At 54.4% G+C, this 121,896-nt stretch overlaps 5 protein-coding genes across 8 annotated transcripts; 2 read left to right on the top strand and 3 right to left on the bottom strand.

Annotated features, from left to right (window-relative positions):
- Positions 1 to 212: 212 nt before the first annotated feature.
- LOC116491758 (phosphatidylinositol 3-kinase regulatory subunit gamma) lies at positions 213 to 52,103 on the bottom strand. 2 transcript variants are annotated; one of them, XM_032192008.1, is made up of 15 exons: positions 51,538 to 52,103; positions 49,381 to 49,476; positions 49,068 to 49,145; positions 43,906 to 44,037; positions 42,574 to 42,775; positions 42,314 to 42,399; positions 10,820 to 10,931; positions 8,431 to 8,529; positions 6,798 to 6,978; positions 5,877 to 6,002; positions 4,958 to 5,100; positions 3,621 to 3,797; positions 3,201 to 3,275; positions 2,651 to 2,821; positions 213 to 1,229 (listed from the first exon to the last, which is right to left on the bottom strand). In XM_032192008.1, exons 1-15 carry the CDS (start codon positions 51,863 to 51,865, stop codon positions 1,028 to 1,030), a joined length of 2,208 nt encoding a protein of 735 aa, XP_032047899.1. In that variant the 5' UTR covers positions 51,866 to 52,103; the 3' UTR covers positions 213 to 1,027. The 2 variants fall into 2 exon arrangements, with proteins under 2 accessions (XP_032047899.1, XP_032047900.1); XM_032192009.1 differs by lacking the exons at positions 42,314 to 42,399; positions 42,574 to 42,775; positions 43,906 to 44,037; ... (1 more) ...; positions 49,381 to 49,476; positions 51,538 to 52,103 and adding an exon at positions 26,745 to 27,111.
- Positions 52,104 to 56,074: 3,971 nt separating this feature from the next.
- On the top strand, positions 56,075 to 59,342 carry TSPAN1 (tetraspanin 1). Its single transcript, XM_032191817.1, has 7 exons — positions 56,075 to 56,131; positions 56,696 to 56,902; positions 57,219 to 57,293; positions 57,986 to 58,084; positions 58,386 to 58,523; positions 58,989 to 59,072; positions 59,289 to 59,342. The coding sequence occupies exons 1-7, from the start codon at positions 56,075 to 56,077 to the stop codon at positions 59,340 to 59,342; spliced, it is 714 nt and encodes a 237-aa protein (XP_032047708.1).
- Positions 59,343 to 64,160: 4,818 nt separating this feature from the next.
- On the bottom strand, positions 64,161 to 80,721 carry POMGNT1 (protein O-linked mannose N-acetylglucosaminyltransferase 1 (beta 1,2-)). Of its 3 annotated transcripts, none has more exons than XM_032191931.1 (22): positions 79,250 to 79,313; positions 75,716 to 75,900; positions 74,579 to 74,687; positions 74,153 to 74,268; positions 73,903 to 73,968; positions 73,331 to 73,444; positions 72,628 to 72,745; positions 72,237 to 72,335; positions 71,649 to 71,776; positions 71,329 to 71,399; positions 71,006 to 71,081; positions 69,988 to 70,071; positions 69,799 to 69,840; positions 69,526 to 69,584; positions 69,030 to 69,102; positions 68,617 to 68,745; positions 68,162 to 68,287; positions 67,945 to 68,009; positions 67,286 to 67,330; positions 66,979 to 67,114; positions 66,633 to 66,742; positions 64,161 to 66,497 (listed from the first exon to the last, which is right to left on the bottom strand). In XM_032191931.1, exons 2-22 carry the CDS (start codon positions 75,824 to 75,826, stop codon positions 66,395 to 66,397), a joined length of 1,980 nt encoding a protein of 659 aa, XP_032047822.1. In that variant the 5' UTR covers positions 75,827 to 75,900; positions 79,250 to 79,313; the 3' UTR covers positions 64,161 to 66,394. The 3 variants fall into 3 exon arrangements, with proteins under 3 accessions (XP_032047822.1, XP_032047821.1, XP_032047824.1); XM_032191930.1 differs by lacking the exon at positions 79,250 to 79,313 and adding an exon at positions 76,233 to 76,253; XM_032191933.1 differs by lacking the exons at positions 75,716 to 75,900; positions 79,250 to 79,313 and adding an exon at positions 80,671 to 80,721.
- LURAP1 (leucine rich adaptor protein 1) lies at positions 76,632 to 80,931 on the top strand. The gene is made up of 2 exons (XM_032191934.1): positions 76,632 to 76,838; positions 79,244 to 80,931. The coding sequence occupies exons 1-2, from the start codon at positions 76,632 to 76,634 to the stop codon at positions 79,889 to 79,891; spliced, it is 855 nt and encodes a 284-aa protein (XP_032047825.1). The 3' UTR covers positions 79,892 to 80,931.
- A 293-nt stretch (positions 80,932 to 81,224) lies between these two features.
- Positions 81,225 to 92,426, bottom strand: LOC116491730. The gene is made up of 2 exons (XM_032191935.1): positions 91,206 to 92,426; positions 81,225 to 84,613 (listed from the first exon to the last, which is right to left on the bottom strand). The coding sequence occupies exons 1-2, from the start codon at positions 91,681 to 91,683 to the stop codon at positions 84,438 to 84,440; spliced, it is 654 nt and encodes a 217-aa protein (XP_032047826.1). The 5' UTR covers positions 91,684 to 92,426; the 3' UTR covers positions 81,225 to 84,437.
- Positions 92,427 to 121,896: the final 29,470 nt, after the last annotated feature.

The following is a 121,896-nucleotide window of genomic DNA, read 5'->3' as shown; positions in this document are numbered from 1 at the left end:
TACATCAAAATCAAGCATTAGGAGAGTCTGTCGTTGTTCAGCAAGAGAACAGCAACACGAGTGCAAGCTTCGTTCTAGTTTACATTCTGAAGCATCTTTAAAAACTGGAAACAGAATCCCAAGCTGAGGAACGGGAGGAAGGGAGGGGAGGAGGAAAAGAGGAGAGTGAGCAGTTACATCAGATCAGACAAATTTAGTGTTTTGAAGCCACACAATGTTTTAGCTTTTCCTTTTATTTGTTTCAAGTTTTGGTGTAGAAAGTATGTGCGGATGCTAACGCAACCTTCCCCGTAAGTGCTCAATCTAGCAACAAACAAAGTTTTGGTGTGTTCAATTTGGTTATAAACGTTTCCTTTAAGTGAAGACCTGTAGTGCCATTGAAACCAAAACTTTGTCACTGTTGGCAAAAAAATAAAGCGACTTTTCTTTACAAGCATTTTTCCATTTAAATAAAAACCTGAAGCTTTCCCGTAATTCCTTTGGTCTTCTCTCACCAAATTCCACGCTACCTCAAGACAAGCCCTCTTTTGGAAGTTCGGCTGAATCGCAGTGAAGCTGCTAAAATTAACAGAGAAGAATTGCTGTGGTAGAGTTTCCCCCCTAGTTTCTTGGGAGTTTAAGACTGAAAGACGTTACTGATGCCTCGAGCAGAGGCTTCGAATCGCCTCTGCTAGAACAAGAGAAAACAAAATCCAATTAGAAGTTCCACTGAAGGTGCCTGGCAAAAAATTATCTCCAGAAAACAATGTTTTGCTTCCAGTATTTTTGTATGCATTTTGTTGAGTTTATTCCCCTCATAAGGAAACACAAGTATCAGTGTAAAAGCACAGCTGAGCTTTTAAGGTAGCACCAGGACACCTACACCCAAGTTGTCGTCTTGTTGCTGCTAGGCCTCTTTTTGATTCACATTCACAGAATCACTTCTTGTGCAAAACAAGCAGTCTAAGGAGAAAGAATGCCCTCCAAGTTCTAATAAAAATCGTAGAAAAGAATCCAAGATAGCCAACACTTTCCTCCTCCCCAAAATTTATCTGCAAAGAGAGGGGGGCATCTGTGCGTAGACAGGGTAGGCAAGCCTGACATTTAGGGAATCGTTGTGTTGGACGAGGGACGTCTGCTGGTAGTGAAGAACCAAATCCTTAAGCGTGCTGTACAGGTTATATGGTTCTGCAAACCCGTAACCTCTTGGAGTGCTGTAGATCACACAGTGTTTCACTTCTCCATCAGCTCTGCAAGGAAAGAAAACAGGGGAGTTTGACATCAAAGAACAAACCCAAAGTGACAGTCTATTAACAATTAACTAAAGCAGCAACCTGCCAGTCACTAAATTACATAATGGAGGACCCAGTAGATGTGAGCGGAGGAGATTAACAGTCTGCGAAGAAACAGTGCTTCAGGGCGTGTGATTAAACACTCTTGCATAATAATCCACATAAGGAGGCTCTTCTATCCCAGCAGTACAATTCCCTGCTGCATTGTTCTCCAAACGTTTCTTGGAAAAAAAAAGTCAAGAGCTTAACCGTGAAGATAAGCACCTGAAGTCAGCAGCAGACCTTGTGCTCAGCTTCTTTGGAAACCTTTCCACTAAGTGCAGAAGCCAAAACCCACACGCTCTTCTACACAGTATTTCGTGAAATCCAGCACTAACCTTCAGTGTTCATTTTCTAATGTTGAGCATGGCATGGGTTCAAGCTGGTTCATTATCTGAAGTCATAGCGACTGAGTCCCTAACTTGGCAAAGCCTTTACTGGAACACAGTATTTCCAAAGCTGCTAGAATAACTTATCTGCCAAAAAGATCAAGTATTATGTAATCCCTGTGCTGGAGCCTTTTACAATCCAAGTCACATGTAGGAACAGGTTACGTTATGCCATCCCTTCACTATCTTGTAGCCTGATACCAACCAGGTGAACGTGCCTGGTGAACCTGTCACTCCAGTGACCGTGACAAACAGGTATCCTGACCCCAGCAGATCCTGCAGTTTTCGGTTACCTTGAGGTGACAGACCCTCACAGATTCCTTTCCCGGACTTGCTTTCAGATGCAATTAACCTCATGTGAAATACATCAGTGAAAGCCATTTTGCACTCAAGAACAGGCTTGAAGGATTTTTAGATAATGGAATCAGAGTATTTCTGACCTCCATTACAGCAGCATAAAACAAAGTGAAACACAAGAAATCAATGCAAGGCTGTGTGAATGTCAAAAACTACTGCTCACGAATTATGTCTCCTCTGAAGCATCACTGTTATCTTAAACACAGAAAACACCTGGAGTTTGGCATGTCTATAAATGAGAGCAGAAGACATTACAGCTTACAGCCCCTTTTTAATTCTTCCCATGTGCTCCTTTGGCACAGAACATGGGAGAATTTGGCCTTAATTTGCTTGTGACTGTAGAGCTTCAAGTGGGGATACTTCAGAATTTTGTACTGGTAATTGTGGTGTCCAAAGAGACTGCTTGGACTACAGGTACTGCACTTTCAAGGCAGATTTCTGCATCAACATTTCTACTGCGCTAGACATCCTGCAAACAAGCCACACATTTCAGTGGTAGGGCTAGAGTAAGCCTTGCTTTTGTTCTCTGGAATAAAGAGCTGTGGTAGAGATTCATGAATTGAACAGTTATAACAAAAGGGAAAATAGACTTACACCACAGAACAAGCATAACATCCTTTCTTGCTACTCTCTCGAATTAAAAATGCTCCATCAGGTTTCCCGCAGAGCAAGTCTTCTGCTTGGATGCGGTTGAGATCCCCAACAAACCAAGTTTTCTCGTCGTGATGTGGCAGGTTCTCATCTTCTTCATTCACAAAGTATGTGCTGAGAGAGGGAAAATTAGTTAACTTAGCCAGTGCATAGTAAAGAGTTAATAAACTGAGTGATTTATTTCTGTGGAAATCATTCAAAGGAATATAAAGCCACCCAAGCTGGGAGTCCAGGCTCCTAACAATCGTTTGGTATCTGCTGACAGCCTTTCATACTACAGGCTTCAACTCAGTACTTCATTGTTCCAACTTAGTTGTGATCCTAAACACTTCAGCAGAGCTGCTGCCTCACATGACATGCAGTTCCCCTACAGAATGCCTCCTTTGTCTGCAGTCCTTTACTGAGAAATCGGTGCTTCGCGTTACCAACCTCCACAAAAGATACCATTTATTAATGGAACAGTGCTCAGTGAAATCATATGTATGACACTTACTCATCAATGTTTTCATTTTTGATCCCCAGCCAGTCGTTTATTCGCTTCTGTCTCACCCCTTTGTGATTGAGCCATCTGCCAGAAGAAGAGAGCACTAGCATGTTACTTCAGAGTACGCATGGGGGTTTTCATATTGAGCAAGCTAAAGTTCAGACAAAAGATCCCACATAGAAACAGTCTGGAGCTTAGTTTGTTCTCCAGTAGCAAGAGCCACAGAAAGACCATAGATTCTATAAGAGAACTTCTGCTTCCTTCCGTACTCTTCTGTGATGACCCCTTTATTGGCACAGTAAAATACCTTAAGCACTGACAGAACTTTGGATATGAAAAGAAAATTGAATCCCCACTACCCTGATGGAAACAGTGATTAGTCAGGTTCCTCAGAGACACTATTTAGAGGTACAGGTCAGTCTTACTTACACAAGATACTGATCTCTGATTTTGCGGAGCTGAATTAGGTCAGGCTTGATACTGTTCATTTTCTTATCAGTCTCCCTGTTGTCCAGAGCTTGCTTCTTCAAATCCTGTTCCAGACGCATTTTACTGTCATGGATCTCGCCCAGGCGTGATTTTAATTTTTCATAGTTCATCATTATCCTGCAAATAAGCGTAGTATTCGAGCCATGAGGACAACCCAGCCTACAAGGGACTGAACCTTACCAGTAGCACTGCATGTAAGAGCCGTACTGTAACAGCACCTCCTCCCTTTGACTGCCACATCTTAACACGAACATTACTGGGAGAATGCCAGAAAAGTGCGAGACCACTTGCCAGAAGGCCTACCACCCCTTTGCAAAGTTTGAGCTTTCAGTTTACTTTCAACTATTTGGCAGAGCCACAGGAACAAATTATCTCAAGAAGTGTAAGCTAGAACAGATTCCTTCTTCTCCACCCTCAGGTTTACTTTCTGGTCTATCAGTTATGCAATCCCTCCACAGGTATTACTGCTAGCAAGTTTACAAATGCAGACTCCAATTACTGATTAAGAGCTACCAGGAAGTAAAGCTGCATGTCTCCTCATCCAGGATTAATTTGCAGGTTTCTACACTTCAGGAAAATAACATATTTCCCCTGCTAATTGATCCTTAGTCAGAATGAAGCAGCACCGTGGCACAATACGATTGTTACAGGTAACTGTTTTCAGCCTAAAAATCTCCCCAAGGCCACCCCACCATGATTCATAAAGCACTGTGTCTAGTTAGGCGTTATACTTGGCATTTCTTCAAAGTCCAGGTACAACCTTTTTTTGCTACTAACTTCAGAGAACGGCAAACTCAAACAAGGTCCTTACTGAATTTCTTGTAGGTGATTAATATCTACTGTCAAGTAATGGCAATTAAATATGAAGCTCCTTCAAAAGTGACTAAAACCGATTATGGACTATCAGATTTACCAGATCTATGTTCATTTTAATGCTGCACAGTTTACAAGTAAAGAGTTTTCTGAATTATATTCTGAGCATATCCAAATAAAACTGGGATAAGCAAATGAAATTATTTTCTGGTCCTGATCACAGTATCTTTATTAATGTGAAGTTAGAGGCAGAATAATCCAGAGATCTCTCACATCTCCTGCCTGCAATTTCCAGCAGAAGAGGAAGGAACCTTTACTGGAGGTTCAGAAACCTTGGGGAAATGTCTCAGTGACAATACTCAGTTTACATAGAGTTTTATATGATGCAATGTAGATAAACTTCATAGGAGTGCCAGTGTGGACACTAACTCTTCGTGGTAAGCAAACATGACTTGAGAGCCTACCGTTCAATTTCTTTGTCGTTCCCCTCTCTGCGAAATCGCTCAATGTATTCTTTGCTGTATCGCTCTTGGGAGTGGCACTGTTCCTCAAATATCTTAATAGTTTCATTAAACGCCTCAATTGCGGTCCTCTTCATCTGGATTTCCTATGTGAGGAAAAAGTCCTTCATCATTTGTTCATGAAACAGGCAACACAAGACTCCATTATGTTCCCTAAACTGACTGGGTGGATGAACCAGTCAGCCCCGAGTCAAAAGGTGATTAATCAGTTTAAAATTTAGACAAATGCCTGAGCAGCATCACAGAAGTACAGGGAAGACTTGCTCCTTGCATGTCTGGTGCCTCCTTCCCTCCAGATGATGCTCTCTGTTAGGCTGCAAACCCCTCAGAAATATTTTAGTCATATTTTCCATCTTAGCATGCAGGAAGACTGCCAGCAAACCTCCTGATGTATGAACTATCTTATGTTACAAGAATCAGTCCAAATACTGTATTCACACTTCCTTAATGCACAATATCTGGAATCTTATTTAAACTTGACTTCTCCCAGAACCTGGACAAACCCTTCTAAAATGCTCACTGCAGCATGGAGCAGCTGGAAATATTCAGCAGCCAAGGAAGAAGTCTGCAGTGTAAGGCTTGTAGGTGATGGCTTTCTCCATTCTCTACCTTACCTTAGGCAGCTCAGCTCCTATTCCTACCTTGTCCCACACCACAGCTCTCTGGCTATCAGCAACAAGTCATATTCACTGTGCTTCTGTCAACCTTCAAACCACCTTACAAATTTCCACAATTTACAAAGTTTCTTCTCTGTATTTTCAGATCTTGGATTGACTTTGCTAGCCACAGCAGGATAAAACCATTTTCTTTACTTTTTAGGTAACAAGAAACAGACTGTACAGATAGCTGAAGTGGAACTAACCTGTGATGTTCTGGTATATTCTTCGTACAATTTGTCGTACTCTTTACTCTTTTCCTGATACTGAGCGTGGTATTCTTGAAGCTTTTTACCTACTGCGTCTATGTTATCTTCTTTCACCAACTGATCCTGTACATACAAAAATCTATTAAGTCTTCAAACAAGCAGCTTTTCCTTAAGAATTTTCATTTGTCCACTTGTGTGTATTTGCATTTTACAGCTATTGCAGCATTTTTATCATCATGTTTCTATGGAACACACAAACATCACATGTAAATCCCTTTCTCCACACACTAAGTTCCACAGTTTACAGACAATGCAACTGGAACTATGAGAAACCAAGGACTATACCAAAATACTAAGCCTCTGAAAATACACTACAGCTTGGCTAGCATTCCTGTCCACTGTTAGAGAAAGAAGGAATTGAATTGCTTGGAATCTGAGGTTAAAGATTACAATTTTTTAAAAACACAGTCCTTTTTCCTTAGAGCAGGACAGTGTCTCAGGCTATGGAATAAAATATATGAAAATATTTTTGAAATATCTAGATGGCCATACATAGAACAAGCAGCTGCATGTGCTCATATGTGCTTCAAGAGCAACACTGTCTAGAGCAGTACCCTTTGGGTCCACAAGGGCTCAAAAAAAAGCCCAATAAAAAACTTCTCAGAGACTGAAGTCTGCTGCATGCTTGGGTTTCACTTCACTGTTGGACTGCTTGATAAAATGAAGCAGCAGCTTAAATGGAAGAACCATGACGATGAGCAAAGTGAGGTCAAATATGAAAACTCACTTTTTGCAAGTTTTCAAAAAAAGAACCTTTTACGAAAAAAAATGTTTACATAGAGAAAACAGAATAACATACTAGTTGCACTTATTTTCTTGTCTGCACTAATAGTTACTTGTGTCCTGTGAAGACCTTACCTGTTGGTACCGGGACACTGGATACATCAACTTCACATCAAGCTTCGGGTTATACTGAGCAAGAGACTCATTGCGGTAGTGGTTAATCAGTTCCACAACTGAATTAAATGTCAGTGGATCAGAAAAGCCGTATTTTCCATCCCGATGATAGATCTTTATCAGTTTATTGTTGCCACCCTTCCTGTAAAGCAGCACAGTCATTTAGAGGTTTTACTGCAAACCTCCCATCCCCTCCAACACTGGGGCTGCTAACAATGACACCAGTGAAGCTCCTGGGCAAGTCTTTGAAGCTGGACAGTTTAACATGCCCACCTTTATATGGTTCTCTATATGCTAGCAGGTATTAGGCACCTTAAGAGTCAATGCACACAGAATTATCAACAGCTATTATTTGAACGGGAGCAAAGCCCAAAGTAATTCTCTCCTTTTTTTTTTTTTTTTTTTTTTGCACTCACTCTGGAGCCAGCTTGCAATATTTACGACATGCCTTAGCCAGACTTTTTGAAAAGGAAAGGATGGATGCTGAAGGTTGAGTAAAGGAGCCATATTGAAACCAAATCAAAATTTCCTGCAATTCGGGGTCACTAACAGTATACATCTGAGCACACAGTCATGCGGTGATTAACAAGTTTTTTGAGTTATGGATGTTAGTACAGGATACATGAAACTAAACAAAATCTCCTGAAGATTACAACATGGTTGTAAGTTCAGGACTTTACATTATCCAGACTTATACATCCCAGCAGTTCCCACAAATACTGCTCATTTCTTCATTTTTTTTCCCCAACAGACTGTTTGGACAATATTCTGTCCTTGTACTCTCAGTTTTTGTTCCCAAAGACACCTGCATTCAGCAAAATAACCAACTCATGCCAGATCCTAGCATACAAGTCTTGAATGTCAAAACAGAAGTCAGAGCAGAATTTAAACTACACCCTTAGTAGGGGGTCACACTTGCCGTAAATCAACTGAATTTCAAGGCAAGAACAAATATCTGCCATATCACAGCAACTCCCCAAGGCGTGCTGCAGCAGCAGCAGCTTGTGTGTCTCAATTGTTTGCCTCTAACAGCCAGGCTTGAGAGCCTGGCAGAGGCAAGTGGCTGTACCGGCTGGGCAAGGCCCCAGCAGCTGGTCACATGAGGTCTGCTGCCTCACTGCTGTAGACGAGTTTAATGAAGAAAGGAGCATGGATCCAATTCAATATTTCCCAAACTTTAGATCAGAAAGCACGAGATACTCTTTTAACAAAGGCACTGTGTTCGGATCTCCAGAGCTGCATGCTGATGAGATATTCAACTCACTCCCATAAATTAAAGCCCCAGTTTATAAATACTTTATGCCTTAACAGTTCTGAAACTGTGAAGGTTTACTGAGGGGCTCCCTTCCCCAAGTCCTACTTCATCTATGGAGAGATCCTTACAGTACTGCTCAGCGAGAGGCAAGATTCGGTGCACAGAGCAGAACAGGCTATCAGACTGGCTGTTCATGGGCTCATTCTATGCTTACAACACCAGGCAAACATCTCTCAACTTGAGCCATGTCAGCTTTATATAGGCACTGCTGTCACTGGTCTAGCAACTAGTTAGTTGCTCAGGGTTTTACTGCCTGGATGACAACTGACCAGTGCTTACCGTAACGTCAGAGTGTAGTCTCCCTGCATCTTGGTCGATGCATCGCGCACCAGGAATGTTCCATCTGGCATGTCTCGTAATTTGTCATTTACTTCTTCCCTGGGGAGTGGAAAGGAAAACAAAAAGCGTTAGGGACGTGATCATCTTCACCAGAGTTACCGATACTGGGGCCAGTAACACCAGCATGCATAAGGAGTTCAGTCTTCAAAATATCATGCAGTCTTTCTTCACTCTCAGGCTCTCCAGTCTTCTAGGTCATCTAAAAGAAGTTTGAACTTGGGTAGTTACAGTAAAAAATAGCAGCTGCAGTCAACTGCAGCTTAGGAAGGAGTCTGTTTTTAAGCAACAGTAGCAGCTGTGTCTCAGAGTTCACAACCTTTCACTGTAATCTGCTCAGGTTTTAAAGTCCACACTGGAAACAGGTGCCCTTTGAGAAGCCAGCCCTGACCTCTTAAGAAATGGGCTCTAGCACCATCTCTCAAAGGTGCCCAGAGTTTAGCACAGTTCTACTCTCAAGAGACTCATTATTGGCTTAACCTTGATCTTATTTACAGCAGTTTGAAACCACTACAACCTCGCTAGCTTCGGTGCAACTTTTACTTATTTACAACTGAAGCAAAAGGAATACTCAGCCCAGAGCTTTACGCTAAATCCAGAAACTTGTTAGTGAAAGCCAGTGCCTACAAGCACTAAGAAAATGCTTTCAGTTGAAGAGTTAAGTGTCTTGACAGGTTTGAACATTTCACCCAGATTACATATCACGCTTTGTAAAGGCTCCCTCACAGGTTCTTAAGAGCACTAAGCGCTTTTTAATACAATCATTTGGAAACTAGAGTTTATCAGGTAGCCTCAGCATTATCTAAGTGAGGTAGGAAGCCTATTGGAATTTCACAAAGAAAAGCCAACAGTGGTTTTTTTGTTCAAATACTAAGGAACAAAAGTATTCTTACCAAATAGCCTCAGTTTTGACTTGGCTACCTGAAGAAAACCACTCTGTTAGTAAGACTGACTCCTAATGATTGGTGTGTGGATCAGCTTCCTTCTTGCGGAACGTTTTACAGATTAGGCCTGACTCTTTGAACAGATAAATGCAGTCCAAGGGCTTGGACTGCCTGCAACTTGCATCCTGGAGCTCAGGGCATGATTTTCAAGGCAGTGCTGGACTGAAGAACGTGGTTCCTGACCTGACAGCCCAATGCGATCTGTAGCTGGTGGCTGCCAAATTCAGGCCACGAACAATACCAGCTTTATGCGTGTGTGTATCACATTTTAATCTAATAGAGCCACTGCAAATGATTTGTGCTGCCTTCGCTCCTGCCATCACGTGCACTGGTAAACAAGGACCAAACCCACAGTCAATGAATTACCAGTACTGAGGTGTTGTAAACAAACCCTGCCGAGTGGGCTTTGTGATCAGGTTTCGCCACTCTGCTTTGATTTCATCTTAACAGAAAAATATCATTGCTCAGGCCCTTCAAAAACAAGATCTATGCAGGTTGGCTTTATAGAGATAAGGGTGGTACAATAAAGATATGAAAACTTTATTTCCCTTCTCAGAACCTCATTGAACTACTGCGGCAAACAGGCTGTTCTGGCCTTTATCTGACAGCGTTTCAAAGTATTATGTGCACAAGTTGGAGCAATTTCTGATCACAATCCCAGCTTGCTTGTGTCTTCCCTTACTGTTCCGAATCCTAAACTTTTCAGAAGCGTCTTAAGAGGGACAGAGTTGGATACTGCAGTTCTTTTATGCAATTAATTACATAAAAACCTGCACTTCGTTTTCTGAGCCTAACCCAAGCCATCTATTTTCCCGAGCACACAGAAAGGTGTTTCCTTAAGGGGCAAAACCTGATTTATTTGGTACATGTCTGTGCCATCTGCTATGGCTAGCTGGTGACAGTTAGCACTTTTAAGAACTATTTTTATACTACCGTGTAATAGAAATTAATACAGATGCAATTTTAACCAAATGTTCAAGAAACCCCAAATAAAAATGCTAGTCCTGTTATCCTGAACAAGCCTCCTACTGAAGGTTTGCTGAACTCCATGCACCCCAGCACCACAGGCTTAGAAAACCTTATTAGCCAGCACACTCTGAAGCACTTTTTTCTTTTTTTTTTTTTTTTTTTTTCCTTTTTAAAGAGTTTGTGTATCTGGAGAAAGTTAAAAACCCAAAATAACTGTCACCAGGACCGACAATATCCGTACCAGAACAGTAATTTAAACGCAAGTCTTGAGTCCAGTTGAATGCTCTAGCATTTAGGTGCTCTGCCAAGCATAGTCCTGAAGCACTTCCATCCTGCAAAACGCTGTCTAAAATAGGCACGTTCTTTTTCTCCCGAAGCCTAACAGGTTCATTCTATTTTTAGTAGTAAATATTGCTTACCTGGAGATGTCCCCCCAGTACCACTCTGCTTCCTGCAGAGAGAAACTGGAATTGTCCTTTATTCCATTTGTATTGACCGGAGTCATTGGCTTGGGGGGCTTTGGAGGAAGAGCTGAAAAGGAAGAACAGATTAAAGACAGGTAAGCAGGGGGAAACAATCACTGCAACGTTAGGAAATATGACAGTGAAAAAGTGACACATTCTTAATTAAGTGGAATTCTTAATTTTTAAGGAGTTTTGAAATCATTTGCTGCAGTGTGATCCGAGATTTCCCAGCACTCAAACCAAACGTGTTTGAGGAATATGGGGAAGGCGTAAGGGGAAGCACAAGTTTTTGTGAAAAGGAAGGCTGGCTCAGGCATGACTACAAGCGCAATCCCTGCCTAAACCTCCAAAACCAAGTCACAAAGGCGTATTGTGTTTGACAGCCACAGCCTGCAGGGCTATGGAAAAGCTGCAGTTGCTAAGGCATCACCAATCCTTATGGCAACCCGGGAGAGCAAACAGGTGAGCTCTCCATCAGAGGGCAAAATGCTGCTGGCGAGAGAAGTGCTGGCTGGGCATCAGCATGTCCATCTCAGGCCCGAGGTTCGTATTCCCTGCGGGATTTGTTCAGGCTCCCCGTTAGGAACAGAAGCTGTGACTCTCTGGATAGGTACTCATGGGAAAAGGGACATCAGCCCATTGTTAGTGGCAGCACCTCCTTACACAGTGGAAATGTTTGACGCAGGAAAGAGGGTGCTACACATCCCCCGGTGTAGGCCCAGTGCATTCCTGCCTGGAATTCCCCTATCTGAGACCCATGCAACCAAGCTTTTACTTTTGTTCTTAAAATACGTTACACAACGTAAGGGCATAAAACCCACTCCGGCTTTTTCCACCTGGTCAATTTTTGCAGCTATGCAAACAACTTTATCACGATCCTAAGTCCTGCAGCAGGATTATTTCAGCAGCCAGAGGCACGCTGCTGTGTCTGGCAGCACAAAGGCATTACGCTCTTTTCTTCAGGGAAGGTATCTCGAGTGCCCTCCTCTGCTGAAGTTCTCTTCCCGATGCCACTGCTGAAACTAAGCGTTTTTGAGGCATTTCAGGGGATAAGCGAGTGTTTTGCAGGGACAGGTAGCATCTGAATTCAGAGGCAGCAAGCAACTACTCAGAGATCTGCCGACACGTTCCACGTGAGATGCTGAGCGTCTGTGCCCCAGCCCCACAGCCACCAGCGGGGCCGATGTGCGCTGACAAGAGCCACCCTTCAGGTGCACGCAACCCCGGCGTACGAGCAGAAACACAAATAAAATGAGCAGAAAGAAGAGTTTCATCCCCAGCCCCAGTGCTTAGCACCGAGAGGTGTGCTGCTTGGCACCAGCCATCTGCTCACCTCCCGGCCACACCTCCCACATTAAAGAAGAGAAAACACCGCTTCAACTGCAGCTCCAAACGCCATTTCATCTTGAATATCCAGCACAGTAACTTCACTGTTCTCAGACAAACCAGGAGATACTTTAATCGAGCCAATCTAAACTAAATCTGAACCTTGACCCAGACATTTGCACCCTGGGGCTGCTGACCAAACACCTGATTCAGATAGCAGCATTCATGCTGCGGTGCGGGGCAGTGCGGCCCAGCATACAGGTTCCTTTTATGGGGCGAGCTGGGAGCTTTCAGGTGTGCACAGATCTAGTGAGGCAATAACTGGGCTTGTTATAAAAGGAAGGTGAAAACCTTCGGATCCAGTGAAGTCGCTTCCTGGTCGGGAGGCTTCGTTTACTCCCAGCTCAACCACTGCAGCTGTTTGTGCAGCACGGAGCACTCGGATAAAGTGCCATTGAGAGCAGGGGACGGGTCTCACCCTCCTTTGCTTGAAGATCTCAGCCTGGACCTGCAGTTTTACTTACGGAGCCCTGCGTTGCTCCATCTCCCCCACTCACAGCTCCTGAATCCAAAGGGTCTTCAAGTCCTTCCTCCTCCCCACCTCGCTTTTGGGGGTTGCTGCTCTACACCCTCTAAGCAAGCAGTAAGACAAGCAGTCATTGCGAGTATCACCACTATCTGCACACTAATAAATCTGAGTTACGAAACCTTCAGATGTTTATTTACTCCAGACTCTTTTGTAGATTCTGAATCATCAGCAAGTCCATGAAAAACTATGTAAAAAAAAAAAAAAAAAAAAGCACACAACCATGTAGAGAGTTCTTTAAAACAACACCAGAACCAGCAATGATTTCACTGGGTCTTGCAAATTAAGGCTTGGACCAAAAATCTCAAGGTATTTTACTGTGTAAGAGCCTGTTTTACGCTGGTAATAGGAGCTTTCCAGAAGAGGCTTTCAAGTATTCTCTAAGGTACTTGAATACTTCTCTAGCCCTTCTTGTAAGATTAAGTCTTGCTCCTTTATACACTGTGGAATTATTTAGCAGCTTTGTTAGAGCTCGCTCCAAAGCACCGGGCACAGAGACGCAAACTAACAAGGACCAGGAAGGTAAGGAACAAGAGCTTGGTGTATGGACACAGAGCACTAGACATCTCGCCAAGTGTCCTTACTACAGGCGGGTCTTCTTTTCCTGAATAGGTGGGTATCAGTTCTCGATACCACAGCTGCCTGCAGAACCCTATTCTGCAGAGGAAACTGGAAGGAAATTCTTCAGGGAGAAGAACAAGGCTTGGACCAGTTCCTGTAAAACCTGACTCATGGAAGCCAGTCTTCTTTTCACAATAGACTTTTAAAAAATGCTTTTAATAGCTTGCACATTTTAAAAATACAAAAGGTGGATACTCAGTTTCCAGAGAGCCGTGGATATCATTCTTTACTTTCAGTACTTTGAGCTCTTAGAATAGCAATAGGTTTTTTCCTCTCCTGGCTACAGAGGCAGGCCCTTTATTGCTCTGCCCAGTAAGCTAACGTGCCCATTCGTTTCAGTGTTTCTGACACGTGCACATCCCTGCTAGGAGAAACCCCAACATGTTTCTGTGAGAAATGACGAAGAGCCTTAAAGAGTCTTCCATATTTTGATTTAAATTTAAAAAATGCAGTTTGATGTACTTTGCGTGATGCACATCAGAGAGCTAAAAATCCTACCATAAAGAAGGCTGGCCTGAAGTCAACAGAAACGCTTCTGAGAGCAGCCCTGTTCCTTTCCCTGTCGCCGGGTCCAACTGTGATCTAGTCGCAGGCACAATCCCAACACATCTCCAAAGGAGCCGCGATCACAGCCAGCTCTCCTGGTGGTTCTCCTTTCTCTTGGGAGAGAAAGAAGGCTGACCTGAAGTGCTTACCAGCACAATGGGGCTATTTGTTCCATTAAAGAACTGACTGTGAGCTCCAGAAACACAAACATCCCGCCCTCACCCATGTCTTCGGGACTGCTTTACCACAGGGACCTTCCCAAACCCCAAAGGCCACAGGGACACCTGCAGCGCCTCGGGGCGATCCCAAGGGCTGGTGCTGTGACAGGGCCTCTGTGTGCGAGCCACCACCTCTGGGCTTGCTTTCTTTAGCCCTCTCCAGCTTCCCCGAGCAGCCTAGCTTGAGCTAAATCCCAATCCCACATCAGTGTGACTGAAAAGGGGGAAAGGAGCAAGCTGGCTGGAGGCAGGGCCTGCTCCTCAGGCAGCTTCAGCCCTGCGGCTCCTCAGGGAGCCAGGCCGAGCCACTGGGCCTTGCTCAGGGAACGTTTGTCATGTTTCCTTGGCTGTACAGAATTGCTTTTTTTAAAAAAGGCCACTCAAGGTTTAACAGACACGACTCCCTGATATGTAAACCACCTCCAACACCGAGGCAACAAAGGGAGCTGGCAAGCACCTGAAGTTTAGCGCTGGTGGATTTTTATTTTTTAAATGAAGGCTACACCAACAGGCTGCACCGATCCCGAATTTAACTTCAGTGAAGTACACTGTGACTTCCACAATATACGGACTTTTCCCAGTTAGGCTTTTAATCAAAAACCTCACAAGCGTGCATGATTGAAGAGCCACCGAGCCCTGTGTGTGCGTTTTCAATGGCACTAATTCAGGAGGAATGAAAAACAAGAATGCCTGGGGTCTCCAAGTGCTACATCCCAAAGAGCAGCGAGTCAGGCAGTATTTGTGTACGAGATAAACCTGCCAGTTAATTAAACTCTCATCTGCAGTTTTAAGACAGATGCCACTTAGTCTAAGCACGTCTCCGTAACTTAACTCTTTTCTTCTAGTATTTTCCAAGGGCTGCGGGCCAGATAAGTAAAAGCTCAGCAGGTTTAAACGCAGGATTAACTCCATCTCAGCGTTACAAATAACCGCAACCATCAAACACTGTGATACAGTCAATTTTAAGTCACTCAGCACTTCCACCAGATTGTTTAGTAACCTTCTTTCTGAAGTGTTCAATCTGCTCTCCCTCCACATTGTGACAAGCAGGTAACAGATCAGAGCATTTTTAAGACAGGTACCCGGTTGCAGAAAGGCTGACATACAGTAAATACCCTACAGACCGTAATATAAAGCTCTGGAAAGTGTCATTACTATGGAAACGTGCAAGTAATCCATGGTTAGACCAGCTAACATTTTAATGACACAGTCCTCAAGGACAAAGATTTCCCTTTGGAGGGATAGATGAGGACTTGGAGTGAAATGAAGGCCGGCTTTTTAATGCATTTATTATTTTTTAAGTAAAAATCCCCCCAATCTTTAACCTTTCTCTTTAGTCTTACTCAATTTCTCCAACACTTCCAAGGCAAAGACTCAAAATGTTCCTCTCCCCCAGCAGTCCTGTACTCGCCGCTGTTACACAAGGTCCCCTCAAGCCAGTTACAACTCGAGAATAAAAGGCAACGCTGAACAAAGGTGCTTTTTGCACCTCACTTCAGTGAAATTGTGTACTCTGAGCGCAAGCAAGAGGACGGCACTGGGCTTTTGTTGAGATTTCCAGCTGACAAAGAGGAGAACCACGCGCACCTGCTGACAGCAGCTCAGCCTCCACCGCTGACAGGTACCTTATCTCGGCAGCTGCACATCCCCGCCTGTCAGTTCTCCTGCCAAGACCCCTTTTTTTCCAAGCCCGGTGTCCTTCCAAGCTGCCCTTCCCCAAAGGGCAGCAAACACGCACTGGAAACTCCTCAAGGGATGGAGAAGGAAGCTACTCGATCACATTACTGCTGGCCACAGAACCTCATGCACGCTCGCATTTTTTGCTCTACTCCCCCAAAACAGGCAGGACGCCAGAGACTAAAACATATTCAGAGAACTGAAGTCTTTCAATATCTCATTACAGAAAACAGCAGACAAGTTGGCAGAAAGCCAGGCAGGTTTCCAACAAAAACACTCCCATTATAGCTTTGCTTGTGTTTCTGTGAACTTTCATAAAAACCAACACCTTTAAGAAATATTTCAGTTTTGATTAATTGGCTTTTTTGATAAAGATCTGTTTTGTTTGAAAACTCCCCAGCTATCCAGTTCTCTCCCACACCTCCCAACCACGGTTTCTCCTCCACGCAGCCTGCCAAACTTCTGGTGCTCTTGGTTCTTCGTGAGGATCCGCAGCTACTGCACAGGTTAAAGATTACCCGGTACGGGACACCTGCAGAAGGGGGTGTGAAGGAAAGGAGGCTGGCTCAAGCTCAGAATTATCTCCTGGCATTTTATAAGCACCTATCATTGCTCACATGGAAGAAATGGAGGATGCTCACTGTCAGATGAATGATTTTGGGATCTTTGGCTTCTCTATTATAAAGTAGCACAGCGTTTCCTTTTTGTTCAACCCTTTGCATGAAGTTGCAATGCCAAAAACGCCCCAATTTCCCGATTATTTTCACTGCTCAATGAAAAAATGGATTAGTTTTCAACCCAAACCATTGTGTAACAGCTGCAAAGCTCCAGCAGTGGCAGGACTTCCACAACCAACAGGGCTGAGACGACTGTCCCAAAGTCGACATGAGGAGGATGAAAAGGACAAGCCTTCTTTACCTTAGCAAGCATAGTTAGCACTACAAATCTGCAATGTTTGATAGAAACAACTGTACTTTATAGTATCCCATGTCAGATCTCGAAGACCACAGTAGGAAAGTGGATAGAAAATGAAGCAGCAAGTAAATCCTCCTCATTGCTTCTGAACTAAAGCAGTTCCTCATCCGTCTTCACAGACGAAGCACCACGGCATGTTTTCTATCCCTCCACGGGTAGGGCCTTCAAATAACTGTTAAAATACTCTTTGGTCACTCTATCCAGATAGATTTTGGGTAAGAATAAGGAAAGGAGAGCATTTTTGCATAAGCATAGACCTACAGGGACAGAGAACGAAGACCTAGCCTTTCGTGGTGGATGATGGACAATGAGGTTGCCCTGTGTTGACACACTACAGCTAGGAGGCCTACCAAAGCCCACAGAAAACGTCACCTCACATGAAAGAGAAGGCTGGGGCTGTTATCCCCAGCGACTTCAAAGACCAACCATCTATCCAGATGGCAGCACCAAGGGGAGAAATTGGTTCTCACTGGAGAACAGAAATGATTTGGTGCTAGTGAGAAGTTAGCCGCACATGAGCCTTCTTAAAATAATAATAATACAGCTGTAAATACATGTGACTCTTGCTGCTCTAAGCAGCATTTTTTTTTTCACTTTACCACTAGCTTAGATCTTTGACAGCAGTATGTAAAAATGTTTCTCATTCAGTACCTGTCCTTGCCATCTGTCAAACTGTTTTCTATAGTTACCAAAACAGAGAGGTTTCAACACCACCATCATTTTTATTTTTTTTCCAAGAACCTTGTTCCCTAAGGAACTTGCATCAAGGCAGAAGTCCCAGCCCATGGACTGCTGTGCAGGGCCCTCAGCAGAAGCTGAGCCTCAGCGAAGGCACGGAGCTGCCACCCCTGCCCAGCAGGGCTCAGATCTCAGTCACTGCTCACACTTGATTCAACCACCTCATACAACTGCACTGTGATCTTCAAAGTATTTTAATGAAATCCCTTCCACAGCAGCAGTCTGACTTCTTGCCTTCTCCCCAAACTGATCAATGAGCCTGTACCACACCCTTCTCAACAGAAAGGTTGAAGCATTCGTCTCATGGATTCACTCTTCCTTAAATCCTTCAAGAGACTCTGAGGAGACAGGAGGTGAATCAGTGAAGATGACACAAAATGCAGCCTACTAATTTGACGCCTGGGAGTAGTTCCCCAGAGGGCCAACAATCTACCTTCCTATAACTCCACGGGATGATGCAGCACCAGCACTGACAACCTTGGAAATTTAATTGCAATGTATGGATTCCTGCCGCAACAGACAACGGAATTTACATACACAGTACGTCAATGAACTTCTCCTCATCTCACCTTTAAAATATTTTCCTAGGGCAGGTGACGGAGTCTAAGCCTTATTGCCCACACTCAAGGCCTGTGTTTCTTTGTTATAACAATTTTCTCCAGAGCAGCAGCTCTTTTTATTTATTTTTTTTAAGGGTTGGATGAAAGGAAGGAAAAAATTCCTCCAAAAGCAAAGATGATCAGATGTAACATTGGATTTTAGTGACTACAGAGGCTAAAACTTGAGGTAAGGTTAGGGAAAGAAAAAAAAATTAAAAAAAAATAAAGGCTCCTGTGGATTTTTCCTTTCATGGGGAAGATGTGGAAAGTAACAGAGAGCGAGTGGTAGCTAGCAGGAGGAAACAGGAAGTTTATGCTTTGAAGGAGAAACCTGACCTGAAGTACTAGAGCCCCAAAGTGATGCCAACCCAAAGCTGAAGTTACTCCGTAGTGAAAAGAACAAACAGACGAAGGGAATACAGATTGATGGCTTTGATTTGTCCAAACCCACAAGTTTCTGTGCTGAGAAACACGGCGTTTTTCAAGCCTTTCCTAAATAACCATGTGTCAGCTAGAGAGGTATCTGATTTTAGAAGCAATAACATACACACGAACTATCATTAAAATAACATTTTTCCAGTTCATGAAAACCGGGCGAACGCTGGAAGCAGTCACAGGTTGAAGTATTTGAAGTATTTCGGCTCCTCTTTCAAAAGGAGCGCCGGATGGAAGGTGGCCAGCTCGGTGTGCTGCTGGACTCGAAGCCAGAGAAGAACCGGGATCCTGATCAGCCACAGCAAAGCTTGGGAGCACACAGGGCTCTGGCACCAGGACTGCCCAGGCAGCTGCTGGATGCCCAGCAGGGCAGCTGGGGTCCCCCTGGAAAGGGCTACAAGAGGAATGGCTCAGTCTTTGCTTCTTTTGAACGGTGTGGATTTTTCTAAGCTCCCTGTATGCAGCCACTTCTCGGCAGAAGTGCACTGGAGGAGCTTAAAGCACTGGAAGATATGCACTAAAGCACTGCAAAACCTTTGGCTGTGGAGTGGAGGGCACAGCAAAACTGAAGGACAATCGGAAGGGTCTCTTTAGAAGAGGTAACATCCGCTCACATTGTTTGGGGACCTGGCACCGGCTCCTGCGCTGTAGTTTAGATTATGTGGAGAAAGGAGTTCTTGCTTACTTGGCTATTGTGCAGATTTTAACCTGTCAGAAGAAATGAGATAAAAAGCAGAAGAAAAAAGAAAATCTGACTCATTTCCATAGGGGCACTTAGAACACAAGCAGAGCCCGCTCTTTAAGCATTACTCAGCAACCTACTTTACACAAACGAGTTTCCAAAAAATGCAGCTGGAGCACACCGATTGCCTTCACAGACCCCGAGTTGTAGGGCGACCTGTTCCAACACAGACACGGCCTTTTTGACAGCAACAAAACCTAACCTTTAACGTTTACGGGGAGATGCTGAGAGAAGTTTTCTTTATGCTGCTGCCTCCAGCACTCTCCAGCTCTCTGCCCAAGAGGTGCCTCAGCAAGCAGCCAGCACGCGGTGCTGTGAGGCACTCCACTGCTTCCAGTAAGGGCGCAGATGTGCACGACCAACTATCCCGCTCCGTTTTCCCAAGCTGTAGAGCAAAGACAAGCCTGAATGGCTTCGTTCTGGAATAAGATACCACGCAGGCAATGGGAAGACAGAATTCGACTCTGCTGCTTGGGAAAATGATATTCCCCGAAGGAAACTCCAAGAAGAGCCTTCTCCTTTTAAGCTCGAAGGAAGCACCACGGCGATTAACTCTTGTCAGGCTTCGTAATGAGATACAGGATTGTTCAGAACAATGCAGAAATAACATTTGCTGGGACTAGAGCAGGTCTGGCTTTCAAACAAGTGGTGAAAAGCTTGGTTTCTTCTCAGAACATTGTTCCATTTTTTAGTTTGCATCAATCTACAACTTTCCAGAAGACGCACTCAAACAACCCCCTTCAGTAACCTTCCCCTCTACAAACATTCCTATATCATCCGAAAGCCAACTGATAAACAAAATGTCAGCCTTTACAGGCAGGCTCTCTACCATCTCAAGCAAGGAATCATTTCATTTTTATTAATGACGTTATTTTTTGCATTTTTATATTTAACTGAAAGCTGATGAGTGATATTCTTTAACAGGTAGAGCCATCAATATGAAAAGAAAAGAATGTAAAAGCAAGCCTGAAAATGCAATCAGAAATTAAATATGGTTATGGCAGTCATTAAATGAAAGGGCCAGCAGAGAAGTTTAGGTATAACAAAAATGGGATCTGTGCATTTCATGTCACTTTCCCTACAGGAGCTGAGGCTCTCTTTCAAACCATTTCCCAGGATCTCCAGAATGTGACTGAACTTTATTTGTTCCTTCTGCTACCCCAAAACAGTCACCACAGACTCCATTTTCTGCAAAAAGGCAACTCATCCTCCAGCATCCATGCTCTCGGAAGCCTGACCTTCAGCAGGACTTCAGCTTGCAGCGAAGGCAGCTGCTGCTGGGGCGCTGCGGTGTCGATGGCACGCCTCGCAGAACTACTCCCATTTTCAAGATGTGTGAGAGCAGAACTTCTCTTTGATAAGCTTCTGGAGTCAGCTCAGATAAGCTGAAGGACAATACTGACAACGCTATTAAAATCTGCATCTGTTCTCCCACTGGAGAACCAGCGAGGCGTAGATGTGCTGCATTACCTGCAGCTGGCTGCTGCCTGCCACCAGCCCGAGCCGAGAAGCCACGTTTGGTTTCTGCTCTGACATCGATAATGACACAGCACCACTCAGAGCCACGCTAACACTGCCCCTCAGGTCAGAGCCCTGTGTTTTCCAAATTACCATTACAGTATCGGGCCCCTAAAACAAGGGTTGTCAAATTATATAGGAGAAGAAAATAGGAACTCTGAGGAATAAATACTTGCTCTCCCTTGAATACTCGTCTCACTCATACAATGGCAGTGCTGCTTTTGCAAAGCAGATGAACCTAAGCAGCCTGGAGATTATTCTTGCCCTCTCCCCACCTTGATTATTAAAAGATTTTGTAATAGCAGCATTGTTACAGCTGTAACAGGAGACAGGGAAGAGTGATACTCTTGAAAAAGCCAGCTGAGTCAAGTTATAAACGCAGTCAGCCACGCTTGGCCCAAGAGCCCTCAGCAAGGCAGTTCTCCTACAGCTTCAGGACAAACACTTCTCTTACCTGCTCGCAGACAGACAGAGCCCATGCGGCATTAGTGAGCCTACTCTGAACTTGTGGTTCTCTCCATAATCCACACAAACGAAACTAACCTCTAATTTGTAGTTGAGCCAAGTATCCTTGCCGACATCTCTATCTGAAATCCCTGCGGAACACTCGCACTGATTTTCATCCAACTGTGACAAAATGTATTCAGTGATTACACATTTTGTCATCAACGCAACTGATAACACACCCCGGATCTACAGAGGGAAAGGGAAAGGCATGATTTAGTCCTGCTAATTAGGTAGCGATGCTTTAGGTACTCTGGTAGCTTTGGCAGTCAATTCTCTGCTCCAAACTTAACTTCTGGCAGCAACAACTTTTTGCAGACCTGAACAGATGTCGTAACAAGAAAATAAACTCAATCCAATAACCTATTTCCTTGTCTTTTCAGATAACAAGTCCCACAGCAAGAGCAAACATGGGAATGAACCACTGTCAGTTTCCTAATGCCAGCCTGTGATGCTGTTCTGGCCACAATATTTTAAAGGAATCCTGATGAGAAAGTTCAGCAGCTATGTTAGCTACCTGCAAGCTGTGGATCTCATTTTTATTGTGGACACAGGAAATTATTTAGCTGCCTATGTGTAGATCCTACCTACTATCAGTGATGCTTTTTATTACACCAGAAGAAGCACAAGTAGAAGTATTAGGTACTCCTAAGGACACCTGATTGCCCCTGCTGGTTGTCGGTGCTCTCCTCACTAAGGCACGTTTTGCAGGGCTGACAGACGTGGCTCTGCAGTCCCACTCCTCTTTGTAGGAAACGGCCCCGCTGCTGTGTTTAGGATGGGTTGAAAGCTAACAGCCTGCAGAGCTTTTGGCCGGGACAGAGTTAATTTTCTTCCCAGTAGCTCCTCTGGTGCTATGTTTTGAGCTCGTGATGAAAACCAGTGCTGATTAACGCCCCGATGTGCTGGCTGCTGCTGACCAGCCCTCGCATGGTGTCAAGGTCTCTTCCTCTTCTCACGCCGCCCTGCCGGGAGGAGGCCGGGGTGTGCAGGAAGCCGGGAGGGGACGCAGCGGAAAGCTGGCCCCGGCTGACCACAGGGATGTTCCACGGGACGCCGTGCTCAGCAATAAAGCTGGGGGACGTTGGCTTACGGTGTTTGTCTTCCCTGGGAACTGCTCCTCGTGCTCCATCAGCTCTGCCTTCCTGGAAGCGGCCGGACATCTGCCTGCTGATGGGAAGCTGAGGCTGAACGCACGACCTGATCGCCGAGGGGGCCCCAAGCCGTGTGGTTTCACAGAGCATGAGACAATGCTCCGAGATGTGTGGTTTAACTCTCAGGTTGCCCTCCGTGGAGTCAGGAGTTGGGTTAGATAATCCTCACAGGTGCTTTCCAACTCAAGGTATTCTCTGATTGTGCACGCTCCCTATTTTTCTTTGCTCACATGCACGGCTTTTGCTTCCCCTCTTAAACCGCCTTTATCTCAACCCACGAGTTTCCTAACCTTCTGGATTCGCTCCCCCATCCCACCCTGGCAGAGCGCGAGCGAATCCTTCTTGGCACCCAACGTAGGGCTCGAAGGGTTTGAGATAATGACAGGTTCAATTGGAGTGCACTAGACGGAGTTTATAGATGTTATCTCTGTTTAGCTATTAATTGGCAGGCTCTTGTGCTTGCCGCAGGGCTCGCTTCCTTACTGCATCCGAGAGCCCAGTGCTTGTTAGGAGCTGCTTTCTGCTTCTGCTGTAGTCTTTATCATCTCCCCCTGCTGTGCTGGGAACGCTTTGATAACAGCGATGGCCAGGCACCTGGGCTGACAGCTGGCCAGGCTGGAAAGCCAGCGTGACCCCGAGTCAGAGAGACTGTGGGTAAGTCCCTGTTGGTGCACGAACGTCCCAAAAAGTCTGTGACCACGGCCCAGGATGCATGTTACAGGAATTGCTACAGCAGGAACCACTCACACCAGAGGCTGAGCCTCGCAAGAAGCAGTGCTAGTGCAGCAGTGACTTAACATGAGCTGGCTCTGGCACCTGGTAACTCCACGCACAGACAGAGCCTCAGTCACAGAATAAGTGAACTCAGGGGACTTTTAATGTGCATTTTATGTGGGTGACCCTTGGACGAAGGGAATGAGTCTGTGTATAAGTCAGAGGGTGGGAAGGCTGGCAGCTAGCAAGGGCCTCATGCATGATGTGAACAGTTGGGAGTAAGGGGTGGGTACCGCACTGTTTTGGGCTGGGATTGTCAATTTTCTTCACAGTAGCTCGTGCAGTGCTGTGCTTTGGATTTGTGCTGAAGAACAGTGTTAAGAGCACACCGATGTGGTAGCTGCTGCTTGCACAGAGCCAAGACGGTTCCTGCTTTTATTGTGTTGCTCTGCCACTAGGCTGGGGGTGCACATGGGCTGGGAGGGGACACAGCCAGGACAGCTGACCCCAGGGATGTCCCCCACTACGTGACACCGTGCCCAGCAATAAAACTGAGACACTTGGAGTGATGGTGGCTGTCTTCCCAAGGAGCTGTCACTTGAGATAGAGCCCTGCCTTCCTGGAAATGCCTGAACATCTGCCTGCCAATGAGAAAGTGAAATAATCCTTTATTTTGCTTTGCTTGCACGCACAGCTTTTGCATTACCCGGTAAACCCTCTGGATCTCAACCCACGAGCTTCCCCCCTCTTGCTGACCTGACTTTCTCCCCCATCCTACAGGGGGGGAGCGAGCTGGGGGCTGCGTGGTGCCGAGCTGCCTGCCGGGACCAGCCCACACCGCTATCACTCGCTGCCTGACCTTGCATCTGCTGGAGAAAACTCCCGAGTGGGAGAGGCACCGATTTGATTGTTAGCTTTAAACTTCAGAGCAAGTTTAGCTTTTTAGCTTCTAGCAGGTGTGCTTCAGGAGCTGCCCTGAGCATCCATTCACATCTACAGTATCTGAGTGAGAGCCGGAGCACGCCGAAAAGCTGCTGCAGATGCACTGAGGCCTGAAGGAAGCACTCCAGCCTGCCTGCTATCCCGGGGCTTCATTCCTGCGTTATTATTGTGCAACACCAAGGTGTATTCAGACAGCCTGCCAAGCCAAATTAAAGCTCTGCTGGCTCCTAACAAGAAGCAGTACCCACACCCTTGCCTTGGAGGTTACAGGTGACACCGTGCATTACGCTCACCTCGCTTTTGCCTTCTGCCTGAAGTTCAGCCACTAAAATAACCACGAGCAGCCACGCGTGAGCCATTTGGCTCCCAGCGCCCGGTGCTGCAGCATCAAGACCGAGCGGGGAACTCTCCACGCAAGTCCTGGGAACAAAAGAGCGCGCTGCCTTCCTCCGGCAGCGGGGACGCTCGCCGCGTATTGTCAGTCAGTGCGGGAACGTATCGCCACCGTCCAGCTGCTCAGGAACTCCAGTCCCCACGCAGGGGAATTCTGAACCGAAAAACCTTCACCAATTTTCCTTGGAAGCAGGCCAGGCAGGGCTGCGCCTGTTACCGGGAGCAAAGGCAGTGAGTTTATCCCAAGGCATGCGGCGTCTGAGCCCTCCAAATTCCTCCACGCTCCCCTTGGGGATGACCTATCATCCCGCACCAGAAAACGCTCTTCCACCCTGTCAAGAGGGAAAAAAAGCCCACCTGGGTCCCTGCAGTTTAGAAGTTACAGCTCTGCCAAAGCAGGACATGCACATGGGGACCATCCCATGCATCATTTCCACCTCTGGCTTTTCTCCTTTAGGAAAATCAAGGATGAAGTTGCCAAACACTTTGGGGGATCTGCGTGCAACATTAAGTCCTTTTACTAGCTGGTGTTTGGGACATGCAGAGCCTTGATCCCTGACAATAATGCTCCCATGATGGAAATATTGATGTTATTAGTGACAGAAGCACCGCTCCTTAATGTAAACTTCCAGAAGCTATAGGGCACTTTCTGCAGCAATACTGAGATTTGTTTCCTGACCAGCCCAGCTAGGCCAGTCCCCTTCCAGCAGCCTCCTCACACCAACTCCTGGCTTTCAATTTTTTTTAATTGAAAAAGCCCAATGCCAATTGTTTAAAGTCACCTACAGTGCAGCTCTATTTTGTTTGCTCAATACAAGTTGAAACAAATATTAACTGTGCAAATAGTTAAAAAAAAAATAATAAAAAAATCAAAAGCATTTACAGAGAAGATACTCTTTGAAATTCAGAGAGGCGAGCAAACAGATTTGACTGAACTTCACGCTTTCAGGAGAAGCTTCTAAAAATAGGCAGTGTCAGCTATGCAAGAATTTAACGAGCAGTGGCCAGGACTGAGTATCCCAGAGACCTGTCCAACTCTGAAAGCATCACAGTTACCGCAGGAAGTGACTACAGGTCCTTGGGATCCAAGAAAATCGTATGACGATCCCCTTTCCCCTTTTTTAATTAGAAGTGCCCACATAAGAGCTCGCCGGGCTGAAACAAAGAGACTAAACCCCACTTTGAGACACAAGCCACAATTCAAGCACGGACTGAAACGCTTTTTGAAGCTCCAGCAGCACACACTACGCAGGAGACACCACCTGCAAGTGCTCATTTGCTATCAGTTTCTCAACAGGCTGGGATTTTGGGTGCATATTTCGCTGTACACCCTGAACACACAGATGAGACCCGAGCACATAAAGGTCCTTCACTGCCTTACTGCTCACAGCCATTTACGCTCTCAGAGGCACAGATACGGTTTCACCACCTTTTATATAGGCATTTTTTAATTCATTACCAAAGAAAGAATCAAACTCTTCTCCTTGCACTCGCGAGCCTCCCCTTGCTCTGACTCCAAGCAAACTTTCTATCCCAGCTGAAAACTTCAGGCAGGCAACACACAATGCGTTTCTCCCTTTCCAGCACCGGCAATCAAGGAAAAAGAAACAACCTTGCATCAAAACCTCTTGGAGGAGGTTATAAAAGGCTATGCATGAGGGAAGTATCCCAGCCTCTTCCCCAGCAAGAACAAAACCCGGAGACGACACACACTGAACGTGCTGGAGAGAAAGGGGGTCTCAGGAGCTGGGGAAACTGTTAAACCAAACCTGAACGGAGCCAGGCAAACCACTGCCATCAAGGCGTTACGGGCACATAAAGGCATGCAGGTGAAGAGGCTGATAAAACCGCTGCTCCAGAGATGAATACAGCTGGAATGAACGCTTTAAACAGAAGGCAGTTGGGTTTTTTTTTGGCCAAAAAGATGCTGAGAGAGGAGCTGGGCGCAGCCCTCCTCCTGCCGCGCTCCTCCACCTCCCCAACCGCTGCTGCCCCCCGAAACCCCGGCGTTAAAATTCAAGCGCTTCTGCTCCAAAACCAGCAGGTTTGGGTCACCCAGGAGTCCAAGCAGGCTTCGTAGATGGCTTAACCCCCCTGGTCGTCCTCTCCCCCTGCAGACCACCCCTCCGCCGGGCACGGGGAAGGGACGGCAGCGGCGGGGGGACGCGCACAGCCAGCCCCGGGCTCCCTACCTGGGGGGTCCATCTCTATATAAAATATCAGCTCGGTGGAGTAGGGCATCATCACCTCCCTCCAGTCCGGGTCATCGCGCTCCATAGCCCACACCGTGTTGTACATCGCGGCGCCAAGGGCTGCAGCCTGGCGCGGGGAGTCGGAGAATTTAAAATAAAAAAAAAATAAAAATAAAAAAAAAATAAAAATAAAAATAAGAAAAGGGGGGGAGCCTTCCGAGGATATCACACCCCCTTGGGAAAAAAAAATCGCAAAATTTCACTTCAAAAAAAAAAATTGCCACAGAGAAGCTGCCCTGCAGGAACTGAAGTAGGTAGTGCTATATATATATAATATATAGGTAGATATATATATATATATAATAGAGTGCTTCTTTTTTGTTGTTTAAAACGCGTTTTTTTCTCCTGTTTAAAAAGCTTTTCCTCTTTAAAAAGCCACCTTTCCACACAGCAGCCACTTCCCCGGCCCCCCACCCCTCGCCATTTTTCGGGGGGATTTTCAAAAAACCGCCGGCCGGCGAGCCAAAAACACCCCAAAAAAACACCCAAAACGACGAGGAAACGGCCAAAACGGATCGGGGGGGAGCCCCTAACGGCGGCAGCTTCGCCTCAGAGCCCTTCGCGGGGCCGGCGGCTGCGGGCGGGTGTCGCGGGCGGCGGCCCCGGGCTGTGCGCGCCGCCGCCGGCCCCGCTCGGCGTCATTTTAAGGCGGCTCTGAGGGGCCCGGCCGCCGCCTGCCGCCTCTTGGCCGCCGCCAGGCCACGCCCCCTCCTCCCCTCAGCGCGCTCGGCGGGGCGGGGCGGGGCGGGTCCATTACGCGAAAAAGGGGTGGGCTTTTCTCTCCCCTCCTTATCTGCGTGAAATACACCCTTAAAAATAAAAAGCCATTCGATAAATCTGTCTCTCTACATATATATCCCTTTATCGTCTTTTATATTTTTTCCCGCTGTTCGCTCTTCTCTCCCCCTCCCCCCCCACGCTCTGAGGTGGTACGACCCGCTCCCCCTCCCCTCCCCGCTGGCCCGGCGCCAAGGGGCCGCCGCCGCGGAGCACGCGCGAGGGGCGGGAAGAGGAGGGGGGAGGGAGGGGAGGGAGGGGAGGGAGGGGGGAGCAGAGCCCCGTTGCCAGAGCTGCTGCCTTTGTCTGAGCGAGCGGCGAGCGCGCCGATTGGCGGAGGGCTCAGGGCCGGCTGGCCAATCGGCTGGCGGAGAAGCCGGCCGGCTCGGTGCTGATTGGCCGGCAGCCCCGGTTACTAAGCGGGACAAAGGGAGAAGGGCGCTGAGGGGGAGCGGGGGGACAAAGGGGGCGCGGGCGGGCTCGGGGCAAGGACGGGGCCCGGCTGCGCTCCGCGGCACCGGCGGGCGGGGGGCTCGGAACCGGCACCGGGGCTGCCCGCTGCTACCCCGTGCTGCGGGGGGAGTCTTGGGGTCCCAGGGTCTTGGGATCTTGGGATCTTGGGCCCTGAGTCCTGAGGTCTTGGGGTCTTGGGCCCTGAGGTCCTGGAGTCTTGGGGTTCTGGGGTCTTGGGTCTTGGGGTCCTGGGTCCTGGAGCCTGTGCCCTGCAGAGCAGCCCCAGAGGACGGCCAAAGGGGCAAAAATGAGGGAAAAACCCTTCGGCAAGGCCAGGCACACTTGGGTCCTTCGTGGATGGGCGCAGGCTGTGTCAGAAGCCCAGCACCTTTACGTTTTAAAGCACTGAGGGTTCATTATTGGGAATTCCTCACACACTGGCCCATGGTGGAGGGCTCCTGGCAGGGTTCTCCTCACACAAGTAAACCAGGGGAGACCCAAACGCTGCCCTCTTTTTAAGGGGTATGGGGCTGGGGGCTGCCAAGCCCTCCCAGAGACCTTCCCCAGCCAGCCCCACTCCGGTAACAGCTCCTGGAGGGACTGGTGCTGGGGCACGGGGCTGAGGTTCAGGCAGCCCGCCGCCAAGAAATTAATTTCACATCCTCATCTACAAGCCCTGATTAATCCGCGATCGCCAGATAGGGTTCCTCTGTCTTATTTTTTTTAAATTAAATTTCTCGTGCTAATAACGCTGTGCCGCCTCCAGCCCGCTCGAGACCCTGCGGATGGTGCAGGGGGACCCGAGGGTGCCGGCGGGGATGGGGCCGAGGCACTGCCGACCCCACTGAGCTGAGAAAAACGGGGTCTGCTGGCCCCATCGCCACCCCAAAACTTCATGAGCAGCTCTGGAGGAGGAGGGAGGCTAGGGCTGAAACTCATTTCCCCCCTTCCTGCACCTCGTTACAAGTTCCACCCACATAAGACCTAATTATTTGGCTTTTATGCTGGCAAAGTGGATTTCACTCTTGCTGTTTCCCATGATGGTTGCCTTCATTTTCATGGCGGCGCTGATGGCTGCAGCTTATTGATGTTTTCACTTTAGTGATTTAAAGCAGAATGCATTTTGTTATTAGCCCTGGTTTCTCTCATTGCTGCTTTAATCAAAGACGCAATTTAAGGCAGAGGATTGCGTCTAATGGTAAACAGTAGGATAATGCCTTGAGAGAACGGAATATTAATGTGTTTTTATTCCTCAAAACTGAGCTTATAATGTGCCCAGGATTACTCGGCTCCCAGCACACACGCACGGGGCTCTCCCTTTCCCAGCACGCCGACTGCCTTACACAGCCCTCTGCTTGTGCAAAGCGTGCAAGAAACACGTCACGGCTCTCCGGAGAAGAGAAACGAAACCGGGAGGACACCAAGAGCTTGGGGGTGGTCTGGGTCTGGCTGGACACCAGCTCGTGGCAGAGCCACTTTCCAGCACCACCGCCAAACGAACGGCACCGGCCCTCGCCGCCAGCCCTGCTGCAAATTGAGACCAAAAGGCGAGCGCTGCTTGTGTGCTGTCCCTCCAACACATCTGCCCCGGTGCCAACAGCCCCAAGTGGACCCCCTTCCATGTACCCCGACCCGACAGGTCGTGTCCCGAGTCCGCAGTGCCGCCAGCCAAATGTGCTAAGGCAATGAGAGGTTTTGGGGACAACCTGGAGACCCCTGGCTGCTCCCGAGAATGTGACCGCTGCTGTCAGAGCACAAGCTCAGGGCCTGCTGGTGGGGATCTGGCACAAGGCAGGGCGATTTTCCAGCTGGAAAGGGTGACCCCAAATGGCAGAAAACACCCCATGGCATTGATTGCACTGCACAGGCACCAGGGATTGGGAAGTGTTTGCCCTAACCCATGGCCTGCCTCTAGCAAGTGATGGAGGATGCTGCAAGCTCCATCTTCCCCTGGGATTAGACAAACCTGTCCCCAAAAATACCCAAGGGACCACGGAGCATTTGCCATCAGATTAAGAGCATCAACCCCTGCACTGCAATAAGGTGACGGGGTGAGGTGACAGCAGGTCCCCTCCCCGTGTCCCCCCGCAGCTCCGCGGGAAGCGGGACTGGAGGGAGCCACCCGCTTATAACGGGGACCGGGCTTCCTCCCCTGTGATTTACGGGGTCGGTTTGTGTCCTCATAGGCTGTGAAAGCGTTGCCTTGCTCCACCCCAGCTGTGGCCGCATTTCTGTGGTGAGGAAAAGCTCGGCGAGCGTGCCCGAGTAGGGCGCTTTGGTTTGGAAATTACATACTGCCTTAAAAACCTGCATTAAGGAATAATATGCGGTCTGCAAAAACCTGAAAACGGAACACTTCTGTGCTAGGAAGTGTCTTATTTATGGCTGCCTGAGCAGCTCGTGTCCTTGCTGTCCACGTTGGGGTGGACGAGGCCGAAGTAAGGGAGGGCGCACGTGGGGGTCGTGGCATGGTGCACGCGCGCGGAGCTGAGCTTGCAAGGAATCATACAGCAGGCATTTCCTAGCTTAAAAGCACTTGGCTTCGCGTTGTAAACAACATTCTTTTCACATAGGAAATAGCAGTTAAAAGAAAAAAATAGGATCTTTTAAATAAACCTCCACAACGTCGGTTATTGCCGCTGGACCTCGTGCATCCCTGGGCAAAACCTGACCCAGCCTTTCCCCGCTGCTCCGGGGGGGTTTTGCCCCAAAAGCCACAGGAGTAACGGGGCAGGATGGGTGCTGAGCACTGCTCTCCTGCACGGGGAGAGGACCCGAGCCTTGCTTGCCCCGCCGGGCTCTGCCTCCTGCTGCCTGGAGCGGGCACGTCCGCACCCAAGGGTGCCCGGGATGGGTGCTCGAGGGGTGGGCACGGGGAGGGAAGGGGGGTGAGGGAAAGGACACGCCGCGCCGGCTCGCTGCTTTGGCAGGGCCAGCTCTTCAGAAAGTTCACGTTCAGTTATTGTTCTGACAGGCTGCCAAAGCCTTCCTGAGGAATGCAGGCAGCAGAAGGGAAATGGCGATTTTCAAACTTTTTTTTTTTTTTTTTTTTGCTATAACTCAGCCAAACCGGAGTGGAATTTCATGGGAAAAGCGAAAGGTACATCTCTAGCCTCGGGGCATCGGCGCTGCCAAAATTTCCGAGGCTGCCTGCAGACAATGGAGGTGTCCGAGCATCTCCAAAGCAGCGCCCGCGCCGCGTCCCCTCCGCCGGCGAGTGCTCCCACCCAGACGCCCCGCGCCCCCGGCAGGCTGACATTAACCCACAGTGCTTTAAAAAAAAAAACAAACCTCCGGGCTGTAAAAGCAAAATACAGAGCTGTTTTGCAGCCCAAGAAAGGTTTGGGACTCGGCCTCGCCAGGACACTGAGGTCTTCCCCAGCCTGGAGCCACGCATGGTGCTCCAGGACCCCCCAGCCCGATGTGCGGACCCCATATTTTTCCCCACAGGCTCGTTTTAGTGCTGGAGCTGCTGTTTTTTTTTGCAGGCGAGCTCCCCTCCTCCTCTGTCGGGGCCGCAGAGCTGCCTGCAAGCCGGCTCTGGCACCGCGGCACCCCGGGGACGGCGGGGCCGTGGAAGCGGGCCGGGGAGCTGCCATTCACCTTCTATTTTCCAGCACACTAATTCCTCTTGTCATCTCGCCAGTGACAAACAGAGAGAGTTAAACGGAGCAATCCATTAAAGAAGAGCCCTGGTGGAGCGATTGTGAAGGGTTTCAGCGATCCCCATTTAGGCTGGCTCGAAAAAAAAAAAAAAAAAAAAAAAAGAAAAAAAAAATTTCGCCTCGAGCGGCTCCAATTACAGAATTATCGGCCCACACTCGGCTCCCTTTTGTGCACTTCGCATCTCTGTCGGCGTGCCAGGCCTCCCTTTCTCTAGCCGCTTGGAAACGGTGAGCAAAATGGAAGGAGACTTGTAACAAGTTCAGAGAAATTAGGGGGATAAAAAAAAAAAAAAGAGAGAGAGAGAAAAAAGCCACCCCTTCCTAATTCTGAAAGCAGGACGGTTTTGAAATGTAACCCTGTATAGGAATTCAAAATATTTTTCACTTCCTCTGCTCGTCGCTTTAGTGCACTGGCACTACTCGCTCAGATTTGATTTTATTTTATTTTTCCAAGGAATGCACAATAACCACTCTGTAAATTCCTCAGGTCCGATTTTAAGAGGAGCTGTGCAACGTTACTCGCGGAGGAGCGGGATGATCCCGAGCCCTTCCCACAGTAACTCAGTACCTCTTCCTCCTTCACACACGGAGCGGCGCCTGCGTTAAAATCGCCGCCAGCGGTGCCCGCACCGGGAAATCGGTGGCAAATGTGGGAAAACGGAGGTCTCGCCCTCACCCTGCTGCCATCCCCTGCCTGATTTCACTCTGGGGAGAAGAGCAGAGCCACCTCCCGTTGCTTCAGCCTTTTACCACCACGCACGGTCCTTTATTGGACCTGTCCTTTATTACCATCCTCGCCCTGCTGAGTATTTCCAGACCTGACATGGGGTTGGTGAACGATGCTGGGTTCCCAGGAGCTGAATGCCCACCTCACAGAGAACGGTTTGGGTGGAAGGGACCTCGAAGGCCACCCGGTCCCAACCCCGTGCCATGGGCAGGGATGCCTGCCACCAGCCCCGTGACAAACAGACATCAAAAGGGCTCCTCCAGCACGGGTTATTTCCACATCAAATGCCTACCTCCAGTCCCGAGCCATCTGGGAGAGAGAGCACTTCATAAAGGGAGAGGGAAGATTAATATCATTTTTCAGAAGCGTAATGGGAGGTTTCCACTTCCAAAGCACTTCAGAGCCATTTTTTTTTTCTTTTTTCGCACAAAGCCAGAATAATTCCATCCCCAGAGGAGAGAGAAGAGGAAAAACACATTAGAGGGAGTTACGGGTGCTTGAAGGAGCCGTCGGTCAGGAGAGAAACTCGCCCGGCACCGGCGCCTTGGGGCTGCTCTCGCCCACGCCGCGGGGCGATGCTGCTGGGGTCCCGGCACCGGGACGTGTCCGTGCTGGGAAAGGGTCCGGGTGTGCTTTGCTACAACCAGCGGCCGGCCATCTCCAGCCCTGCTCACCCCACTGGGGAAAAATCATTTCCCAGAGGCTACTGCTAGATTTTTTGGGGGAATTTGCTGAAATTTGATGGTTTTCTCAGTAGAAAGGCCGCAGGAGGGGAATAAACAGCAAAGTGCCGGTGTGCTTGCCCCCTCCCAGCCTCCCAATGTGGCTTTTTGCCCTGATCCGAGCATTTGGAGCCTTTGGGTGGGGATGGGGATGTGGGCACGGGCTGCTGCTGCTCCCCAAGGAGCTTGCTGTGCCTCTAGCCCAGACCCACAGCGCATCCATGTCATGGGGACCTCACCCACCTGGGCACTGGGGACCAGTCCTCCCAGTTGGCACCAGCTGGGGCAGGCAGGGCCCTGAGCCCCCTCACTGACCTCCCAGACATATTTTATCTCCCTTTTGGCTCAGCTAACCCTGCAGGTTTCAGCTCCCCTGCCACCACGGTGCACCCCAACCAGCTCCACCTGCACGGACATCGCCAGGCTGGTGCCCACGGGGACACCACCAGGGTGCCAGCACCAACCCCAAACCCGTTGGGAACAATTGAGGGAACAATTTACCCTCAGCATCGCTGAACCATTTGCCAACCCATAAACCTGGAGCAAAATCACAGGGAAATCGTGCAAAGTGGCTGCTCCTGCGGGATTTCCTCCTCGGGTGGGCGCCGGGCGCATCGGTGGCAAAAACCGGGTTCAAAGCCTCCCGGTTAAATACGGGAAGGAGTTAGCAAGTCTTTGTGGCAGGCGGATTAGAGGCAGAGGTAAATGCTCCTGCTAAGTGTAATCTGCCTGGTTAAAAGCTCAGCTCAGCCGCTATCCCAGCATCTTCTTTGCTTCTTATAAATATAGGAGACGCGGCTGCAAACAGCACTTTTTTTTGGTCCGTGTGCCCATTTCCAGCCCCCAGAGGTGGTGCTGAGCCTCTCGCCCTCCTCCTCTTCCTCCTCCTCCTCCTCCCATTTGGGTTCCCCCATCCCAAGCCCTCTTCCCTCGGGGCTGGGGTTGGTGGTGGTGTAGGACGGAGCCCATCCTGCCCAGCTCCCCCGCAGGGGCTGGCACCGCGCGTCCCTCGTCCCACAGCCACCGGCCCCGGTGGTGGCCTCAGCTCACCCGGCTGGGACCAGCTGCTGAGATAACCCGGCCGCGTCCTGCAGGTGCAGCAGGAGGGGGATTACGGCTCCCGGGTCAGCGCAGGTGAAGGCAGAGTGGAAATAGGGCTGGGGATGGGGACGGGGCGCTCTGGCACCCCGCACGCCGGGGAGGATCTGTTCCCGTGCCCCCCGCGTGGGTGAGCTGCTGCGGGGGGGATACGGGGCAGGGGATGGGGGCTACACTCAGCTTAATGCATATAGAAATCCCAAATAAAGCTAAGAAAATAGCACTAGAAATACGCCACCTCTTCTAAAAGCCCTGTTCCCTATGGGGCTGGCACAGGAGGGCGGCAGCTCTGCCCGGACCATCCCGTCCCATGGCAGCGGCACCCCTGGGACCCTGTCCCCCAGTGCTGGTCCCAGCACCGTGTGGGGGTCCCAGAGAGGGTCCCCAGCCCCCTGGCTGCATCCCCGCAGGGATTATGGCTCTGGTGGGCAGCATGGGGCAGGGATCAGGGGATTAAGACATTTTCCGTGTGTGCAAACCCGCTGCCAGGAGCCCAGAGCTATCTAGGAACGGGAGCCCTGGGGCTGAGCAGCCAGGGGATGGGGGGAGGAGGGTGGAGAGGCCAAGATCCCCCACCCCCCTCCATCCCCATCCCCTGGGCTTGTAGGTGGTGGGGGGAGATGCTCAGGGAGGTTTTGGAGCCCCAAACCCTCAGGGATGGCAGTGGGAACTGATATGGGGCAAGGTGAACGTGTGCCATGCTAAGGGTGAGGTGTGTGCTGGGGGAGGAGAGGTTGGGGGATATGGGGTGGGGGGATTTGGGGGCCATCAGGCAGCTCCCTGGGGACAGCAGGGCGCCGTGCCCTCCTCGGGACCGGGGCAGAGTGGTCTGCCCAGGCAGGCACGAGGGCTGGGCGGCTCCAGGAGCTTGTTAACCTTAATCCTCCCCTGGATTAATGCTGGGGGGAGCTGGGGACAGCGGGTAAACCCGCAGGAGCGCAGCAGCGGAGCGCAGCAGCCCAGCGGGGTGAGGAGGGGACAGAGGGCGCAGGAGAAGGGCAAGGAGAGGGGCAGGCGGTCCCACAGCCTAATCGGACATGTGGCCACGGATTTTGTGGGCATGTTTCTGCGTCCCTGCCCTCGCTGGGCGCAAAGGGATGGGCGGCGTGATGGCTGGGGGCACGGCTGGTGATGGGGCGGTGCTTCAAGGGATGTCCCTGCGGGGCCACCACGGGTGAGCCCTTGGGATCGGAGCGGCCCAGAGGTGTGGGAAATGCCTGTTCTCAAAAGGATGCTTTTTGGGGAAATGCCTGCCTGGGCTGAAATCCCTTTCCCTGGAGCTGAGCTGAGCCCAGCTAGGAGGAGCAGCACATTTACAGCTCCCCTTTGGGCATCCCCAGCCCGGAGCTGTTTCACCATACATCTACCCACGGGGCTCAGCACCACCCAAAGAGGGGCTGAACCCACTGTGCATCCCAGGAAGACGCCACGGGACGTTGTCGCCCACCCCAGCGCAGCCAGGGTCACCTTGGGCTGGTCCCCAGCGGGGCCACGTGCGTGTCCCCCGGGGCAGGGCAGCGAGGCAGGACGGGATGTGCTGTCCTAAGTGGCATCTTCACCAGATCTGATCCAGCCTCGCAAAGCCACAGCGCCTTCAATTCCCTTAGCACTCCAAATCTGCTACTGTGCATCTAAGCGGCTTATTTTAAATACCCCATGATGGACTGCTCCTTTGTAATGTAATCCAGCCTCGTGTGTCCCGTTCCCCTCCTATTCGCGGTGATTTAGCTGCAGCTGTGACAGCTGAAAAAAAAAAAACACAACAAAAACCCTCCCCGCTTCCCCCTGCTTCCCAGGAAACTTCCCTCGCACCAGCCCTGACCCCAAATCCCTCTCTGCCCCATGCTGGGGGATCCTAAAGATGCTCCCGCTGCCTCCCCCATGCCCGTAATGTGCATCCAGGGCCAGATCCTGAGCCCTGCGCTGCCTCGGCTGCTTGCCCCTAGGGAAGAACCATGCAGGAGCCTTTTTGGGGAGGTTTCACCCAGTTTCAGGCTCAAACAGCCCAGAAGTGAGACCATCCCGCATTTCGGGGCAGGGGTGGGAAGGGGGGAGCCAAGCCCCCAAAGCCCCGCTCACGGAGATGGCGGAGAGCCTGCCGCTTCCCCCAGCGCTCCCCTTTGGGGCTTGTCTGATTAATGAGGGCTTGTTATTTCCAAACTGTTTGAAACCGTGTTTATTTTATCCGCCGCCGGATTCCTGCGACTCGGGGCTCGTCGCGAACTGCCAAAGATGAGTGACAGAGCCCGCTAATTACAGCTAATGATGGCCTTAAAGGATTCTCCGCGTGCGCACGTGCGTCTGTGTGCACACACGCCGAGGGCCATTTATAATTTAAAGTGGGGAGCCTCGTTAGCAGGAAGCGCGCCCGGATTAATTGCCGAAAGGAGGCGGCCTCCGCTCTCGGGGAGCCGCGGGGAGCCCGAGCGGAGGCCACGAGAGGGGAGGAGGCACCCGAAAAGAAACCCGAAGCTGTTCCAGATGGCGAAATCCCTTATCTGTGTCTGCAAAGCGCATCCACCCTTCTCGGAAAAAGGAACCCGAGCCTCGTCCCCTTGAGCTAGCGAGGGACAGGCTCCCCGGGAAGGGAAGTGCCGTGCATGCACCACCGTTTCCTATCATTTTTTTTGTGGGGAAAAAGCTGAAATTGGATGGGATCAGGAGTAGCCAGCACGGAGGGATTTTGGGGCTGGCTATGTGGGATGGGATGGCTTGGATGAGGGCTTCTTGCTGGAAGCAACAGCTTCAGGTCAAGCCTGATGGCTCGTGAATTTGTCTTGGATCATCTGGATCATTCTGGACCCCAAAACGCTTGGGTTTCTCTGGCTGAAACGTTCCAGATGTTTCGGTTTAGTGCTTTTACGCAGCTGTCGGAGGCCAGGAGCAGAGCTCCTCCGATAGGCGCGCAGCGGCCAGAACAGTGGGGCAAGGCCATCCAGGTAGGGCCAGTGCCTGCTTTTGCTTTCTGCGCTACCAAAATAACCCCAAAACTCAAGCCTCTGCTTCAGTCCCAACAGATTTCTTGCCAAAGTTTCTTCAAACCAAACCAATGAGCCAGGGGAGCAGGAGCTGAGTGGCCAGGACAGGGGGAGCGCAGTGGGTGGCAGCCGCCTCCGCTGGGCCAAAATGCCACGGGGACATTTGGGTGCTCGGGGCTGCCCTGAGCCACACCTCCAGCTTTGGTTGAGATCCAAAATCCCCCCCAGTTTGTCCCCAGCTGATCCATAACAGCATGGTTAAGGCATTTTGTTCAGCTTCTCCCCTAGTTCTTCTTTTTTCTTTCACTTTTTTCTTTTTCTTTCTCTCTCCTTTCTTTCTTTTTCTTTTTTTTTTTCCTTTTCCTTTTCCTTTTGCTTTTCCTTTTCCTTATTTTCTTTTTCTCTTTCCCTTTTTCTTTCTCTTTCTTTCTCTTTTTCTTTTTCTTTCTCTTTCTTTCTTTTTCTTTCTCTTTCCCTTTTTCTCTCTTTCTTTCTCTTTTGCTTTCTCTTTCTTTCTTTTTCTTTCTCTTTCCCCTTTTCTTTCTCTTTCTTTCTCTTTTTTGTTCTTTCTCTTTTGCTTTCTCTTTCTTTCTTTTTCTTTCTCTTTCTCCTTTTCTTTCCTTTTTTCTTTCTCTTTTTCTTTTTCTTTCTCTTTCTTTCTCTTTTTCTTTCTCTTTCTTTCTTTTTCTTTCTCTTTCCCATTTTCTTTTTCTTTCTTTCTTTCTTTCTTTCTTTCTTTCTTTCTTTCTTTCTTTCTTTCTTTCTTTCTTTCTTTCTTTCTTTCTTTCTTTCTTTCTTTCTTTCTTTCTTTCTTTCTTTCTTTCTTTCTTTCTTTCTCTTTTTTCTTTCTTTCTCTTTTTCTTTCTCTTTTTATCTTTCTCTTCCTCTTTTTCTTTTATCTTTTGCTTTTTCTTTCTCTTTTTATCTTTCTCTTCCTCTTTTTCTTTTCTTTTTTGATGTTGGAAATTCTTCACAAGCTCCACTCCGGTTTGGGATGGCCGGCTCCCTCATCAGCACATGGAGCCCCCCTGACATCCCTGCTACCACCAGGAGCTGGATGGCAGAGAAAACACCGAGGGGCACGGCCAGGAGGGGATCTGGGATGGAGCCAAAGCGCAGCCATCCCCAGGGCACGAAGGCTGGGCGCAGGACGAAGGGGTGATGCTGATGGGATGGCACTGGGGGTGGGCAGTCCCGTGCTGGGGATGGCAGCCAGGGCAACATCTCCATTTCCACGCCTGGCACCTTCCCCCTTCGCTGCCCCCTGGGAAGGTGGATTTCTTCCCCAAGGAGTGCAGGGAAAGCGTTTTCCACCACGCCAGCTGAAAATGGATTCGCAATCCAATTTTACCCTAGTGCCACTCCAGTGATTTTGATGGAGCCGTGGTCGCTGTGTGCGGGTTGGAGCCAGCGGACAGCTGCCGTGGTTTCACAGAGCAGAGGTTTCTTATCTGTGTCACCTTTGATTACTGTAATTGAAATCCTGCTCTGATCTGATCTGTGCCCGAGCGTTTCTGCTGCCCGCGCGGCTCCCGGCTCGAGCAGCGAGATGACGTTAATAGATTGTAAAGGCAGCAGGCTGCGAGGAGCTCTGCTGCCCTCTCACCAGCAGCCACCAGCTGCCTGGTCCCCAGCTCCATCACTGCCACCCCGGCGGTGCTGATGGCATCACAGAGGCTCAGCCACCCTCTTCCCGACGTCTCCTACAGAGCCGATGTGCTCCTGCCCCTCTGCTGCCACCCAGGAGAGGATGCTCCTGGTTCTGGTGCCCAGACCATCCCAAAACATCAGCCAAAAGGAAAGGAATAAGGCCCAGAAACACGGTGTGCACCGAGGGGCTCAATCCTCACCCCAGCCCCCGGGCAGCCGCTTCCTCCCCGGCCGGTCATTGTTTGGTGGCACAATGCTGCGGGTCCGAGCGGCCCTTTATCAGCCCCGGCCATGCAGGCTGGGGAGGAAAAGGGTTTCAATCCGAGCTGAGCGATGTTTCCGCCAGCAGAAGGTCCCCAGAGCGGGGCCGGATCCCTCCAGGCTGTGTGTGTGTGCGTGCGGCCCCATCCTGCATCCCTGCCGGGGTCCCCTGCTCCTCCAAGGTGCCCGCTGCCTTCCCTGCTCCACCATTAATTAAATACAGACTAAAATTAGCTGTGAAGGCAGCACCGCCGGGGTCTTCCACCGAAATCTGCCTGTGGGATGCAGCAGCATCTGCCCCCCAGCTGGGTGCCCGGGGTGCTGGGGGTTCCCCATCCTCTGCTGCACCACGGGGCTGGTTTCCAGCGGGCAGCATCGCTCCCTGGTCCACGGCACAGACCCGCACCTCTCGCCCCAGTGCTGCCCTGCGTGGCCTCGTGGAGGTTCAACCACCTCGTGGGCACCCCGGAGGCTTTCCCCACTGCTTTCACCCCGCTCGGCTGCGCTTGGGCCGGAGCAGCTGGAGAGGCACGAGGCTCCTTCTGGGATCGCAAGAGCTCGCATCCTCGGCGTGTTCCTCCCCATGCCTTGGGGGAGCTGTTATTTTTAGCCGCTCTCCCCATCTCACGTCACTAGCTAGGCTCTTGATCTCTCTTTTTTTTTTTTTTTTTTCCCTCCCCAGCATTAATTTGCTCTGTGTTATCTTCAGGTTAGGGCAGCCAGAACCAAGGATCTTTGCAGCAGACCGCTCGCCTCTCCTCACCCTCTACCCAGGGGGTTTTGGATGGGCTTTTCCTCTTTTTAACCCGTCCTGGGGGCTCCCCCCTGACATCCCCATGGGATGAAACATAGGCTGAGAGACAAAACAACCTGGAGGTGCTCTGGCAAGGCTCATCCCTTTCCTTTTGGCCTCCTTGGGCTGTTTCGTGTCTCCCTGTGGCCGATTTCCCAAGCCAAGAGCCACTCGTGGCCGCATCCCAAAATCCCAATTGCGAGGAAAGTGCCCCGGTGCCATCTGCCCCCTGCCCGGCTCCGCCACGCTCTCAGGGACAGCAGGAGATGCCCTGGTGGTATTTATAACTCCAAATCCCTTTTCCTGCTAGTCATGCTCCCATCCCCTTCCTGGCACGCTCACCGGCCCGTCGCGACGAGGGGACGGACGCGGAGCAGAGACGGAGAGAGTGATGCGGGGGTGGCTGCCACGCCGGGTGTCCTGCAGAGGGACAGCTGGCCCTGTCCCCTGCCAGCCCGCCCTGTCCCCTGCCAGCAGCACGGCCCCCTGGGGAAGACCTGGGCTTGGAAACCGCCAGGCTGTTCTCCGCTTAAACCCTCCTCTGAAGGAGCTCATCCCCAAACGGAGCTGAAATCCGCGCATTTTCTCCCCAAATCCGCACCGGAGGACAGTGATGCTCCCGTCCCCTCAGCGCTCTGCTTGCTTTCCCTGCCTCTGCTTTTGACTTTCTTTTTTTTTTTTTTTTTTTTTTTTTTTTTTGGGTGGTGGCATTATATATTTTTTTTTCCACCAGACTTTGCTGCATGGTGAATAAAGGCATCCTGCTGTCTGAGGGCTAACGGCTTGCCGGAGAGATAATAAAGCAAAGGGGAGTAAATTAAAGTGCCTATAAATAGCAGCAGGAGAGGAAAAGGAGATGAAGTCATCTTCCTTCAGCTGAGCCGGTATTTACATCACTGCTTCCCTTCGCCTTCCCTCCCCCTCGCCCAGCTCTGCAAACAGCCCCGGGGGATCGGGGGCTCTGTGCGCCCCCCGTCCCCTTCTACCCCCCGCGATGTCCCCGTGTCCCTGGGGTGCTTTTGGGCACCTGCTGCAGTCCCTGCTGATGGTACGGGTCCTGATGGGAGCCTCCCGGGGCCACCATCCCAAACACGACCCCATACCCGCCGTCCATACCCCCGTGGTGCCCCGCGCCCCGGGTACGTCTGTGCCTGACTCAGCCTGAGGTCACAGCGCGGTTTCCTCCGTGTCAGCTCCTGGATCCTATTCCCGGGCTGTTTGCACACCCCCGCCGTGTTCTTGCGGGGTATTTATAGCTCCCCGACACGGGGAATGACAGAGCCACCGCTCCACACACCCAAATAATGTCGGTGCCAGGTCGCGGGGGGCCGGGCCGGGCCGGAGGCGCGCGGCCCCTGCCTAATAATAATTCCTCGCGCTTTATATAGGGCGCCTTTCATCCGCTGCTCCCCCGAGTGCTTTACAGGCATTTAATTAAGCTTCCCGACATCCGAACGTGATGACAGCCGAGTAATCACATCCTCGCTTCTGGATGCGAAGGGAGCAGCCGGACCCGGCTGGGGGCACGCAGCCATCCTGGCTCGCACCCCTAGAGGAGATCGGAACCCAAAAAGGGGAGGGAGACCCCCAAAATCCTGCCCAGCCCTGCTGTGGTGGGTGTGACCGGTGCCACCATAAGATCTGGGGACATCGGTGAGAATGTCACTGTCACGCAGAGCCTGGGGACGGCTGGGCCACAGCTGCCCGACATCTGGATCGGCAGGGGAAGAGACGCCCCGGTCTCGGGGACGGGAGCCATAAATCAGCCGCTGGGACTGAAAGGCTGATTTATGGGGGATATTAGGAGTTGTAATCCTGCCCGGCCACCCCCCAGTGCCGCAGGGCGATGACAGGGACCCAGATATATTACAGGGAGGGAGCGCACGGAGCCTGGAGTCCCCGGGGCCAGCGCCAACAGATCTCCGAGTGGGGGGTCTGGGAGCTGCTGCGGCTCCTGGGTGGCTCGGTGCGGGGACAGGGACGTGGCTGGGGCTTGGCTGGGGACGGGATCCCGCAGGGATGGACCTCCACGATTCTTGGGGGCTGTGGTTTGTGCCACCAGCACCCTTCCTCCCTGCCGTGTCCGTCCTTTGGGATATGCCACATCCCATCCAGAGGGCACAGAGGCACGTCCTGGGGCTGGGGACAAGCACGGGGCACAAACTGCCACCAAACAGGAGGGGCAGAGTCCAAATCATAAACCCAGATTTGCTTCTGATTCACGATCCCTCACCATATTATCATTGTGTTGCTATCTTTTCCCTCCCAAACCCCAGCCAGATCTCACCGAGCCCTCACCTTGCCGAGACCCCCCCGGTGGCTGTCCCCGAGCCGTGCCACCAGCTCTGCCCCCCGCCACCACCCCTCCGGCCGCGTGTCCCTTACCGGGGGCTGCCGGCAGCTCCGCCGCCTCGCTGGCCACGATGAGGGACTCGAGGATCCTCGCACAGAGCTCGGGGCTCGCCTCGGCGCTGTGGGGACAACAGGGTGGCCGTCAGGGTGCCAGCAGCTGGATGTCCCCGGGGGTCCCCGAGCCGACCACCCCAAGGCTCCCCGGTGGATGTAAGGAGGTGGCACACGACAAAACTCCTCCCGACCCCAAATGATGCAAAATGGATGGGCGAGGGGGAATGTGGGCAGCTCACCTGGAGGGAGCGGGGCGGAGGAGCAGCTCCCCGAAAAGCTCCCCGAGGAGCCGAGCCGACAGCCGGTTCTTGCGGGAGCCCTGGCAGAGGCGGCCGAGGTGCTGGGCCAGCTCCTGCAGCAGCAGCGCCTGGGGCTGCGGCAGGGCCGGGGGGGCCAGCAGGGCTCGGGCTCGCTGGCCACACTCCTCCAGGCCCGGGGTCTCTGCCAACGAGGGGAGAAATCGGGTTGAGGGGGGTCTCTGATCCCCACGGAGCCTTGGTTTGCCACCATACATCCCCTCCCCAAATCCCTGTTTCTTTTCACCCCATCCCATATGCAGATGTCGGGGTCTTCTGTCAGAAAAAGCAAGCTGGGAGGTAAAGGATTTGCCAGGAGAAATGTGGGAGAGCCTTTTTGGGTGTCACCCTTTTTCTTTTGGTGCCATGGCACTGCCATTGCCACAGGAGGACATTGGATATGGCAAGGCACAGGGACGTGCCCGTGGGCACCTCGAGCTTCCAGCATCGCTCCTCGGGACCTGGAGCTGGATCCTGGCAGGTCCGGGACTCCTCTCCCCACAGATTTGCTTTTTTTGGGGGTGTTTTCTAAAATTATTTTTATTTTTATTGAAAGCCCCGGTGGTTCTGCCTCTGTTCATCACAGCAGCGAGCGGCCTGGGCTGCAGGGGGAAGGCACTTCCCTTTGAAGCTGCTTAACGAGGCAACCCGGCTAATTGCTTCCTAATTGCGTTTTTATCCTTGGAAGGGAGGCAGCCTTTGATTTCTCCTCTCCGACGGGGAAGGGGAAGGCGGTGGCCTGGTGCCCCCAGCCCAGGGGGATTTCTGCTGCGGTGTCCCTCCTCTTCCTCACCCAGAGCTGTCTCCGTGGCCCTCTCCAAGGGGACGGCAGGCACAGCGACCAGGGAGAGCTGGTGTCAGAGGGGGAAATCTGATTTCAAAGGCAATCGGGGGGAAGGAGAGGGTCTGACCAGCTGGGAGACCTCGTGGCAATGCGCCTTATTCCCTTTGGGCAGGCCGGGGACCCTGTCTGCTGCTGGCCGTGAGCCCCAGGTGTGCCACCTCGCCGACAAAATTCAGCTAAAGCCATGAACTTGGCAGTCCCATCTGTCTGCACGAGAGGCTGAAAAGCTTGTGAGGCCCTAAAGGCACTTCCAGCATCCCGAGCTGCAAAAGCAATGAATTTTCCCTGCCCATACAAAGCCAAAAGCTACCCCTAGGGCAGCATCCCCAGGGGATTGGGACAGGAGCTGGAGATATTGGGATTTTTCCTCACAGGGGCTTCCCAAAACTCCTCCACCTCACAAAACACAGGGAGACCCCGTCCGTGCTTACCTTGAGCCATGTGGAGCAGGTCGGTGCAGACGGCAGGGGGGATGAGTGGGGCTGGCAGCTCCTGCAGGTACCACCTCAGGGCCTCGGCCAGCGTCTGGGCATCGAGCAGGTCCATGTCCACGGCTGAGGGGTCTGCAAGAAGCCCAGAGAGAGCCCTGAGCCTGCTGCACGTCCCCTTGCTTTCCATCCTTCCTCAAGACGTGGGGGGATTTCCCTGCCCGCACCCTGCTGCCCTACGTGCTCCTGGTGCCACCATTCCTGTGCCATCGCCACCAGTTTTGGGGTTGGGGTGCCCAGGGTCACTGTATGGACAGCGCCTGGCACTGGCATCCTCCAACACTCATCCTCCAGCACTCATCCTCCAGCACTCATCCTCCCTTCTACCACGACCCCAAAGAAATACGCCCCACCAGAAGGCCACAAACACAACACCCCAGCGATCCCAAAACACCACAAATGAACCCAAAGCGCCATCGCCTCCCCCAGCCCCAAATCGCAGATGCCCAGCTGTGGGGTTGAGCAACGGGGCAAAGCACGTGAGGAGGGCTGAGATCATCCCAAAACGGGGCCAGCACTCGGAGGAATGTGTCCCGTGGTCCCGCCGAGCCCCGTGGCCAGCTCGGCATGGGGACGTGACTTCAGCCGAAGCGTTGCCTCATGAATTTCTCTTGGAGGTCCCAGCCCAGGGGACGCACACACACACACACACGTCCCCTTTTGCAAAGATCTCGAGGTTTCAAAATCTGGCTCTGGTGCGAGCTGGAGCCAGAAGTGAGTGTTTTGAAATTTTCCTCGCAGGAGAAATCTCGGAGGGGGTGTGCTGGGGGGGGAAATCCCAAGGTATTCGAGGCCGATTGAAATGGTTCGTTTATAGAAGCGGAATTTCTCAGTGAGGATATTGAAATGAAAGAGCAGAGTTTGCAGGGTTTCAGGGATGATGTTTCAGGTCCCACGTGGCCGGGTATGATGTGATCTAGGAGCAAGGCGGTGGCTGTGCCCAGCTCTGCACCGCCTGCCTCTCCCTTCTCTGCGTTTTTATCCCCAAGTGCAGCTTTCCCCAAATCGGAGGCATTCGGGGGCACGCTCCGTCTCCAAAGGAGCAGCATTTTCCAGCAGAAAACGCCCCGAGCCTCCAACCATTTCGACTGGCAGTGGGGTTATGAGCCCAACGTGGTGAAAAACCCCATTTCCTAGGGTCAGGCTGGGCTCCCATCGCAGGCTGGGTTTGGACACCCCGAGCTGGGTCCCCCCTTCCAGACCTTGGTGGGCTTTTGGAGAGCATCTCCCTGAGATGTCCCCACCGTGGCTGGGCAGACGAGGCCCGTGCCCATCTCCCCCTGCTCTGGGACAAGAAATTGTGGCGGTTCCCTTACCGGCAGGACCTCGCTGCCTTCCCTTCAGTGCCCGGCCCTTGGCTGGCTGACGGGAAAGCAAACAGATTGAACAATCCCCGGGGCGAAGCCTTTAACCCAGCGGCTGGAGACGCTACCTCATGGTCAGGAGCAGGCACCCGGGCCGGCCACAAACCCGCCGTGACAAAAGGCACCGCGCCGCCAGCGTGGCCGAAGGCGACCCGGGGCAAAGGCAGCGCCGCGGGGCTGGGAGAGGAGAAAGAAAAATCCAAAAAAAAAAAAAGAAGAAATGGAAAAGTGCCCGTGGGAAGGGTTCGCCTGACATGTTCCCAGCACCCAGCTGCGCTGCTGGACCCCTCAACTGGCCATCGATGGCCCAGGAGATGCTCCAGACCCTGGTTTTGGCTAAAACCCTGGGATGATGCCGGGTGGGCGCCTGGGGCAGCCCCCACGGCCACGTCCTGGTGTCCTTGTGCCCAGGAGGGGCTCACGGGGCTGAGGGAGCCACGGGGTGGCTCCTGTCCCCGTACGGAGCCTGGTGCTCGAGGTTTCAAGCGTGGGGATGAGCGAGGAGGACGCCTGCTTCCCCTTAGGCCGGGCAGTAGGGGACGAGCCCAAAATCCTCCTGTACCCACCCCAGCTCGGTGCAGCCCCTGCCCGCCGCGGGGGTCTCGCTGCGGAGCTGTCAGACGGTGCCGGCACGGATTGGGGAGAGCAGCCGCAGCCTGTTGGGTGCTGGAAGGGGATGCCAATGAGTGCTGGCCCCAGGCAATCAGCCCGGGGCTCCACATGGCCTAATTAGCTCATTTGCATAGGCTCGGAGGCTCGTTCAAAGGGAAGGCGCAGCCGATTTCAAAGCAAGGCTCCAAAACATCCTTGCAGCACCCCGAGAGTGCCGCGATGGGGACACTGGAGAGGGGTTGCTGCTTCCTGCCAGCAATTAATTTCGGATGGGGCTGCTCCCCTGAGGTCTCCTCGGTTTGTTGGACAGAAACAGCCTCTGCTCTGCTGTCCCCAACCTCCGGGACACGCGGTCACATCCCCCTGCCCAGCTCCCCTCCTCAGTGCTCCCCGGGGTGCTCCCCAACGTGAGGCTGGGCTGGTGGCCTGGGGAGGGTTAAATTAACCCCGAGGCAGGGCTCTGCCCCCGCTCGGGTACCGGAGGGAGATGATAACCCCTGCGAGAAGCTAATGATGCTGCAGGATGAGTCACGGCTCCCCCAGGCTCTCCAAATCTTTCTGCCCCTTCCTAGAGGTCTCCGTGTCCCCTCCCTGGCTGCAGGGCAGGGACAGAGGGACCACAAAGAAGGAAAACACCCCAAAAAACGTGGTCACCCATGGCCGTGGGTCACCTGGAGCACCCCAGAGAGGGAAAGTGGACCAGGACCTCAGACCCCACACTGCAGCATGGGCAGAGCCCCCCAGGAGCAGGGACCTGCACAACCCCCAGACCTGACCCCATCGGGTGTAGGAGCCTGCCGGACATCCTGCTGCGGGGATTTCCCTGGGGAATTTCCCTGGCTTTGCCTCAGCACCGCCGCAATGTCCCTGTGCCAGCCCAGTGATCACCCTGTGCCGGGGACTGCGCCCTGCCCCGAGCCCCAGCAGCCCCATATCTCCCCCCAGCTGGGTTTCATCCTGGGGCTGGGACCCCTCCCAGGGGTTCCTGGAGCTGAATTTGGGAAGGCGTGGGTCCCAGCCCCGCGGCGTGAGTCACAGGAGACCACTAATTTACCCTCCCTCCATCCCCACCAAATATAACAGATGAGCTCATGCCCCTTCCCAGCCTCTGGCCACCGCAGGTTTATTTCCAGGTACAAGCTCAGAGCGGAGCAGGCACCGGGGCGCCTCGCCTTGGGGACTGAAGTCACAGTTAATGGCTTGGCTAAGGGAAAAATGAGCTCTTGGGGACCCCAAATCCCTCCTGACATCCTATGGGTGAGGATGGGGGAGCACAGCCACCCCGCTCGGAGCGCTCCCTCCCTGGGCACCCACACACCAGGCACCCCGGGGTGCTCCCCGCTCCGACCCGGTGCTTTCTGCCCAGCAGCAGCTCGTGGAGCCCACCGCCTCCTGCTAATCCCCACCGAGCCCTGACCTAATTCCCGGGCACGTGAGCATGTCTCCAGGCAGACTGCGCCGCGCCAGGGCCGGAGATCAAAGCGGGGAGGACGGCAAGACGGCACGGCACGGCTCGGCACGCCTGGAGACAGCGGCTCCAATCCACCTCCGCCTGCTGCGTGTCACCAGGAGGGGACATGGGACAGGAGCACGTGGGACCCCGAGCAGCACAGGGCCCCCCCAGCACCCCGGGAGCAGCTCTGAGATAAATGCTGAGTCCCAAGAGAAGTCACCCCCCCCCCCGTCCCCATCCTGCTCCTGTGGGCACAGCACCCGGCCTAGCTGGGACACCCCAAATTTCAAGGCGTTGGAGAAATGGGGCAGCTCCAGGGGTGGGGGACATGTGCCTGCCCCCACCCGCACGTTAAGATTTGGGGGGTTGAAAACCAACATGCGAACTTTTTTAGCCCCTTCCCCTTTCTCAGTTTCCCTCCACGACTGCCAGACCCTGGCGTAAATGGGGCATTCACCGGGAAGCCGACACCCCCGGAGGGACCCCAGCGTCTCTCCCACAGACCTGCTTCCCCCCCCGAGCCGAGACAGGGTTTGTTTCCCAGCCTCTGTCAACCCCAGATCCTATTTCTCCCCGTTCCCCAAAATCCAGCTTGGCTCCTCTTTTGGAGGAGAGGAGTTCATGGGGATGGACCACGGGGCAAACGAGCCCCCTGCAACCTTGCGCACAGTCCTGAGCGGCTGCGGGCACCCCCCTTATTTTCATTTTTTTTTGTTTCCAGGGTTATTTTACAGCCCAAACACTACAAAAACCTGCAGGAGGCTGCAGGGAGGAGGGGGGCAACGTCTGCATCCCGCTGAGCATCACCCCCCAGCTGGAAGCTGGCACCCACAGTGTGTCCCCGGGGCTGGGGGACCCCCGCGCCTCCCCCCCTGTGCCAACGCCGCCTCTCGGGGAGCGCCGGGGGCTCGCCGCAGCCCGTTCCCCCCGCCCGGCAGGGACTCTGCAGCGGGGAAGCGATGAAGTCATGGTGCTTAATATAGCGATTTCATCACGGCCCTTCTCCCCAGCAACACGGCTCGGGAGCTGGCGGGGCTGCGGGGCCGTGCCCGGAGCCGTAGTGCCGCCCGCCGGGCTCTGGGTGCCTCGGGGCACCCCGCTTCCAGCAGCATTCCCCCCTCCCCCTTTCCCCCTCTCCTCAAAAAGGAGATTTTTTTCCCCCCGTTTCCTTCTTCCCCATCGCACCCACGTGCTGCCTGCCCCATTTCTCAAACGGAGACGTGAGAGGTTTGCAAAGTGATTATTTTTTTTTTCCCTCTCCCTAAAAAAAAAGGCAGCTTCTAGTGAAGGGCTCCAGCCAAAAATAATAACCGGCTTTTCCTTTCCTCTGCTGCTCCCTCTGCCCTGCAGCCCCCAGACCCCCCCCGAGCTGCCCCCATTGCAGGCAACAGCACCCAGGGCAGGCTCAGGGTTCCCCCACAGCAGCCCCAACCCCACACCGGGTGCCAGCACCCCAAAACCCATCCCGACCCCACACCTGTATCCAGCAGCACCCCACCGGGGTCAGATGAGCTTGGAGGGGGGGGGTCCCATGCAGGCAGTGCCCTACAGAGCTGTAATTAGGGCCCTAACGAGGTCAGAGCCATAACCCAGCCCTGGCACAACCCTAGTCAGTGGAAGCATCGCCTCCAAGCCGGGCACTGGGGGATTTGTGGGGGATGTGGCACGGGACTTACCCGCCAGCAGGGCCTGCTTCAGCTCAGCATCACCCAGGGCGCCAGGGGCCGATGTGTAGAGCACCTCACTGTCGAGCCCTGAGGAGCAGCCAGGAGATTTGGGGTCAGTCCCTGAGCCCCAAATCCCCCCTCCAACACGGGAATGACGGAAGCAAGCAGGGATGGACACTGGGGGTTCCCTCGCCCCGTGCACCCCAGCTCTGTGGGTCCCGGGGTGCACGGCTTGGCCCTAGCGATGCTCGGGGGAATTGGTGGCTGTGGGTAGGGCAGGGTGGTCTCACACGTGCCCTACAAGCACCTTGGCTGCCCCTACCTTGCTTTTCCAGCGCCTCGATGAGCCTGGCCACGGTCGACAGCGCCTGCTCGGGGAGCGCCGGCTGCTCGCTGTGCTCTGCCTGCCCGGGGAGCCCTGCTGAGGAGAGACAGGGAGAGGGGCTCGGAGTGCGTTCCCCAAATCCTGGTCTGCTGTGTGCATGTATTTCCCTCCAGAGCATTTATTTCCTTCCTTCCTTCCTTCCTTCCTTCCTTCCTTCCTTCCTTCCTTCCTTCCTTCCTTCCTTCCTTCCTTCAAGGCAATTAAAATGACTTTTTCCACTTGGTACAAAAAGATTTTGGAGATGTCTGAGTGTGCTTTGGGCAGCAAGGTTTGGTTCTTTGGTAACTGCTAGAGGAATTGAGTCCTTAGGTGGTACAAGAGCAGCCCTGGCACCCACAGCATCTGGGAAGGCTGGTGTGTCAAGGGCTGCTCTGCCTGTTTCATGTGACTATCTGATCTGTTTTGGTGCAATTCTATTAAAAAATAATAATAATGGTAAATTCGATGATGAGTCTGGGTGCCTTTTTCCCACAGAAGCCAGCTGCAGCCCAGCCAGCTCGCTCCCTGCGATCGGTTTTTCTTCCTGCCTGGCCAGAGGGCAGGGAGCTCGCCCGTGAAGCCAATAAATCCTGAACAATTTTAAGGAAGGAAAAAGAAAAAAAAAAAAAAAAAAGGACTTTGGGCAGGAAGGTAATGTGGAGGTGAGAAGAGATGGTGCTGGCCCAGAAATGAGAGCCCTGCAGCGGGGTTTGAAGCAAAGCACATGGATGGGAGCCCGTGGAAAACTCTCCCACGGCACTGATGGGTTAAGGAAAATGGGGTTTTGGCCTCAAAGCTGGCAGCTGGGGGAGCAGGGTGCCAAGTGCAGAGGATAACTGCCTGTCCTTCGCTGGAGATGGCCCCGGGCAGGGAGCTGGGTGTCCCGATGGGGTGCTGGAGGGAGGCGATGCTGTGGGACAGCCAGGCAGGGGCTGAGCAGCCACCGAGCTCCTGGGAAGTCCCCGTGCAGCAGTGGCACTCGGCTCCATCCCAGAGCCATTTTTAGGAAGTCGTCTAATTAAAAAAAGACCATTCCTCCCCGCAGAGCCAGCCCTGGCTCTGGGGCACGGCTTGGAAAGGCAGCGTTTCCCTCCTGCCAGCCAAACCCTTCCTCTGGCTGGAGAAAGCCCAGGGCACCGTGGGCAGAGCCCTGCTCCGGGCTCCAACCCTGCTTGGGGTCCCCGGGGTCCCCCAGCAGCACCAGGGCTCAGGGGGCACTGAGGGCACCCAGGGCAGCACGCAGGTATTGCAGAAAAATCAGGATTTGAGCCAGCCAGAACAAGCATGAACCTCAAAAGCTCTGCCTGGAGATGGAAACAGCAAGGGAAGATTTAAAAAAAAAAAAAAAAAAAGAAAAAGAAAAAAAAAAAAAAAGTGGTTCTCTTCCAAAAAAACTTTGGAGGTTTTCGTTATAAGGAAACCCCATGGGGGGCACCCCGGGCACAGGGACACAGCTGGGGGGTGCCTGGCAGGTGGCAGCACCCCCTGCCCCCAGGCCCCGCTTTTTGTGGGGTTTCCTCTATAAAAAATGATCCCTGGGCTGGGGGCTCGACCCAGGGGCTGGCTGGTCTCTGTCCTCCCAGCCCCGGCAGCCTCGCCGTGTCCCCGAAGTGACCGTCCCAGCCTCCTTGCTGCTGCCCTGAATCATTTTTGGGGCACGAACCCCTTGCCAGCGGGTGCTGCCTCCCCAGCCCCACACCAGCAGTGATTTCTCCTCTGTCACATCCCGGAGGAAGAGAAGATCACGGTTTTGTGCAGGGCTGCTGGGTCGTGTTTGCCTCCCCAGCTGGAAGGGGTTTTTCTCGCCTTTCCTTTTTCGCTTGGATGCATTATGCAACCGCAGTGCGATCCCAAGCCCAAACGCGCTTGGCCACCATATAAGTGATGAGGGCAGAGGGGGCTCAGCACCCCTAGCAGAGCACAGGCACCCCGACACCTCACCAAAAACACCCCCCCAGCACCACGCCACAGCCCCCAAGGAAATAAACCCCCCTGCGTGTTGGGGGTCCCCACCAAACCATGCCAAACGCTCGCACCCATCCTTGCGGTGTCCCTGTCCCCACACTCCACCCGGGCTCTGTGCCACCCTCGGGGTGTCCCCGTCCCCACACTCACCCCAGGGCTGTCCGGCGGGCACGGGGGTCCCGGCGGGCGGCGGGGGCAAGGGTCGTGGCTTGGCCTTGGCGGTGGCGGCGGCGATGCGCACGGGGCCCAGGTACTGCACGTAGGTGCCGGGGAAGTCTCCGCGCTCCTTGGTGCGCTCGTTGAGGCCGTGCAGCCAGCCCTGGGGGCTTCGCTCGTCCCCGTCCTTGTAGTCGGGGGCAGCCAGCAGCGAGGCCCTGCTGACCGTCAGCACGTCCCCAGGGCTCAGTGCCAGGTCCTCCTCCCGGTCCTTCTGGTACTCGTAGAGCGCCCGGTACTGCAGCCCCTCCGGGGAGGCCATGGCGATGGGATCAGGGGATGCTGCCCCAAGCTTGATGGGCAGGAAAAGGTCCTTCTGCCTCCGAGAAGCGGCTCCTGACCCCTCCGGTCCCAAATTCACCAGTGGGGTTTGCTCAGGCGTCGTGGAGGGGAGCAGGTGATGCTGACCCGCGTGCCGGCCCCAAAAAGACGCCGTCCCCTTCTCAGCCCGCTCCCTCTCTGCCCTTCATCCTGCCGGGGTTGGGGACCAGCCTCCCCGGGCTCTGTGAGAGCAAAACGCAGCACATCAGCCCCCTGCCCCCACCGGGACCCCAACCAGCCCCGTGTCCCCCACCCCGGGCACCCACGGCCGGGGACAGTGGCAGCCAGGGGAGCCAGCAGGGACCGGGCGCTGCGCACCGGGACAGTGCCGGCAAGTCGGGAAAGTAGGGCGAGGGATGGAGGGATGGAGCCCCGAGCTTACAGCACAGGCACCCGGGCTGGGCAGCCTCCCCAGAGCCCCGAAACGGCATGGGGGTGAGCGAGAATATAGGATTTTAGTGGTTTTGGATTTATTTTATTTATTTTATATATATATATATATATTTTAATATCCCTAGGAGAGATGACAGCAGGGAATGGTGTCGTGTGCCCCCCTCCCACTTTCCCCCTACACCCCGGGTGCAGGATTTTAGTTCAATCTCGCCTTCCTTTCTTCATTTACGGCTTTCTCGATTTATTTCCAAGCCTTTGAAACACCCCTCGGAGACGGCACAGCGCGGAAAGCCCCCCCTTTTTCCCCCCCCCTCCCTTCCAACCCCCCATCTCCCCTCGGTCGGGAGATGGATGGGGACGGCCTCCCGGCCCTCCCGGCCCTCCTGTCCGTCTGTCCATCCGTCCTCCTGCCCCCCCCGGCCCCCCTTTGCCCCCCCCCTGCCCCAGCCTTACCGGAGCGGAGCGGAGCGGAGCCGGCCCCGGCAGCAGCGGGGCGGTGATGTCAGCCTCGCTCCTCCCGCCCCTGGGCACCGCAGCGCGGCGGGGGCGGGGGGGGGGGGGACGGGATGGGATGGGAAAGGGGGGGCTGCCTCCTGTCTGCACCCCAGGGAGAGGGGACGGGGTGCCCGAGGGGTTGGGGGGAGAGGGGGGCGTCAGATACGCGCGGAGAGTCAGGTTATAGGGGAGCGGTGCCCCCCCTACCTGGCTCACTGAGGGGTGGGGGGGGGAGGAGGTGTTGGGGGTGTGTAGGGGGGGTGTGGGGGGGTTCAGGCTCTGGCACCCATCCTTGGGCACCCATTCCCGGGGCGCCCCTCATTTGGGCGCCCATCCCGTGGACGTCCATCCCTTGGGAATTTGTCTCTTTGGCACCCGTTCCCAGGGCACCCTTCATTTCAGCACCCATCCCCAGGGCACCCGTCCTTTGGGGACCTTGAGCACCCACCCCCTGGGCACCCACCCCAGGGCACCCACCCCAGGACACCCACCCCCTGGGCACCCACCCCCATGCCCATCACCACCCCATGGCCACGGCGTGGTTGTTGCATGCAACAAGAGCACCGGGGCTCAGCCCGCTTCCAGCTGCTTTGTCTCTTATTTTATTATTATTTTATTTTATTTTATTTTATTTTATTTTATTTTATTTTATTTTATTTTATTTTATTTTATTTTATTTTATTTTATTTTATTTTACTTTATTTTACTTTTTTATTTTATTTTATTTTATTTTATTTTATTTTATTTTATTTTATTTTATTTTATTTTATTTTATTTTATTTTATTTTATTTTATTTTATTTTTATTTTTTAAATCCCCACTTCTCACGCTGACCTCTCCGAACCAACGGCTGCTCCTTGCCTCTGCTGCAGGTCGGGCACCCTAAAAGCAGCTGGGATGGCACCTAAAACATCCCCTCTGGCTGGATCCAGGAGCAGTGCGGGGTGGGGACACGGGAATTCCCAACCCTAGGGGCTGGGAAAGATGGGGAAGATGCAGCGCGGCAGCATCCCGGGGGGATTTCACTGCAGCTGCCTTCACCCCGCTCCCCAGAGGCTGGGCTTCCAGCACTAAAAGGGATTTTTCTGTCCCGCTGCCCCTGGTGCTGGCACCCTGCTGCTGCTGGAGCTGTGGGGTCGGTCCTTGCCCTCCCCTCGAGCCCTGCTCCCCGTGGGGCTGCCTGGTGGGCACCTCCCCAGCGATTTCTGCCCCTCCTGCTCCAGGAGCACGGCTATGGGGCTGGAATTGGCACTAAGAGAGACCCCAGCTCACGGGGAGCATCCTACACGGCCCCCAGCACCTCCCCGAGCAGGGGATCGGTGATTCCCCCAGATTTCTTTTTATTTCCACCCTGTTGCAGCAGGAGGGGAAGAAGCGAGGTTTCGAGGTTTTCATCACAGATTCCTAAAGTTTGGTAACTTCAACCTGCAAACCTAAAGCCGTGCCCAGCTCATTTTGAAGGCTCATCCCCAACGTGTTGCAGCTCCTCCACCCCACAATCGACCCTGGGGCCAGCTGGAGAGCTGGACGGGTGCTCCCAACCCCAAATTGGGGCTCACCTGGATGGGGCTACCCCAAAAACTCATCAAGACCACCCTGAGTCCCTCTGCTCTGGTCCCCTGTGGCCCTGCATGGGGTTTTCCACCTTGTGCTTTCCAGGAAGGAAACCCGAGGCACAGCGGGGTGTCCCCATGCCCAGCTCCGTCCCCATCAAGCCCCACAAGCCCCACAAGCCCCATGGGCTGGGAAGGACACAGGAATGCCATCGGGCTTGTCCTGCTGAGGTCAAGCCAGAAAATCCAGCCCCAAGTCCCCAGTGGGGTTGGGATGGGTGACACGGGAAGCGCCCAAACCCCAGAGTATGTGGTTAGGGCAGCGGGGTGCAGCCACAGCACTGCCCTGCAATTTCCTTGGGGCTGGGAGTGAGCCTCCTTCCACACAAGTATTTATGGGTTCTGCCGAAATTATTTGTGGGGTGGGGGGTTGTGTGCAACGAGCAGGGGATGGGGAGGTTTTGGGGAGAGGGGCGATACGATGGAGGTCTTCTTTTGCATTTAGGGGCAGCAGGTCCCAGGTGGGAGAGGGCAGGAGGGCTGACGGGCAGCTGCTGTGGGACGGGCTGAGGCTGCAGGCAGCGAGGGGAACGGGTTAGGGCACCCGGATCTGGGTGAACACCCTGGGAGGGTTTAGGGCTCCCCCACATGCCACACGTCCCAAAGGGGATGACTCCATCCCACTGAAATGTACCCTTGTGGGGAGGGACGTGACGAGCACCCGGTGCCTCTGCTGGGGAGGACCCCAAAAGGGGACACAGCATCCCCCTGTGCTCTGCTCGGCTCCCTGCTTTCTGGGCAAAAGGGATTTTCTGGGGAAACCACCCCTGTTTCCAAGCATCTTCCCCCCAAAAAAACCCCAAACATTATTTTTTTGGCAGCCTTTAGGCTATGGCCGGTCTCTGCTCACATCTAGCACTGGCACCCGCTCTGGTCGTCACCATCCTCTCCTGCCATGTCCCCACCAGCAAAAAAACACTGCAACAGTGGGAAACACCCCAAATTTTGGCTTTTCATTTACAGACCGGCTCCGGTGGCCATATCCCGGTGCCCTCCTCTCCCTGCTTCTGTTTCGGGCCAGGAGACCGCAGATTTGGGGCTTTCACATCCCTGCGCCCTGCTCCTCTGGGGGCTCCGCCGCCTGCCCCAGACATTGGCAGAAGAGCCCCAGACCGTCAGTGGCCACTTTGGGGTGCGATGCTTGTCCATACAAAGCAATTTTAGGGTGTTCTGACCCCAAATCCCTTCCCCACCCCCTCTCCTCCCCAGCAGCACCCAGAGGCCGTGGTGATGGGCTCTGGCTGCTGCCTCTCCGGTCGGGGTGGCTTGGGCAGCAGAGGGCAGCAAGCCACCGAGCACCCAAGGGACCTGGTGGCTCTGCCACCCCCAGGGGGTGGCCCCAAAGGGTTGGGCTGCTGCTTGGGCGGCCCCGGGGCCGCTCCCGTTTAAAGGGTGTTGGGGGCGGCACGGGGGCGGCAGAGCAGTGGCGTTGGGTTGGGGCTGCTGGAGCTGCTCGCTGCAGAGGTAGGCTGGGTGTTTTGGGGGAAAGCACGGCTGGGAGGTGTCCCAGGACTTGGAGGAGCCCGGTGAGGGCTCCCTGTGTGTCCTCCCTACCCCAAAAAAAAGCCTGAAGGAAAGGGGGTTGCGACTGGTTCTGCTGGTAACGTCTCTCTGCTCGCCTCCCCCTCCTGCTCTCTCCAGGTGCCAAGATGGGGTTCTTCACGTTCATCAAGGTCATGATGATCCTCTTCAACCTGGCCATATTTGTAAGTGCTGGGGCTGTCCCCACCTGGGGACACCCGCTCTCGGTGGTCCCTCCAGGCTGGGCTGTGGGGCTGGGGAGCACCCTGAGCCTGGGGGCTGTGGGGTCTCTTGCTCCTGTGGTGTGCCCAAAGCCCTTGGTGGGGGGAAACGGGGGACAGTGGCTGTTGTATCGACCCCACAGGTCCCTTCCCTGTGCCTGGCGGGGTGCTGGGTGCCCCAGGGTCCCACCCGCTGGGCTCCCCCTGTCTGTGAGGGGAACAGCAGCGACCTGGGGTTTGGGTGTGGGGGTCTCTAGGGCTGGGGGAGAGGCTGAGCGTGGTGGATGGCATGGTGGCAGCTTCCCCAGGGGCTGGTGGCCTCCATCCACCTCCCCTTGCTGCCTTTTGGGGTTGGGTTGGGAGCTCAAGGGCACACGGGGTGGGCTAGGGCTGAAGCTGCCTGAGAAACACCTGGATGAAGAGAATCAAGATGCTGAGATCCTTCAGAAACCATTTTTTTGTCATTTTTTTGTTATTTTACCCCTGCTCTTCCCCGAGCACCCTATTTACCCATCTCTCTCCTCCCAGCTCGGTGGCGGAGCCCTCCTGGGCGTCGGCATCTGGGTGACGGTGGACGGGCAGTCCTTTGTGAAGATATTTGGGGGGATTTCGTCCACCGTCCTGCAGGTCGTGAACATCGGCTACTTCCTCATCGTCATCGGTGCCATCTTGTTGATCATCGGCTTCCTTGGGTGCTACGGTGCCCAGAAGGAGAGCAAATGTCTCCTGATGATGGTAAGGACGGGCCCGTGATGAGCCAGGCTTTATCCAGTGGGGTCTCTGGTGGGGGAAGCCTGAGGGATGGGTATCTCCATGGAGGTGTCCTCCTTAGGTGTCCCTGTATTGTGGAGGGCTGGGTGGACCTTGGAAAAACAGATGTGGGGATGGTGGGGCCCCAAAATTGTTCTGCCTCTGCCTTGGAGCAGGGCTGGTGGCAACTAGACATGGATTGAAGCAGGGTGAGGGTCCTTGACCTTTGGGGAGTGGGTGGGTTTTGGGGTGCTGTGGCACTGGCTGTCGTTTTGACCTCCCTCCCCTCGCTGCCTCCCAGTTCTTCTCTGTGGTGTTGATCATCTTCATCGCCGAAGTCGCGGCTGCCGTGGTGGTTCTGGTCTACACGAGTCTTGTGAGTGGCTTAGCAGGGTGCTGGGCTGGGGTATTTTGGGACACGTGGGATCCCTTTAGGAAAACAGGGGAGCCTGGGGGTGCTGCCTGCGGGCTGGGAGGATGGGACACCAAACCGGTGCCAGCTCTGTGGGACAGCCTGGCTGGGTGGTGGGGCTGCCCGAGGTGCAGGCAACAAGGCGGAGATCCCATTACCCTAAAGATCCCATTACCCTAAAGAAACGAGCATAGTCACACAGGTTTTGCCCACTGCTTGCTCTTGAACACCTTAGTGAGGAACCAGCCAAGGCTGGACACCTCTGGTGGCAGCAGCCACGCAGGAGAGGCAGTCCCGAGAGAACCCAAGCGCTTATTATACACCAGGGAGCTCCCCTGGGGAGGAAGGCCACGACATCGCCTGGTTGGAGGCAGGAGAAGTCAACCACAGGGCAGGCACCATTCCTGGCCGCCCCGGCCGGGCTGCTTGTTGACTGAGTCACCGCCAACAGCGGCCTCGGGGCCAAAACGCCGCGGTTGGTGAGGCTGCCAGGCTGCCTCGGGTCAAAGGGACACGGCGTGACATGTTCCTGGCCCTGCTCGGCCTGCGTGGCCTCTTCCCCGTGGGTTTGGGACCGGTATGGGCACTGCAGGCCCTCGACTCCGTGACGCTCCCCGGGATGGTCTCTGATGGGTTTTCTCGGCCTCTCCCCGCAGGCAGAGACGTTCCTGACAGCCGTGGTGACTCCCATCCTGAAGGAGAAGTACGGGGATGACCACGAATTCACACACATATGGAACGTCACCATGGCGGAGGTGCGCTGGGCTCCCCCCTGGTTTGGGGTCAGGATGCTCTCGGCAAGGGCTTGGTGGTGCCCACGCGGGTGTGGGTGTGGGGTGGGGATGTGGCCCAAGGTGTGTGTGACTACCTCACGGGTTTCCAGAGGGATCCAGAGGTCCTGAGGTGGGGTGAGAAAGGTCCTGGGCTGAGCCGGGTGACCTCCTCCACGGGGCAAGGAGGCTCCAGACCATGTTTCCTGCAGGAGGGAGTGAGCGGCGGGGACATGGGCACAGGGAGACCTGTAGGGTGCTCTCACCACCCCTCTCTCTCCCTTAGTTCAACTGCTGTGGCCTGAATAACTACACAGACTTTGAAGGCTCCCCGTGGTATGAGCAGAACAAAAACTTCCCTCCGCCCTGCTGCGAGGGCCTTTCCCCGTGCAGTGCATCACTCGTGGCAACAAATGTTGTCCAGGTATGAACACACACGCGGCTCCTGCCTTCCAGCAGCACCCGATTTTGGGGTGCGCCCAATTTTGGGGTGCATCCTGGCACGGGGAGGAGGGCCCAGCCTTTACCCCCAGCCTGAGCGCTGGGCACAGCGATCCCCTGGGGGCTGAGTCCCTGGGGGGGGGGCTTTGTGGCTTTGACTTGTCCCCAGTGGCCTGCTGGGGAGGAACAAAGCTCCTTCCATTGCCCGGTCCCAAATTCCCTCATTTCCCCACCCCGTGGAGATGTGGGGCTTTGGGGCTGAGGGGTTGATGAGTTGTGTCCCCCCTCTCCGACCATCTCCATGACCGTGAAGCTCTGGGCTGGAGCCATGATGCTCCTCCTGGGGGAAATGCCCCCTGGGTGGGAGATGTTCCTCCTGGGGGAAATGCCCTCTGGCTTTGGGATCGCAGCTCCATGCCCGTCCTCATCTGCCTTGCTGCTCCCGCAGGGTTGTTTTGACCAGATTTTGGAAGACATCAAGACGAACGCAGACGTGGCGGGCGGTGTGGCTGCCGGCATCGCTGCCTTGGAGGTGAGTGCCCCAAGCAGCGGGGTTGGGGTCTTCTGGAGGTGTCGAGGGGCTGGTGCAGCCCCCATGGGCCACCACCTGCCGTGGAGTGGCTATGAGCCTTCCTCCCCAGGCACACCCTCCTCTTCCTCCCTGCGTGTGCCAGGCAGGGGCTGTCACTGGGCTGCCTCTGTGCCAGGGGAGGACACCCGTGGGTCTGACTCTCTTCTTTTCCCCCAGATCGCATCCATGGCCGTCTCCATGTACCTGTACTGCCGCCTGGACCAGAAGTGACCCCCGGCAGCAGCGGGAAGCTGTGCCCACCCCACCGTGTGCCGGGGTGCTCCTGACGGCCGCACCACTCTCTGGGCCCGATGCCGGCCGGTGCACTGTGACCTTAGAGCTCTTTTGATCTACTGAGCTGGGATCTGTAGAATTTGTATGTATATTTTTGTACTGATATGGCGTAATGCATCTGTACATAGAGATTTTTTTTTTTTTTTTTTTTGAGGCAGGGAAGGGGAGGGGGAAGCCACCCGGTCTGTTTTGCTGATGCCAGCAGGAGATAGGGCCCAGGCAAAGATCAGGGCTGTTGAGCAGGCAGCGGCCCTGCCCTGACCAACCCTTGTGGTGCCTCCCCCGTCCTGCCACCTCCCCGTCCCTGGCCTTACTTTGCTGGCCGGGGACTGGGCTGGGTCCCCAACCAGCACGGTGGTGGCTGCACCCCCAAACTGGGGTCCCTCCGCTGGTCCCATGGGGTCGCTGCCCCTGGCGTGGAGCTCAGCCCTGTAGGTCCCCACTGTGATTTCAGTGTGAGAACCCTCTCCCTAATGTAAAGAAAAATACAATTATTATTATTTTTTGTCTTGGATGTAAGCTGTTTTCTGCTGTCTTCAATAAAGCCGTGTACCCGCAGCCCCTGCTGTGCACGGGGGGCTGCCCACACCTCGCTTCCCTCCGTGGCTCCTCTGCACCTTGCCCTGCCCTTTGCCAGAGCCTTTTCCTGCTCTGACCAGCACCTTGCTGGGGAAGCAGGATGGGAGCTGCTGGGATTTTACCCGTCTCTGTGTCCCAGCCCCGTTCCCGTCAGAGCCCATGGGGGAGGAGGGCTCTGGTGGCCCCAAAAGAGGGGCAGCTCTGCCTCTTCCAAACCAGGGCCCTGCCTGGGGCTGCTGCAAGGAAAGCACAGCCCCAGAGCTGTTTTTATTCCATTTTCCACCTTCATCCCGTGGGACTTTGACCCCGTCCCCAGGCTGTGTGTGCCATCAACAAGCCCGGCCGTGGGAGCAGGCACGTGGCAGCGGGGCAGGCACGGGACCCGCTCCCCACCCTGGGTGACTCAGCTGGGGAAAGGCTGCCAGGAACACACTGCTGCCAGGTGGGTGCTGGTCCCAGCCTCGCCGCAAACCAGTGACCCCAGGGGTGACGTCAGGGGGTTTTTATTCCCTGTTTTTCCTTCCCAAAGGTGTGGGAGCCGCCCAGCCCTTGGCGCTGCCCCAGCCCTTCGAGAGGTGCCGGCATCGCCCATCGGCGCGGGTTCCTGCGGGCGATGCTGGTGGTGTTGGTGGCTCTGGGTGGTGTGGTCATGCTGCTTGCAGACACTTGAGCTTTGCAGACGTCACCCCACAAACAGAAGAGCCCCCGTTTCCCTTTGCTTTGTTCCCTCTTTCAGCCGTACCCATTTAAACCAGCTTTGCCCACCCTGTGCAGGCACCCACAGGGGTGCTTGGGGTGCCTGTTCCTCAAGGCAGCTTGGGGACCCCATCCCCAGCTGGAGGTCTGGGCCCCTTCATTTGGGGTTTTCTGGCAGGAATGAGGCCAGGCCAGCCAAAAGGGCTGGGGGATGCCAAAACCCTGGGCACCTCTTGGTGCCTTTCCCTGCTGCATGGAGGGAAACTGAGGCACGGAGCGAAACCTGAGGTTGCAAGCCCTGGCACTGCCCTTGCAGGGATTGAGGTGCAGGTCCCACCAAAGGCGTGTCCTGCCCTAAATCCTGCCCCAAGTTCCTGGAAAATGTGGGGCAGGGAGACGTGTGGGATTTCTGCCAGCGTCCCTTCTCCTGCTGCCTGCTGGCACCACCAGAAGTCCCCGCAGCACTAGACTTGCCTGCTCCCATAAATACTCGGCAGCTCCACCAGCAGCACCCAGCTGTGACATCAGTGACCGAGGCCAAAATCCCCACACACACATAACAGGGGGCAGAAACTTCCTTATTGCCCTGCTTCGGTGTCCTTGGGCTCGAGGTCCTGCGACTGGTGGGGTAAACAAGCGTGCCCGGGCTGCTCCCTGCTTGGGAAGGGGGCCGGAGCTCACCGGGGCTGGGGTTGGGTTATTTTCACCCCCAGGGCACCCCGAGGTGCTTAAAATCCTGGGAGCTTCCCCACCAGCACCACGTGCCCCGGGATGGAGCTGCCGAGTCGAAACCCAGCCCGGCCGCAGGGAAACGAGCTCTCCTCGCCCTCTTTTTAATTGCGTTCCGTGGGGGACAGTGACCGTCACCAGAAGGCTGAATTGCTGCTGTTACAGTTCCTGCTGATAAAGGGTGTGAACGGCAAACAAAGCGAACACATCCAGCATCACCTGCACCAGGAGTGCCTGCCACAAGGAAGTTCCCTCCCGCTGCGCCGCAACAGCTCGGCCAGGAGAGGAAAGGAGAGGGGAGGAGAGGAGAGGAGAGGACGGCCTCGAAGGGCACCGGATCCCTGGGGGAGAAGCAGGGCAGCTCACACTTTCACCTGCCAGCCTTCCTCCCCGTCCCCTTCCTCCTCCTCCTCCCCAGCCCTGAGACTCCCACCGAAGCTGGGGCTGGGGCGGGTGCTCTCAGGTAGCTCCGTGCCCTGATTTATTGTGGTGGGGCTATCGGAGGCGGTGGAGGTGGAAGGGATAATTGAAACGTAGCAGGCTGGGGCTGATAGCAGACCCGGCGAGTTAATTGTTAACGAGGCGCTGGGCAGGATACGGCGTAATGAGCATCACGGCCACGATCCGGGGCGCCCAGAGAGGGATTGAATTGCTGCCGGGCTTCGCCGTGCCTGGGGACGGGAAGTGGCAGCCCCACTGGGGACAGAGCCCTGCCACAGGGAGCGAAAAAAAGCCAAAAAAAGGGAGCAGGTTGGGTCAGGCACCTCTGTTTCGGGGCTTTTTATGTAGCAGAGGGGGCCAAAAAGTGGGGAGCTGGGATGCAGGTGGTCAGGGACGGGGACGGGGACGGGGCCAGCGTGCCCCAGGTGCTGGCGTCCCTCCAGCACGGAGATGCCTCCATCCGGGAGGACCAGGACGGGCGTCCCCAAGGACATCAGGAGGACATTTCCCCCATTTCACGGGGCACAGAGGGCCACGGGCAGGGGCAGCCGGGACGGAGATACCCAGCGGGGTGATTGCACCCTGGCCTGGCACCCGCGGGCACCGCGATCCTTGCTGAACGAAGCAAATGCAAAAAAGGAAAATATGCAAAAATTACCCCTTCCGCCCCCCCCCCCCCCCCCAGCAAGTTCTTGAGAGGTCGGGTTTCGTGCCAAGGCTATTTTGCTTTTGTTTAATTATCAGCCAGCTCCCGGGACGCGGAGCAGCAGGGACAGGTTCTCCTTTGTCAGGCTGCACAAAGGCAGCGGGGCTGGGCTGCGGGGGGGGCGGCCGAGACCTGGGAACCGGTGATTTGGGGCCGCGGGGGGCCGAGCCGTGGGAGCCCACACGTCCCTGCCTCGCCCCTATAAATGCAGCCTCCTGCACGCCCAGAGGAACCCCCGCAGCTCTGTGGGGTTCGCTGGGTCAGCGACAGAGCTCCTGAGGGGGGCAGGAGCCCGGTAGCCAGCCCTGAGCCCCCAAAACGCTGTGGGTTTTGCTGGCCCCACAGACAGGCGGTGGCATCGTCCCGGAGGAGGTTGTGGCCTCCACCAGAGCTGGATGCAAACTGGGGAGGCGATGCCCCTCTCTGCCACCCCACTAAATAAAGCCCAAAGGACACGGGGCTGGGGGGAAATCCTCTGCCCAGGGGGGTGCCCGTTCCCCAAAAGCTGCCCCAGGAGGGGTGGGAGGCGATGGGGACGAGGCCCGGCCTCGCCACGGGTGGAACAGGAGGCAGCTGGTGCACGGCACTGGTCTGTACTGGTCTGTGCTGGTGCCTGCTGCCCGCCCGGCCCCGTCCTGCTTGGGTCCTGCATCTGCAGCCACCTCCTCGCCCCGCTGCTCCCCAAAACGGGGCAAACCCCAACCCTTGTGGGCTCCCTGCCCCATGGGGATGGGGATGGGGGCTGGGAGGCTCTGGAGGCTCCTGCAGCAGCTCCTGGCACGGGGCTGGCCCACAGGCTGGGATTTCTCCCGGCCCTGCTTGGTTTGGCTTCACCTGCCTGCACCCAGCCCGCGGGGAGGAGCAGAGGGGAACGCAGAGGCCACCAGGAGCTGTTTTTCCTGGTGGGTGTCTCCTGTCCTCTCCCTGTCCCTCCCCCTGTCCTCCCCAGTGCCTTCCCTGCGCTGTGACCTTGGGTAGGGGGTGGGTGAAAACCAACCAACCAACCCCCTTTACCCCAGGATCCCCTTTTTTATCCCAAGATCCCCTTTCCCCAGGAGGAAAAAAGCCCAAATCCAGTGAAATGAGCCCGAAGCCTTGCCCCAAAATCCTGGCTGCCCACCGCCCCCCACCCACAGCGAGGGGCACAGGGCTGGGAGGGCAGCAGGGGAAGGTGCCGGGGGGGGAGCACGGGGGGCTCATCACGCCCAGCACCAGGCTGTGGTCGGAGTTTGTGCCGGTTATCGAGCTGCAGATGGTGCTGATAAAGCTTGAGGAGGAAACAGGGAACCCTGGCAGCTGCCAGGGCTCGGAGGACCTCTGCTGGCACCGGCACCACAGGGCAGGCTGCTGGAGGCTGACCCAGAAGACAACCAGCCATAGAGCCACCAACCCTCCTTGGCCAGGCTGTTCCTTAAGAAACACACCCAAAGCTGAATATTTGGGCCAAAAGGCCCCAGGTTCAGGCTTCCAGCAGTGGCAGAGAGCTGCAGGAATTCCCTCGTGCCTCCATCAACCGCTGTGACCCCGAGGACAGCTCTGCACCTTGCACCCAGGCGGCCCCACAAGGCGCACGCAGCCCCCCGAGCAAACACCCGAGGCCCAGCAGCTGTGCAATGTTTATTCTTGAAAAAATAATTCGATTCAGAAAGCCCTGGGGATGCCCTCGGCCCCAGCCCGACCGCAGCTGCCAAAGGGGAGCCTCGCAGGAGGAAAGGGAGCACCCGGCACACGCAGAGGGAAGGGATGAGGAGCTCGAAGCGCCCCAAGCCCTGCAGGACAGGGAGCAGCACAGAGCTGACCTGGAGCCATTCCCTGCCCCTGGGACCAGCATCTCCCAGCCTCAGGCCGAGTCCTGCCAGCCAAAAAGGGAAGGGGGTGTTGGGGTGAAGGGAAAAGGGGCCTTGGGCAGCGAGGTGCCGAGGGGAGGGCAGCAGAGCGGAGAGACAGCGAGGTTTCTCCAAAGCAGCGCCGGGGAGCAAGTGGCTTTCCCACTGAGGAAGCTGAGGCCCTTCCCCAGAGTGGGTAATGGACCTGCTTCTATTAAACACAATCAATAAAATAATAAAAAAAAAGCCCAGCCACATCCACCACCCTGGGAAGGGCGGTGCTGGGGGTGGCAGAGCAAGGAAGGGGTCAGCCCGAGCCCCGGGGCCAGTACGGGGAAGTCTCAAGGGTGCCACCCTGCACCCCGGGGACATGTGTGCCACCTCCTGCCTCTGTCAGCACACACACAGCTGTGCTGTGCCCACACAGGGACCATTTGGGGCAGAGATTTGCTGGGTTCAACATTATTTTCCTACGCTGGGCAAGGAAGGAGGAGGTGAACAGAGACGATGGCGCCAGGGGAACAAGGCAGAAGCCTTCCTGGCAGGCTGAGGGCTGCTGGCTCTCCATGCTACGTTCCTGCTCCCTTCCCCCAAGCAATAAATAAATAAGTTACTGTAGTGTAGGCCCCAGCAGGCGCTGGGGTTGTGCTCCCGGGGGGCCCTGGCACTCGGTTCACAGTGAGAAAAGGAAGGGGACGAGCCCCTGGCCCACGGGGAGCTGCACCCCAGGGCCCAGCCCTCACACCCTGTCCCTGTGAGCGCAGGGAAGGGGCTGAGCAGCAAACCCAGCTGCTGGCACAGCAGGCGAGCCAGAGCAGCCCTGCACAAGGGGCAGAAAAATGATCTCCTGCCTCGTGGATGAAGCAGGGAGGTGCATGGAGCAGGGGACTAGGGCTGGCCCTAGTGAGGGGAGGGGTGTTAGTACCATGGGGCTGGGGAGGGGGCCTGGGGTCCATCCTAAGGCACAGGAAGGGGGACGGGGACCCCCCTCCCTCTCCCTCTAGCAGAGGGCGTACCACAGCCAGGAGAACCAGGCTGCCCCTCCTGGATCCGCTCGCAGCATCCCTGCTGGCATCGTACCACAGTAAGGGGGGGTTCAGGGGAACGTCTCCTCCCCGTCCTCAGCGGGAGCTGGGGTACCTGACAGGGAGGAGAGGCCGGGTGCAGTACCACGGGCAAGGACCACGCCACGCCGCAGCATTTCCTCTCTCCAGGATCAGCTGCTGGAGAGCCCAGCTCCATCCTGCCTCTGCAGCCGGGGGAGTTTCCCCCCCTCGCTGCTCCCATCGCGCTCTGCAAGGCACTTTCACCCCCAATCCCCACGGAGGAGGTGGGTGAGAGTGGGCTGAGCTGCGGCGCAGAGCGGGGTCCTCCTCCCTCCGCAGCCCTTTCGGGCTCCCAAAACTGCAGGGGGAGGACAGGGGCACCCGCTCGTCCCCGTGCTGGGGACAGGGTGCCCCCTGCGTGCCCACAAGTCCAGCTCCTCCTCAGCATTCCCTTCTGCCTCCATAATTCGCCGTGGCCCAAGCAGGGAGACGTCCGACCCAGTCTTCAAGGTGCAGGAGAAAGCAGCTGGAAGATCCCTTCTTCACCACCATGCTCGCTGCGGGGGCAAGAGTTAATAAATAACGCCCAGTGGGCTGCCTTCCTGGGAGCAAAAATGGGAGCAGAGGTGTTCCTAAAGGGCTCTCGCAGCCCCCACTGAGCTCTGCCTTCCTCCAAACCTTGCCCAGCCAGGGGGCAACGGGAGCAGCATTAGTAAAGAGTCTGTGTTAAAAAAAATGTTCCTGGGACGATGGGGGTGGCATGTCTACAGGGAAGCACCCTGCCCCTGCGTGAGGGAGAGGGAGATCGTGACAGGGGGCTGGAGGCAGCCCCAGATCTCGTTTTGAGGCCTGAAATGGGATTTCACGTCCAGCCACCAGCCTCTAAGAGCCGCTGCCAACTCAGTCTCTGCACCGGGGGGGTCTCTGTCCTCTCCTGGCCCCCCCCTCACTTCCCAGCTGCCAGCCTCACGTCTGCTCCGCTGCAGCTACTGCTGGCACTGCCGCCGCCCCCTCCTCCTTGGCAGGGGGCTCCATGTAGATGGGCACCACTGAGGAGGGCTTCTTGGACCTGCGGGTGAGAAGGATGGGTGAGAGCTGGCACCAGCAGCGCCAGGAGCTCCCCAAAAGCGAGCTGAGACAGAAGCAGGTGGCAGGGGACGGTGCCAGGGGGCGTTACCCAGGTTGCTGTGTCCCCGATACTCACGAGTAGGGGGAGGCAGGGACCCCCACGACCAGGAAGTGGTTTTTCTTGCGGAAGAGCCGCCACAGCCCCTTGTGGTTCCCACGGACGTCCAGGTCCCAGATGTGGAGGCACTAGGGCGGGAGGGAGGGAGGGAAGAAGAAGCATCAGGGCCTGGGGACAGATGCAACGCTCTGGTGTCCCCCCAGTGAGGGAAGAGCCACCCCCCCTTGCCCTCACCAGGACACAGCAGGGAGGGAAGGGCAGTTTGGTCAGGGTAACACACCTCCACCTCAAGAAAAACAGCCAGGTGTTTTCTAGCAATGCCAAGATCAGTGCACGGGGAGGATGCCCTGTGCCAGGGCCTCACCTTGGCGAGCTGAGTCCAGGTGGTGAAGTCTGCTTCCTGCTCCATCTTGATGAACATGACGTAGACCTTGCCCTCCGTGTCGGGCACAAACGAGTCCTCACAGGGGTTCTTGCTGTGGTCCAAGACTTCAGCCTCACTGCGAAAACAGAATGGGGAGTGAGAAGGCAACCTAATTCCTCCCTGTTCCGCTGCAGGGTGCTTCACACACGCAAGCAGTGGCTGGGGCCATCTCCACCCCTTTTTTCTGTCCTAGCTGGTCCACCCAGTGTGTCCTCTGTGGATTCCCACCCTCCCTTCAGGCACTTACCCCAGGAGCCGATGAATTTCAGTCTCATAGGCATCTTTTCTCAAGCTGTTGAAGACAGAGCACAGAGACCAAGGCAAAGTCAGAGGGTTTGATAAGCAAGGACCATCCCCAAGTGATCCAAATTAAAGACTATCCCATTGTAACACTAAAAGGCAAGTTGGAGACAATGGATGGAGAACAGGGACTGCCACACATCCTAGCAGGACGTGACAGCAAAAATGTGACCTTTCAGTGTTTGTCAGGCCAGCTTTGAACTGCCTCCAAAGCATCCATGTTTTGGGGAGAAATTTAACAGAGAACAAAACCAAAACCCACACAGGGCTGATTGCTTGCACCTTGATAGGTCTAAGCTTCAAGCCAAGCTTGGAAGATCAGGTACCTGATCAGTGAAGACAAGTATTAGGGACAGGTGGCTGTCCCTCAGTGGGGCTGGGGTCTCACAAAGAAGAATGAAGGAGAGGTGCTTTATGCCCAGGCTGCTTCTGGGCTCCCTGGAACATGGCTTAGCTGAACACAACCTCACAAAAAATACTGCAAGGATTCATCCAGAGGCACCAATGTGCTGTGACTGGAGGTGACCGATGGTTGTTGTGCCACAATGGAGATATCCTCAGCACATGCAACTGTTTTATCCAGACCTTTTTCTGACCAGTACTCACCTCTCCACATTTTTAAGCTGGACATTCGGAACCGTGTTGAACTTGTGCTTTTTGAAATAGGCTTCCTGGTAGAAAGAGGGAGAGGATGGGAAGAAAACAGGGTTCAGTCAGGAGACAGCAGCACTCGGACGTCACCTCAAGCATGCCCACTACTACCTGGAGAGGTGACGGGGGTCAGAGCTCGGCACCAGGACAGGCCCTGGCAGAGGTCACTCACGTGGAAGTAGCCGTTCATGTTGAGCCCCACGATGCCGAAGTGGTAGGAGCGCGAGATGTCGGGGATGATGCACTCCCGGCCCTTCCTCTGCTCCGGCATCCGCATCCACATGTCCCAGTCCCAGAGCTGGGGAAGGGAAACTGCTGCTTACGCTCACATTTGGGGACATCACTCAATAAAATGGCTGTACAGGAACCCTTCTGGCTGCCCTCACAAGCTCCAGACCACACAGCCCAGCTTGCTGGGGCTGTTCCAGCCAGCTCTGTGGCTGGTTATGTGGTCCTCATGTTAGTGCCTATCCCAAATCCATCCTGCTTGGGCGTCCTTCCCAGGGGAAGCTCAGGAAGAGCCAGGGCCCCTCCAAGAGCTGTACCCACAGGGATGAAGCGATGATCGTGGACTGCTAATATGCAAAGATGTGGGTGCAGAAGACAAAGCCCCTTGAGGATACTCACCTTCTCTGGCGTTGGCCACTTGGGCTCCAGCTCGTCCTTGTACAGGCTCTTCCGGAGCACCCAGCCCAGGCCCGGCATGGTCTCCACACGGTACAGGAGCGAGGGGTCCTCAGCTGTGTGCTCGTAGCCCTGTGACGTTATAGGGAGCAGTCAGCACCCTGAATGCATCCCTACCCCTCCAAAAAAAGGCAAAAACTTGCCCCATGGAAACACCCAGCATGAGAAGATGGACACAGCCACTGGGAAGCACAGGATGGAAATTTGCAGGGGCACTTCTGAATGGTACAGGGCTGAGGACACACTTAGGTTGATGGTGTTGGGGGAAAGCTGCTTTATAGGGAGCACTCAGCCCCCAGACTTGGGAACAACAAAGGGCACAGCTGTCCCTGCCCCATCTCTTCCCCCCGACCCACCTGGTCGTTCCATGCTGAGATGCAGTACAGGCTCTCGTCCTCCTCCAGTAGGTATATGGACTGGCTCAGAAAGCTGAGGAAAGAGTCGCCCAGCCCGTGGTCAGATCCTTCCCACGGACAAACCGAGGCAAATTCTCCACCAGGGAATGAGCCATCCCTAACTGCTGGGACTGTTTAACCCATCTCTTGGGCCAAAATGGCTGATGTCGGCATACGTGCATGTGCAAAACAAGTCAGTGGCTCAAAAATAAACAAAAACAAACAAAAAAGGACAAAATCCATGAAATCCCAGATGCTGAAGCCACTCTGCACTGAGTCCTAGGGACAGTAGATTCAATAAGCAGCCTCCATACAGGCAGAGCTCAGTTGCTGGCTAGGGACTGCTTAGCCCTGGACAGGTGAGCTACCTCATGACAGGAACCTGGCCTCTCCTGAGGCAGCCAGAGAGCTGCAATGAAACACCCCTGAACAGAATCTCAGTGACCCGCAGCTTTACCTGAAGAAGTCAACAGAAATGTCAAGGTCTTCCTCCAGAACCACGGCAAATTTGGCATCCTGTAGGGCAAGGTGAGATGTCAGAAGGATGGAGAAGACCAGGACAGAGCAGAGACACCAAGCAGCACCCCCTGGTTGTGCTGCTCCCTGCCCCACAGGACCAATTCCAGCTCCTGTGGCAGAGGCTATTGCAGACGCCACTCTCCCAGGGCAGCTCTGTGCTGCCTCACTCCCCAGGGCAAGCAGATAGACAGAGGGCAGAGGTCCCACTCACCGGGAACAGGTTGAAGGTTGCAGTCAGGCTGGCTTTGTAGTGCTGCAAGAACAGACACATCATTGCCTGTGTTAGAATCAGCGCCTGGACCACAGGGAGGGGCAGCCTGGCACGGATGTGGGGCTAAGCCTGCCTCCCTCAAATACCATCCCAAGGAAAAGCTCCCCTGGGGGCTGGGAAGGGTCTCACCTGGGAAACTCTGGCATTTTTAATGCTGATGGGAGTGTGCTGGATTCCGGAGAGGCCAAACAGCTCCACAACATCCATCGGCTCCTGCAATGGGAACGCAGAGAGGCTTCACATGTGTGGGGTTAGCCACATTCTCCCCACCCTCTGCCACAGCGTCAGCTCCCTGGAACAACAGCAGCACGCCAGCCTCCTCTGTGTAGCTGTCCTCCTGGGGGCAAATGAGGCTCCAGCTGCTGCTGTGCTGAAGACCCCACTGCAAGGAACTCACCAAACCATCTTGGCCCATCAACCCCTAAATGTCACTAGCCCCTGCCACAAATTTCTGTTAGACTCACTACTCTGAACTCCCAAACTTACACCCAAAGAATATCTAAAAGGTCTCAAGTTTCCAGTTCCCCACGGCCAGTGCAGATACAAAACAGGTATGTCCAGGAACATCTTCCAGCTGATTAGAATCAAGACCACAACCAACTCCACTTCCTCCCACAGTTGCCAAGGACTCTCTGTCCAAGCACATTCTCACTGGGGTCAGAACTAATCTGCGCTTGGGCTGAATTACCTCCGCTCCTAGAAGGCGCCACCAAAACCTTCTCCATCTTCCTGGTATCCACCACGGCAGCACGAGCATCCAAGCTGCCCCCTCGCAGCAGAGGGATACTGCTCCAGTTGCCATGGCAATGGTTACTGCTATCTTTAACCACTCTGATGCACTGCAGTAACAGCCTGCACAAACACACCGGCTGCCCCAGCCCCATAGCTTGGGGAGAACTGCCCTGGGCAACTGGGAACACACCCCTGAGAACTGGGAGCACATCCTGCTGCCACAGAGCCAGGCTTGCAGTGGGACTCTCTAGTGTGTTCCATGCCTCCAGACTTTGCAAAGAAGCAGATGAGGAGCACCCTCATAGCAGAAGGAAGGGTGAAGGGGCTCATAGCCTGCTAAGGACTAGGGTAGCACCACATCCCCTCGTATGGGGGACCAAAGACCTGTTTCCAGGGACCCCGGGAGTGTTCTCACCTCGTAGTACCCATCAATGAAGACCGTGATCATGCGAGGATTGACGCCCTGAGCCGACAGCAAGGAGCGCAGCATCCTGCAGAGAAACCGAGGGGCCTGAGCACAGCACGGTCCCTGTGGGTCCAGGCCACTCTGCGCAGGGGTATGGATTCCTTGGGGGTAGGGAAAAGGACACAGGACCCAAAGGCTCTCCCCTTTCCCATGGCCAAGGACCCTGGGATCTGTCCCAGAAGCTTTGCCCACGTTGTCTGAGCAGCAAGAGGGCTGAACCATGCCTGACCTCGTGGCAAAGAGCAGCCAAGTCGTGCCCCCGGAGCGGTTACCTGTACAGGTAGTTGGGGCGGTTCCCTGCAATAACAGCTACAGGCACGTCGAAGACTTTGTTGTCTTTGAGCTGGAACAGAAAAATGTGTGTTAGTGTGCGTGGAGACTTCTGTTCAAACCTGTCATTGCTGTATTAAGGACAGCCCCTTCCCCATCACCCCAGTGTCTTCTTCCTACACTGCCAGGGGCTAAGGGCTTGCCCAAGGGCAGTCATCACCACTCAGCTGCTGTGCAGGAACACGGCTCTACTTCTGAGCTGCCTGTGGTCCTGCCTGGCCCTCCCTCCGGGAGCCTTCCTGCTGCCCTGCCCCGTACTCACAGGATCAGGGTTGAACTCGATGGGTGTGGGGTCTTTGCAGCTGCAGACGCTGCCGTAACCTTCCACTTTGCTGCAGAACCTCCTCCGGCGGCGGTTCAGCTCCGTGTCAGGCCAGTGGCACTCAGCATCTGGAGGCAGCAGGGAGAAAAAAGGATTCCTCACCCCGCGGCCTCACCTCGTGTACTCCAGGCTGCCACTCGGACGGCTCGCCCTGGACTCAGCTATCACCAAACCAGTGCTTGTTGCTGTGAACAAGCATCACACTCCCACTGCATGGCCTCTCTGGGGCAGCAACAGGCCTTGTTTGAGGCCAACAGTCAGAAAAGACTGGATCAGGCCTCGTTTGGAGAGGTGACAAGTGGCCACAACATGCACCCAGTCCCTAATTTTTCTCTATGATCACACCTGGAATAGCCACAGAAGCAGGCAGAAGGGAAGCTGGTGCCATTATAAGTTATCACCCCATCTCAAACAGCCCTAAAGCCATTCTGGGATGTTTCTAACACGCCCACGGCTCTGACTCAAAAGCACCAAGAACCGTGGGCAGACGTTCTCCAGAGACACCCAGAGCAGATTTTATTTCCCTACCTTCCACAGATGTCAGGTGGACTTCTGTCTTCAGCAGCACAGGGTCGCCCCACGTTGAGAGGGCGGGAGACTTGGCGTGCTTCTCCCCATACACTTCCCCTGGAGCAGGGACACAGCGTCAGGACAGGCTTGAAGAGTCAGTCCCCATCGTGTCAAGGCATGAGCAGAGCTGCAGCTCAGGGTGGTGACTTAGCATCCTGCCCTTGGCTGTTGGGGAGCTGCTAAAGGGAAATGCTCTGCCTCTGTCCCCTCCCTCACCCCCAGAAATGGAGCTGCCCACTCTTCTGTGACTCGTTGTCTGCTCATAGAGCATTTTGGGGATGGGCTGTGTTTGTCTTCACCTATGAAGGAGCTACGAACACTCTCCTGGCTAAGTGCTAACCTCTCTTACCTCCCTTCTTCCCCACAAACGTCCACATGTCTCTCCAGCTCAGGAACGGTGCAACTTGGCTCCCCAGGCTCTTCAGGACATTCTTGGCTGTATCCTTGAGGTGAAAGGAGCCTTCATCCTGGAAGGAAACACAGCCCCGCAGCTGAGGTCTGCCTACCAGAAGAGTCTCCCATCAATACCAACGAGACACAGGGCCCATTCCTACCCTTGAAACATCTGAGCCAGAGAAATTCCAAAGCAGGTTCCCAAGATCTCCACGCCACTAAACCTACCGGTTGTTTCACCACAACCTACAGGCAGGTCAGAGGAGTTGGACTCCTGTTTCCTCGAGACCACACCATTCTCCAGCAGGGACGGCGTCTGCCAACACTTTACACACCTGAACCTGCTGCCTTGGGAGCACGGTGCTGCTCACAGAGTGGCCCAGAGCCTGTACAGCCCACCCCCCCTCAACAGCCTGGAGCTGGCACAGAACACCACCCGGAAAGGTCCCACTGCATCCTTGTATTTCTTCACATCCATCCTCCACCTTCCAGCAGTAACCAGGGAGAGTGAGAGGACGAGGGAGCTGTCCAACCAGGGAGACACAGCACAGCTGGGAATGTGACATTTAGCTCTGGGAATGCCCAGTGACATTCAAGTGTCACCTCGAATCAACACGCCCTCAAGCTGGACATTTTCTGTTGACACTAATGTCACCTACCTTAATGGTGAAGATCAGGATTCGGCCCCGGGCAACCATGTTGAGGAAGAGTACCATGGCTTCGTCTTCATGAGGAGAGTAGGTGTCAAAGACCCTCTTGGCCATCACGTGACCCTGTTGGCATTCAAACACAGGCATATCTTAAACTTGATATAATCAGGACAGGCAGGAATACGGAAACCTGCCCTGGAAGTCTCAGATCCAGAGCAACATGGTGAGTTCATTTTCTGATACGCCGAGGAGCAAGTCCCCAGGCAGGTTCCGCCTTCTGGTAGCACATGAAGTGCTAAGGGGCAGCTTCAGTCAACCCCAGGACTCCTTCCTGCTCCCCAGTGACATCCCTCTTGGGGTTCACCTTTCTCCCAGTCTAAACTGCCCAGGAAACCAGTCAAAGCCTTTCTGAGCTCGGCAAGCACCAGAGAAACACCGCGATGTACTCTGGCATCTGGAGGCAAACTCGTATTCAGTCTTCTCTCCTGGCTGCCCGTCTCCTCACACTCCCAACAGTTAAACAGGGAGGGAAAACCTAGCTCAGGGAGAACGCCCCACGCAGCCACGCAGGGATGCTTTACCGTAGCCTGGTTCAAGACAATGACGTGGATCCCTCTGCCCTGCTCACGAGCCTCATCTTCCAGGACCTGCAGGTGGAGAAGCAATGAGAACCAGAAGCCAGCACCCAGCACCCCTTATTCCCTGCCCATTGGGCACAGCAGGGCCCCCAAACCAAGGCAGGTCTCTCTCTGTGCCTTCTGGTCAGCCACAGAAGCGCTCTCACTGCCTGGGGCCACAATGTCACCCGTTCAGCCCAATCCTCCCGCTCACCGTTGTTCCATCCACAGCCACGTAGACCTTTGACCTGCTGGAGTACACCTCGACATCCAACACCTTCTTGTTGCTCACAGGGTGCCTAGGGACCTCCACATTCAGCAGCTCATCATCTACAGGGGAAGAAAGCCCAGTCTCTACCAGCCCAAGCACCTCTGGCTTGGCCCGAGCCCAGCCAAACCCTCAGCCCCCCAAGCCATGGGTCAGAACATAAGGGGAAAGCAAGTGAAGGAAATCCAACAGAGCAACAGGTCTGCTCCCTTGCAGACCTCCGCAGCCAAAAGAGTTGAAGCCCTGAGTAGTCAGACCAGGAATGGAAACATCCTTTTCTATTTTTTGTTAAACCCACAGGAACAGACCTGTCTTTCACGCTGTAGCTGGTCACATTTCCCCAGACTTAAGGAATTACTTCCTGCCTCTCACCGTAATCCTGTGCAGACTCCTCTTCCTCCTCATAAGCAGCTCGCCGGGTGTCCAAGATCAGTTTGATGTTCACGATCACAGTTACAAGCAGGAAGAGGACAGCTCCTGTCTGCAATGCAGGATGCTTTGTGTTAGCAACTTGCAGCAACCCCAAAATCAGGCCACCTCCCTGGCAGACCTGCAGGGCACCCCAAAGAGATCTGCCAAGGGATCTTCAGTACCATTGCCCCCTTCCTTCTTTTTCAGACACAGAGTAAAGCAGAAACTGTTCCACACCCAGAGGACCTTTTTTAAGACAGGAAGACTTGGACCACGAACATCCAGTGGTGCGAAACGATCAGCCTGCAAGGTTGATCTGCCACAGAGCTGCCAGCAGCGCCTGCCAATGAGGCCAAAACATTGGGCCTCATCCCAGGGACCCTGAACAGTCTCCTTCCTCAGGGAGCCCTCATGAGCCTTCATCCCCCCAGGCAAACACAAAACCTTCCCCTTCTCCTTCCCTCAGTCACTGACTGCTAAATTTCACCACGCTCCACTCACTGTGGGAATAGCTCCATTTGTGCAGCCCCATGGGCAAACCCTCCCTGTCCTTATACCCCCAGATGTCCCCCAGGATGGCAGCTCAACTACAGATTAGCAGTTTTGTGGTACAGGTGAGCAGGCCCGTGGCTGTCATAGACAGCAGCTGCCTCTAGGGCACAAGATCCTGTTACTCAGTCCTGTTTTCTGTCTGCCTGTTGCACCTTATACCAAGACTTGGTTTGCAAATCATCTGGCAGGAATGGTTTCCCACTGTGGGCAGAGCCCTACTGCACTCAGTACACGTACAGAACCAGGAGGGAAGGAATCAGCTGAGCGTGATTTTTTGCTAAGTCTCCCAAGGAAGCCTGAACAGCTTTATCTTCTGCCTTATCCACTTAATGATCCATTCGCAGCTGGAAGGTGCTGTTAGACGTAGCAGACCCTTTCACGCAGGAGCAAAAAGCCACTGGGGTGGGTTTTCTAGGAGCAGCTTTGGCTTCCCCAGCATGTCAGCTCATCCAGGCCTCCTGTCAGACCCCCCTCCACCCATGCAGCTGCCCCACAAGCCTCCAAACCCCCCAGATTCACCTCCCTAACCCACCCCGGGCGGCTCACCTGGCACAGCTTCCTCAGCGCCCGCTGGTTCATGAGCTTGTACTTCCAGGCCAAGTACCAGCTCCGCTTCTTGTGGGGCTTGGCGGCGGCGTTGGCCTTCCACTCCTCCATCGTCACGGGGGCGGAGGGAGGGCCGAAGGTCAGGAGGAGGCGCTGGGCTCCTCACGCGGGTCCATGGGGGCTCCCTGCGGGGACGGGGTGGGCACAGGCTGAGGCCCAAACCCCCTCCCCGGCACAAACAGAGCCTGGCAGCCCCCCTCACCCCAATAAACCACCTGTACGGGGAGCAAGGAGAACCCCCCGCCCCCAGGGCCTCCTGAGGGCCCCCCCGGTGCTGCGGGAAGGCCCCAACCCCCCCCGCGCTGTGGCGACCAGGCCCGAGGCCTAGGCCGGGGAGGCCCGGAGGAGGCCTCAAGAGGCGTGCGGCGGGGCCAGGCCTCCCGGTGCCGGTTGTGGGGTGCGTGAGGACACCTCAAAGCCCCTTCAGGGCGCGGGGCCGCGTCCCGGCGCTACTCACGGCGAGCCGGGGGCCGGGGCCGGGCCCGCTCCGCTCCGCGCCCCGCTGGGCGCCGCCGCCGCCCCCTCAGCACCGGCGGGGCCGCGCCGCTTCCGGCGCCGCAGAGCGCCGCGAGACGGGGGGGGCGTGGCCTCTAGTAGCCCCGCCCCCTTCTACCGCTGCGGCGGAGGGGGCGTGGTTTGTGAAAGAGTGGGCGTGGTTTATGGCAAAGTGGGCGTGGCTTGTGGGATAATGGGCGTGGATTAGGGAAAAGAGGGTGTGGTTTAGGGACATGAGGCGTGGTTTAGGGGAAAGTGGGCGTGGCTTAGGGGGAAACGGGCGTGGCTTAGGGGTAGGGGGCGTGTCCCCGGTGACAGCGCCGCCCGGGGCCGCCGCCCGGTGCCGCCCGGTGCCGCCCGCATGGAGGGCGTTGGGGAGGCGCTGCCCGCGGAGCTGCGGGAGCTGGCGGGGAAGCTGGGCCGCCGGCCGCCCGCCGGGCTGCTGCGGGGGCTGCGGGCAGAGCCGCCCCTCCCGCTGCCGCTGCCGGTGCCGGTGCCGCTGCCGGTGCCGGTTCGCGGAGCCCGCCCGCCGCTCGCCGACCGCCTCCGGGCGCTCCGCTTGGAGCTGGTGAGTGCCGGGCACCCCGCTGGGGTGGGGAGCGGCGTTTCGGTAGGGAACGGGGGGATGAAGGAGCCCCCCGGGAGCGGTAGGAGCGGCGGGGCGGTGCCGCCGGAGGGGCGGCGGGGAGGCCTCGGGGGTGGAACCGGGCGGCCCCGGTGCCCCCGGGCTGCGTGGCTGCACTGTGAGCCGGGGGGGAAGGTCCAGAGCCCGGTGCCCGGTTCGGGCCGCGTTTTATAACCCCCGGCTCTCAGCACCGAGCTGGGCGCTTTTCCTTCCCGTCCCCGCCCCGCGCAGCCCCGCCACCCGCACCCCCCAAAACCGGGGGGCAGCCGGGATGCGGGGGGTCCCCATCGCCCCCCCCGCCCCGTCCCCATAGCCCCCTGTCCCCAAGCAGGACCCGAAATGTCCCCCCGTGGGCGCAGCGCCACGCGTGGCCCCCCCCCCCGCCGCAGCCGAGGCTCGCCCGGCGTGGGCGGCGAGGGGAGGAGGCAGCGAAATCCTACATTTTCCCCGACCCAAATGGGTTGTTTTGTCCTCAGGGGAACGATCCCGCCCGTGGGAGGGACGGGGAGAGGGTTTAGGGGCGAGGAGAGCATCCTGCCCCGCTGCTGGGCTGCCCTTTGGTGCCCTTGGGGACGGAGGTGGCGCTTGGCAGGGTGGAAATCCTAATTGCAGCCTCGTCCCCACAGCCTTTGGCCGATTTCCTCCCGTTGCCCCAAATCTGTCGGTCCTGGAGGGAGAAAACACCAACACAGTGGGTGCTGGGGAAGGACAAATGGGGCTGTGACCCTACTGGGTCGCTGCCCCCTTTTAGGAAGGGACATTTCAGGAGGATGGGATGGGATGGGATGGGATGGGATGGGATGGGGTGTCCTGTGTCCCCCAGTCCCATGCCATGCACTGGGCATCGCGGTCACCACTTGCAGGGACAGGGACCTATGGGGCAGCTGGCTTCTTGTAGGATCTTGTAGGATCCTGTAGGATCTTGTAGGATCTTGTAGCATCTCGGCGTCCTTCCACGTTGCCCTCACCTGGATGCTTGCCGGGGTGCAGTGGCAGGGTTCAGGCTGGCCCGAAATCGCAGCAGACCAGCCAGGGACACCAAATCTGGGGAGCATCCCTCATCACCAACCCATCCCTTAATTTGGGGCGGCTTCTGGCCTCAGAGCCCTGCTCCCCCCTCGCCTCTCCGCCTGCCGCAGCTGGATGTGGTGGAGAAAAACACAATTTTGGGGGACATCAGGAGCTCCCGGGCTGCCTCGTCCAGCGTGTCCCCCCCCGTGCCAAGGCCAGCTGCTTTGGGAGCGTGCGGAGAAGTCCGTCGGAGGCGGTTTGTGAAATAACTTGCCTAGAAAGGAAGTTTCTGCAGCTCACAGCTGGCTCCTGCCCCAGTCTGGGCTGGCTGCAGCGCTCTCATCCCTTCAGAATTTATTTATTTTTAAAAAAAAAAATCCAGCCCGATGGGTCTGGGGAGGGGCAGGGGGTCGGTGTCGGGTCCCTATAGGCGTTTGCCCTTTTCCTTTGCATCCTCCGAGGCGTCGCGTGCCGAAATCTCTGTCCGGAGCTTTCCCAGGCTCCTTCCCCCGGCGCCTTTGTCCCGGTGCCAGCCGTGGGAGCGGAGCTGGGGCTCCCCTGAGACCCGCGGGGCACGCTCGGGGCAGCTTTTCCCTGGGCTGGGCTCACCAGCTCCCACACCTCCGGCTGGGATTTGCTTTTGGAGATGCTGTGCCCACAGCTCCCCTCGCACCGGCCGCCCCTACCTGGGTTTGTCTCCCTTTCTCCCCCCCCTTTTTGCCTTTTTATTCCCTTTCCTGGCAAAATATTTCCTCCCCGCGCAGGGGAAATCCAGTGGCTTTCGGCGGCGAGTATCGTAGGGCCAGGAATGTCTTGGCACGCCGGGCTTCCCGTTAGGAAACCAGATGTTGCTGCGGGAGCTCTGCGCAGAGCTTCCCCCGGCCCCGCAGGGTGGGATCGGCGATAGGGACCCCGTAACCCCATGGTACCCCCACCACGGCTCCAGGCTGGGTGCAAACAAGGGCCAGGAGGGATGCTTTGGGTCTGATTTTTCTTGCATCTCAAAAAAAAAGGTGATGTTTGGCTGGGATTTTGGGGAGGGATTTGGGTTTCGGGCATCCAGGGGATGCTCTGGGCTCAGATCTGGACCCTCCCCTGTGCCCACAGTTATTCCCTTGCCCCCATCCCCATGGGGCTGCCTGTGGATGGGGCTGGCTGCGTGGGTGCCACGAGTTATTAATCCTCGATAATGGGGTCCCCAAGTCTCAGACAGGACCCCAGGGCTGAAATTTGGGGCCGTAGATCTCCGGGGGCTGTGGATGGAGGAGGGCGAAGCGTGCCGTGCCCCCGCTGAGCCGTCCTCTCCATCTCTCCCCCCAATCCCACCCCAAACCCAGGCTTACCTGCGGGCGGTGGACGTGAAGATCCTGCAGCAGCTGGTGCTGGTGAACGAGGGCATCGAGGCGGTGAAGTGGCTGCTGGAGGAGCGCAGCGCGCTGCCCAGCCGCGGCAGCAGCCTGGCCAGCAGCCAGTACAGCCTGGCGGGCAGCCAGGCGGCCTCGCGGCGGGGCAGCTGGGACAGCCTGCAGGACCCCCTCCCCGACAAGCTGGACAGCATCTCGGTCGGCAGCTACCTGGACACGCTGGCTGACGACCTGGACGAGTACTCCCAACACGCCCCCGAGCCTCCCGTCAGAGCCCCGGCGAGAGCCGAGCAGGATTGGGGCAGGATGGACCCCGAAAAGGCTCTCGGGAAGATGGAAAAGGGCAAAGCGGAGCACGAGTGGGCCCCCGGAGACCTCGCCCCGGAGCAGCAGCGGTTTGCCAAGGAGCTCCAAGTGGCCAACGGGTACTTGGGCAAGCAGCCCGGCCCTTTGGAACCGGGCAAAGACCCCAAAATGCCAGCGGGGGCCGGGGAGAGGATGGGGAAGGCTCGGAAAGCCGAGGGTGACTCGGAGAACTGCAAGCTCAGCAGCAAACTGCACGCGGAGTACGACGCCCACTGGCGCTGGCTGCAGTCCCAGGACGACGTGACGTTCTTGTAGCCCCTCTGCTGCTCCTCACGCCCCCGGCCCCGCTCCCCTCATCGCCTGCTCTGCTTCCTTCGGCCCCACTCGGGAGCGTGGTGTGGCTGGGAGGGGGGTCGGGGTGGCTGGGAGGTGTCCCCTTGTCCCTCCGAGCCCCCCGCGTAGGGATGCAGCTCGGAGGGGCCGGGTGTGGGCTGCCTGCCCCGTGGGCAGTTTGTGGGGAGGGAGGATGAGGTGGGTTCCCCTCAAATTAATCCTTTGCTCTGGGGTGAGCTGAGCACCCCCGTTGGGCGTGCTCGTCTCCATCGCCCTCTCCAAGGCCAGCATCCCTCCGGTCTGACCTGCAGGATTTGGGGCCGCAGCACGTGGTCGATGCCAAAATCCCCTTCCCCGGAGGGGCAGGAAGTTTCGGTGCCCTGCAACGTGGTGGGGTGGGCACCGTGGCTGCTCCGTGGGGCTCTCTCGGTGCCCTGCAGAGGAGGGATTTCGGCACGGATCTCCCTTCCCCGCGTGCCTGCAGAAGGGCAGAGCAAAGTGGGAGTTTCCCGATGTGTTTTGAGGCTCCTCCACCAGCGTGGATTTGCAGTGCCCCTGCCCCGGAGATGCCCTCTGTGCCCTTGGCTTCTTCCCGTGCCTTTCAGTGCCCGCCCGCTGTGCCCCCCAGCACCCCTGGCTTGCAGAGCATGGCTTGTGCTGGAGCAGGATCTGCTCCCTCCAACAGATGATGCGGGGAAGGACCTCGGCATCCCACAGCTTCATGGGGTGGGGGAACGAGCCTGGAAGCTCCTGGCCCCAGCTGGGTGCTGCGACAGCCGCCTGCTTGCCTCGGCGCAGGTTTTCCCCTCCATCTGTGAGCTGAATCCTGGCAAAGACCTTGCTTGTGGCTTCCCCCCGCGTAGCCACCACGTCCCCCAAGGCTGGCGTCCCCGGCTTTCCCTCGAGCCCTGCATGCTGTGACCCCGCTGGGGGTCCCTGGGGGGGAGCATAAAGTCCTCTGGCATTGCTGAAACCGCTGTTGACAAAAATAGCTGGCTTAATAAATGGTTGCATTTCTCCAAGGCCGCACTGTTGGTGCTTTGGGGAGCTCACAGAGGTGTCGGGGGGGGGCTCCTACCCCTGCTGGGAATGCCCTGGGGCCAGCCTGCCTGTCCCTGCTACCCACAGCCCCCATAATAGGAGATCCCCCAAATCCAGACCTTGGAGATGGAGGGGGGCTGATGAGAGCCATCACATCCCAGAAGCTCCCGGGGGATGTCTGCCTCGCTGCCAGGTGGGGCTTTGGGGGCTGTAGAGCACCCATGGGTGGGGGCAGGCTCTGTCACGGGGCGCTTTGGTGCTGGGACCCGGCAGGGAAACAAGCAGATAAAGCAGGAGCTGAGCCAGTGCCAGAAAAACGCCCACCTCGTGGTATAACACCACCAGCCAGCCAATTCTTTCTTTTTAGACAGACACAGAGATTAGGCTGCCTTAACGAGGCAGTAAAACGCTTTAATAACCAGCGAGGAGAGCTGTTAAAAAGTCCCCTGGGCTTTCCCCTCCCTGCGTGCCCCCCAAAAGGGCCTGGCCCCTAAGCGCTGTGGCCATTTAATAACTTATACCAACCCTTGTGAGGAAATCACCTTTTCCCAGGGAGGGAACAGCCTGGTGCCGGGTCCCAGGGTCTGAGGGGTGGCATCCAGCGTTTTCTGGGAGGAAAACGCTGCGATTTGGGGCTGCTGGAAAATGCACCCGAGCCTGCTCCGTGCCGCGTGCGAGCACCGGCTTGTCCTGCACCTCCCCGCCACCGCCCTGCCTCCGGCACCAGCTCAGGGATGGAGAGATAAGAAGGTCTAGGCATAATGGGTCCAAAGGGGCTGGCAGAGCCCTGCTTTCTGCTGCCTTTGTGCTTTGTGGGGTGACCCAGGCACCCCGCTGTGCTCAGTGCAAGCGGGTGCGCCCGCGGTGCCGGCTGCGCTCCCTTATCCCCGTCCCTCCTCCCCGAACCCATCTGCCTCTGCTCGTGAGGCTGCGCTGCAAAACATTCAGCGTGGGACCTCGGCGGAGGCTCCTCGGCATCTCAAAAATCCCTTCTGGCCCCCGCAGCAAATGCTCTGCCCATGCCTCACAGCTCCCGGCCCTCCCTGCTGCTGTAACCCTTGGTGGGGAGCTGCGGCTGTGTTTCAGCAGCAGGGAAGGTCTCCTGGGGAGGCTGAAATGTTGGCGCTGCTCTGAGCACAGCGGTGAACCCCTGGGGACACCAGTCCCATATCCAAACTCCCCAGTCCTGCCTCTCTCCATGCTCAGGACCCCTTTGCATTCCTGGGTTTGGCAGCATCCTGGGGCAGCGACCCCTTCCCAGCCTGTCCCCAGCATGTGGATGTTCCCATCTCCGGTCTGGATTTGGCCCTGGTACCCAAATTTCCCATGGGCTCAGCTCTGCAGGGATGAAGGGACGAGGACGGGCTGTGGGTTTGGGCTCCCGGCTCAGTTCCCTGCCTTGTGCCCCCTGGGGAGGATGCTCCAGATGTGCCACCTTCTCCTCCCCTGTGACCTGTCACTTAGGAAATGTTCCCCCCGTTCCCTTATGGGGCTGGGGACACCCTGCTCAATGCCACCCCAAGGGTGACACCAAAGGCTGGGTGACCACGGGCACCCCCTGGCCTTTTGGGGTCACCTCGTCACCACCTCCTGCCCACCAACCCCGCTCAGGTCCCCGGTGGGAGGGGAGAGGAAGAAAAATCTGCGTTGCTCCTCTGAGAAATTAATCTGCTTTTATCGTCTTAGCCCAGCCTGACCTAAAAGCACGCCTCTGTTGTTTTTTCCACGGGGCGTTTAAAGGGAAAATTACAGTAAACACGCTGCAAAGAGGCCGTGGGAGATAAGGACTGGGGGAAAATCAGCACGAGCAAGGGCTGCACGGCCTCTGGCAGGATTTCCCGTGCTGCCCCGCTCCTGGGGGCTGGATAGAAGGACATCTGCTGGATAGAAGGACACCCTCTGCGAGCACCAAAAGCAGGAACAGCAGCGGGTTAAAACATGCTGGGTGCGGGCTGGGGACCTCTGGAGATGTCCCCGTGCTGCACGGCCACCCCTCGTGGTGACAGCTGGCTGTGTCCCTAGGGTGGGGACATGGGTACCCCCCTCCCGAGCACCCTCTTCTGCCCCATTTCATGTTTTTTGTCCCCAGGGGCACAGCACATGAGGCCCAGGTGCCAGCCCTGCCCTTGCAGCTCTGGTGTGGGGCATGCAGTGGGGACCCCGGGGGCGCAGCACAGTTTCTGCTGCGTGCTTCGCAGGACAGCCTTGTCCTTTTTCCTTCTCTGCCACATTTTTGGGGTCCTGAGCCCCGTCCTGCTGCTCCGCCAGGCTCGCATGGAGGGGTCCGGGCTTCCGGAGGCCTGGAAGGAGCTGGCGGCCACAGGAGGGAGCTTGGCTCCTTCCTTCACATCCCGCTCCGAGGACAGCGGGTGACAGAGGGACCTGGCCACAAGTGACCTGGGGGACCCCAATACCCAGCCCCATGATGCTGAACAGGCAGAGGAAGGAGGAAACCAGCCAGCCCAAACTAGACCCTGTCCCTCTGGGACCCTCCCGTGTTCCCCAGCCCACTTGCTGCCACCCCATTTCTGGGGCCCAATAGGGCCGGCACCTCCCCAGGACCCCAGATCCTTCCTGAGGGTCGGTGGATGCGTGGTGGGCCCGGCAGGGATATCCCCACCTCACAGGGAAGGGACACACACACACACACAGAATTAGGGGAGCAGTGACACCCCCAGCCCACACAGAACAGCCCCCGTCTCCCCCCAGCACCCCCAGTAGTGGCACCACAGCCCCATCACTGCTTTTGTGGGGCCGGTGAGGTCCTGGACGAGGCCCTGGCCCTGCTATGGGGTGCCCCGGCTGCCTCAGGCCGGAACGTTTGCCTTTGACCAGGATCAGGCCCCCAGGCGTATTTATTCATTTATTTTGGCCTCCCCCCACCCCCCGCACCCCAAAGAGCTGGGTTGGCTGCAGGTGGGGCCCTGTCCATCCGTCCGTCCACCTCGGGGGACAGACGGCATGGCAAGGGGGGACAAGGAGGCCGTGGGGGGCTGCGAGCGGGGATTTGGGTGGACACCCCCATTTCTCCTTGTCTGCTGCCTGTTCCTTTGCCCTTTTCACCACCCCGTCCCCATAACACGGGACAAGGGCGTGCCAAAGCGCCACCCGTCCCCTCCCTGCCGTGTCCCTCTTCCAGCTCCGTCCCCTCGGTGCATTTCTCCAGCTGCCTTTTCGCAACTCACAGGGAAGAAAAGGAGGGCACGGACCCACAGACAGCCACCGGGGTGGGACCACCGAGCCCTCCTGCCCCCCCCCAGCAATGTCCTTAGGGCTTGGCACAGCGGGGACGAGGAGCGCTTCGCCCCCACGGCACGGTGACAGCCGCCACCTCTGCTTGTCCCCCTGCCACCCATCCCTGCGAGGGGTTCTGCGGGACAGCAGCACCCTTCTGTCCACCCTGATGGTCCTGCCGGTGGCGAGAGGGGACCACGGAGACGTTTCCCTTGGTCCTTCCCCATCCGTGCCACGCGTCCCGTGCCGCCGGTCACGTCTGCTGTGGCAGCTGGCAGGTCTCGCAGATGGTGATGGCCACGTCGTGGGGCTGGCGGTCCCGGCGCCGCGGCGCCTCGGGCCCCTCGCCCATCTCGTGGAGGCTGCTGCTGATGCAGTTGACGTCACTTTTGTTGCTGTTGTCGTCCGGGCTGGGGCCGAAGATCCAGTCTGGGGACGGAGGAGGGAAAAGCAGAAAAGGAGAGCCTGGTTATTTCGGGGTGTTCCCAGAGTCGAAACCCAGCGTGCCCATTAGGAAATCCTCCATCCCCAACCTCCATCACATCTCCACCTCCAGGTGCTAACACCCAGGAGGGTCCCTCACCCTCCCACCACCCCAAAACCATGGAATTGGCTTTTCGCCACTATTTTTTATTTTTATTTTTTTATTTTATTGCTTTTCTCCGCACTGTGCCATTTCTCAAGCTGCCGCTTTCTGGAAGCCCTCCTGGCCCAGGCAAATGAAATCACGCTGCTAATCCTGAAAATTAAAACTAAGCATCTCCGAAGCAGGGTGTGCATCTGGGCTCCCTGCACAGGAAGGCGAGGTGCTTTGTGCCGTGCCTTCTGGCTGTCACAAATGGAGGGGATGGTAAAGTAACTGTGTGACATTCGGATGTGGCTGCAGCTGGAATTAAGTAAGGCAAGAAGGCCTGAGCCAGTGGCTGGGAGCTGTGTCCGGGGACACAAGCACCATGAGATTCACACCAGGGCTTGGGACCCCCGTCAGGTGCTGTGGGGCTGCCCTGGGGATGTGGCTCGCACATGGGGTTACTGATTCCCCCAAAGCCCAGGGGTTGCTGCTGGATGGCGGTGTGACCAGGATGTCCCCTGCAGTGGTTTGGTGCAGGCAGATGCTGCTGCTTCCCAAATACCTGTTATTTCTGGGGTGGTGAGAGCCCCAGAAATGGGATAAGCAAAGGTGGGGAAACCCAGGTGAGGGGAGAGGTGTCCTTGGGGCTGGGGAGGGCACAGTGGCAGTAGAAACATCTCCAAGGGGGACCAGGATTCTCTCTGGGATGGATATTTGGTCCCCAATTCCTGGTCTGACCAAACAGGGGTGGAAAGGGTGAGGGATCAACACAATCACAGCCATGTAGGGAGGAGCTGGGCAGTGTCCCAGGTGCGATGGGGGCTGAAGACACAGCTGGGTCAAAGCCCACCACGGGGGAGCAGAGGGATGGGTGTCCCCTGCCCCTGTGAGCACCTGGGACAGCCGCAGCCCTCGCCTGGTGTGACGAGGAGCCGGCAGGCAGTAACGAGCTTGCCTCCCACAAATACTATTAAAGCCCTCGGCACGCTTTCCTTGACGTCAGCGCTAAAACTCCGGTGGGAGCCGGCCCGGCCAGGAAGAGCTGGGGATGAGGAATCAGCCCAGGGTTCAGAGAGTTAGGTGAGGGGTCCCAAAGCATCCCGGGGGCTGTAGGATGCAGAGGGTGTGAAGGCAGTGGGAGGAGAAGAAAATATTACTGAGCACCTGTGGGCAAGGGGAGGTGGCACCTGGTGGCCGGGTGGCGAGCCCCCAGGGATGCGTGTGGGCAGCACGAGACACAAGAGCAGGACACGGCGGTGGTAAAGGGAGAAATGCAGGGGATTTTTGGGGAGAGCACCGGGAGGGCTCGGCAAAAGGCTCTCAGCACATCCTCTCCCGAGAGGACATCGCTGGCTGGCGCTCGGTCTGCTCCCCGGGTGCGTGCGGGCAGGATTGTGCGCGCTAATCCGAACCGCCGCTTCCCTGGGAATTATTTCTGGAGCCTGCTGGATCTAATTACCCGGTAATCTGCAGGAAGATGTAATTAGGCTGTCATTAGAGGGTATTTACTGCGATGCCTTTATGATTTGACTGTGTAAGTAAGGAGTGAAGTAATTACACAATTACACGTTATTTGTGGCCATTTGCGGCCTGTAGCTGCGGCGTCCTGCCGTGTGTGGAGGGGGGGAGCCGGGGAGGGCAGCAAGGCCCCACGTGGAGCTGGCAGGGGATTTTTGGGTTGGGGATGGGGTTGGGATGGGGATGGAGTTGGGATGGAGTTGGGATGGGGATAGAGTTGGGATGGGGATGGGATTGGGTTAGGATGGGATTGGGATGGGGATAGGGATGGGGATGGTGTAGGGATGGGGATGGGGATGGAGATGGGGATGGGGATGGGGATGGGGTGCTGAACCTCACATCATATGTAGGTACGAGTTAGAAATCTATGATAAATGCTGCAGTAGGGTCTGTAGCCAGCTCATGAAGGGTGCTGAGCAGCCGGCAGCTGAGGGTATGGTGCTTACAGGCTGAAGGTAGGTGGTAAAGCCCTTAGCATCATGATGGGTATTTCTCTCTCCATCACATAAATTTTTAGCACATGAGCAACGTAAAATGAACACAATTGCCACCAAGAGGAAAACGAAATCCTGTTTTGGAGCAAAGTCAACCTTCACGTTTACACGTGGGCCAGCTAGGAAGCGAGGAAACCGGGCTGCAGCACTTGCATACACACACAGGAGCCCCCCTAACAGGGGCCAGGCTGCAAATTCAGGGCACACAGGCATGCACCAACACCCCCATGAACACCCCAGATCAAAGAGAAAGGGACAAAGCGACCTTCCAGCCAGGCTGGGGGAGCAGCACCTGGCTCTCAGCCCCCTTCCCGCTCTCCCACCGGCGCCTGCTGGAGCCTGGCAGGGTGGAAACGCGGTGCTGGGGGGGGATCGATGCGGAGCCATTGATCCAGAGCAGCTGGGGAGCGGAGATAGGGCAGCCCTGCTACATTGGGAGCTGCGGGATGGCATTGCTCCCTAAATAGCTGAGCGACGTGGCACAAAGTGCCCTGTGCTCCCTGGCTTGGTGCGAGGCAGCATCCCAGCGGTGGACCCTGGGGATGCTGCAGGGAGCCCGCACAGCCACTCGGGCTGGTTTCAGAGGGCTAAAGCCCTTGTTCTCTCTATGTAATTAGTTTGAATCTGACCCTATTACAGGCACTTTCGCTCTGATGTTAGAGCTGTGACATCTGTGCTGTGCTCTGTGATAGATGCCATGAAAATGGGTCTGGCTGCAACCTCGATAGAGCAGGGGTTTCTCACCAGGGTGAGAATTGGGGTCGGGAAAGGAGCAGAAGGAGCAGGGAAAGGGCTGAAATTGAAATGCAACTCAGCGGGTGAGATGTTCACGCTCCCCGCAGAGATGGAAACCAGCAGCGGAAGGGGAAATGTGTTAGATGAACAATCAACCTCGTGCTCGGGTTGTATTTGCTTTAAATGGAGCTGGGTGTGAAAACAGCTGCTAAAAAAGCCCTGGTTCCAGCGCCGGGAGCAGAAGTGTCTCCTTTTTGGCAGCAGGTCCTGACCCATGGGTCTGCAGTGGGGCAGGAGCTGGCCACAGCCGGACAGACGGACGTCAGGTCATGGGTATCCATCTCTGCAGCAGGACAGACACCCCAAAGGGGAAACTGAGGCAGGGGGGAGTGCGAGGGGTGGGTTAGCAGCGATATAGGGGCACGGAGGGGAACCTGACCCTGTCTCCTGACCCGAGGGGCCCTGCGGATCTGCGGGGGAGCGATGAAAGGCAGAGCCCAGCTCCCTGCAGGGTCACCAGCAGCTATTTGCAGCCACGCGACGTTCATGCAAGATTTCTTTTGTTCGAGGAGACGGCTTCCTAAAGAAGCCCAAAAAACGTGGTGGATTGAGATAAGGCTGGAAAATGAAAATCCAGCTACTGGGCAAGAGGGTAAAGGAAGGAGGGACCCCGCTGCAAGGACAGCTTGGGGTTTTGAGCAGTCCCAAAGCCACCAACAGCTCTGTCCCCCCAGAGCCTGCCCTGCCTCTGCCTTGGGACCATTCCCAAAGGAATTTGGGCAAGGTGTCCCGTAGGGATCAGCAAGACAGAGGAGACCTCAGTTTACCCGGGGGACACGGCGGAGCACGGGCTCCCACGCACAGCCGCGGCTCCTTCCCTTGCAGACAGCGCCGTGCCTTCCTCGGGCATCACCCGCGCCGCAGTCCCCATGGCAACTGCTTTGTTTCGAGTCAAACTTTTTAAAAATTTATTTTTTTTCCCTTTTCTTTATTTTGCGTTTCAATAAGGGCGATTTGCAGTGAACCGCTGGGGCTGGAGGAGGGAGGGCGGGCTGATTCCCGAGGATTGCAGTAATTAGGTGCTCCCTACATTGGCGACAGCCTTGTAATTTGCCAAGCCGGCACTTGCTGTCTCCAGCAGCTCCGAGTTAAGCTGCTTTCCGAAGGCTTCAGCCCGATTTGTCTTAGCCGGGGCTGATCTGCACTCAGCAGCCTTCCTCCTGCCACGGGGGCTCGCCTCCATCCCTGCACGGAGGCACCCGATGAATTTGGGGAATCCAGAGCTGGGGTCGGCCACTTTACTCCATCACAGCCTCTTCCCCGAAGCCTTGCTGCTGGAGCTCTCCCAGGGATTTTGCCCAGTGCTTTTTCTCTCCGGACAAATCCTCGGCCAGGTCTCTCCGGGAAGAGCTCCAGCTCCTCTCCAGCTCACTGAGCATCACAGCACCACTTGTCCCCCAGGGCTGCGGGGCCACCAAGCTCTCAATGAATTTTTTAAAGAAATGCCTACTTAGATTTCACAGGGGAAAGGCACCAAGGAACCTCTTTGCCATCCCAAACCGAGCACTTTTTGGGGTCCCCAGGAGCCGGGCAGTGCTCCGACTGCCAGCCGTGCCCTGCGAGCTGCTGCTGAGGAGTCAAAACCATCCCTGACATTGCTGAGGGGATGCTTAAAGCAGTGATTAACTATTCACACTTTAATCTCCCCGAAACAGGCTCCAGCCCTTTGGCATCTTATTTCCATCTGTCTCTGCATCCCTCTCAATATGATTAGCACAGAAACGCTGAGAGCAGAGGGCTGAGCTGCTGCCGAGGGTATAAATCTGGGCAGTGTGTTAGAGCAGCTAATAGGCCGCCTTCTGATTTACTGTCCCCCCGTCCCTCTGTCCTGCCCCAAAAGTCATTTTAAGCAAACTTATTCAAAAGCAACCCTCTCCTCAAAGGCTGCGGCTCGGCGGTGGGAACAAACACGGCCTTGCCTGCTCCCCTCCGAGGGCTGGCTCGTTGTAAATGGGCACAGAGAGCTAAATGGGACAGCCCCAACACCGAGTCTGGGACAGGCACTCAGCTGGGTTTCTGACCCCAATTTGGGGAGATGTCACCTCTGCAGGAGCAGGGATGGAGCTTGGCATGGGAAGCAGAGGCATCCCACCTGGGACAGGCTGCTTCCGACCAGACACAACGTGGGCAGCCCCCAGCTCTGTCCCTGCATCCCCTTGGCTCTGGAGCTGCCAAAGGCTTTGGGAATCCCTCTGCGAAGGCAGCCAAGGGCTTTGCAAGGGGCAGGACACCCCTCTCACCCCGTCCCATGCAGGGGAAGAAGCCAGAGGTGCCCAGCGTGCTCTGCCCAAGGTCACCGGGGCTGCAGATAGCAGCGTGGGGGCACCTGCTCTGACCCGAGCGCCTCAGGGCAGGAGCGTGTATTTTTAGGTGTTGTCACTGCTGCTTACCTTCGTCGGAGAGGCAACGTTAAGTCATCTGAGCGGCAGATCTGGGAGATGTTACAGCCCCAGAAAGCTGCTGATTAAGTGTTAAATATAACACCTGAAGACTGTTTTTGTTCCCTCCAGCTGGGGTGGGGGGAGAACGCTCTCCAGAGCAGCTCCCTGCCCTTTCCAGAGCTGAGCCTCACGCGAGACCCTGAAGCCCTGCCAGGAGGTTTGTCCCCCTCCTGTCCCAAATACCTGTCCCCACACTGGGACCCCCTGCCTGAGGGGCTTCACCAGCAAGGAGCAGAAGCTGCTCACCGTGCGGGCTCGGTGTTCTGGGGGGTGCAGCCCCTGCGCCCCAGGAGCAGGGAAATAAAGGGGAACCATGAGTGACCATAGGGACTTTGCTCCAGATGAGTGTGATCTCCCTCCCACCACACAGAAGGAGCCAGGGGGTTTGTCCCTGGCGGGGGGCAAGGGGTGAGCAAAGGGATTTCAGCCCATATGCCCTGCAGGGGGACATCCTTCCCCAGGGATTTTAGGGCTCGGTGCCACCAGCCGTGCGAGCTATGGGGCAAACAGCGAGAGCATCACTGGGGGCTTGCACTGCTGCCTTCCCACGTCCAGCCCGGGTCTCCGATGATGAGGGACCTCGTCTGTCAGCACCAGGAGGAACCGAAAGAGCCAGGAGGCCAATTCTCAAAAAAAACCCAAACGCACTCTTCTCACGATCATTTTACAGAGCTGTCACAGCAGCCCCAGAGGCTGTGATTGCTGTGCTAGGCGCTGTGTAGGGGAGCAAGCCTACCGAGCTGTGTTTCCTAGGAGTTTGTGGCTGCGCTGTGCCTACCACGGCGTTGAGCTCACATTGCAGTTTCCTTGCACAGCACACCGGCGGGCTGTGATCCCGTACCCAGCTATCTGTTGCCATGAAACTTCTCATCATAGGGACCTCTAATCCAAGCTCAGTCAAAGCTGGCCAAGGGGCTGGAAAGCATTCGCAGCACAGACACGCTCAGGTACACCTTTATACACATGCACACGCATGCATAAGCCTATTTTTTTTTAGGAAGGGGGTCCAAGGGTTTCCTTGGGAAAGCTGGTCAACATGCAGCTCAGCTGGGAGAGCCCAGCACATGGGATTAAGTCACACTCTCATAAATGTGCAAGGGCCAGGGCTCGGTCTAAAACTCATCCACATCCAAGGAAAAGATCTGGCAGGCATCTGCACCGGGCTCTTTTCGCCCCAAAGGCGTGATGATGCCCACACTCACCTATAAAGTCGTGAACGAGGTCCTTGATGAGGTGCCCGACGATGGCGTACGCCACGGCCACCACCACCAGGGCTGCCATGAGAAGGTAGAGGACAGCCTTGGGCAGGGGGATGGCGTCACGAGGAGGGGGTTTGTACTCCTTGTAAAGCTGGTCATTGTCCGAGTACGAGTACTGGAACAAGTGGTCCAGGCCGGCGGTGAAATTGCTGGAGTTCATGGACTGGCTGTTGGACAGGTAGTTGTCCTGCTCGGGGTCCTGGAGGACACTTACCACCGAGCTGGTGGTGGCTTCCACTTGCTGTACCAAATTCAGAGTCTTGTTCACGCTGGGGAGGATCTGGGAGAGGAAAGCGCTCCAATCTTTGATGGCACTGATGTTGCAAATGATCATAATTGCAGCGAGGAAAGAGATCTCCAAGCCCGAGAGATTTAAAAGGGAAAGAAACAGGCAAAAACTGCCGTGCTTACCCGGAACCATACACTGCAAACCAGGCAGAGGAAGCCTTGCTGGGGAAGGTTACTCAACAGCAAATTCTTACACGACCCGGTCGGGATGCATCCGTGGTCCATCGGTCCTCACTTCGGGACAGGCGCACGGCGAGCCCCTAGGGGCACGGAGTTCCTTGGGAAACAGCAGGTGCTGGAAGCAATTTGAGCAGCATCATTTTTGTTCCTCGGCTCCCTCTCCCCGACGCCGTTTGCTGATGAAAGCCGGGGAGACGGGCTCCGGGAGGTTTTTTCGGTCATCCGGCAAAGAGACGCCAAGCTGCCCTCCTCCAGCTTCTCCTCGCGGGTGCCTGTCCTTGCGGGGAGAGGAGCAGCGGGCCGGGGTGCTGCGATGTGCCGTGAGCACCCGTGGAGAGACCCCCGGGGGGACAGGGTGGCTCTAAAACCCCAAAGTTCAGCTGCTCCCGCTGCGCTCCGGAGCCGCTCAGCCCCCGTCCTCTCCAGCCGGGCTCGCCGCAACTTCTGCCAGCATCTCCCGCTCCCAGCCCTTCGGAGCCCAAATCCCGGGCAGGTAATGAATAAAGGGAGCCCGGCGCCGTCCGGAGGGCAGCCGAGCCTCGGCTTTTCCCTCGGGGACTTGTGCGAGGGAGCGGCTCCCGGATGCTCCGCCTGGCTTTCCTCCGCGCCCGGCTCCCCGCGCCCCCCCCCCTTGCTTCCCGCAGCCGAGCCGCCTCCACCGGGGGGCTCCTCCTGGGGTCGTGCCACCCCCCGACCCCTCTGTCCGAGCCGAGACAAAACCCCCCGGGGCTTGCAAAGCGGCTCCGGAGCCAGCGCGGAGCGCGGCCGGGGTGCGGGAGCTGCGGTGCCGGCAGGCGGGGCGCTGCCGGGAGGAGGGCAGGGGGGTGCTGGGGGCAGGAGGGGTGCTGGGGGCACGATGGGTGCTGAAGGCAGGACGGATGCTGAAGGCAGGGTGGGTGCTGAGCCCTTGCACCAGCCCCCGTGCTCTCCCCCGAGCTATTGCGCCAGCCTCGGTGCTCTCCCCCGAGCCCCTGCCCCACTAAGTTTTGGGGTCAGGGGGATGCTGGCTCGCAGGGAGCTGAGCCCCCGGGTGTCCCGCTGCCTGGTGAGCTCAATAAGAGCTGGGCTGGTTGCTTCGGTGCTGGTTTTAAACCTCTCTGGATCGTCTATGAATACGGATCTCCTTTATCCACCTCGGCAATGGGATTTCACCGGGGTGCTGGCTCCATTGGAAGGCACCGGGGGTTATTCAAACAGAGGGAATCTTAGAGAGGGCACGTTGTCCGTCTGTATTTGGAGGTGAAAATAAATCACAGCCCCATTTTTCACATCTACTTGTGTGTGTGTGTGTGTGTGTGTGCAGCTTCACCGTGTAAGGAATAGCTGCTGTGAGGGCAAGGAAATCACAACATTAGGCCTGAATGCAGCCAAATGGGGCTTCTGAGGAGGAATAGCAAAAGGTTCACATAGTGTCTTGTGCTACCAACCAGCTGCGGTCCCACCAGATGCATTTAGGTTGGGAGGGCAGAGAATGAAATGAAACATCCCACCCTCACAATGAGATCACAAGGGCTCAGGTAGGTGATGGATGGATTGTCCAGCCCAGGAGCAAAGGAAATGTGGAGGAAAAGGCTTTTCTGCCCCACCCTCGTACATAAGCTAGGTCCCAGTGACCTGCCAGGCCAGATTTTATCTGTCCAAGAGGGAAAACGTGGCAAGATTTATTTCTTTACAGAAGCTCCTCAGTGCAAGGCAAGTTTTGAGCTCCACACCGTGGTGCCGTGGTGCAGCCTGGCATTTCCCCGCTCTGGAGACGCATCTTTTGGCTGGGGTCCCCAGGAGGAGAGGGCAACCCATGGTGCTTGCCCGTTGTCCTTGGGGCCTGACGCTGCTCTGAAGCTGTATTTCACCAGTTGCCATGGCACCACCAGCACATCAGCCCGAGGAAGAGGGAGAGCATCCAGAGGGGCTGAGCCATTCCCGTGGCTCGCTGCTACCCAGGGCTTGGGATGCCACTATCCTGGGTGGGTTCCCACCACCCTTTTATTCACAAGTTGGGTTGAAGCCGGGTAATTTGGGGTTAGAGCCCTCGGGGCTGTGCTCAGAAGGAGCTGGAGAAGCACTTGGGGGACCCCCAAGGTCTGCTGCAGGCGTTGTGTTCATTAAAGGGCTTAGGATAATACCAAAACCCCTCCACCTCTTGCATTTCCCTGCAGTGAAAGTAAAGTTGGCCTCTTTCATTGCCATTAATGCCCACACCGGTTCAAAACGACTAAATAGATGCTTAATTGTTCATTACACACCCTCTGCATCTCCTGTCTGAAGGGGAGGCTTTATTTCCGTGATTACGATTTCCATCCCATTACAGAGGGAGAGAGCGGGGAGAAATATAAAAGAGCAGGTTTTAATAGCCTTATATTTCAAACCCTCTGTTATTAAAAAAAATGTTTGCATTTCCCGTGATGGCGGGAAGATTAAAAGGATTGCCATGGATTCCACTTAGGGAACATTACTAATGATTTCGATCAATCACTTTAAATAAAAATCACAATCTCCACAATTCCACCCAAATGCCGTTTGGCAGAGGGGTTGATTATGGGAGCAAAATGAATTTCAGAATTAGCTGCTTGTCCTAATGCAATTGGACAAATCGAATTTAGGGATACACACATAGACAATGACACACATATCTCATGCAGAAGAGCAGTGTTTTGGCCTCTGGGAACAAGAACAAACAATGTTTTAGTGGGTCAGGAAAGGTCCTGTCCCTCGTGATGGATGCTTAGTGCTTGTTTCGGCTATTTCCCTGGTATTTTTATATGATGTCGTATTCTCTGCGTAACTCTAGTGACAGAACCAGTGTTTTATTTCCATGCAGGCAGGATCAAACTGATCCCTGGGATCACTTTGATGCCTGGTGGAGATGCCGCGTGCCCGGTGGAGATCTGACCATGCTCCCAGCCCTGCAGCTGGCTGCGGCACCCAAGGCAGTGGTGGAGAGGTATTTGGGGCCCTTCCTGCAGCACCTTCACCTCCTTTCTGTCCACCTGCATTTTGAGGGAGACTTTTCAGAGAATGTCAAACCACTTGGGTTTTAGCTCTAAGCAGGATGGGGTCCACACTCACAGCTTGGATGCTCTCCCTGCACCTCTGGGCACCCAGAGCAGCACCTTCACCCCCACACCAACTCCAGACCCATCCTCGTGGTCCCAACATTTTGCCAGCCACCTTCCTGCATGACAAGAAGTGGTGAAATACAGGCTCACCCTTGATTTCCAGTCCTCTCCTTTTGCACAGTAATTTCTGCCTGAAAACAAAACAAAACAAAACAAAACAACAAACAAGGAACAGCAGCAGTTTTTAGCAGATGAATCAGAATGAGCTATCTTTATCTATCTATATATAAAAATTACTTAAAACATGTTAACTTTTTTTTTTTTTTTAATGCTGTATTATTCATACAGCCAAAGCTGAAGGAGGCCAGATTGTAATAATAAATGCCACCGTGAACACGCCAGTACAGTGCCTAGGAAGGCGCTTCCCTGTCTGCTGCCTGGTAAACAAAGTGGGATTTTAACTCTGCAAGTGGCACCATCTCATGGCCAGCTTGGCTTATTCTCCATTGCTTCCCTACCTTAAAAAATGTCAGTGGATTTCAGAGGCTGAAGATGTGCACAGAAATATACCCTGCATGAAAGGGTTCATGAGAGAGAGGGGAAAATTTCCCAAGTGAAAAACAACAGGGTAATTGTGGAGGTGAGGTGGGAGGAGGGAAATATGTGCTCTTTTTGCAGCCCTAGAAAGAGCTGCTTGGCCACAGCACAGATAAAAATAGCTGAATATTATTTACAGGGCTTATTTATGGGTAAATCTAATAGCTATTGGCAACAGAACAGAAAGGCATCATCTCAGCAGGTGGGAAAGCATTGGGTTTTCTGTGTCCGTGCCCTCTCCACTCACAGCTTGGCTACTCCGAACCCAGCAGAAAGGTGAGCCTGGCTGCTGGTGTCTAGCACCTCCCAAAGCCCCTTGAAGGGACCTGCAGAGAGAAGCTGCCAGTCTGTACATCTTCTACCTCCTCTGTGGTCCAGGCTGGATGTGTAGGGCAGGAGGAGCTGAAGGCACACAAACCCTGTTTGAATTTTCAGAGAGTCTCACAGGGCAGGGCTGGGGCGGGCGTCCAGCTGCTAACATGTGGGACCAGGAGGAAACTGTAAATGTCAACAAGGGTAGCAGGGAAGGTAGAAAATTCTGCAGAAATTTTGCAAAGCAAATAGAAAACTAACCTACTTTGCCAAAATACTTCCCCATCACAGCAGGAGGAATAGAAATAGAGCTCCCCAAAGCCTCATTCCCCTGCAGACACAGCAGTTCACGTGTCTCCCCTCTGTCCCTTGCAGTCTTTCCTCCTGTGTTTCCACCTCCCAGAGCAAGACCTGCTTCCAATGTGGGGCCTGCAAACCATGCTGGTGTTTGAGGCGTGGAGGAAGACCCGAGAAGTGCTGGGCTGGTTGATCTGAGCTGCGTCTGGGCTGCCAGGCGGGTTGCAAACACACTCCGTGACTCCTGATGGATCTGCCGCTGCAATCGGGAGGTGTTGCAGTGCTCTCTTCTGCATTGCAGATCGTGCTCCAGCCGTGCCCTGATCCTCACACCTTCCCTAGCCCTTGCCTGCTGTTTCCCAGGCACTGGTTCAGCTCAGCATCATGCAGGGCATTGCCTGATCCTTGTGCTGCTGCCTGCGGGGCTGTACCTGTGCCTGCAGACTGCCCCATTCACACCAGGCACGCTCACATTAAGGGAGCTGATGGCAGAAAGGGGCTGAAACTTTGCCCTGTGCTTCTTTTCTAGTGGGTAGTGTCCTAAAGGACATCTTGCGTGCCAAGGCGATGTGTGGAAATGGTGGGTCACGGGTGGGAGCATCCAGCTGCTACAGGGAGGTGGGTCCTGGAGTATGTGAGAGGTGTGGACACAGCCCTGCTGGACTGAACGCTGAAACTGGATGGCAATTTTCCTCATTCAGGTCAGGCAAGATCAGCCAGCTCCTCATGGACTGCAGCAGCTCCAAACTGAGGGACGGGAGCACGGGGACTGAGGGACAGACCTAGCAGAAGTCAAAGTATGGTACTTAACAAGTATGGAAGTGACTTTGAGCCCACCTGAAACCAGAGGTGTGGCTGTACCAACCTTATTATGTTGTGACTAAAGTGCTGCACATTGTATTTTCCCTTCTAGGAGATGAAACCCCAGAGGAAGGCTGAATTAAGAGCAAAAATTAAATCCACGACGAGCAGGGGGTGGTTCTGTTAACCACACAGACACGGTCCTTTGACTCCTGCACCTTATCACTGCAAAGGCATTAAAAGCCCACTGCTGCTACCTCGGACAGACCTAATTTCAGGTCGATAGGTCCCATCCTGGACCACAGCTCCCTCCTCTGTCACCTGTACCAGGTGCTCCCAGCCCTCCCTCTCCCGCCCCAAGGCGTGCTGCAGGCTGACTTTGTGGCCTCAGACTTGTTTTGCTGTCGTGTTTCGCCTGTGCCTGCCTCCAGGCAGACAGCAGACACGTGGCCCTCCATCCACTGCTGCTGATGATTTATTTCGCTGTCAAAAGCTCCAGGGCTTTCAGTTACTCTGGGGGTCAGTGGCTCCAACCAGAAGAAGACTTTGCAGTTTTAAGTTTTCTTTAACATGTGTAACAGCACCCAAAATACAAGTGACTTTGATTATTCTCTTGTCCAGCTCTGCCCAAGGTCAAAGCCAAGAACAACACAGATGAGCCATAGGAAAGCACACAAAAGCCTTCTGCAAGCACGCACGCAGGGCTCCACAGTACGAGTGTGGTTTTGCTCTCCCTGGGGCTCTCCAAGGTGAGCCAGGAGCAGCATCCTTGGGTTACAGATGGGGAAACTGAGGCAGACAGCCACCAAGCAGGTCGCAAGCTTACACAGAACAGGGACTAGTCCCTCCTTGGCTTCAGTTGGCTTTAATTCAGTCACAGAAAGCCAGGTGAGGTGCCCATTTTCTAACCCAAATCCAGGCTGTTTCTGCACCAGAGGAGAGGAGCAGTGCCAGGAGGGAAGGGAACATGGATGTGGGAGCCAAGCCTTCACGAAGAGGGGAGGGAGAAATAGAGAGATCTCCTATCTGAGACCCCAGCATTAATTCATATGTTGATGAATGCCATAAATTAGATTGCAATCAGCCTGCATTCTCCGGGGACCCGTTCCCTGTAACGAGGCAGAGCCGAGCCTGTTCCCAACCCAGAGAACTTCTGGAGACTCCGAGCGCAGCTCCTTCCTTCCCCACCCTCGGTAAATAAATAACGTTTGAGAAGAGGAAGGTATTAGCTGTGAATGGATTTTAATTGAAGCAATGGTAAATTCGTTTCATAATCTTTAATTAGCAGAGATACTCGCTGGAAATGTAATTTAAGGAAACTTGCTCCTTTGGTTGGAAGGCCCCGGTGGTGGGGTTTAGTCAGCGCTGTGGCCTCTGCAGTCAGGTACATAATGCACGGAGGCCCAGGATGAAGGCACTGGCTCACAGGGCAAAGCAGTGAGAGCAGGAAAAAGGCCTCACATGTCTGTGAGACTCTGAAACTAAAATACCCCATCTGGAGACCCGAGTGAAGGTTATCAGCCATGAGCGGTGGTAAAGGACAGCTTGGGGTGCAGAGACCCAGGATGAAATGACAGTGCTTGCTTCTCTGCTTGTCTTCTCTCTGTTCATGCTCCACTTCTTGCCTGCTTATGCTGGGATGGAAACCAGCTTCCTTTCATCTCAATTCCTAGCAGAGCTAGACTCGTCCCAGCAAAGGGAACGTGGGCCGGTTCTTCTCCTGGAGTCTGTTGACACACTGCTAGAAAATCCAATTACTGGGAGAGGAGGAAGGGGAAGAGCAGGGATTCTGCCTTCCCATGATGAAAACTTCGCGGGGTGTCACTGAGAGAGCAAATTGTTGGTGCTAGCAGGGAGGAATTATCCTGATGTGTGAATCCCATATTGAGTTTGTTGAGGCAATCATGAGAAAGATCATGGTAATCTGTGGGCATTTTGCAAGGAAGCCCAAGAGGAAAATGCAATGTTCTCTTTAATCAAATGTGGTCTTCAGGCTTGATGCTGAGCATGGAAAACACATCCCCAATGCCTCAGTTTCCCCTTGGTAACAAAGGAATCTTAGAATCATAAAGTCATTTATGTTGGAAAATACCTTTAAATCACCAGGCGGAACCATCAACCTAACAGTACCAACTCTGCTACTTCTCCGTGTCCCTAAGCACTATGTCCACATTGCATATGGTTGGAGAGGGGTAGCCCTCAGCACCCTGTCCCTGTCTCTGACCACCTGAGTGTGGGCATGGGGAGGTGCCCCAAAGCTGGGTTGTACAGAGGGAATGGCACTTGTGTGTTGCTGTCTACAGGGAGACCTTGGTTTGGGGTGGCCTTGGAGCACCCCTCACGAGACCCAGGGACGGGCACTGTGGGGATGGATCTGTCCAGCCTCCCTCACTCCCACAAATAAGGAAAAGCAAGACCAGAGCTGAAAAGAGAAGACTTTCTGGACCCAGCAGGGAGCTCCTGTTTTCTTTCCCCTTCATTAAATACCATGTTTTCCTCTAATGAAGGGGCCATCCAGAGCAATAATGAGACTCTTCTCACATCTCACTGTTTCAAATGCCACTTCCCCTTCCCTTGCAGAGACAAACCCAGGCTTCAGCAGCTCCGAGGGCGGGCGCCTCGCTGCCACCTCACCATTTCCCTATCAAAATAAAAGCAAAATTAGTTCCCCAACAGGAATCACAAAACATCCATGCAGGTGGTTGCTTCCTTCATCCCCTACCTCCCCTACCTCCACGGTGCCTCCGTTTTCTTTCTGTGAGCTCTGCCACATGCTGCCTTGCAGGGAAAGGTGGCTCAGGAGGAAAATGTGCCGGGTGTCCCATCAGTGCCACGTGTCTGCCCCTCGGAGCTCCTTGATTTTGCTCAGGACATTGCAGCCTGTGCCGTGAGGACAAGAGGGGATGGCAGCCCCTCCAGGAGTGGCTGCACAGACACAGCGGCTGGCCTGTAAGTGTCTCCTCATCCATCATCAACGCGGAGTTCAATTACAGCCTATTAGGGTTTTCTCGATTTGCCAGTTAATTAATAAAATCTGCATCGCAGATGAGTTCTATTTACATAAGAGCTGAAGGAGGCAAGTCTTCGTCTTATTTAATAGCAGGGAATATTCAGATGTCAGATTAACTCCTTGCTCTCGGTGCCGACTTGTTGTTTACTCGGCTGTGTTTTAAGGATGCTCTGAATTCCCCTTTCTTACTGCGAAGCAGAGGCGGTAATGGGAACTTCATTTTCCTGAGCACTGGTTGTTTTATTAAAACAACTTCCAATAAGCTGCAAAATCATTTCTGTATGAAGGTAGGAGTCCCCAGCTAGAACAAGAGGTGCCTAAAGGGGCAATGACAGAGCCCTATCGTATTATATCACAGAGGGAAGGAAGATCACTGCCTTTTCCTCATAATTAGGTGCTTCTGAAAGTGAGCAATCAGCACACTTAACACAGACACAAGAAAGTATTTTTTTTCCATGAAGAGCAATTGAATTGCCCAGCCCATTTCCACAGGATGCTGTGGAGGCTGGTGCGAGTTCAGGGAGGGATTAGAAAAAGACGTGGCTGCTAAACCCCACGAGATGAATGCAGTTTCTGGCTAATGAAACCCCAAACCACACACCACCAAAGATGAGAAGTTTGAGTCAAGACCACTTTGTATGTGCCCTGTTTCTGCTGCTTTTCATGCATCTGCTGCAGCCACTGAACAGGCTGGGTGTACCATTGGTCTCAACCTCCTACAGCAATTCAGCTGATCATTTGGAGAAGAGGCAACACAGTCCCCATTGCTTCCAGGGCTGGTGAGAACCAAGGAAAGCCCAAAGCCCCACTGGGATGTAGGGAGATCTTGAGCAGTCTTGGCTATTTATCTGCATTTGAAGTCCCTAAGTAACAGTTTAAGGTCAAGATGCCACCAGCCAGCCTGCCATATGGAGTAACACGGCGTGGGAGAGAGCTTCCCTCTGGACACGGTTCACATCTGACCTTTGCTTGCTGGTGCCTCAGCATTGTCCTTGCCTGATGAGCTTCTTGGAGGGCTGAAGAATTAAGAGGCTGTGGAGGTGCCAAAAGAAATCAGGGAATGTGATTGGGAAGGAAACCTGGGAAATGAACCTTGCTTTTTAATCAACATACCAAGCAAAGCAGGGCTAATCAGCATTAATCAAGTAGAGCGCTGTTGTTAGCTGGAGGCCCTGATTTAGAACAGGGTGCTCTACTAATGGCCCAGCAGGGGAGTTTTTCCAGCTAGAAATCCCTTGCCTGGGACAGTGATTGATCTGCCGAAGATACATTGATCTGCTTTCCCAACTGCACAGCAGCTCGGGCTCTGTAATCATTTCTCCTTTTTTTCTTTCAGCAGAAGTGCTGGGACATCTCCCTGAAGGAGAGTCCCACGGCAGCAGCCACAAGCCAGGTGATAAAAACAACATCCTGCAGGATCCAGGCGTCTTTGTTTTCATCATGCAGCCAGCCCGTGGGCGTGCGTGGCTCTGCCCTAGCAGCAGCTGTCATCCTGCAGGCAGAAATGCAGAGGCTTCGAGAGCAGGAATTCCCCTGGAGAGCAGCCACCATCCTGCTGAGGTGCTCTGCAGGTGGTGAGGGGGAGGCTGAGCGTGGGGATGCTGAAACCAGTTCCCTGCGAGGTGCCTTCGGCACTACTGGGGTCTATCTAGTCCTGAGGGCACCGTCCTGCATTCACCCATCCTCTCTCCTGGTATTCATGCTCCTGAGCACTGCCGGTGGCTGGGCACAGCGATGGGGACAGGCAGACCAGGACCTTCTAAATGAGGCAAATCAATTTTTTGGAGTCCTCATTTCATTCAATTAACCAAAGCCTTCCTGCTTTACCACCCCCAATGTTTGAAGTGTCAGGCATGAAAGCAAAGGGAAGGCAATCAGACGTAGTGAGGCCTATTGGAGATAATTGAACATCACCAGAGTGATGCCACCAACTTCTCTGTGATCTTTTCTTCTTCCTGAGCAGCAGTGGGCTGAGAAGCAGCATCTGAGGAAGGCGTGGAGAAAAAAAAACAGCAAGTTGGGAGGCAGGCAGGCAGGCTCAGCGCCTGCTGGAGAGGATGGAAGGCTGTGAGGCTGTGAGGAAGTTACTGAGAAGATCAAGTCAAGCTCTTCACAGTGGTCACAGGGGGAGAATGAGTAGTGATGGACACCAGCAGGAACAAGAGAGGTTCAGACTCTTTCTTTTTATGTGTACTCTTTCTGTGGCATGTGTTTTTCCCCATGAGGACAGTCAAGCAGAGGGACTGTGTGATCCCTGTCCAGGTTTTAAGACCTGGCTGGACAAAGCCTTGCACAACCAGGTCTGACCTCAGAGCTGAGCCTGCTTTGGGCAGGAGGTTTCTAGGGATTTGCTCCCAGTCTTATAGGATTGTCCCCAGGTGCTCTCAAGGAATTCCCTATGTGGCTTTCAGGAACTTCGCAGGATGTTTTCCAGGAATCTGCCAAGGAGTTCTCCAGGAATTTTCATGTTGGTTTCTAGGAATCTCCACCTTGCTTACCTGGAGTTTCTCCTTTGGTTTATTTATTTATTTATTTATTGAGGGATTTTCCTGGAGTGCTTCCTGGGAATTTCTCAGGTTCCTTCCAACTCGTAGATCATTATGTTTCTAGGAATTCTTATATTACTTTCCAGGGCTTTTTATGTTTCTTCCTAGGAATTTCCACATTGCTTTCTAGAAATATCCTCTTTGGTTTCTAGAAATGCCCTGTGTTGCTTCCAAGAAATTTCTCACGTTACTCTCAAGGGAAGTCCTAACATGCTTACCATGCATATTGTAGATGTTTTCTCAGGATTTCCTAGGCTTTCCTGTAGGAATCTCCCCTTTGCTTTCTAGGATTGTCCATGCTGCTTCCCAGGATTTTCCTAGGATGCTTTCCAGGAATCCTAGAGCTGTCTGTGACCTCAGCTGTGCAGGTTTCTTTATGCCACTGCTGCATCTCTCCAACTCCTTTCCTAAGTGAACACCGTTTGGCTGTTCACTTGGGGACCTGAATATGCTGGAGCCTCTTGCAATAGTCAAAGCATCATTTGTTGGAACAGTACCCAGGCCTCCGAGCTGATGTCTGGAAGAGCAGAAATGTCAGCAGTAACAGCAGTGCCGAGGAGGTTTGTCTTCTGCCACAGGCTCGCTTGTCATTCCAGTCACATCCAAGCTGCCCAGGTAGGTCGATCACAGAGCATGCTGAAGGAGTCACCTGGATCAGCGGTGCAAATGAAGTGGAAACCACCAGCTCTTGTACAACACAGCCCCATTAATCTCTTTAGAAGTTAATGTGGTTTGCATGTAATGCCTGGAGATGAAAGATGGGCTGGAGATTTTAAGGCATTAACAAAATCCAGGTGAAAACCAAAAGTGAAATCCCGTGAGGGATCCAGGACTTGCCTGATGGCTTCAAACCTTTGATGTGACGCTGACTTAGGGAGTGACCTTGGGTTCGACCTTGGTTCCCCACCGGCTTTGGGCCGTGACTGAGCCAGCAAGGGCAGCCTTGCTTTTCTCTCTGTTTGAGTCAGAAGTGTGGCAGACGTATTGAAGCTGAAACTTTTGGTGGGTAAAAAAAGAACAGCTTTGACAAACGTCTCAGATAAAAAACAGCCCTGAAATTCTTGAAAAGTGCCACTTTAACAAGCGAGATTTTTAGTTTTGCAATTTGAAACACCCTTGTTCCGCAAATTAATCTGATTATTAACAGCATGGTCAGAAGCTACTGAAACAAAACATTTTAATTGGTTCAAACCAGTTGGTTTTGTTTTTATACCATTTCATTTGCGGTTCACAGAAGCTTGAGATTTTATCTTTCATCATCAGCTGGGACTGGAGGGAAAAGAAGAAATCTCCAGAAGCTTTGTGAAGTAAACCCTTTACCCACTTGGCTTGTAATGCTGGTACTGGGAAAAAAGGCTTGTCTCTGTGTCGGTGGGCTCCCCAAACCTCCCTCTCCTCCATCTAAATCAGACTTGCAGATCTCAGCTGGGAATCCTCCTGCAAGCAACTACAGGCAGCTGTCAGCTGGGGAGGCTGAGGCACGGGCACGTGTCCCTTTTGGCTGCTCCTTTTGCAGGGCGGGGGACATCACCCAGAGCAGAAGGCAGGTGAGTGGGGACTGTTGTTCACCAAAAGGTTCCTAACCTGGATTTCTAAGGTTGGTGCTGTTCACTCTGTGGGAAAAAGAGATGAAAGGCTGCACTACCCCTCCTCCCTGCGCACACAGGTCTAAGCTCTCTGTGGTGCTCACACATGAGAGTGCTGGAGCTCAGAGCCCACCAGCAGTGCTCCTCGTGAAGCAGGACCAGCTGACCTTTCGCTGGACTCACCCAAGTGTGTGCAGCACAGCTCTCCAGGCAGGCACGGCAGCTGTAAATAAGCAGCTCATCTGAATGCTGAGCGTCCCTTGACGAAGGAAAGCGCTCGGGCGTGTTAAGGGGCAGCTCTTTATTTTCCTCAGCTCCCATTGGGCTTTCCAATTAGCTGGAGAACGCATTCATGATGGAAGGGCCTTCTGCTGAAGCAATCACACAAACTCTGTGTTGTCTTGCACCTATCTGCTACAAGAAGCAGCCCTTTCTAGGGAGAGGAGCTGCCTGGCATTCTGGAGAGAAAACCCGTCAGCCTCAGCATCTTGATAGACCCTTGGCTAATGAAAGCCAAGTCTGTAGAGCTGGTCCTGGTCCAGAAGACGGCCTGTGCTGTAATGTCAGGTGAGCTGGGTAACCACAGCAAGGGCATTTCTGGTTCACTGAGTGGTATTTGCCAGGTAAGACTAGGTAGGACCATCCCTTGACCTGGTGGGACTCCATGCAGCATCCACGGAGGATATTCATATAGGGTTTCGAATTAATATTGCACACCCCAGGCAGTGCAGCAGGTTTATCGAGGTGCCAGATTTCTGCTAAGACCGTCCAGAATCTACTTAACATAATCTGGCATTTCATAACTCTTAAAATTCTCTCCTATGGTTCTCTTAATGGCATGCAAAAACACAGACGTCGGAAGGAGGGAACACAAAAAAGATGCTAATGACCTTTTAATAAAAATTATAGACAGAATTTCATGGCAGAAGAAGGCGTTCATTTCCAATCGCCTCGCTTAATATGGAAATAAGGGGCAATCAGTCAGAGCCAGTCACACCCGCAGCGCAGAGCAAGAAAAGTCCAGGCTGATGGTGTGGGGGAAGACACAACAGCAAGAGGCAGCTCTAAATGCTTCATTTGAATGTTCTCCCCCTCTAGCACTGTTTGCCTTTTCTGTGGTGCCTCTTTTCTTCCAGGTCTGCTCAGAAGCTGGCACTCACCAGCTGCGGTGGCAATGTGAGCCTGCGGCTTGTGAGCTGGGAGCTTGGTCAGTGGGAGTGGGACATCCGAGAGACCTGACCCCTATCTGAGCCAGAGGGACTTCTGCAAGAAACAGAGATTTATATTTCATCAGTTGCCTTCAGTTTCCTTCACACTTCTGGGATTCCTCTGTGCTGGGCACACCTCAAGGCTCTGGGATGCACTTTCAAGCCCTCGGCATCCTCAGTGGGGTCTCGGTCCTCAGAGGGAAGTTTCCAAACCCAGCAGCAATGACTCCAGCAATGCCCCTGCTAACAGTACTGTGCTCCTGAGGACAGGGTGTGTGCAGAGGACTTGCTGCTGTGCTTCGTGCCTTGATGCCCAGCCCATGTCCAAGCCCTCACGCTGCCGCTGCCTGCTCACAGCATTGCTCCCGCAGCCGGCGTGAAGTCAGTGCATAGCTCTGAGGATAGGAAGATCTTTGTGCCAGGGGTGATCTTTTTGAAGGGATGATTTTCTAGAAGGGATGAATGACAACAGGGTCGTTTCCATGTTGGTGTGGTTGAGTGCCAGCAGTTTGACAGGCAGGAGGGGAGTCACAAGCTACTGGGTGTTGAAAGTGGCTGTGGTGGAAACATGGAGCTCGGGAGGCCAGGGATTCAGAGCTGATCTCTGCCTTCATTTACACACCAGCAGACTTTGGGTCATGCTAGTGAGCAGAGCTTTGTGACAGCCCTGAACAAGCGGGAGACCAGTGCTGTTAGCAGTACGGTCAGGAAAACCATCTTTTTTACTTGAAAATTGATCGCGTTTGATCTGAGCTCTGGTGCGTGACAGTAATTGTGGCCCACTGCAGGGTCGTTATTAAAAGGCTTGTCAAGTCAGAAGCTCACTCATGTCATTTCTAATACACCTTTGCACAAGAGGCAGCTGAAGGCAGGCTGGAAATCCAGCCAGAGCAGCTTCTGCATCCAGAGAAAATTCCCTTTGAATGGCTCATGAGTGTGCACCAGCTCCAGGGGGTCAAAGGGGGCTTGCAGGGCATGTCCAGGTGTTGCTCTGTGATGGAGCACGGAGACCATTCCTCTTCAGAGGGCTGGGCTGGCCTTTGGGCTGAGGAAATCTTACAGGATGGTGTAAATAAGGAAGAAAATAACACCCCAGAGAAAGCATGGGCTTTCCATGGCTGGCCACAGCTGTGCCACAGGGACCTCGTGCCTTGCAGGGAGGCTCTGCAGTAACTGTGCAGCAGCGGGCTGCAGGCAGGCAGCAGGTTACAGCAGGGACAGATGGCAGCAGGGATGTGGATCCAGACCGTGGGAAGTGCTGCCAGCCCCGGGGACAATTAGTCACGTCGGGAGTGGGTGTGCAGAGATGCTGCGACGGGGCGAGTGAGGGCGAGCGGGGGCCTGGGAATGGGAGGCTGGAAAGGGGGAGACTCAGTGAGTGAAAGGCACGGGTTAGGTCTCCTGACAGCAAATAAAAGCATGGATGGAAAGTGAACATGAAAGAGGGTGTTAATTTGGTTCCAATGAACCCGTCCACAGCCTCAGAAGTAATCTCTTCACTTTCATCCCACTGCTTAACCAGCGTGGCTCTGCAGAGCTCATAAGCAGGAGAACTTCTGGACTGCAGGATATCCCACAGCTATTTTTCTTTAGTTTCTGGTCTTCCTTTGAAACAGATTTCAATTTTTTTCCCCCCTATGGTTCAAAATTTCTCCAAAAATTACATTTGGGAATACCATTTTGGGGTTTTTCCTAACCCACTTCGGCTCATCGCACCACGAAACCAAGGCAGAAGCCCCTTCCATGGAGGAGGCTGCTCAGTCCCTGCTTCCTGTGGTGTCTGATGTGCTGTGAGCACTGCCCAGCTCCCTCTGCAGAAAGCCACGGACTGGTAGAGGCCGAAGTCTGCAGCATTTCCTTAATGCTTATCTCTGGGATGGGCAGATGCAGATAGGACCTTGTACTGCTGTTCTTTCAAGTACCATCCACTCTGTTTCTCTCTCTCTCTCTCTCTCTTTTTTTTTTTTTTTCTTTCCTTTGTGTTTCAAAGGACAACAGATTAGGCAACACGGGGACAGATGAGAATTCCCCCATAGAACCCATGTTCCTAATTAGTTTCCTAAATACATAACAAGGTGCCACAGCTGTAGTATGGATCTAGCTGACCTTTCAAGTTGTAGAGTGTACTTATTAAATGCCAAGCTGCCTGAAAAACATGCAGAGCATGATTTTCTTGCCTCTTCTCTATTATATGGGTTTTCTGAGGGGTGGAGATGAAGAGGGTGCTTTACCAGAGCAAGGGCAGGCAAGATTATAAAGGCTGAAGCACAAACAGCATCCGTCTCACAGTGAAATTAACTTTGGAGGAATTATTAGGCAAGGAACGAACTGGCTGAGGCCTTTCAGTGCTAAGGGCTTTGATCTGGCTCTGGGAAAACCAATAAATCAGTAAGCACTATAGACTCACCCTGAGTGCCTACGAGCAGCCAAACCATCATTGCCCAGGGCTGGAAGGGAGGCACTGAGCTGGTGGCCGTGCAGGGAGAAGACCCAGGAGCCTGGCAGTAGGACAGATCTGCTCTGACAAAGTGTCCCAGATGAGGTTCCAGCCCAGTGTCGTGGTTCCGCTTGAGTGGGCAGCCGAGCTCCACCACAGCCGCTCTCTCACTCCCCCTCCTCAAAGAGGAATGGGGAGAAAATATGTGAAAAGGGCTCAAGGATTGAGATAAGGACGAGAAAATCACGCAATAATTATTGTAACGGGCAAAACAGACTCGGCATAAGGAGATAGTAAGATTTATTGCCTACAACTAACAAGCGAGAGAAGTGAGAAAACAAAGGAAAAAAAAAACAAAAGCACCTTCCCCCCCCATCCACCCTCTTCCACCTCCTCCCCCCGAGCGGCGCAGGGGAACGGGGAATGGGGGTTATGGTCAGTCTACAGCACTTCTTTTCTGCCGCTCCTTCTCGGTCACTCTCGTCCCCTGTGCTGTGGGGTCCCACCCACGGGATGCAGTCCTTGATGAACTGATCCGGCGTGGGCTTCCCACAGGCAGCAGCTCTTTCAGAACTGCTCCAGATATGGGTCCGTACCACGGGGTCCATCCCTCAGGAGAAAACTGCTCCAACCTGGCTCCCCTACGGGCAGCAGCTCCTGCCAGGTCACCTGCTCCTGCGTGGGCTCCTCTCCACGGGCTACAGGTCCGGCCCGGAATCTGCTCCGGCAGGGGTCTTCCACAGGCGGCAGCCTCCGTCGGTGCAGGGCCACCTGCTCCACCGTGGTCTCCTCCACGGGCTGCAGCGTGGAACCCTGCTCCACCGTGGTACTCCATGGGCTGCAGGGGGACATCCTGCTTCACCATGGTCCTCACCACAGGCCGCAGGGGACTTCTGCTCCGGCGCCTGGAGCACCTCTCCCCCTCCTTCTACACTGACCTTGGTGCAAGGCTGTTCTCTCACTCCCTTGACTCTCCCGGCTGCTGTGTGGCACAGCGTTTTTTCCCTGTCTTAAATATGCTCTCACAGAGGCGCAAAACAACATTGCTTATTGGCTCGGATCTGGAAAACAATGGGGCCCTTCCCAAACATGGGGCAGCTTCTAGATCTTTCTCACAGAAACCACCCTTATGGCTCCCTGCTACCAAAACCTTGCCACGTAAACCCACTACACCCAGGAACACAGCCCTGACATCCACGGTGTGGAAGAGCCATGCCAGCCTGCTGGAAGGGAAACCCAGTGGGCATGGTGTTAGGACCAGAGCCCAGCACCTGTACCATTATATGTGGTACAAAAAGGTTTGGAGAAACCATGGCCGTGGTCCAGCAGTGCTTCATCGCTCCAAGAGAGGAGCAAGGTGAGGTGAAAAGGCCAGCAGGCCAGCCACACTGAGCCTGAGCCTCATTCTTACGCAGATTTTGTGCATCCACAAAGCCATAATGCGGTTTAGTGATGCAGTCCCGAAATAGCCTGCTTGTCCATCATGAAACCCTCGCTAAGTCAGCCTGCGTGCTTATTTAGGGAACTGGTAATTTCCTTCAGCCTGGCTTCCCCGACCAGCTAATCGCCTGCCAAGGGGCTGAAGGTGACAGACTGGAGGAGGGAGCACAGAGCAACGAGGAAACATCACTGCAGGTGGTTTTTAATATCCAAGAGGCAGTGGCAGACAGGAGAGTGATGGAAAAGTGTGGACATGGGCAGCTCATCTGCCAGGAGCTGCCTGTCCTACAGGCAAACAGATGGGCCTTTCAGCACTTGTTTCAGCAGGGAATCAACCTGCAGTGTTACATTAAAGGGGAGAAAAGTGCCAAACGGTGAAGAGCTGGCCCAGAGGACAGGGGAGGGCAGTGTCCCTATGGCAAGCTATTGCTCCCGGGGAATTTCCCTGCTTCTCTTATCGGTAGCCTCAGCAGTGAGCTATAAGACAGCAGGACTCTGAGGGCAAAGTTTCCAAGCTATTCCCCATAGAAATGTTTCATTTGCAGCTTGTGCCATGCTTTAAACTCAGTAAATATACAGTGCATTGTGGCTTTGTCTATATAGGCTATGTAACAAATGGTTTCCAGTGCAGCCAAGAGAAGGAATCACTTGTTCCCTGAATCCCCAAACTCAGTGTTTCTTTTCAAGCAGTAATAGAACTGTGAAGAATCTCCTATCACTCCCATTGCCTTGGTCCCCCGTGGAATGAATTTGCCTGGCAAGTATCAGCAAGACAATTCCCCTCGATGAACTCTTCCAGAAACACCAGCTCCCCCTTTTTTTAAATGAACACTTCAGCTTTTGACATGACCTCAGGAGCCCATGGCCTTATTTTATTTCCTTCTGCATCCCTCTCAAACATCATGGGAAACATGCTCAGGTTTCAGGGCTGAATGTGTTTTGGAAATGAATTTTCTATTTCATTACCCCGCCTAAGACCTCTGAAAAGATATGGTAAGGAAGTCAATTCTTTCCTCCCTTTTATTGCTGGTTGGCAATAGGCTATTAACAAAAAGAGATGTGGAAACTCCCCTTGCTACATTAGATTTATTTTTGCTTGTCTCTTTAATGGACTCCGGCTGCTTCTCAAGGGCCCTCTGTCTAGTCAGAATTGCTTTTTTCTGCTAAGCAAATCGCCCTTGTGCATTAATAGGCTTTAATTGCCCTGAGCAGCTTCAGCTGGGACACCCACCCCTGCACCCTCTGCACATTGGTCTAGGGGCTCCATTTAAGCTCAGGGCATAGCTGCCAGCCTCTTTTCTGGTCCTGGTGCTTAGCTAGGGAGGGAAAATTTTGTCTCTCTCATTTCTGATTCTGTTTCCATAATGAACCCTGGATGTGTGTTGCAAGTAACTTGCCCCATTTCCTGCTGGGGGCTCCCTGGGTGGGTGCTGGGTCTGATTTATCACCTTGCCTCATGTGGGGCTGTCAATGGACTGTCACCTGCACCCTGCTCTGCTTGCCTTGTTGAGGTGCTGGGGTGCTGTGCCCTGGTCTGTGAGGGCCCATGGAGCTCCTCTGCCCCCTGCTTGCTGTCCCCTGGGAGCAGCCCAGCTCTTGCTGCTCCCAGACACCCAGCCTCTGTTTTTGGTTGAATAGTGATGTGCAAATTGGCAAATACAAGTGCCAGCTTGAGTATTTACTGAAGGGATTAAGTGTTCTTTTACCTCCTCTTTTGGTTCCTCCTGTCCCATTGCCTGGTATGACTCTAAGCTCCTTCTGCCTGCTTAATGGGTGCTGTCCTGCCCCTCCTGCAGGAGCTGGGCTTTGAACCTGAAAGCTGTGGGAGGTGGGAGGAAGCTCCTGCCTGATTCCAGCAGGATTTGTTCAGTTACCATCAGTGTCTTTGAGTATCTCTGAATCCTGCTGCCTGTAATAGGATCTAGCCAAGGGGAGGATGTCCTGACCCAGAAGCAGAGCTCGCGTTCTTCCAAAAAGCACCATCCTTTCTCTTGTCTATTTCTGTCCTCCAGTGCCCTTTAATCTCACTTCCAGAGAGGATGCTGCCTTTTCTCTTTCCCTTTCTTCTTGCTGTTAAGTAAGTATTTACTTTAAGTGAGAAGAGGGGGTGAGCAGCAAGGTTAAATTAGTGACTCTTACCTAGTGAGAGAACCATTCCCTGCCCACATCAGGAAGCATATTGTTTTGGCAGTTGATTTCAGGTTGCTTCTCTTCCTCATTCCCTTTGGGGATCTGACAATATTATTAGACGTTGGTTTGTAGATTATTCTGCACGGCTTCCCCCGGTGCCTGTCTCAAAAGGTCCTTCGTAGCTCCCAGCTGCAGGGTGACAGGAGAGGCTGTGCACCATGCTGTGACAGGGACCGGTGGGCACTGAGTCACCACTCCAGGCCCTTGCTGCTGCTTTCTGCCCCTCTGATGTGGGCAAATGCAGGACCTCCCCCCTCAAAGCACCCCTCCTGTGCATGAGCTTCATTTTTTTGGGGGGTGGCTGTGACTGCTGGCAGTGTTTGCGGGAAATAATTGTAGGGAGAGGGACAAGTGACAGAATACAAGAGAGTTTGGAGTGCTAATCTTAGGGTCAGTTTTGGTGTATCTCAGGGTCCTGCTCATTCAAGCCCTGGCACCAGTGCTGCCCCACAAGAAGCTCAGGAGGAGAAGATGGCATCTCTGCAATGATCTGAAGGCCTCTCCTTGGAGCTGACCCTACAGCTGCTTGTGGGGTACCTGAGGCTTGTTCCAACTCCTGGCTGGGCTGTGGGGTGACAGGGTTCCTTGCTGGGGACAGAATCCCTTGGGAGCTGGCTGATAGCCTTGCCCTGTCCTGTCTTATGAAGGTAAGGAAAGGCCACCTCCATGCTGTGACTATGCTCAGTCTTCATCCTTCCAGGGGTTGAGACACTTAGCTCTGAAGCTCCTGTGATGTGGCCTGTGGATTCAGGAAGCTATCCCTGGGCTGGAGCTTTCCTACCTTAGTGGTTCATGTCCCAAAGACCACTTGGGAGAGCACACTCCTGTGCTGACTTGTTCCTGCCCTACCGCTTCACTCAGGAGGCTATGGGAGGACCTGCATTTCTTAAGGCAAACTCCCCACACATTTGTAGGCAGTTTATTGCTGACAGGCTGTCTGGTCTGAGACTCCTCTGTGATTTTCTTCCCTGCGAACCCCTGCTGGGTGCTTTCCAGTACCTCCCCAGCTGACTCTATAATCAGATCAGCTCCCCGCAGGGATCCGCAGAGGGACACTCATTCTTGGTGTCTAACTGATTGGGTTTGTTTCAACACAGGCTGATTGTGAAGAGGTTTTCTCAGGACTGTGTGGTAGCTCTGCCTTTGGAAATGGAAATGCCCTGCTATTTCAGCAGTTAATCACTGCCTTTCGCTGATGAGCCCTGGCTGTGCTTTGTACAGAGGTTTCTCTTTGGAAGTGTTTTTCCAGGTGTATTTCTCCTGTTGGAGGCTGGCTGCAGGACAGAGTGAGAAGATGCAAGCATCTACCTGCAGCCAAATGTCTAGGAGATATTTTCCTGTGCATCTGGTCAGAGTCCCCCCTTAGGCCAGTGTGCCCCTGGGGCTGACTTACTGCTGTCTTGGTTTGCATTTTGAAATGGCTCTGGCCTGGATCAGGACTGAGCAGCTCTTTTATGATCCTGGCACATGTTTCTTCAAGACTATATCCTCACTCGTCTGTAACCAGTTTCATTTACCTAGCTGCATCCTGATTCTGTTTCTCTGCACTTTCTATGACCAGTCACACCTCTGCCTGCTCAGCCAAAGGCATGAGATGGTGACAGCAGGGCTGAGCTGTGAGCCCAGGCTCTAGCTGGAAGCTTCCTGATGGGTGGTTGGGCTCAGGACCCTGTGGGTGGACATATCTTTGTTCACGGTTTAGTGGACCTCATCCTCCAGAAGGCCAAAAGCTTTCCAGTGCTGCAGACACTCAGCCTTCTCCTAAAAAGCAGGATGAGTTCATTAAAACACTGCGCTCCATGCTCAGTCCCCAGCCAGATGTATTCCCCCGATGGGCTTTCCTATTGTTTAAGCCAATAGAGCCCAGGCCTTCTCCCAGTGAGCTCAATCTCTTATCTGCTGTTTCTATAGCAACCTCTTATCCTAAAAGGAGCCTGAAATCCCTTTGTAAACACGGCTTGAGGGTATGCCCACAAACACACGTGGCAGGGAAGACAGCAGGTGCCCGGAGGGGTGCCTAATGGGAAGTCAGGAGTCATCTTGTACCTCTCTGGCTTTGCAGGATGGCTTGAGAGGCTTGTTTTTGCCAGCCCAGCTGGTGCTTTAATAACAATTCTGCTGTTCTGCACTTGGAGTGAAGGGGCCAGAAGACCCGCTGAGCCTGTAAGCAGCTCTGGCTTCATGGCCTGGGCCTGGTTTCCTCCCTGGCCCCCTGCTCTCGGCCTCCTGGCAGCTTTGCATCCAAGGAGGCCTTGATCCAGCATCCCTGGGTGACAATGGAGGGATTCATGTCAGCTTAAAAGGGATGTGTCATATATCAGCAGGGCCAAACTGCTTTTTCAGCAAGATAAGCTAAGCATGATGCACTATTAGGGTAGAAGCACTGAACGCAGATATAGTCTTGTATTTGTGATGGCCTGTAAATGTTGCTCTTGTGGTTAAATCCAGCATAGGCCACAATTCCTCTGAACACAGCTTAACAACAACACAGCTGTCCCCCACGGACCCTGAAGTCCTTTCTCTGGCTGTGACACTGCACCACTAGTGCATGCTGAGTGCATTTACCAACGTTTATTGTTCTTTATTTTGCTGATGGTAGTGCACACAGGCACCAAGGTTGGTGATCATATGAACAACTGGTCAGAGATGGGTCTGCCTTCAGGAATACAGAAACTTGAAACCTTTGGCAGTGTGTACCTGGTACCATCTGATGCATCTAAGCTCCTCAGAGGCTCTGTGGGACTCCGCTACACAAGAATATTTTTTTTTTATGCTTGTCTGTGGATTCTGATGGGAAATTTCCCAGGGGAAATTTCACTGCAGAAAGAATACTTTCCTTCCTTATTCTTAGGGTGGATAAAGGGATGGAGGAAAGCCCACAAGAAAGCTCTGAAGAAATCTTTCTGGACCCTCATTATCACTATGACTAAGGAATGGATGGATACCCACAATATATTTCAGGCACTGCTTTAGCAAGGTGGTGATCCCCCTCAGCACACAGGCACTCCAAATCAGCTGGAAGCTGAATTAAATGTTTGATGACAAGGTTTCCAGCACAGACCATAACAGCTCTTCGTAGCTGAATTGAGGACAGCTGAAAATATCAGGAAAGCACCTATACAGGTGTCAAACTGCTCTCTGCAAGCAGGCACAGCTGACCATGTATGAAGGAAAGCTGATGGACTAATTGCAGAGCCACTGTTTCATCTCAAACTTTTCCTGCAAGTCCTCAGCTGCTGATTGTGTTTGGCTTTAATGTGCTGATGGACTTGTGAGGGTGTGGTTCTGCCCATGCCTGTTGTGGAAGAGCTGTGTGGGTGATCTTGAGGACTCAGAAGATGTTTAAGCAGTTAATTGATTCTCTCAATGGGGCTGGAGGGCTTGTGGGAGGGTAGCCTCTGGTGTAGGAGCATTAAACAATTGGCAAAATATTATGCTGATTATTCATGTATTAATTGGCAGAAGAAAAAGCTCCGGGGGAGGCTCAGACTGCTAATTTCCATCCTGACACAGCACTGAAAGGTCTCCCCAAGCAAAATCTACTCCCTTGAGAGCTTTCCTTCAGCTTAGCTGTGACTCTAATAACACCCAGGAGACTCCTCCTGGGGTTAGCATCCCTGGTTAGACAGGGTGAAGTGGCAGTGTCCTTGTGTGCCTATTCCTTCTCTGCTGGGGTCCTTATGGGGCCCAGCGCTGCATTTATGACACTTGGGTGTCAGCCCAGACAAGGCCACCAGCTGCCCTGCCCTACAAAAGTGCCTCCTCTTCCTTGCAAAATGCAGCTGGGGACTTCCAGCTCTCAAATGCCTGTTGCTTAGTGAGAAGAAAGCCAGGAACCAGCACTGTTGTGGGTGAAGAGATCATCCCCTTGCTAAGCTGCTTGGTGGGAAGGTCTCTGCCAGCTGTGGAGAGGGTGGAAGGCAGAGGAGATGCAGTTGTTGCTTGGAGACAGGGAATGACAACAGATGAAGTGTTTTTTTTTCCCCTCACAAGCTTGTGACTGTCTGTACCTGTGAAAAATGGACTCCAAACGCCAATACACAGGGGAGCGAGGTGTGAAAACCCTGACCTTGGAGGCTCTGGGAGTGTGACTGTCGTGGTGCTTCATTTATTTTGCTGCAGTACTTCGAGGGGATGCTTCTGGCCAGAAGCTGAGCTCAGTTTCAAGCCTTTAGCATAGATTAATCTTGAGATCCCCTATTTTTATTTTAAATAGTTGCTTATTGCCAGTCTAAACAGTCTGGTGCTGGGCCATGCTCCATCCCAGGGGTGATGTGGACATGTGGGTTTCTCATTGTAAGAAAGTTGGTCAATCTGTGAATATCATTGTTTTGCCACAACAAACAGTGTTTTGATGTGGGCCAGGGATTAAATTGCTGTATGGCATGAAATCATCCCTTCCTGCTGCCAGTGAGGGGACAAAGGCTAATTCATGGCAGTAATAAGCCTTCACCAGTGGAGGAACAGTTATGAAGTCTTATCTGCCTCACCCAGACCTTTATCAGGGCAACCCTGTTTCCAGCAAGAAACAAGTGAAGTAGGAAGAGCAACACCCCCTGCTTACTTACAGATATTTGCCTTTTTAATGAGAAGAAATGAGTAAGAACAAAGTGCTCCAGGCCTGATGCTTAGCTAAGCCTGTGTGTGCATTGGTAAATGTTCTTCCTGCAGGATCAAGCCTGGTCACAGCTGTGTGGGAATGGTCTGAACTGGAAGACTAAACTGTGTGAGCTCCAAGTGATCAATGGAGAGATTTCCTGGCTCCACAGCACGAGGAGAAATGGCTTGCACTGACTTCATCTTTCCGTGGGAAGCCTTCCTTGTGCTTGTCGGTCTGGCTGCTTGTCTGGGTTACTGCTGGGGTGATGGATGATGGTTTGGATGCTATCCTGAAAAATGTAACCTTGGGCATGCAGCATTGCCTTTGGTTGTGTGCAAAGGACCATGCTCCCTTCTGGTCCCCTGGCAAAGGAGATGGATGGCCCTGACCTTCCCAGAGCAAAACTACCCTGCTTCTCTGAGCAACCCATGAGAAAATGAGAATTTATTGGGGGAAACTAACTGAAGAATATGGAGGGTTGAGGTGGAAAGCCTTCCAGAGCCAGTATCCAAGCAGGTCTAACTGGGAGCTGGGGTGTTAGCTGTGTGGCTTAGTTTTGTGTGGTTGGAAGAAAGATGCTGAAAATGTTTGGTATTTCAGCCCAGGACTGGGTCCCTGGGCAGGAAACTTGAGCTAGGGTTACCACTTATCCCTCTTCAGCCAATCTAGCCTGGAGGTCCTGAAAAGGTCCCTAGGAGTCTCTTTGAGAAATGACATCTCAAACGACAAAGCTGAAGCTTTGGGAGGTGCTTGATGCTGATACCTTGGCAAGACAAACTGGGGAGAGGGCTCAGCCCCAGCCTGTCCTGTCTTGTAACTCCATGCTGGCTCCATCCTGGATGAGGAGCATTGGTGCTTTAAAAACAAAACAAAAACAAACAAAAAAATGGAATCCAACAACAAAATACTAGCTTTCTGTTTCTTTGGGGTCTAAAAATGTATAAAGTGGGGCTCTCCCAGAGTGATGTCAGGTCTCATCACAGCAGGGCTGTCACTGGGATTGTCCCATCCCTCTCTTCCAGTGGCACACGTGCAAACTGGCAGCTTCCAAGCCTCCAACTTTGGAGCTATTTGGGTTGAAATTGGTTGACCAGCTCCCAAGCTGAGCGTGAATTGACATGCAGGCGGTCCCACACGGCATGCTATTGTTTCTTTAGAAAACCTGGTTAATAACAGTAATAAACCCAGCAGCTTTATGGCTCCGGCGATGTATCAGCATGCTGTCACACTGATGGCAAAACACTTCAATTCCAGCAAGCAGAAAGTGATGGGCCTGCAGAGAGACATATGTTCCTGCTCTATTATTTTTATTGTTAATGGCAGGGTTTTTGAAAGCCTCCCATTTCCTGCTCACACCTGGAAGGGAGGAGAGCTGCTCCCACGGGGTGGGAGGGCAGGGGGGCTGGCAGGGACAGCTTCAGGGGGGCTGCTGCTGGCAGGGATTTGCTGCTGAGATTATGGTGTCCTGGGGCTGAATGTGTAGGTCCTGTCCTGACCCCCTGTGTAGGGAGAGCCCCTGGGTCCTGATCCAGCCCCATGGAGCCTGGAGGGTCCCTCCCGGCAGGGTCACACCAGGATCCAGCCCCTGGCCCTGGGACTGTCGCCTACATGAGACACCAATTTGCTCTGTGCTCAGAAATCCTCAGAAGCTGCTAAATCTGAGACCTTTGGAGAGGCACAGAGCAGCGCTCAGAGTTGTGGCGTGACAGCTGCTGTTCCCAAGCATTAGAGGGAAGTGTCACCCTGTAATGGCAGCAGAGAGTGCACCTGGGCCTGGGCTGGTGATGAATTGCAAATTACCGGTGTGTTTTGTAGCAGAGCAGCTTCTCACTCTTCCCTCCACCCCCAGGGAGGAGACATCTCTCCTGGAGATCAAAACAGGCTGGAGTTAGGGACCAGGGGAAGAAGCCTCTCCACCCAGGGAGCCCTGTAAGTGGCTTTGCGTCTCCCTGGGGGGTAGGGGGATGCACGTGGATCTGCTCTCCATTTCCAAAAAAAAGCAGGGAGGGTTGGAGGCAGCGAGACAGAGTTCAGGAGGGAGCTGTGTGCGTGGGTGGAAGCGCTGACAAGTAGGAAAAACCTCTCATCTCAGAAAATGCAACCTGATGAATGCAGGCAGCGGAGGAGAGAGCTGGGGTTTCGGTGCCTGGCAGTCAGATTGGGGGGAGCTGATGAGAGCAGGAGGGCTCTGATCCAGCAGCACCTGTACACATCCTGGGGGCTTAAAACTGGGCTGGTGCTGAAGTGGTGGGGTAGGAAGGTCTGACTTGTAGGTGGGGGAGATGGCCCAGCCTCCCCCAGCAGTGATTTCCCCACACCAGGGCAAATTTGGTGCCTTTAATTTGGATGTGCTGGTGCAGGGGTCCCTGCAGCCAGGAGTCCAACTCCAGCATCACCTATGTGACCTCCCTGGCCTTAAGTGAGGGTAAAAGGGAGGAAACGACAGGAATCATCCCTGCAAATCCATGTGCTGGGATGGGCTCAGTGATCAAAGGTGACATCGGAGCAGCGCTGGGCGCGGAGCTGCTTCCAATAAATGGGTTTCATCTTAATTGCATCTCTCTAAAGCCAGGGTGGCTGCTGTGTGAGGAAACCTTTGAGCCAGAGCCTGATGGGCTGGAGGGACTCTGGGATGCTGAGGGAGGCAGAGGAGGAGCACAGTGGTGCCCACGGTTGGTGTAGGATCAGCCTGAGCTGAGTAACACTAATGAGCAGCTGATTAGTGTAATCACGGCTTCACCTGTGCGTCAGGGGAAGGGGGCATTTCCTAATCACCTGCTGGAGGGTCCCCAAGGTCAAGGAATAACTCAGAGGACGGAGCTGGCATCCTGCACCCCCTGGCCATGGGTACCGCGGTCCCATGGGTGCTGGCAGAGCTGCCGGGGGCAGGAGGTGGCTGTGCCCTGCCGGAGGAGGATGGGGACGGTTGCATAAGCCACGCACCCTCCTCCTGCATCGGCATTCATGCTGCGCAGCCCCTATTATTGGGCTTGCAAATGACACTAATTTCCCTTCCCGAGCCCTCCCTATAATTTAGCAGCAATGTCCTGTACTCAGATATTATTAGCTGCGTCTTACGTGAACAGTTGCCCTCTTTCTGTTGGTTGGGGGGAGATAATGAGTTTAATAGGGCCAGCAGACCCGGACCAAGCACCTCTGCCTTTGTTTTTTAATTGACCGGGCTGGCCGGGGTGGGAACGGCATCGCACAGGCTCTCACCCCTCCTTAGCTGTCACCAGCAGCTCAGAGGTGATCCCCAGACCTCCGCACTGCAGGAGTGGGGTGTCTTAGGAAGCCACCTGCAAAGATAGCAGTTATAGGGCTCTCTGACCTCTGGTAGCTGTGATATTTCCAGGCCCGTTGCTCCTTCGGGCTCAAAGCCACCCAGCTCTTTTGCTGCGCCCCATTCCTTTAAGGTTTTATTGTGCTCGGCTGAACACAAGGTGACCTTGAACCCGAGGAACACACGTAGACCTGTGTGTGGTTTGTCAAGAACAGCAAGAAAAACAAACGGGTAGGAAACAATTCCCAGATACACTGCCCTGCCCCAGCCCCTTGTACCGTGACCAGCTCAGCCCGTGCCGCTCTGCCTTCCTGCCCCTACACGTGCCAGTACAGCAACCTGTGCACCACTTCCAGCACAGGACAACGTGCAGGGGATGGAAACCCTTGGCCAGGAGTTGGATAGCGGTGCTGGAAACACAGCTTTGTCTCCCAGGGCATTGGAGAGAGAATGTTTTCCTCCTCCCGTGTAGTCCTCAGGAGACTCTTACTGGTGATGGACAAAGAATTGATGCTCCCACTTTGTTAATTTTCTGTGCCTTCTTTTACTCAGCAGTGCCATGGGTTTGTGGAAGGGATTTCCTTCTGGCTAAGCAAACACATCAGCGATGCAGTCTGTACAGGAGGGCTGAGAAGATCATCTTCTGCTGACCCCTCTCTTCCTATTACCAGCCTTCCCCTGAGCAGGTGCTCAGCTCCACAGCAGGGACCACAGATGCTGGCTTTTTTCTGTCAGCTCGGTTTCTGCAAGAATGTAAAACTCCCGCTGGTAATTAAAGATAAAACGCAGGGCTTTGCTGCAGGCCATCTCCACTGGCAGCCCAGGAACATAATCTGAAGTTTAGCAAAGGTTTCACTAATTTCAAAGCGGGAAGGGCCACGGGGCTGGGCTCGGTAACAAAGGGAGGGAGGAACCCCTGGTGGATTGAGTCAGATCAGCTTGTGCTGCTGTCTCCTCTGGCTTTGATTCGGTTCTCCTGGGAAGGCACCCAGCCGGCCCCGCTCCTTCTCCCCGTCTCTGGAGGTTGCTCCACCAGCTGCCTTCAAAGCGCCCGAGTTTGGCAGAGATCTCTCTGAAATATCCCACGCTCACCTGAGAGTGCAGAAAAATAAAAGGGAGAGGAGGAAGAAAGCAAGGAGAAAAACTCCGTGGGCTTTTGGAAAGGCCTGATGGACGTGTCCCCAGCCAGCTCTGTGACGGATCGGCCCGCAGTACCTAGGACATCTCCTGCTGGAGAGCTCCCAGCATGGCCCAGTAAAGGGGCAGAGTTCACTGCAACGCTCACTGGTTTGTGCTGGTGGTGCAGCAGATCTCCGTGCACACATCCCCACAGCAGCTCAGGCCAGGGATGTCCCATCCTGCTGGGGTGCTGGCCTCCTGCTCAGAGCAGGTGCCAAGCCCGTGAGGCTGGGGAGGTCATCCAAGCTGGAGGTTTTGTTTCTCCCACCTACCCTGTGCTGTGCCCAGCCAAAACATCCCTTCCAGAAAAAAAAAAAAAAAAAAAAAAAAAAAAAACCAAAAAAAAAAAACCCACAGAAGTATCTGCCTGTGATCAGAAGCCACCAGAACCTGGAGACCTCACTGCTCTGCTGGGCATCTCGTTCCAGTGGCTGAGCTGCAGCGGGGGAAATAAATAAACATCTGCTCACATTATTTGCATTTCTCTGACTCTAAAAACAGCCCTGTCCCTGCTGGACCACAGAGCCTGGGGCAGGTGTCTGTGTGGGACGTGCAGGTCCCCTCCTTTTGCTCTTGGAGGCCAGGGGTTTGGTTGCAGGGGCTGAGCTCGGAGCAGGCCGAGTGACAGCAGGCAGGGTGCGATGCCAGGAGATGCAGCTGGGAGTTTCCCTGTGTGCTATCGGAGCCGTCGATCTCCACAACGTCTGTCTGGAAGGATGTGGTGGTGGTGACAGCTTCTATTTCCTGGCCAAGATCCTCCTGTGGGCTGGATGAGTACCAGCTCCCCTGGCTCGGGGTGCGTTACAACCCCTCCAAAATAAACAAGTGAGCTAGTGGAGGAGGTGAGCTCAGAGCCGCTCGGTAATTGCACAGTTTTTTGTTGGAGATGATGGGCTGCTCTTTGTCACTGCTGGGATAAGGCATCGGGGTGTTTTGTCACGGGGGTGATGAAAAGAAGCAGGTTGGGGCTGGCAGGGAGGCAGCTGGAGCATGAGGGGTGAGGGTGGACTCCCTTCTCCCGTTTTCCTACCATAAAACAAACAAACACCCCCCAAAAAATGATAAATTGATATTTTTGATAGCTCTAAACTGGTTTTAATGCAGCTCCAGCCATTTGCACCAGAGGAGAGTCTGGCCTTCTGTGCCAAAAATGACCAAGCTTGCAAAGATGACTTTTTCTGTTTCCTTTGGGTGAAGAACACCTCCTCCTGAAGCAGTCAGCTCCTTTCTGCTGCCCAAAGCCGTGTTCGGGTCTTGCAGGCTGTCTTCTGATCTGCTGCTCCTAATCTCTCAGCAAATATTTGGAGAGTGAAAGCTGAGGAGAGGCCAACAGCATCAAACTGCAGGGGTGGGGTAGGTGAAAAGGGGCCGGGTGTGTGGTTGTGCTGATTCCCAAGCCTTGCTATCCCATCACCCTGCCAGGATTTCCTGCAGCTCAGAGCAGATTGCAGCCAGGAATGCTGCTAACGAGACAGCTGTGAGAGGTGTGAAGGATGGGAGCTGCTGCACGGTCCCCAGAGGGGGTCTGGGCTTCTGGAGATTGCATGGGCTGTGGGGAGGCAGTCCTGGGGTGGAACGGGGGGATTTGAGCTTGGAACTGGATCTCAGCCCCGCTCCTGTTAGC

The sequence above is a fragment of the Aythya fuligula genome, chromosome 8, assembly GCF_009819795.1.
Source record: "Aythya fuligula isolate bAytFul2 chromosome 8, bAytFul2.pri, whole genome shotgun sequence".
Classification (NCBI taxonomy): domain Eukaryota; kingdom Metazoa; phylum Chordata; class Aves; order Anseriformes; family Anatidae; genus Aythya; species Aythya fuligula.
This window is presented reverse-complemented; position numbering and strand designations above follow the sequence as displayed.

Bases quoted from the DNA above. Each gene is read 5' to 3' on its own strand.
- LOC116491758 (XM_032192008.1), bottom strand. From the start codon at position 51,865: ATGGCCTCCCCGGAGGGGCTGCAGTACCGGGCGCTCTACGAGTACCAG. The intron at 42,776-43,905 runs GTAAGCACGGAC...CCTCGTTGGCAG, and splicing joins CCTGCTCCACATGGCTCAAG to AGACCCCGGGCCTGGAGGAG. The intron at 6,979-8,430 runs GTAAGCACTGGT...GCTGCTTTACAG, and splicing joins GACTACACTCTGACGTTACG to GAAGGGTGGCAACAATAAAC.
- TSPAN1 (XM_032191817.1), top strand. From the start codon at position 56,075: ATGGGGTTCTTCACGTTCATCAAGGTCATGATGATCCTCTTCAACCTG. The intron at 58,085-58,385 runs GTGCGCTGGGCT...TCTCTCCCTTAG, and splicing joins GGAACGTCACCATGGCGGAG to TTCAACTGCTGTGGCCTGAA. The intron at 58,524-58,988 runs GTATGAACACAC...CTGCTCCCGCAG, and splicing joins TGGCAACAAATGTTGTCCAG to GGTTGTTTTGACCAGATTTT.
- POMGNT1 (XM_032191931.1), bottom strand. From the start codon at position 75,826: ATGGAGGAGTGGAAGGCCAACGCCGCCGCCAAGCCCCACAAGAAGCGG. The intron at 68,010-68,161 runs GTGAGTGACCTC...TCTTTCTACCAG, and splicing joins ACATGAACGGCTACTTCCAC to GAAGCCTATTTCAAAAAGCA. The intron at 67,331-67,944 runs GTGAGTACTGGT...TGTCTTCAACAG, and splicing joins CAGCTTAAAAATGTGGAGAG to CTTGAGAAAAGATGCCTATG.
- LURAP1 (XM_032191934.1), top strand. From the start codon at position 76,632: ATGGAGGGCGTTGGGGAGGCGCTGCCCGCGGAGCTGCGGGAGCTGGCG. The intron at 76,839-79,243 runs GTGAGTGCCGGG...CCCCAAACCCAG, and splicing joins GGGCGCTCCGCTTGGAGCTG to GCTTACCTGCGGGCGGTGGA.
- LOC116491730 (XM_032191935.1), bottom strand. From the start codon at position 91,683: ATGGTTCCGGGTAAGCACGGCAGTTTTTGCCTGTTTCTTTCCCTTTTA. The intron at 84,614-91,205 runs GTGAGTGTGGGC...CTCCGTCCCCAG, and splicing joins CCTCGTTCACGACTTTATAG to ACTGGATCTTCGGCCCCAGC.